This window comes from Phyllobates terribilis, unplaced genomic scaffold, assembly GCF_046119375.1.
Source record: "Phyllobates terribilis strain yellow unplaced genomic scaffold, ASM4611937v1 Scaffold_1__5_contigs__length_1240528914, whole genome shotgun sequence".
NCBI classification, from domain to species: domain Eukaryota; kingdom Metazoa; phylum Chordata; class Amphibia; order Anura; family Dendrobatidae; genus Phyllobates; species Phyllobates terribilis.
In genome coordinates, this window is record NW_027362761.1 from 1201378760 (window position 1) to 1201522938 (window position 144179).

Here is a 144179-nt window from a genome sequence, read left to right on the forward strand (position 1 = left end):
GCTAGATGCAGATAAAAATTATTTTTAATTTGCAACCTGGTAGAGGTTAGTATAGATGGACTAATAGAACCAGTCCCACACACTGCTATAAGCCCAAAATTTTTTTTCAGAGCTAGATGCAGATAAAAATTGTTTTTAATTGGCAACCTGGTGGAGGTTAGTATAGATGGACTAAGAGAGCAAGTCCCACAAACTGCTACAAGCCCAAATATTTTTTCAGAACTAGATTGAGATAAAAATTATTTTTAATTTGCAACCTGGTGGAGGTTAGTATAGATGGACTAATAGAACAAGTCCCACACACTGCTACAAGCCCAATTTTTTTTCAGAGCTCGATGCAGATAAAAATTATTTTTAATTTGCAACCTGGTGGAAGTTAGTATAGATGGACTAATAGAACAAGTCCCATACACTGCTACAAGCCCAAATTTTTTTTAAGAGCTAGATGCAGATAAAAATTATTTTTAATTTGCAACCTGGTGGAGGTTAGCATAGATGGACTAATAGAACAAGTCCCATACACTGCTACAAGCCCAATTTTTTTTTAAGAGCTAGATGCAGATAAAAATTATTTTTAATTTGCAACCTGGTGGAGGTTAGTTTAGATGGACTAATAGAACAAGTCCCACACACTGATACAAGCCCAATTTTTTTTTCAGGGCTAGATGCAGATAAAAATTATTTTAAATTTGCAACTTGGTGGAGGTTAGTATAGATGGACTAATAGAACCAGTCCCACACACTGCTACAAGCCCCAATTTTTTTTTCAGAGCTAGATGCAGATAAAAATTATTTTTAATTTGCAACCTGGTGGAGGTTAGTATAAATGGATTAATAGAACAAGTCCCGCACACTGCTACAAGCCCAATATTTTTTCAGAGCTAGATGCAGATAAAAATTATTTTTAATTTGCAACTTGGTGGAGGTTAGTATAGATGGACTAATAGAACCTGTCCCACACACTGCTACAAGCCCAAAGTTTTTTATAGCGCTATATGCAGATAAAAATTATTTTTAATTTGCAACCTGGTGGAGGTTAGTATAGATGGACTAATAGAACAAGTCCCACACACTGCTACAAGCCCAATTTTTTTTTCAGAGCTAGAGGCAGATAAAAATTCATATTTAATTTGCAACCTGGTGGAGGTTAGTATAGATGGACTAATAGAACCAGTCCCACACACTGCTACAAGCCCAATTTTATTTACAGAGCTAGATGCAGATAAAAATTATTTTTAATTTGCAACCTGGTGGAGGTTAGTATAGATGGACTAATAGAACAAGTCTCACACACTGCTACAAGCCCAATTTTTTTTCAAAGCTAGATGCAGATAAAAATTATTTTTAATTTGCAACCTGGTGGAGGTTAGTATAGATGGACTAATAGAACAAGTCCCATACACTGCTACAAGCCCAAATTTATTTTCAGAGCTAGAGGCAGATAAAAATTCATATTTAATTTGCAACCTGGTGGAGGTTAGTATAGATGGACTAATAGAACCAGTCCCACACACTGCTACAAGCCCAATTTTATTTACAGAGCTAGATGCAGATAAAAATTATTTTTAATTTGCAACCTGTTGGAGGTTAGTATAGATGGACTAACAGAACAAGTCCCACACACTGCTACAAGCCCAAAAATTTTTTTCAGAGCTAGATGCAGACAAAAAATATTTTTAATTTGCAACCTGGTGGAGGTTAGTATAGATGGACTAATAGAACAAGTCTAACACACTGCTACAAGCCCAAATATATTTTCAGAACTAGATGCAGATCAAAATTATTTTTAATTTGCAACCTGGTGGAGGTTAGTATAGATGGACTAATAGAACCAGTCCCCCACACTGCTACAAGCCCAAATTTTTTTTCAGAGCTATATGCAGATAAAAATTATTTTTAATTTGCAACCTGGTGGAGGTTAGTATTGATGAGCTAATAGAACAAGTCCCACACACTGCTACAAGCCCAAATATTTTTTCAGAACTAGATGAAGATAAAAATTATTTTTAATTTGCAACCTGGTGGAGGTTAGTATAGATGGACTAATAGAACAAGTCCCACACACTGCTACAAGCCCAAATATTTTTCAGAGCTAGATGCAGATAAAATTTTTTTTTAATTTGCAACCTGGTGGAGGTTAGTATAGATGGACTAATAGAACAAGTCCCATACACTGCTACAAGCCCAATTTTATTTTCAGAGCTAGAGGCAGATAAAAATTCATATTTAATTTGCAACCTGGTGGAGGTTAGTATAGATGGACTAATAGAACAAGTCCCACACACTGCTACAAGCCCAAATTCTTTTTCAGAGATAGATGCAGATAAAAATAATTTTTAATTTGCAACCTTGTGGAGGTTAGTATAGATGGACTAATAGAACCAGTCCCACACACTGCTACAAGCCCAATTTTATTTACAGAGCTAGATGCAGATAAAAATTATTTTTAATTTGCAACCTGTTGGAGGTTAGTATAGATGGACTAACAGAACAATTCCCACACAGTGCTACAAGCCCAAAAATTTTTTTCAGAGCTAGATGCAGACAAAAAATATTTTTAATTTGCAACCTGGTGGAGGTTAGTATAGATGGACTAATAGAACAAGTCCAACACACTGCTACAAACCCAAATATTTTTTCAGAGCTAGATGCAGATAAAAATTATTTTTAATTTGCAGCCTGGTGGAGGTTAGTATAGATGGACTAATAGAGCAAGTCCCACACACTGCTACAAGCCTAAATATATTTTTCAGAGCTAGATGCAGATAAAAATTATTTTTAATTTGCAACCTGGTGGAGGTTGGTATAGATGGACTAATAGAATGATGCTATGCCCAAATGGTTTTACTTGGCTAGGTGCAGTAAAAAAATTTGTATTCTATACACAGATGGTGTAACTTGCAACACAGATAGGCTACTCCACTGACTAACACACACTGCAAGAGGCCAAAAAGGATTTGCTTAGCTAGATTTAGCCAAATGCTGTGAAAAAAACTTGCACAGCACTGGCACAGACCTGCCTGGCAAAAAGTGATAGGAGCTGATGTAACCTAGCCCTAAAAAGGACTGCAATTACAGTTAGTCCCTACTCCCTACCTATCTATTTAAGAGCACAGACCATTAGTCCCTACTCCCAAGCTATCTGTATATTTCAGAGAAAATTGGCTTGAAATGAACACTCAAATTATAGCGCACACAGCAACAGCGGTGCCGTCTAACGCGCAGCTGCATCAGTGAGAAAATGGTGGCTACGTGGAAAATGGCTGGGTCTTATAGGGCAAAGACATGTGACATACACTGCCAATGACACATGCCCTTGCTTGTGTGAAAAAAGCAGTTCGCTCCGTGTGTGCGCTGCTGATAGACTGACAGATTGCACCTCCCCACTGTAAATGTGGGAAAGAGAAAAAAAATGGAGATATTCATTATTTATACAGAGATCCATCCCCTGCCCCTCCCCCCGACCCGCTGTACACTCAAACTGCGTATTAACATTAATTTTCAGCATTACTGAGAAAAAATCCAGTTATAATTTTGGTGCACGAACAGTTATCAAACATAACGTCGAACAGCCAGATTTTTTTCAAATTGTTCGTGTTCGCCGAACGGCTCGAACACCGCCCAAAACAGCTCGTATTTGAGATTGGCTAACAGATCGAGTCGAACACCGCTCATCTCTACTCCTTAAGCATCTTCCAAACCTTTTCCCTCCTTGTCAAAGTACCCTGCGCATCAGGGCCTGTGCGCTGCACGCATCTGAGAAAACTGTCTCAGACCTTTGAGAGTGTTCCCCTGCCTTTGATGCATCTGGTGTGTGTCTCCCTCATCTGTTCTCCTTACTGTGGATTCTGCCGCCTGTATTGTCAGATGGGAATTTTTGTAGAAATTCTTTAACTAGGGCTTTCTGGTACTACAAAATTTTAATACACCTCTCCACCACAGGAAGGAGAAATAGAAAATTTTTCTTGTAGTGTGGGTCTAGAAGAGTGACCAACCAGTAATTAATGTTGCCCAAAATGTACGAGAGGGTCAGAGGAAATGCACGGGACAAAGACTCAGCCATGTGTGCCAGACTGCCAAAAGCCAAGACTTACCTTCCCCACCAAGAGGGCGACTGTCCATGCTCTCCTGCTCATCCTCCTCCTCATCCTCACTCTCCTCCTTCCTCTCCTCCTCCTCTTCAGGCCATCCACGCTGAACAGATGGGATGAAGATGGTTTGGGTAGTACCATCTGTTGCGCAGGAAACTAGTTCCTGTTCCTCCTCCTAATTATCACCCAATCGACGTTGAGAAGATGAGATAAGGCTGGACTGTGTAGCATCACCTGGTATAGTTTCTTCTCAATTTCTCGTCTCAACTTGCTCCACCTGCAAAGCCTCCTCTTTAATTGAGAACAGCGAGCATTCCAGTAGACTTAGAAATGGGATGGTACTGCTGATTATAGTGCCATCGCCGTTCACCATCTTGGTGGAGTCCTCAAAGTTTTGGAGAACAGGACAGATGTCAGACATCCATGCCCATCCATCAGCTACTATTTGCGGAGGATGACCTGACTACCGACTGGCATGTTGGAGCTGGTACTAGTGATGAGCGAACTGCTCGGTACTCGCCCGAGCATCACTGTGCTCGATGAGCTCGGCGAGTATTTCCAGGTTGTTCGGGCAGGAACTCGGGTCCCCTTCTCTGCATGTTTGGCGCTTTACCTACGCTGGGATGGGTGCCCTATTCCTTATGAATAGCCCCACCGAAATTCCTGCACTGAACTCAAACGAAGACCTGTAGGAAAGGGAAAGGGGTCCCTAAAAGATCTAAGGACTGGGAGAAAAAGCAGTAAACCCCCTAATAGAAAAGTTAGTTGCAGAAACAAAAATCAAAGGAAACAAAACTGGTGGAACTAGAAGTCCCAGGATAACAATAGACAAAAGCAAGAAGAACTAAACCAGGCTACTTAGCCAGAGCACAAGCAAAACAACACTGATACCCAGCAGGGAATGGGAGCCAGGTGCTAGGTAATAAAGAGTGCAGAGATCACGTGACCAAGAAACCCAGCACCAGAGGAAAAGACTAGAAGCCAGCAAACCACAACAAGATGGCCAAAAGTAAAGCAACATAGATTCTAACAGCAGAGGCAGAAGGAATGCTGGAATCCAGGGTATTCAGCAGGATCTCTTGTGAGCAGGAGACTGGAGAATCACACAGGATTGCAGGGGAGTGCAGAAAGCCAGGAAGCCACCAGGATCTGGTCACAGGCTGAATACTCAAGCACTGACTGGAGGGTGCGGTGGAGTTATAAAGCAGAAGACAAAGGGCACATGAGACCAAGGACGCCATCTTGAAAGAGGGCAGGAATGCCAAAAAGGTAATACAAAATACTCAGAGTCCTGACATTACTCCCTCCTTAGAAGCGGCCTCAGGATGATCCTGGACCCGGTTTCTCAGGGAGTCTCTGGTGGAAACAAGAAATTTTCTGTTGGGCATTGATGCTTTCCACAGATTCCCAGGAGTCCTCTTCAGGGGGATACCCCTGCCATCTTATCAGATACTGGAGCTGATTCCTGCGAATCCTAGAATCAATAATTTCCTCCACCACAAATTGTTCTTGCCCATCAATAACCACAGGCTGCGGAGGTGGCACAATACATCCCTGGAATGTATTAGGAAACACAGACTTCAATAAGGAAACATGGAAAACTGGGTGTACCTTCATAGTCCTAGGCAGCTTCAGACGGCAGGCCACAGAGCTCACAATGCCGTTGATCTTGAAAGGGCCGATGAATTTCTGTCCAAGTTTCTGTGAAGGAATGTTTAACTTCAGATTTTTAGTGGATAACCACACGGAATCTCCTACCTTGAACATGGGTGCCGGTTTACGGAATCTATCAGCCGATCTCTTGTAACGTTCTTGAGCTGAGGTCAGAGATTCCTTCAAAAAATTCCAGTCAGCTTCTCCTCTACAGCTGGAACCAGAGCATTAATCGGAGACCTAGGTAAGATACTCGTATGGTAACCCAGATTAGCAAAGAAATGTGTAACCTTAGTGGAGGCACTCTGAGAATTGTATGAGAATTCTGCTAACGGAAGTAACTCCAACCAATCATCCTGAAGATGGCTGACATAGCATTGTAGGTATTGTTCCAAAGTCTGATTGGTATGCTCGGCTTGACCGTTCATCTGGGGGTGATAGGCGGAAGAAAGACAGACATTAACATTGAGTGCAGAGCAAAACCATTTCCAGAATCTTGAGGTGAACTGCACTCCACAGTCAGAGATGATCTCATCCGGGACCCCATGCTGCCAAAAAACATTCTGTATAACCAAGTTCACTGTATCTTTAGTTGAGGGAAGTCCGGTGCAAGGAACAAAATGAGCGGCCTTGGTCAGGCGATCAACTACCACCAGGATCATATTCTTACCACCTGATGTAGGCAGTTCCACAATGAAGTCCATTGAGATAGCCCCCATGGGCGGGACCGAACAGGTAATGGTTGAAGAAGACCCATAGGTGACACATGAGGAGTCTTGTAATGAGCACATACCTTGCAAGAGAGAACATTGTCCTTAGTATCCTTCAGGCAAGTCGGCCACCAGAAAAATCTGCTTAGGAACTCTTGTGTCTTCTGTACCCCTTGTGACCAGCCAACTTGGAGTCATCGACCAGCTTGAGGATCTGCAGATGGCCGGCCTCAGGGTCGTAGATATGTCGATCTCTGAACCACATGCAACCCCTAAGGACAAGATTGATATCAACAGGTGGACTGGCCAGAAATACATCACCGTCAGAGGCCTCCTTGAACTCCTTCCACAAGTCCTGATCGTGAATAACTCAGATGAAGTTGGCATCTGATAGAATGGTCTTGGATGGGGCTCCAGGTACGGAATTCGCAGCGTGGATTCGCGATAAAGCATTAGCCTTCCCATTGCGAGAACCTGGACGGTAAGAAATAACAAAGTTAAATTGATATAAAAATAGATTCCAACGAGCCTGCCGAGGAGAAAGAAATCTAGTGGTTCTGAGGAACTCTAAATTGCGATGGTCAGTCAGCACTACGATCTGTTGTGCTACTCCTTGCAGATGGTGCCTCCATTCCTTGAAAGCTACAATAATAGCCAACAGTTCCTTGTCTCCCATATCATGGTTCTTCTCTGCTGAGGTAAGTCTACGGGAAAAGAAAGTACAAGGATGTAGTAGACCCTTCTCTCCAGTTCTTTGGGAAAGAATGGCCCCCAAAGCATTATCATAAGCGTCCACCTCCACAATGAACGGATGTGCTGGGTCTGGGTGGATCAACAGCGGTGCTGAGGTGAAACAGGTCTCAAGCCGATCAAAAGTGTTATGCTCGCGCCCGGACAGACTGGTGTGAGCGTGTTTAGTGGTCCCACTGGGCCAAGAACAGAGGAGTGCCTGGAGGGGCGGAAATAGGGGCCTCGCCAGATCTGACCACAAACACACTGCGGCTTAATTGACTACGTGGTGCGAGGAGGGACGTGGGAGGTGGCCCAGGTGCTACTCCAGGTCAGACCGCTGTCACAGCTGTTGACCCATACCGGGGAATGCAGGTACGGGTAGGCTTGGCTGGTATGCAGACAGGTGGGTACTGGCAGGCATGGCTGGTATGCAGACAGGTGGGTACGGGCAGGCACGGCTGGTATGCAGACAGGTAGGTACGGGCAGGCACGGCTGGTATGCAGACAGGTAGGTACTGGCAGGCACGGCTGGTATGCAGACAGGCAGGTGCTGGCAGGTAGGAAAACAGGCTGGATAGGGACCAGTGCAGACTGGGATAAAGGAACAGAGCCACAGGAGTGGATGACAAGCAGAGCAGAGCAGAGCAGAACTGCAGGTGCGGAGGACAAGCGGAGCAGAGCAGAGCAGAACCACAGGTGCGTAGGACAAGCGGAGCAGAGCAGAGCAAAACCATAGGTGCGGAGGACAAGCGAAGCAGAGCAGAACCGCAGGTGCGGAGGAAAAGCGGAGCAGAGCAGAGCAGAACCGCCGGTGTGAAGGACAAGCGGAGCAGAGCAGAACCACAGATGCGGAGGACAAACAAGGCAGAGCAGAGCCGCAGGTGCAAGGGACAAGCAGAGCAGAGCTGCAGGTATGGAGGGAAGCAAAGCAGAGCAGGGCAGAACTGCTGGTATGGAAGACAAGAGGAGCAGAGCAGAGCAGAACCACAGGTACGGAGGACAAGCGGAGCAGAGCAGAACTGCTTGTACGGAGGACAAGCAGAGCAGAGCAGAACCACAGGTACGGAGGACAAGCGGAGCAGAGAAGAAACGCTGGTACGGAGGACAAGTGGAGCAGAGCAGAACAGCAGGTGCAGAGGACAAGTGGAGCAGAGCAGAACCGCTGGTGCGGAGGACAAGAGGAGCACAGCAGAGCCATAGGTGCGGAGGACAAGCGGAGCAGAGCAGGAAAGCAGGTGAGAAGGACAAGCGGAGCAGAGCAGAGCCGCAGGTGCGGAGGACAAGCAGGCCAGGGCAGAGCAGAGCAAAGCTACAGGTGCGGAGGGCAAGAGGAGCAGAGCAGAGCCACAGGTGCAGGCAGACAGGTCAGGGCTCTGTTCACATGGAAGAGACTGGGAACCACAGGAAGATAGCTAGAACACAGGAGGTAGAAACGGAGGCAGGGAAACCGGACAAGCAGAACCAGATACACACAAGGTACTTGCAGTGAAGTAGCGAGTGGACACAAAACTCAAAAACAGAAGTACAGAGTAGAGATGAGTGGTGTTCAACTCGAACTGTTCGCCAATCTGAAATTCGAGCTGTTTTGGTCGGTGTTCGAGCCGTTCGGCGAACAAGAACAATTTGAAAAAAATTCAGCTGTTCGAGGTTATGTTCCATAACTGTTTATTCACCAAAATCATAACTGGATTTTTTCTCAGTAATGCTGAAAATTAATGTTAATACGCAGTTTGAGTATACAGCGGGGCGGGGGGAGAGGCAGGGGATGGATCTCTGTAGAAATAATAAAGATCTCCATTTTTTTTCTCTTTCCCGCATTTACAGTGGGGAGGTGCAATCTGTCAGTCTATCAGCAGCGCACACACGGAGCGAAGTGCTTTTTTTCACACAAGCAAGGGCATGTGTCTTTGGCAGAGTATGTCACATGTCCTTGCCCTATAAGACACAGCCATTTTCACAGTCGCCACCATTTTCTCACTGCTGCAGCTGCGTATTAGACGGCACCACTGTTGCTGTGTGCGCTATACTTTCAGTGTTAATTTCAAGCCAATTTTCGCACAAATCTACAGATAGCTTGGGAGTAGGGAATAATTGTGATTGCAGTCCTTTTAAGGACTAGGTTACATCATTTCCTATGACTTTTTTCAGGCAGGTCTGTGCTCTTAAATAGATAGGTTTGGAGTAAAGACTAATTGTAATTGCATCCTTTTGAGGACTAGGTTACATTATTTCCTACGACTTTTATCAGGCAGGTCTGTGCTCTTAAATAGATAGGTTGGGAGTAAAGACTAATTGTAATTGCAGTCCTTTTGAGGGCTAGGTTACATCAGTTCCTATCACTTTTTGCCAGGCAGGTCTGTGCCAGTGCTGTGAAAGTTTTTTTCACAGCATTTGGCTAAATCTAGCAAAGCAAATCCTTTTTGTCCTCTTGCAGTGTGTGTTAATCAGTGGAGAAGTCTATCTGTGTTGCAAGCTACAACACCTGTGTATAGAATACAATTTTTTTACTGCACCTAGTGAATTAAAACCTTTTGGGCATAGCATCATTCTATTAGTCCATCTATACTAACCTCCACCAGGTTGCAAATTCAATAAAAAAAATTTCTGCATCTAGCTCTGAAAAAATATTTCGGTTTGTAGCAGTGTGTGTGATTTGTTCTATTAGTCCATCTATACTAACCTCCACCAGGTTGCAAATTCAATATAATTTTTATCTGCATCTAGCTCTGAAAAAATATTTCGGCTTGTAGCAGTGTGTGGGACTTTTTCTATTAGTCCATATATATTAACCTCCACCAGGTTGCAAATTCAATATAATTTTTATCTGCATCTAGCTCTAAAAAAATATTTTGGCTTTTAGCAGTGTGTAGGACTTGTTCTATTAGAACATCTATACTAACCTCCACCAGGTTGCAAATTCAATATAATTTTTATATGCATCTAGCTCTGAAAAAGTATTTTGGCTGGTAGCAGTGTGTGGTACTTGATCTATTAGTCCATCTATACTAACCTCCACCAGGTTGCAAATTCAATATAATTTTTTTCTGCATCTAGCTCTGAAAAAATATTTCAGCTTGTAACAGTGTGTGGGACTTGTTCTATTAGTCCATCTATACTAACCTCCACCAGGTTGCAAATTCAATATAATTTTTTTCTGCATCTAGCTCTGAAAAAATATTTCGGCTTGTAGCAGTGTGTGGGACTTGTTCTATTAGTCCATCTATACTAACCTCCACCAGGTTGTAAATTCAATATAATTTTTATCTGCATCTAACCCAGCCAATACTTTTGGGCTAATACCACAATTTGGCCACTCAGCTCTGCTCGGTTCCCATCCATTGTTTTTTGTGCAAACAACTTCAGAGTTGTCAATTAGTTAACCAACAAAATGAAAGGAAATAGGCCTGCTTCTGGTGGAAAGGGGAATAGGCATGTTGGGAAGGGAAAAAAAGGTTGTGTCCGTGGTGTAAGTGTTAAAGCAACAGTAACATCTGCAGAAGAAAGATCATCTTCCAGCCAAACTAAGATGTCTACTTCTTTTAGCGGACAATGTGATAAGATCCCTTTCTTGCGGCCACGCCTATCGCTACAAATTCCAGATGAGGCACAAAAACAGCAGGTGCTTCAACTGATATCAAGTGCTCCTTTAAATGGGCTCTCCTCCACCTCAACTTCAACATCACAAATACTCCAGTCCTCAGAGGTGTCACCCCAATCACACTTGCTTCCTCACAGCTCCCAAGTCTCCAGCTGCCCGTCTGAGTATGGGGTAGAAAAGATGGTTGAGAATGCAGAGCTGTTTACTCATACTATAGCCTGGGAATCAGAGGTCGGCTACAGAGCATCTGTGAATCCAGACGAGGAAATGATCTGCACTGATGCCATATCAGACTCTCGCCGACCGTGGAAACCTTCAAAAGGAACCTGAAGACCCAACTCTTCCGACAAGCCTACAACCTGCAGTAAACACCACTGCACGACCAGCTCTACCCTCACCTACTGTATCCTCACCCATCCCTTGCAGACTGTGAGCCCTCGCGGGTAGGGTCCTCGCTCCTCCTGTACCAGTCGCTGACTCGTTTTGTTAAGATTATGTAAATGCTTTTGTTATGTATATCCCTATCACATGTAAAGCGCCATGGAATAAATGGCGCTATAATAATAAATAATAATAATAATAATGCCCAGAATCTTTATGAGTCGGATCCATGACCAGACGCAGAAGGTTCTGACCATAATGTAGACCCTCGTTCCCAAACTGCAACTCCTGTTGGTGGAGACAATGAGGAAGACGATGATGAGACTCAAATACCTGATTGGAGCGACAATTTTAGCTTTTTGTCAGGGCAGGAAGAGGTTGGCTCTGAGGACGACAGGTGTGATAACACACAGGGTGATGATGACGAGGTTGGAGATCCCACTTACTGTCAACCCACAGTCAGTCAAGAGATGAGGTCAGCAGAGGAGGTGGAGGAGGATGCTAGTGACGATGAGGTCAGGTTGCGCCTTCCTGGACAGAGACGTAGTACTGGAAGCACGTCAACAACTGCATCCTCAAACACAACTCTGCCTCTGACCACAAGTCATGGTGGCTCTTCAGGTCGCATGGGTGCTAAGCGTTGCATAGCCTGGGCATTTTTTCAGATCGATAGAGATGACCCAACTCGTGATATCTGTAACATTTGTCAGCAAAAGCTAAGTAGAGGCCAAAAAATACATAGTTTGAGTATTTCATGCATGAAGCGGCACATGGATATGAAGCATAAGTTGCAGTGGGAAGCTCACTGTGCTACAATGCGGGCTTGCCGGCCGGACCAACCACCGTCTGCCACATCTTGTGCATCCGTGGCCTCTTCATCCTCTGAGACTGGGGGGACAGCAGTCACACCTGTTTTGGGACGCAGACCTGCCACCTCTTTACCAGCAGCAGCCAGCGTGATTGGCAGGTCATCATTTTCTTCAGAGGTGGAAACACCAGCTGGTGTTGAGCGCTGTCCGACATCGATATCACCACCTTTGGATCAAGGCAACCTAACATGTCAGCCTGCATCTTCCTCACAGACCGGCAGTTTGCCGGGGACACCCTTCTCAACCCCGTCTAAGCACAACAGCCAGCCTTCGGCCCCTCAGATGTGGACAAGTAAAAGACCATTTCTTCCTAGTCATGAGAAAGCTAAGAGGTTGAATTTCACCATCTGCAAGCTCTTGGCTACAGAAATGCTGTCTTTCCGCCTGGTGGACACAGAGGATTTTCGAGACCTTATGTCCGTCGCAGTGCGCCAGTACCAGGTGCCCAGTCAGCACTACTTCTCAAAGAAAGGTGTGCCTGCGCTCCACCAGCATGTCGCAAACAACATCAAAGCTTCTTTGAGAAACTCTGTGTGTGACAGGGTGCATTTCACCACAGACACTTGGACAAGTAGGCATGGACAGGGGAGTTACATGTCGCTGACTGGGCTCTGGGTAACTATGGTGACAGCGGGACAAGGGGCTGCTGTCCAAGTCTTGCCATCCCCACGAGTTGTGCGTCAATCCTCTTTATCTCAAAGTTCCTCCACTGCTTCTGCCTCCTCAACCTCCTCTCGGTCCTCCACCTGCACCCAAAGCCTGTCTGGTCAAGCCGCAAGCTTTCTAACTGCGCAGAAGGGATCCTGCACACCTCTTTACTATGCTGGCAGCAGGGCTCAACATCATCGGGCGGTTTTTACTTTGAAATGTCTTTGAAATGTGAGTCACACAGCTGAGGAGTTGTGGTCAGCTCTGGAGAACCAGTTTCATGAATGGTTGTCTCAACTGGAACTGAAACCAGGGAAGGCCGTGTGCGACAATGCTGCAAACCTCGGTGCGGCCCTTCGCCAGGGCAATGTCACACACGTGCCTTGTATGGCTCACGTGTTGAACCTGGTTGTCCAGCAATTTTTAGCCCACTTTCCTGGACTAGATGGCTTCTGCAGAGGGCACGGTCACTGTGTGCTCACTTCTGCCATTTGCATCCCGCAGCTCAGCGACTTAGATCTCTACAGAAGTCGTTGGGCCTGCCACTTCACCGGCTAAAATGCGATGTGCCTACCCGGTTGAATTCAACTCTGCATATGTTGCAGTGACTGTGGCAGCACCGACAAGCCCTGGTGCAATACGATATGATGTATAGCCTGGGCCAACGAGATCCAGAGGTGGGGCAAATCACGCTGGAGGAGTGGTCTCAGATCAGGGACCTATTCACCCTTCTGCACAGTTTTGAAATGGCGACGAAGATGTTTAGTGCTGACGATGCCATTATCAGCATGACTATTCCGGTGATTTACATGCTGGAGCACATGTTAAACAGAATTCGGAGTCAGGTGGTGGCACAAGAGGAGGTGGAGGAAGTAGAGGAGGAGGAGTTGTATGCGGATGAGCTAACATCTGCAAGGTCCAGACGGTAAGCAGCACCAAGGTGGCAGGCATGTGAGGGTGGGGGAGATGGTTTTACCAGGGTGCATGGTAGCAGCCAAACTAGTGAGGAAGGTGCAGGAGCCCAGGAAGAAGTGGAGGACGAACTGGTGGTAGACTCATCAGTTGAGGGAGACCTTGATCACATTTCTGTTGTGCGAGGTTGCGGGGAGAGGGCAGAGGAAGGAAGCATGATTGTTACCTCGCCACCAACACAACAGGGACTTGGTGCTCCTGGATGCGCAAGACACATGAGTGCCTTCTTGCTGCACTACCTGCAACATGACCCTCGAATTGTGAGTATTAGAAATAATCATGACTACTGGGTTGCCACACTGTTAGATCCCCGGTACAAAAGTAAATTTGCAGAAATTATTCCTGCCATAGAAAGAGATGCACGCATGCAGGAGTATCAGAAGAGACTGTGGCAGAATCTTACATGTGCTTTTTCCCAAAACACCAGTGGTGCACGTAGTGAATCTCACAGTTCCAACTTGCCAACCGTGGAACCGTCGAGTGTTCAGCACTCAAAACGTAACAGAAACACAGTTTCAGCTGGTATCATCAATTTTGCGGAATCATTTCACCACTTTTTTAGCCCATCCTTTGCAAGGCCACAGGAGACAAGAAGTCTGACACATAGTCTACGCCTAGAGACTAAGGTACAGGAGTTTCTCCAAGTAAACATTGAAGCCATGACTGTGTCATTGGACTCTTGCTCTTTTTGGGCTTCCAATCTGGATAAATGGCCGGAGCTCGCCACTTACGCCTTGGAGATCTTGTCATGCCCCGCAGCCAGCGTTCTGTCTGAACGTGTGTTCAGCGCTGCTGGTGGTGTGCTGACAGATAAGAGCACGCGGCTCTCCACTGATAATGTAGACAGACTCACGTTCATAAAGATGAACAAATCATGGATCCGAAAAGACTTTTCTACCCCTGTGTTATCCTGGGGAGAGTAAAAGCTTGATGATTGGTTGAAATCACCTCACCAACCGTTTTAAGCTTTCAAATTACTAATCATGTTTATCTGTATCTTGGCTGGAAAATTATTTGGGCTTTGTAGCAGTGTGCAGTACTGATTCTATTAGGCCATCTATACTAAGCTCCACCAGATTTAAAATTACTAATCATGTTTATCTGTACCTTGGCTGGAAAATAATTTGGGCTTTGTAGCATTGTGCAGCACTGATTCTATTACTCCATCTATACTAAGCTCCACCAGATTTAAAATTAATAATAATTTTTAGCTGCATCTAGCCCGAAAATTATTTTGGGGCTCCGAGTTGCGCAAGACACATAAGTGCCTTCTTGCTGCACTACCTGCAACATGACCCTCATATTGTCAGAATTCGAAGTAATCCTGACTACTGGGTTGCCACACTCTTAGATCCCCCAAACTTTTCGATCAACCTTTTCATTTTAATAAAGACCAAAAAAATGGTCATTTTTGAAATTCTAAGCATTAGCAGGTTATTAGAAACTGAAATGAAACAGTTTTCAACTCAAAACTTTATTCTAGGTGATGTTACATTTTCACATAGGACCCCTTGTTCGAAAGGAGCTTCTGAACTCTCTCGTCCATTGAATTTGTCAGGTTTTGGATGGTTTCTGCTTCAGTTGTTTTGCATGAAGACAGAATACCCTCCCAGAGCTGTTGCTTAGATGTGAACTGCCTCTCGCCATCATAGACACTCCTTTTGATGATGCTCCAGAGGTTCTGAATGGGGTAGTGGTCAGGGGAGCATGGGGGTCACACCATAAGTTTGTCCCCTTTTATGCCCATATCAGCCAGAGATGCAGATGTTTTATGTGCAGCATGAGATGGTGCATTATCATGCATAAAAATGATCTTGCTGTGGAATACACGGTTCTTCTTCTTGAACCATGGCAGGAAGTGCTGTTTGAGAAACTCCACATACATTATGGAGTTCATCTTTACCCCTTCAGGGATCCTAAAGGGGCCGACAATCTCTCTCCCCATGATTCCAGCCCAAAACATTACTCCACCTCCTCCTTGTTGGCGCTGTAGCCGTGTTTGCGTGGGGTGTCCATCAACCAGCCATCCTCCACTCCATCCATCTGGACCATCGAGCGTTGCACGGCACTCATCCGTGAACAAAACAGTTTTGAAATCAGTCTTCATGTAATGTTTGGCCTACTGGAGCCGTTTTTGCTTGTGTGAAGTGGATAGAGGAGGTCGACAGGATGGCGTATGCACAGCTGTAAACCTCTGAAGGACCCTGCATCTTGTTGTTCGGGGGACGTTGGAGGCACCAGAAGCTTCAAAAACTTGTCTGCTGCTATGACAAGGCTTTTTTGCCACTGTTCTTTTAACCTGACGTAATTGCCTGTAGGAAAGAGTCCTCAATTTGCCCTTATCAGCACGCACACGTGTGTACTGTGAATCAGCTACATACTTCTTGATTGCCAAGACACTTCATCCTGATCATCGCACAATGTTGATTGTAGTCATGCCTTGACCTAAACACTCCACAATTTGTTGCTTCTCAGCAGCCGACACATCCTTTTTCTTTCCCATTTTGGCAGAAAATGTAGGCTGCTTAATAATGTGGGACAGCCTTCTTAAGTAGTCTTGCCTTTCATTGAACACACCTGCCAAACTAATTAGCACGTGTGTCTGCAATTGCTTACAGTGATATAAAGAGCCCTGACACACATCACCATCAATGAGTTTAACTGACAAACAAACAAATTCTTCCCTTATCACTCCTAAACACTTTTTGCATAATAATTTGGAACACAGTGTACATGTGCTTTTCCACAAAACACCAGTGGTTCACGTAGTGAATCTTACAGTTCTAACTTGCCAACCATGGTCTGTATGGAGTTGTTCAATAAAGGGCCCAAAATTAAGATAACATAGATGGGAGAGGTCTCTATGAATAGGAATTCCTAAGTATTTGTTACCCTGTGAGGGCCAGGCAAAGGGAAAGTTGGACTGGATGGAATCTTGTATGGATTTGGGGAGGGAGACATCGAGGGCCTCAGACTTCGCTGCATTGATTTTAAAATTTCACCATGTAACAAAGTGATCTATTTCAGCCATAACAGCATGGATGGATATATGTGATTGAGAGATATATACTAGGACATCATCAGCAAATAGAGAGCACTTGTACTCGGTGCCTCCCACCTCAATCCACCTAATATTGGGGTTATGGTGAATTGATGAGAGCAGGTGCTCCGTCACTAGGATGTATAAGAGAGGGGACAGAGGACATCCCTGCCTTGTCCCATTGGTGATTGTGAAAGGTGATAAAAATGTTCTGATGCACCCCCTGGGCCTTGGGACACCCGGAGCCGGACCCTTTTTGGTGGATGCTGGTGGTTGCACTCTCCGTGGCGGCGACCCGGTTCCGTGGCTCAGGGCGGTCAAATCAGTGGCGGAACTATTTATGTGGTTTTGATGTTTAAATGTCCGACTACACCACCCGTGGATTGCGGTCAGAGTGAACCGCCGCTGCAGGGCAGACCGCTGAGGCTGGTGTTGTGGGTGCAGCAGAGCGTAGCATAACTCCCCACGGGAGGAGTATAGCCTCAGGGCAGTGTATGCGGAGGATGGGGGTGATGGTGCAGGGCAGCAGCAGTAACGACACGGAGTCAGTGATGCAGTCCAGGGCCTTTACTCACAGTTCTTATTATCCAGACCACGTCTGCAGGTAACGGCTGCCCACGTCGTACTGTGCTCACCAGGTGAGGGGCTCAGACAACTCCCAGATAACTTTGGAGCGCTTCACAGGACCCCCTTTGTGTGTCCTTTGTCTGGCCTTTCTTACCAACCCTTCTGTCCGGCTGCCTCGGGCCTCCTCTTGGTAAACTTGGCGCCAGTTTCCCTGACCCTATGTGGTGCCTTCCTAGCGAGTGTAGCGAGGGGCTGCGCCACATAAAATGTCACAGCCTCCGGTTTCTAGCTGAGGGTCGTTTCCTGCCTCCACTAGTTTCGGGGACCGGTCTCCCCCTTTGGCCTGACCCCTCCACGCAGGTGGATTCGGGCTTGCGGTAGCGACTCGCCCGTCCGCACCCCTGGGATCCCTTCGTTCCTCGTTCCTGGAGCCTTCTCCGCTCCTCTTCCTTCCTTCTCCCTCTTCCTGGCCTGGGCCTCTGTTACTAGGCCTGCCTCCGGAGCAGAGCTCATGCAGAGCCCCTGCTCCCTGTCACTTCTGCTCAGACTTCTCTGCACTGAACTAAGATGGTGCCCACCTTTTATACTCCCCTCTCAATGCACCCAGGAACTGCTTCCTCCCTGCTCCTGCACTACAGGGTTCCCCTTCCTCAGTGTTCCCTCCCCCCACTCCAGCCCGGGACAGGGACTGTCGTGCCCATCTCAGGGGCATATTGGTCGCCCTGCCCCACGGCAATGTGCTGTAATGCATGCAGGTGTCGGGTCCTGATCCACACTCCATCCTTACCTGAGAGTGAGATATCACACCTCTGGGTGAGGTGCAATACCTCTGTAGCAACCGAGCCCTCAGGGTGCTACAGTTCCATTTATCTTCAGCCTAGGTGACGTATTGCGATACAGGGCCGTGAGTTTGGCTATAAAAGGGTCCCCTAGACCCCTACCCCAAGCTTTTTGAGAGAATCATATATAGCTTGCCAGGAGACTCTATGGAATGCTTTCTCAGCATCCAACGAGAGTATCTAATTACAAATTTTTAACTGCATCTAGCCCAGGAAATACTTTGTGCCTAGTAGCAGTGTCTGCTAGTCAGCGGATTATCCCGGCTGTTAAGCAAGCTACACCACCTGTAGTTTGGACACTTAATTTTTTCAATGGAAATGCTTCGGGACCACGGGATACTCAGTGAAGAGCATCAGGAGGCACCCCAAGGCATAGGGGCTGGGACTGGCAGTAGGATGCCTTGCGGTGGCCAGCCGAGCTCGATCCTTATTAAAGGTTTTTAACTGCAGCAGCTTTAGTGGACGCTACTGGAGCTGGAATTACGCGGCTGCTGGCATGAGACTTGCCCTCCAATAGATCCTTGTAAATGGATTTAAAGTGTATTCATTCAAATTAGAGAGACAATTTAAATTAAAAAGCTTAAAGCTGCCTCCACCACAGGGGGGCTCGCTCGACCCACCAGCGGACAGGCACCAGTATTGGGAGAGGGGGGCTGGCCGTCAGGGTTCACCGCGGCTCTGGCACAAACCCGGCGACACGGAGGTGGCACGGGCAGGAGCGGACTGGCCGTGTCGGCTTCTCACTTTTTGGATTTTAGAAGGGCATGACATGCCTATATCTGTGTCTCCCCCTCCTTTTACTCCTCCACCTCTTTTATTTTTGCATGACTATATGTACTTGTCACTTTTCCATGTGTTATTTGTGTCTTCTGAGCAGTTTGTCAGCTTTTGGACACCTTTGAAGGTGTTTTCTATGTGTTTCTATGTGTTTTTGTTTGCCTGCCATTGGTTTTAACGGTGTTAAAAGGTGTTCAACGAACAGTTCGACGAACAGTTCGGCGAACACACGGGTGTTCGACGAACCGAACCGAACTCGAACACTACGGGAGTGGCTCAACACTAGTCCCGACCAAAGAGCACCAGAGCATTTTAATGCTCGCTCATCACTACTGATTAATAATTATTTTAATATTGATATCAAGGCTCAATTTACTGCACCACTCGTAAGACTTTAGATTTACATGAAATGTTAAAATGGAACTGAACCAGCAGAAAGCAGAATATGGAACTTTTATTTTATTTTATAATATGTTTGTAGATCACTGATAGCTAAATTTTGTAGCTGAACATAATATATTCTATTATGGAAATATTTGTAAGTCTTCTGTACAATTCTGCATTTAGCTTGATTCCCATATGACTGTATGGAGAAGATGATTTTATTTTAATATTGTACTAATAATATTCCCTCCGAATGTCTCACAGACACCATCCACACTATATAAAATGGCTCGTTCAGTAACCTACTACTGTATACAACATTCAGAAAGCTACAGGCCAGATGGATCTGTTATGATTGAATTATATTCCAAAGAATATTACATGGATGAGCCACCAACCTGCAGAGATGTCGGGGAAGTTGATAATTGTAGTATTTTTTATTGCCAATGTTTTAATACCAGCAGAATGCCAAAAACTAAGCTCAGGACCTAATTGTTTTATTAGAAAAGACGATCCTCTGTTAAACACAAGTTATTTCCAGGATGGAGATATGATCATTGGAGGAATATTCACTGTACATTACTTTTATGACAGTCACCTTATAGAGCCAGTTGATCGAGTCTGTAAATTGTAAGTACAGATCTTGAAAGATAATCTTATTTTACTGAACACATCTATAAATTTCTCTTAGTTTTCAAGAAGAATCGTTTTAATCTTTTGCAACTTTTTGGCCCCATTATGGGACTTGACTCTGCAATAATCTAGTTGGCTCTACAATATACTGCAATATGTCTATTATGCCCATCCATGATATACTGACAGGCAGCCTAGTGAGCCCTACCCTAAGGTCTAAAACAGGGATGTCAAACTCCAAAGCACAGAGGGCCAAAATGAAAAACTTGGACAAATTCACGGGCCAGTATGCAGAATAATGGGCCCTACATAATCCTCCATACAGAATAATGGACACGGCATAGTCCTCCATACAGTATAATGGGCCCACATAGTCCACCACACAGAATTATAGGCCCCATATAGTCCTCCATACAGAATTATAGGTCCCACATAGTCCTCCATACAGAATTATGGGCCCCACATAGTCCTCCATAAAGAATAATGGCCCCACATAGCGTTCCATACAGAATAATGGCCCCACATAGTTCTCCATGCAAAATAATGGCCCCAAATAGTCCTCCTTACAGAATAATGGGCCCCACATAGTGCTCAACACAGAATAATGGGCCTCACATAGTCCTCCATACAGTATAATGGGCCCCACATTGTGCTCCACACAGAATAATGGGCCCCACATAGTCCTCCACACAGAATTATGGGCTCCACATAGTCCTCCATGCAAAATAATGGGCTCCACATAGTCCTCCATGCAGAATAATGGGCTCCACATAGTCCTCCATGCAGAATAATGGACACCACATAGTCCTTCATGCAGAATAATGGGCCCCATATAGTCCTCCATACAGAACAATGGGTCCCACTTAGTCCTCCATACAGAATAATGGGCCCCACATAGTCCTCCATACAGAATAATGGGCCCCACATAGTCCTCCATACAGAATAATGCGCCCCACATAGTCCTCCATACAGAATAATGGGCCCCACATAGTCGTCAAAACAGTATAATGGCCCCACATAGTTCTCCATGCAGAATAATGGGCTCCATATAGTCTTCCATGCAGAATAATGGGCTCTACATAGTCATCCATGCAGAATAATGGGCCCCACATAGTCCTCCATACAGAATAATGGGCCCCACATAGTCATCCATACAGAATAATAGGCCCTACATAGTTCTCCATACAAAATAATGACCACACACAAGGGTGGTGGCTCTGGTGTCGCTGGCCAAATAAAACAACCCTGTGAGCCAGATTTGTCCCATAGGCCAGAGTTTGACATGTATGATATAAAAGGTTCCCATCCGTAGCAAGCCTAGCAATGTTTGTTAGGCCTCCAGTCACTATGGCAACACGTTAGCACCAAGTTATCACATTCCATGGCTCCAGTGGGTGACTGACAGAGCCCCTTCCCAATACTTATGCATATAGACTCTGCACTCAGCATTGACCACAATACAAACATATCCCTTTATCTCTTATCTTAGTTGATAGAACGGATGGTTGCGAACATTACTTTGTATTTTGGTGCTTGTCTGGAGTCATATATATGAGTCTACCATAAGTGAACAAGTTACTGCAAAAAAAAACATTTTGCTAAAACTTTCTATAGGGAAACTGCACTCACTATATCCAGTGTGTACAGCTTCTTAAACAAACAACAGATCATGTTACTTCCACTGGTGTTTAGTTTGCAGGATTTTTCACAGATACCTAATATAAACAAGTAAAAATTCTGAGGGGAACACATGGGTAAAATTGCGAGTCTTTTAATTTCAACATGGTGCTGTGTGGTGGCCATTGTTGTTGTGCCTATGGGGTGTTGTGACCTGGGGACTCAGCCTTGCAGCATGAATGGTTTGAGGCACCAGGTCGCCCACCCTGCTGGCGCACTAATGCTCCAGAAGTGGTTAGAGCATGGCGCCATGCCATTAAGGCTATAAAAAGTCAGCCACCCACTGGGAGGTTCACCATGATGTGGCAATGGAATCATACAGTTTGATCAGAACTTAAACTGAGAACCTTACGTTGAGTTTTGTCAATTTTTGCCTAGCGGCTTTCGATGAATGTGTGATCTTTGTATGTGCGGTCTATGTCTTTCTCTACTGCTATGGAATGGTCCATTTTCAGCTGAACACATGGGTTAATTTCCTGTTGTTCCATTGTCAACTGAGGAACAGATGGGCATAGATAGTGGTGTTTGAAGGGGTTGTCCAGGCACAGTTCTTTATGAACTATGGTCAGGATATCATCAAATAGGTGATCATTGGGGGCTGATACACGGAACCCCTAAATTAGCAGATGGTAACACTTTGAATGGAGTTGCTGAGCACTGATACTGCTGGTTGCTGCCAAGTTCTGCTGCACAGCTCTGCTGTGTTATCTGACGACAGCCAGCAGTGGTTGCAACACTTTGAATGGAGCTGTGTCTAAGATAACCTCTTCACCACCTAAGAGGGAGGGCAGAGGATTATATCAGCCACTAAGGTAGTATCAAGCATGTAGTGGTTGTAAATATGTATTATAGCACTCTTCATGGTAAAAATCAAAAATGTTTCCAAGATAAAAATCATACAAGCAAGTATGACAGGGAGCATGCAGGAGATGAGTAAGAACTGGAGTGCTTGAAATGCGTTGGCTGTTGTGCAAACTTATAAAATATTGCTTCTCTCAAGGCTGAAGTAATATGCAAACAGAGCATCAAGGAAGATAAGTTTTATCAAGCATGTTCAGAATAAATAACATGAACTAAATAGATTTCTTATTACAGAATGTTTAGAAATATTTTTTTATTCCTCTACCTTTATATAGTCCAAAAAATTTTTATTTTCTCTTTGCTTTCCCTTTGTAGTCCTGTACCATCCTTCTATCAGTATGTTCTTGCCTTTATTTTCGCCATTGATGAGATTAACAAGAATCCATATATTTTACCTAATGTGACCCTTGGATACCACGTGACTGATTCCTGTAACAATGAACATAAAGCTGTAGAGAATGTACTACAGATTTTATCTGGTCCTGGAGACATAGTCCCCAACTATTCTTGTCTCAGTAATGGCAAACTGGTGGGTGTAGTTGGCGATCAGTCATCGAAGACGTCATTACAGATAATAGAACATTTAAATGTCTATGGTTATACCCAGGTAAGTATCATTTATTCCTAGGAATCATAAAATCAGAAACCAGACATTGGTTATTAACTGTATTGTAAATGGCTTTTCATATAAGAAATCTAACTGAAATGTAGTTTTGGCACCTGAAAGTCCTGGGGATCATTTTTTGCTTTTCTCTTGTACCTTCTAGAGAAGAAGTGTGGCCATTTTTTGTGCTTCCTCTAGAGAATCTGTTCCTTTTCTGTACTCATCTGCTTATAATTTCAAAAATGACCATTTTTTTGTTCTTTATTAAAATGAAAAGGTTGATCGAAGAATGTGGGGGATTAAAGAGTGTGTCAACCCAGTAGTCAGGATTACTTCGAATTCTGACAATCTGAGGGTCATGTTGCAGGTAGTGCAGCAAGAAGGCACTCCTGTGTCTTGCGCATCTAGGAGCCCCAAAATTATTTTCCTGGCTAGATGCAGCTAAAAATTATTATTAATTTGAAAGCTGGTGGAGCTTAGTATAGATGGCCTAAAAGAATCAGTGTAGCATCGGCGTCTCTGCCCCTTGCTAGGCAGAGACACCGTTCCACTCACCTCTCTGCTCCGTGCTCAGCGTCCTCCTCCCGCGCTGCTGGCAGCGCGCGCTGCTTCCCAGGCACTGTGCTTAGGGCGCACGCGCGCTCCCTCTCTCTTAAAGGGGCCGCGCGCGCCGTCCTAAGGAGTCCCCGGCCAATTGCCGGAGGATCTCCCATATATAAGGCACCTCCTCAAAAATGGAGGTGCCCGAGCAAAGTTGTTTGCACTGTGTTTCGCAACACTGTTTGCCTGCGCTTCTCAGTGTCTGTGGGATGACAGGCTGAATGGCAGCTTTCTGCTGCGGTCCAGCCTGTCATCTCGATATAGCAGAGCAGAAGCTGTCGTGGGAACCATGGAAAGGTAAGGATGATGTTGCTTTATTATTTTTCTTTTATTGCAGGAGATCGTTGGCTTCAGCTGGAATGGGTGTGATGGTAAGTATGGTTTAATTTAGAACAATAAAGAATTGTGTTTATTTCCATTAAAGGACTTTATTCTGGGTGTTTGTGTTTTTTTTTTACTTTGACTATGGGGTTAGTAATGGGGGTGTCTTATAGACGCCTCTCCATTACTAACCTGGGCTTGATGTCAGCTGGCATTATAAGCTGACATCAACCCCAGCCCTATTACCCCACTGCCACCGCTTCAGGGCAGTGGGAAGAGCGAGGCTAAGTGCCAGAATTGGCGCATCCTATGGATGCGCCATTTCTGGGGTGGCTGACGGCTGGTGTTTCTAGCCTGGGAGGGGGCCAATATTCATGGCACCCTTCCTGGGCTATTAATGTCAGCCCCCAGCTGTCTGCCTAGCCTTTGCTAGCTATTAAATTAGGGGTGACCCCACGTCATTTTTTGGGGGGTCCCCCATTTTAATAGCTAGTAAAGGCTAGGTATTCAGCTGGGGGCTGATATTAGTAGCCTGGGAAGCTCCGTGGGTATTACCCCCTTCCCAGGCTTCAAAGATCTGCCCCAGCCGTCTGCTTAACCTCCGCTAGAGCCTAAAATTACGGGGAACCCAACGCCAATTTTTTTTTAAATAAATCCTTTATTTTAACACTAAATGACAAGTACAGTAATCAACACTGTCACTGTACTTCATATATATGTTACTGACATGTTTCTATCTATCTATTCTATGTGTGATTCTCTATTCCTTCTATTCTAAATTGTCGGGTAGAGAAGCTGAATTGCCGGCCGGCTTTTTTAAAGAGACGGTGCATGAAAACACTATTATTTTTTTTTATAAATCCTTTACACTAAATGACAAGTACAGTAATCAACACTGTCACTGTACTTCATATATATGTGACTGACATGTTTCTATCTATCTAATCTATGTGTGATGCTCTATTCTTTCTGTTGTAAATTGTCGGGTACCGCTGATGAATTGCCGGCCGGCTTTTTTAAAGAGACGGTGCATGAAAACACTATTATTTTTTTTAATAAATCCTTTACACTAAATGACAAGTACAGTAAGTAACACTGTCACTGTACTTCATATATATGTGACTGACATGTTTCTATCTATCTAATCTATGTATGAAGCTCTATTCTTTCTGTTCTAAATTGTCGGGTACCGGTGTATGCAGTTGATGAATTGCCGGCTTTTTGTGTAATACATTCTACATTATTCTTAGTTGTTTTACTTCATGTAGAATTAACCTACAAGGAAAGAAAGGGTTTATTTTCATTCCGATATTTTTGTCCCATTGACTTGCATTGGTTTCCGGTATCGGAATCGGCGATATCCGATAAGTTTTGGGTATCGGTCCGGACCAGACTGGCTTTGGGTGCAGGTGGAGGACCGAGAGGAGGTTGAGGAGGCAGAAGCAGTGGAGGAACTTTGAGATAAAGAGGATTGACGCACAACTCGTGGGGACGGCAAGACTTGGACAGCAGCCCCTTGCCCTGCTGTCACCAGAGTTACCCAGTGCCCAGTCAGCGATATGTAACGCCCCTGTCCATGCCTACTCGTCCAAGTGTCTGTGGTGAAATGCACCCTGTCACACACAGAGTTTCTCAAAGAAGCGGTGATGTTGTGTGCGACATGCTGGTGGAGCGCAGGCACACCTTTCTTTGAGAAGTAGTGCCGACTGGGCATCTGGTACTGTGGCACTGCGACGGACATAAGGTCTCGAAAATCCTCTGTGTCCACCAGGCGGAAAGGCAGCATTTCTGTAGCCAAGAGCTTGCAGATGGTGAAATTCAACCTCTTAGCTTTCTCATGTCTAGGAGGAAATGGTCTTTTACTTGTCCACATCTGAGGGACCGAGGGCTGGCTGTTGTGCTTAGACTGGGTTGAGAAGGGTGTCTCTCCCAAACTACCGGTCTGTGAGGAAGATGCAGGCGGACATGTTAGGTTGCCTTGATCCAAAGGTGGTGCTATCGATGTCGGACAGCGCTGAGCACAAGTTGGTGTTTCCACCTCCAAAGAAAATGATGACCTGCCAATCACGCTTGCTGTTGCGGGTAAAGAGGTGGCAGGTCTGCATCCCAAAACAGGTGTGACTGCTGTCCCCCCAGTAACAGAGGATGAAGAGGCCGCGGATGCACAAGATGTGGCTGACGGTGGTTGGCCCGGCCGGCTAGGCCACATTGTAGCACAGTGAGCTTCCCACTGCAACTTGTGCTTCATATCCATGTGCCGGTTCATGCATGAAGTACTCAAACTATGTATTTTTTGGCCTCTACTTAGCTTTTGCTGACAAATGTTACAGATAACACGAGTTGGGTCATCTTTATCGATCTGAAAAAATGCCCATGCTATGCAAGGCTTAGCACCCATGCGACCTGAAGAGCCACCACGACTTGTGGTCAGAGGCAGAGTTGTGTTTGAGGATGCAGTTGTTGACGTGCTTCCAGTACTATGTCTCTGTTCAGGAAGGCCCAACCTGACCTCGTCATCACTAGCATCCTCCTCCACCTTCTCTGCTGACCTCATCTCTTGGCAGACTGTGGGTTGACAGTAAGTGGGATCTCCAACCTCGTCATAATCACCCTGTGTGTTATCACACCTTTCGTCCGCAGAGCCAACCTCTTCCTGCTCTGACAAAAAACTAAAGTTGTCGCTCCAATCAGGTATTTGAGTCTCACCATCATCTTCCTCATTGTCTCCACCAACAGCAGTTACAGTTTGGGAATGAGGGTCTACATTATGGTCAGAACCTTCTGCGTCTGGTCCTGGATCCGACTCATAAAGATTCTGGGCATCAGTGCAGATCATTTCCTCATCTGGATTCACAGAAGCGCTGGAGTCGACCTCTGATTCCCAGGCTATAGTATGAGTAAACAGCTCTGCAGACTCCACCATCTGTTCTACCCCATACTCAGACGGGCAGCTGGACACTTGGGAGCTGTGAGGAAGCAAGTGCGATTGGGGTGACACCTCTGAGGACTGGAGTATTTGTGATGTTAAAGTTGAGGTGGAGGGGAGACCACTTAAAGGAGCACTTGATATCCGTTGAAGCACCTGCTGTTTTTGTGCCTCATCTGGAATTTGTAGCGATTGTCGTGGCCGTAAGAAAGGGATCTTATCACATTGTCCGCTAAGAGAAGTATACATCTTAGTTTGGCTGGAAGATGGTCTTTCTTCTGAAGATGTTACTGTTGCTTTAACAACTACCCAACGGACACAACCATTTTTTCCCTTCCCAACATGCCTATTCCCCTTTCCACCAGTAGCAGGCCTTTTTCCACTCATTTTGGTGGTTAACTAATTGACAACTCTGGAGTTGTTTGCACAAAAAACAACGGATGGGAACCGAGGAGAGCTGAGTGGCCAAACTGTGGTATTAGCCCAAAAGTAATGGCTGAGTTAGATGCAGATAAAAATTCTTTTGAATTTGCAACCTGATGGAGGTTAGTATAGATGGACTAATAGAACAAGTCCCACACACTGCTAGAAGCCTAAATATTTTTTCAGAGCTCGATGCAAAAAAATTTTTTATTGAATTTGCAACCTGGTGGAGGTTAGTATTGATGGACTAATAGTACAAGTCCCACACACTGCTAGAAGCCGAAATATTTTTTCAGAGCTAGATGCAGAAAAAAATTATATTGAATTTGCAACCAGATGGAGGTCAGTATAGATGGACTAATAGAACAAGTCCCACACACAGCTAGAAGCCAAAATATTAAATCAGAGCTAGATGCAGAAAAAAATTATATTGAATTTGCAACCTGATGGATTTTAGTATAGATGGACTAATAGAACATGTCCCACACACTGCTAGAAGCCAAAATATTAAATCAGAGCTAGATGCAGAAAAAAATTATATTGAATTTGCAACCTGATGGAGGTTAGTATAGATGGACTAATAGAACAAGTCCCACACACTGCTAGAAGCCTAAGTATTTTTTAAGAGCTCGATGCAGAAAAAAATTATATCGAATTTGCAACCTGATGGAGATTAGTATAGATGGACTAATAGAACAAGTCCCACACACTGCTAGAAGCCAAAATAATTTTTCAGAGCAAGATGAAGAAAAAAATTATATTGAATTTGCAACCTGATGGAGGTCAGTATAGATGGACTAATAGAACAAGTCCCACACACTGCTACAAGCCTAAATATTTTTTCAGAGCTAGATGCAAAAAAAATATATTGAATTTGTAACCTGATGGAGGTTAGTATAGATGCACTAATAGAACAAGTCCCACACACTGCTAGAAGCCTAAATATTTTTCAAGAGCTCGATGCAGAAAAAAATTATATTGAATTTGCAACCTGATGGAGGTCAGTATAGATCGACTAATAGAACAAGTCCCACACACTGCTACAAGCCTAAATATTTTTTCAGAGCTAGATGCAGAAAAAAATTATATTGAATTTGCAGCCTGATGGAGGTTAGTATAGATGGAATAAGAGAACAAGTCCCACACACTGCTAGTAGCCTAAATATTTTTTTCAGAGCTCGATGCAGAAAAAAATTATATTGAACTTGCAACCTGATGGAGGTTAGTATAGATGGACTAAAAGAACAAGTCACACACACTGCTAGAAGCCTAAATATTTTTTCAGAGCTCGATGCAGAAAAAAATTATATTGAATTTGCAACCTGAATGAGGTTAGTATAGATGGACTAATAGAAAAAGTCCCACACACTGCTAGAAGCTGAAATATTTTTTCAGAGCTAGATGGAGAAAAAAATTATATTGAGTTTGCAACCTGATGGAGGTTAGTATAGATGGACTAATAGAACAAGTCCCACACACTGCTAGAAGCCTAAATATTTTTTCAGAGCTAGATGGAGAAAAAAATTATATTGAATTTGCAACCTGATGGAGGTCAGTAAAGATGGACTAATAGAACAAGTCCCACACACTGCTACAAGCCTAAATATTTTTTCAGAGCTAGATGCAGCAAAAAATTATATGGAATTTGCAACCTGATGGAGGTTAGTATAGATAGACTAATAGAACAAGTCCCACACACTGCTAGAAGCCTAAATATTTTTCCAGAGCTCGATGCAGAAAAAAATTATATTGAATTTGCAACCTGATGTAGGTTAGTATAGATGGACTAATAGAACAAGTCCCACACACTGCTAGAAGCCGAAATATTTTTTCAGAGCTAGATGCAGAAAAAAAATTATATTGAATTTGCAAGCTGATTGAGGTCAGTATAGATGGACTAATAGAACAAGTCCCACACACTGCTACAAGCCTAAATATTTTTTCAGAGCTAGATGCAGAAAAAAATTATGTTGAATTTGCAACATGATGGAGGTTAGTATAGATGGACTAATAGAACAAATCCCACACACTGCTAGAAGCCTAAATATTTTTTCAGAGCTCGATGCAGAAAAAAATTATATCGAATTTGCAACCTGATGGAGGTTAGTATTGATGGACTAATAGAACAAGTCCCACACACTGCTAGAAGCCTAAATATTTGTTCAGAGCTTGATGCAGAAATTAATTATATTGAATTTGCAACCTGATGGAGGTTAGTATAGATGGACTAATAGAACAAGTCCCACACACTGCTAGAAGCCTAAATATTTTTTTCAGAGCTCGATGCAGAAAAAAATTATATTGAATTTGGAACCTGATGGAGGTTAGTATAGATGGACTAAAAGAACAAGTCTCACACACTGCTAGAATCCTAAATATTTTTCAGAGCTCGATGCAGAAAAAAATTATATTGAATTTGCAACCTGATGGAGGTTAGTATAGATGGACTAATAGAAAAAGTCCCACACACTGCTAGAAGCTGAAATATTTTTTCAGAGCTAGATGGAGAAAAAAATTATATTGAATTTGCAACCTGATGGAGGTTAGTATAGATGGACTAATAGAACAAGTCCCACACACTGCTAGAAGCCAAAATATTTTTTCAGAGCTAGATGGAGAAAAAAATTATATTGAATTTGCAACCTGATGGAGGTCAGTAAAGATGGACTAATAGAACAAGTCCCACACACTGCTACAAGCCTAAATATTTTTTCAGAGCTAGATGCAGCAAAAAATTATATTGAATTTGCAAACTGATGGAGGTTAGTATAGATGGACTAATAGAACAAATCCCACACACTGCTAGAAGCCTAAATATTTTTTCAGAGCTCGATGCAGAAAAAAATAATATCGAATTTGCAACCTGATGGAGGTTAGTATAGATGGACTAATAGAACAAGTCCCACACACTGCTAGAAGCCTAAATATTTTTCCAGAGCTCGATGCAGAAAAAAATTCTATTGAATTTGCAACCTGATGTAGGTTAGTATAGATGGACTAATAGAACAAGTCCCACACACTGCTAGAAGCCGAAATATTTTTTCAGAGCTAGATGGAGAAAAAAAATTGTATTGAATTTGCAAGCTGATTGAGGTCAGTATAGATGGACTAATAGAACAAGTCCCACACACTGCTACAAGCCTAAATATTTTTTCAGAGCTAGATGCAGAAAAAAATTATGTTGAATTTGCAACATGATGGAGGTTAGTATAGATGGACTAATAGAACAAATCCCACACACTGCTAGAAGCCTAAATATTTTTTCAGAGCTCGATGCAGAAAAAAATTATATTGAATTTGCAACCTGATGGAGGTTAGTATAGATGGACTAATAGAAAAAGTCCCACACACTGCTAGAAGCTGAAATATTTTTTCAGAGCTAGATGGAGAAAAAAATTATATTGAATTTGCAAACTGATGGAGGTTAGTATAGATGGACTAATAGAACAAGTCCCACACACTGCTAGAAGCCGAAATATTTTTTCAGAGCTAGATGGAGAAAAAAATTATATTGAATTTGCAACCTGATGGAGGTCAGTAAAGATGGACTAATAGAACAAGTCCCACACACTGCTACAAGCCTAAATATTTTTTCAGAGCTAGATGCAGCAAAAAATTATATTGAATTTGCAAACTGATGGAGGTTAGTATAGATGGACTAATAGAACAAATCCCACACACTGCTAGAAGCCTAAATATTTTTTCAGAGCTCGATGCAGAAAAAAATAATATCGAATTTGCAACCTGATGGAGGTTAGTATAGATGGACTAATAGAACAAGTCCCACACACTGCTAGAAGCCTAAATATTTTTCCAGAGCTCGATGCAGAAAAAAATTCTATTGAATTTGCAACCTGATGTAGGTTAGTATAGATGGACTAATAGAACAAGTCCCACACACTGCTAGAAGCCGAAATATTTTTTCAGAGCTAGATGGAGAAAAAAAATTATATTGAATTTGCAAGCTGATTGAGGTCAGTATAGATGGACTAATAGAACAAGTCCCACACACTGCTACAAGCCTAAATATTTTTTCAGAGCTAGATGCAGAAAAAAATTATGTTGAATTTGCAACATGATGGAGGTTAGTATAGATGGACTAATAGAACAAATCCCACACACTGCTAGAAGCCTAAATATTTTTTCAGAGCTCGATGCAGAAAAAAATAATATCGAATTTGCAACCTGATGGAGGTTAGTATAGATGGACTAATAGAAGAAGTCCCACACACTGCTAGAAGCCTAAATATTTTTTCAGAGCTTGATGCAGAAATTAATTATATTGAATTTGCAACCTGATGGAGGTTAGTATAGATGGACTAATAGAACAAGTGCCACACACTGCTAGAAGCCTAAATATTTTTTTCAGAGCTCGATGCAGAAAAAAATTATATTGAATTTGCAACCTGATGGAGGTTAGTATAGATGCACTAAAAGAACAAGTCCCACACAATGCTAGAAGCCTAAATATTTTTTCAGAGCTCGATGCAGAAAAAAATAATATCGAATTTGCAACCTGATGGAGGTTAGTATAGATGGACTAATAGAACAAGTCCCACACACTGCTAGAAGCCTAAATATTTTTTCAGAGCTTGATGCAGAAATTAATTATATTGAATTTGCAACCTGATGGAGGTTAGTATAGATGGACTAATAGAACAAGTGCCACACACTGCTAGAAGCCTAAATATTTTTTTCAGAGCTCGATGCAGAAAAAAATTATATTGAATTTGCAACCTGATGGAGGTTAGTATAGATGCACTAAAAGAACAAGTCCCACACAATGCTAGAAGCCTAAATATTTTTTCAGAGCTCGATGCAGAAAAAAATTATATTGAATTTGCAACCTGATGGAGGTTAGTATAGATGGACTAATAGAAAAAGTCCCACACACTGCTAGAAGCTGAAATATTTTTTCAGAGCTAGATTGAGAAAAAAATTATATTGAATTTGCAATCTGATGGAGGTTAGTATAGATGGACTAGTAGAACAAGTCCCACACACTGCTAGAAGCCGAAATATTTTTTCAGAGCTAGATGGAGAAAAAAATTATATTGAATTTGCAACCTGATGGAGGTCAGTAAAGATGGACTAATAGAACAATTCCCACACACTGCTACAAGCCTAAATATTTTTTCAGAGCTAGATGCAGCAAAAAATTATATTGAATTTGCAACCTGGTGGAGGTTAGTATAGATGGACTAATAGAACAAGTCCCACACATTGCTAGAAGCCTAAATATTTTTCCAGAGCTCGATGCAGAAAAAAATTCTATTGAATTTGCAACCAGATGTAGGTTAGTATAGATGGACTAATAGAACAAGTCCCACACACTGCTAGAAGCCGAAATATTTTTTCAGAGCTAGATGGAGAAAAAAAATTATATTGAATTTGCAACCTGATTGAGGTCAGTATAGATGGACTAATAGAACAAGTCCCACACACTGCTACAAGCCTAAATGTTTTTTCAGAGCTAGATGCAGAAAAAAATTATGTTGAATTTGCAACATGATGGAGGTTAGTATAGATGGACTAATAGAACAAATCCCACACACTGCTAGAAGCCTAAATATTTTTTCAGAGCTCGATGCAGAAAAAAATTATATTGAATTTGCAACCTGATGGAGGTTAGTATACATGGACTAATAGAACAAGTCCCACACACTGCTAGAAGCCTAAATATTTTTTCAGAGCTCGATGCAGAAAAAAATTATATTGAATTTTCAACCTGATGGAGGTTAGTATAGATGGACAAATAGAATGATGCTATGCGCAAAAGGTTTTACTTCACTAGGTGCAGTAAAAAAAATTGTATTCTTTACACAGGTGGTATAGCTTGCAACACAGATAGGCTACTCCACTGACTAACACACTCTGCAATAGGCCAAAAAGAATTTTCTTTGCTAGATTTAGCCAAATGCTGTGAAAAAAACTTGCACAGCACTGGCCCAGACCTGCCTGGCAAAAAGTGATAGGAACTGATGTAACCTAGCCCTGAAAAGGACTGCAATTACAATTAGTCTTTACTCCCAACCTATCTATTTAAGAGCACAGACCTGCCTGATAAAAGTCATAGGAAATGATGTAACCTAGTCCTTAAAAGGACTGCAATCACAACTATTCCCTACTCCCAAGCTATCTGTAGATTTGTGCAAAAATTGGCTTGAAATTAACAAAGTATAGCGCACACAGCAACAGTGGTGCCGTCTAACACGCAGCTGCAGCAGTGAGAAAATGGTGACGACGGGGAAAATGGCTGGGTCTGATAGGGCAAGGACATGTGACATACACTGCCAATGACACATGCCCTTGCTTGTGTGAAAAAAAGCAGTTCGCTCCGTGTGTGCGCTGCTGATAGGCTGACAGACTGCACCGCCCCACTGTAAATGCGGGGAAGAGCAAAAAAAATGGAGATCTTCATTATTTCTGCAGAGATCCATCCCCTGCCCCTCCCCCTGCCCCGCTGTACACTCAAACTGTGTATTAACATAAATTTTCAGCATTACTGGGAAAAAATCCAGTTATGATTTTGGTGCACGAACAGTTATTGAACATAACCTCGAACAGCCAAATTTTTTTCAAATTGTTCGTGTTCGCCGAACGGCTCGAACACCGCCCAAAACAGCTCGAATTTGAGATTGGCGAACAGTTCGAGACTAACACCGCTCATCTCTACTGATGATGGCTTGTTTTTTCCTCATTGCTTGTCCTTGCCTGCTATATGCCTTATGTTCACCATATGGCTCCTGCCACTGGCATGTTAACTGCGTGGCAGCCACACATCCAATGGATATCTGCCCACTGCATTTTAGAGTACTAGACTTAACAGCTTCTGCCGGGCCTGCCATTGCTAGCCCTGTCTTTGCCTGCCCTGACATACAGTGGAGGAAATAAGTATTTGATCCCTTGCTGTTTTTGTAAGTTTGCCCACTGACAAAGACATGAACAGTCTATAATTGTAAGCGTAGGTTAATTTTAACATTGCGAGATAGAATATCCCCAAAAAATCAAGAAAATCACATTGTATAAATTAGATAATTTTTTTTCATTTTGCAGTGAGAAATAAGTATTTGATTCCTCTGGCAAACAACACTTAATACTTGGTGGCAAAAACCTTGTTGGCAAGAACAGCAGTCAGACTTTTTTTGTAGCTGATGATGAGGTTTGTGCACATGTCAGGAGGAATTTTGGTCCACTCCTCTTTGCAGATCATCTCTAAATCATTAAGATTTTGAGGCTGTCGCTTGGCAACTCGGAGGTTCAACTCCCTCCATAAGTTTTCTATGGGATTAAGGTCTGGAGACTGGCTAGGCCACTCCATGACCTTACTGTGGTTTTTTTGAGCCACTCTTTTTTTGCCTTGGCTGTATGTTTTGGGTCATTGTCTTGCTGGAAGCCCCAGCCACAACCCACCTTCAATGCTCTTACGAGGTTGTTGGCTAAAATCTCACGATACATGACCCCATCCATCTTCCCTTCAGTATGGTGCAGTCATCATGTCCCCTTTGCAGAAAAGCACTCCCAAAGTATAATGTTTCCCCCACCATGCTTCACGGTTGGAGCAATGTTTTAAGGGTTGTACTCATCCTTCTTCTTCCTCCAAACAAGGAGAGTTGAGTTAATGCCAAAAGCTCAATTTTTGTCTCATCTGACCACTGCATCTTCTCCCAATAACTCATAGAATCATCCAGGTGTTCATTGGCAAACTTCAGACGGGCCTGCACATGTGCCTTTTTAAGCAGGGGGACCTTGTGGGCACTGCCGGATTTTAATTCTTTAAGGCGTAATGTGTTACCAAAGGTTTTCTTGGTGACTGTGGTCCCAGCTGTAACACTCTGTATGTTTTACAGTATGTTCATGAATACTCCCCATTGGTAAATGTTTTTCAGCCCATGCAGTAGTGCATGGGCATTACCAGTATAGGCGACGCAGTCCTTAACAATGGTAACATTTTTTTTTAATGAGTACCTCCTGCAAGTCTCTTCAAAGGGACAATGGAGTGCGTACAATTTTTTGGCAGCCCTTGCCATCACTGCATGGGCATTACCAGTAGAGATGAGCGTTGTTCTACTCGAACTGTTCGCCAATCTCAAATTCGAGCTGTTTTGGGCGGTGTTCGAGCCATTCGGCGAACACGAACAATTTGAGAAAAATTCGGCTGTTCGAGGTTATGTTCGATAACTGTTCGTGCACCAAAATCATAACTGGATTTTTTCTCAGTAATGATGAAAATTAATGTTAATACGCAGTTTGAGTGTACAGCGGGGTGGGGGGAGGGGCAGGGGATGGATCTCTGCAGGAACAATGAAGATCTCCATTTTTTTTTCTCTTTCCCGCATTTACAGTGGGGAGGTGCAATCTGTCAGCCTATCAGCAGCGCACACACGGAGCGAAGTGCTTTTTTTCACACAAGCAAGGGCATGTGTCATTGGCAGTGTATGTCACATGTCCTTGCCCTATAAGACCAAGCCATTTTCCCCGTCGCCACCATTTTCTCACTGCTGCAGCTGCGTGTTAGACGGCACCGCTGTTGCTGTGTGCGCTATACCTTGTTAATTTCAAGCCAATTTTCGCACAAATATACAGATAGCTTGGGAGTAGGGAATAGTTGTGATTGCAGTCCTTTTAAGGACTAGGTTACAGCATTTCCTACGACTTTTATCAGGGAGGTCTGTGCTCTTAAATAGATAGGTTGTGGGAGTAAAGACTAATTGTAATTGGAGTCCTTTTCAGGACTAGGTTACATGAGTTCCTATCAGTTTTTGCCAGGCAGGTCTGTGCCAGTGCTGTGCAAGTTTTTTTCACAGCATTTGGCTGAATCTAGCAAAGCTAATCCTTTTTGGCCTATTGCAGAGTGTGTTAGTCAGCGGAGTAGCCTATCTGTGTTGCAAGATATACCACCTGTGTATAGAATACCAATTTTTTTACTGCACCTAGTGAAGTAAAATCTTTTGGGCATAGCATCATTCTATTAGTCCATCTATACTGACCTCCATCAGGTTGCAAATTAAAACTAATTTTTATCTGCATCTACAGTACCTCTGAAAAAATATTTGGGCTTCTAGCAGTGTGTGGGACTTGTTCTATTAGTCCATCTATACTGACCTCCATCAGGTTGCAAACTGAATATATTTTTTTCTGCATCTACCTCTGAAAAAATATTGGGCTTCTAGCTGTGTGTGGGTCTTGTTCTATTAATCCATCTATACTGACCTCCATCAGGTTGCAAACTGAATATAATTTTTCTCTGCATCTAGCTCTGAAAAAATATTTGGCCTTCTAGTAGTGTGTCGGACTTTCTCTATTAGTCCATCTATACTGACCTCCATCAGGTTGCAAATTAAAACTAATTTTTATCTGCATCTACAGTACCTCTGAAAAAATATTTGGGCTTCTAGCTGTGTGTGGGACTTGTTGTATTAGTCCATCTATACTGACCTCCATCAGGTTGCAAACTGAATATATTTTTTTCTGCATCTACCTCTGAAAAAATATTTGGCCTTCTAGTAGTGTGTCGGACTTTCTCTATTAGTCCATCTATACTGACCTCCATCAGGTTGCAAATTAAAACTAATTTTTATCTGCATCTACAGTACCTCTGAAAAAATATTTGGGCTTCTAGCAGTGTGTGGGAATTGTTCTATTAGTCCATCTATGCTGACCTCCATCAGGTTGCAAACTGAATATATTTTTTTCTGCATCTACCTCTGAAAAAATATTTGGCCTTCTAGTAGTGTGTCGGACTTTCTCTATTAGTCCATCTATACTGACCTCCATCAGGTTGCAAATTAAAACTAATTTTTATCTGCATCTACAGTACCTCTGAAAAAATATTTGGGCTTCTAGTAGTGTGTCGGACTTTCTCTATTAGTCCATCTATACTGACCTCCATCAGGTTGCAAACTGAATATAATTTTTTTCTGCATCTAGCTCTGAAAAAATATTTGGCCTTCTAGTAGTGTGTCGGACTTTCTCTATTAGTCCATCTATACTGACCTCCATCAGGTTGCAAATTAAAACTAATTTTTATCTGCATCTACAGTACCTCTGAAAAAATATTTGGGCTTCTAGCAGTGTGTGGGACTTGTTCTATTAGTCCATCTATACTGACCTCCATCAGGTTGCAAACTGAATATATTTTTTTCTGCATCTACCTCTGAAAAAATATTGGGCTTCTAGCTGTGTGTGGGTCTTGTTCTATTAATCCATCTATACTGACCTCCATCAGGTTGCAAACTGAATATATTTTTTTCTGCATCTACCTCTGAAAAAATATTTGGCCTTCTAGTAGTGTGTCGGACTTTCTCTATTAGTCCATCTATACTGACCTCCATCAGGTTGCAAATTAAAACAAATTTTTATCTGCATCTACAGTAGCTCTGAAAAAATATTTGGGCTTCTAGCAGTGTGTGGGACTTGTTCTATTAGTCCATCTATACTGACCTCCATCAGGTTGCAAACTGAATATATTTTTTTCTGCATCTACCTCTGAAAAAATATTGGGCTTCTAGCTGTGTGTGGGTCTTGTTCTATTAATCCATCTATACTGACCTCCATCAGGTTGCAAACTGAATATATTTTTTTCTGCATCTACCTCTGAAAAAATATTTGGCCTTCTAGTAGTGTGTCGGACTTTCTCTATTAGTCCATCTATACTGACCTCCATCAAGTTGCAAATTAAAACTAATTTTTATCTGCATCTACAGTACCTCTGAAAAAATATTTGGGCTTCTAGCAGTGTGTGGGACTTGTTCTATTAGTCCATCTATACTGACCTCCATCAGGTTGCAAACTGAATATAGTTTTTTCTGCATCTACCTCTGAAAAAATATTGGGCTTCTAGCTGTGTGTGGGTCTTGTTCTATTAATCCATCTATACTGACCTCCATCAGGTTGCAAACTGAATATATTTTTTTCTGCATCTACCTCTGAAAAAATATTTGGCCTTCTAGTAGTGTGTCGGACTTTCTCTATTAGTCCATCTATACTGACCTCCATCAGGTTGCAAATTAAAACTAATTATTATCTGCATCTACAGTACCTCTGAAAAAATATTTGGGCTTCTAGCTGTGTGTGGGACTTGTTGTATTAGTCCATCTATACTGACCTCCATCAGGTTGCAAACTGAATATAGTTTTTTCTGCATCTACCTCTGAAAAAATATTGGGCTTCTAGCTGTGTGTGGGTCTTGTTCTATTAATCCATCTATACTGACCTCCATCAGGTTGCAAACAGAATATATTTTTTTCTGCATCTACCTCTGAAAAAATATTTGGCCTTCTAGTAGTGTGTCGGACTTTCTCTATTAGTCCATCTATACTGACCTCCATCAGTTTGCAAATTAAAACTAATTTTTATCTGCATCTACAGTACCTCTGAAAAAATATTTGGGCTTCTAGCTGTGTGTGGGACTTGTTGTATTAGTCCATCTATACTGACCTCCATCAGGTTGCAAACTGAATATATTTTTTTCTGCATCTACCTCTGAAAAAATATTTGGCCTTCTAGTAGTGTGTCATACTTTCTCTATTAGTCCATCTATACTGACCTCCATCAGGTTGCAAATTAAAAATAATTTTTATCTGCATCTACAGTACCTCTGAAAAAATATTTGGGCTTCTAGCTGTGTGCGGGACTTGTTGTATTAGTCCATCTATACTGACCTCCATCAGGTTGCAAACTGAATATATTTTTTTCTGCATCTACCTCTGAAAAAATATTTGGCCTTCTAGTAGTGTGTCGGACTTTCTCTATTAGTCCATCTATACTGACCTCCATCAGGTTGCAAATTCAAAATAATTTTTTTCTGCATCTAACCCAGCCAATAGTTTTGGCCTAATACCACAGTTTGGCCACTCAGCTCTGCTCGGTTACCATCCATTGTTTTTTTGTGCAAATAACTCCAGAGTTGTGAATTAGTTAACCACCAAAATGAGTGGAAAAAGGCCTGCTGCTGGTGGAAAGGGGAATAGGCGTGTTGGGAAGGGGAAAAAAGGTTCTGTCCGTGGGGTAGGTGTTAAAGCAACAGTAACATCTGCAGAAGAAAGACCATCTTCCAGCCAAACTAAAATGTCTACTTCTTTTAGCGGACAATGTGATAAGATACCTTTCTTACGGCCACGCCAATCGCTACAAATTCCAGATGAGGCACAAAAACAGCAGGTGCTTCAACGGATATCAAGTGCTCCTTTAAGTGGGCTCTCCTCCACATCAACTTCAACATCACAAATACTCCAGTCCTCAAAGGTGTCACCCAAATCGCACTTGCGTCCTCACAGCTCCCAAATCTCCAGCTGCCCGTCTGAGTATGAGGTAGAACAGATGGTTGAGTCTGCAGAGCTGTGTACTCATACTATAGCCTGGGAATCAGAGGTCGACTCCAGCGCTTCTGTGAATCCAGACGAGGAAATGATCTGCACTGATGCCCAGAATCTTTATGAGTCGGATCCAGGACCAGACGCAGAAGGTTCTGACCATAATGTAGACCCTCATTCCCAAACTGTAACTCCTGTTGGTGGAGACAATGAGGAAGACGATGATAAGACTCAAATACCTGATTGGAGCGACAACTTTAGTTTTTTGTCAGGGCAGGAACAGGTTGGCTTTGAGGACGACGGGTGTGATAATGCACAGGGTGATGATGATGAGGTCGGAGATCCCACTTACTGTCAACCCACAGTCAGCCAAGAGATGAGGTCAGCAGAGGAGGTGGAGGAAGATGCTAGTGACGACGAGGTCAGGTTGCGCCTTACTGGACAGAGACGTAGTACTGGAAGCACGTCAACAACTGCATCCTCAAACACAACTCTGCCTCTCACCACAAGTCGTGGTGGCTCTTCAGGTCGCATTGGTGCTAAGCCTTGCATAGCCTGGGCATTTTTTCAGATCGATAAAGATGACCCAACTCGTGTTATCTGTAACATTTGTCAGGAAAAGCTAAGTAGAGGCCAAAAAATACATAGTTTGAGTACTTCATGCATCAACCGGCACATGGACATGAAGCATAAGTTGCAGTGGGAAGCTCAGTGTGCTACAATGCGGCCTAGCCAGCCGGGCCAACCACCGTCTGCCATATTTTGTGCATCCGCGGCCTCTTCATCCTCTGTGACTGGGGGGACAGAGTCACACCTGTTTTGGGGCGCAGACCTGCCACCTCTTTACCCGCAACAGCCAGCGTGATTGGCAGGTCATCATTTTCTTTGGAGGTGGTAACACCAGCTGGTGTTGAGCGCTGTCCGACATCGATAGCACCACCTTTGGATCAAGGCAACCTAACATGTCCGCCTGCATCTTCCTCACAGACCAGCAGTTTGCCGGGGACACCCTTATCAACCCCGTCTAAGCACAATAGCCAGCCCTCGGTCCCTCAGATGTGGACAAGTAAAAGACCATTTCCTCCGAGCCATGAGAAAGCTAAGAGGTTGAATTTCACCATCTGCAAGCTCTTGGCTACAGAAATGCTGCCTTTCCGCCTGGTGGACACAGAGGATTTTCGAGACCTTATGTCCGTCGCAGTGCCCTAGTACCAGATGCCCAGTCGGCACTACTTCTCAAAGAAAGGTGTGCCTGCGCTCCACCAGCATGTCGCACACAACATCACCGCTTCTTTGAGAAACTCTGTGTGTGACAGGGTGCATTTCACCACAGACACTTGGACGAGTAGGCATGGACAGGGGCGTTACATGTCGCTTACTGGGCACTGGGTAACTATGGTGACAGCAGGACAAGGGGCTGCTGTCCAAGTCTTGCCGTCCCCACGAGTTGTGCGTCAATCCTCTTTATGTCAAAGTTCCTCCACTGCTTCTGCCTCCTCAACCTCCTCTCGGTCTTCCACCTGCACCCAAAGCCTGTCTGGCCATGCCACAAGCTTTCTAACTGCGCAGAAGGGATCCTGCACACCTCCTTACTATGCTGGCAGTAGGGCTCAACGTCATCAGGCGGTTTTTACATTGAAATGTCTGGGAAATGTGAGTCACACAGCTGAGGAGTTGTGGTCAGCTCTGGAGAACCAATTTCATGAATGGTTGTCTCTAGTGTTGAGCCACCCCCGTAGTGTTCGAGTTCGGTTCGGTTCGTCGAACACCCGTGTGTTCGCCGAACTGTTCGTCGAACTGTTCGTCGAACACCTTCGAACACCGTTAAAACCAATGGCAGGCAAACAAAAACACATAGAAACACATAGAAAACACCTTCAAAGGTGTCCAAAAGCTGACAAACTGCTCAGAAGACATAACTAACACATGGAAAAGTGACAAGTACATATAGTCATGCGAAAATAAAAGAGGTGGAGGAGTAAAAGGAGGGGGAGACACAGATATAGGCATGTCATGCCCTTCTAAAATCCAAAAAGTGAGAAGCCGACACGGCCAGTCCGCTCCTGCCCGTGCCACCTCCGTGTCGCCGGGTTTGTGCCAGAGCCGCGGTGAACCCTGACGGCCAGCCCCCCTCTCCCAATACTGGTGCCTGTCCGCTGGTGGGTCGAGCGAGCCCCCCTGTGGTGGAGGCAGCTCTAAGCTTTTTAATTTAAATTGTCTCTCTAATTTGAATGAATACACTTTAAATCCATTTACAAGGATCTATTGGAGGGCAAGTCTCATGCCAGCAGCCGCGGTAATTCCAGCTCCAGTAGCGTCCACTAAAGCTGCTGCAGTTAAAAAGCTTTTATAAGGATCGAGCTCGGCTGTCCACCGCAAGGCATCCTACTGCCAGTCCCAGCCCCTATGCCTTGGGGTGCCTCCTGATGCTCTTCACTAAGTATCCCATAGTCCCGAAGCATTTCCTTTGAAAAAATTAAGTGTCTAAACTACAGGTGGTGCAGCTTGCTTAACAGCCGGGATAATCCGCTCACTAGCAGACACTGCTACTAGGCACAAAGTATTTCCTGGGCTAGATGCAGTTAAAAATTTGTAATTAGATACTCTCGTTGGATGCTGAGAAAGCATTCCATAGAGTCTCCTGGCACGCCATATAAGATTCTCTTAAAAAGCTTGGGGTAGGGGTCTAGGGGACCCTTTTATAGCCAAAATCACGGCCCTGTATCGCAATACGTCACCTAGGCTGAAGATAAATGGAACTGTAGCACCCTGAGGGCTCGGTTGCTACAGACGTATTGCACCTCACCCAGAGGTGTGATATCTCACTCTCAGGTAAGGATGGAGTGTGGATCAGGACCCGACACCTGCATGCATTACACCACATTGCCGTGGGGCAGGGCGACCAATATGCCCCTGAGATGGGCACGACAGTCCCTGTCCCTGGCTGGAGTGGGGGGAGGGAACACTGAGGAAGGGGAACCCTGTAGTGCAGGAGCAGGGAGGAAGCAGTGCCTGGGTGCATTTTGAAGGGAGTATAAAAGGTGGGCACCATCTTAGTTCAGTGCAGAGAAGTCTGAGCAGAAGTGGCAGGGAGCAGGGGCTCTGCATGAGCTCTGCTCCGGAGGCGGGCCTAGTAACAGAGGCCCAGGCCTGGAAGAGGGAGAAGGAAGGAAGAGGAGCGGAGAAGGCTCCAGGAACGAGGAATGAAGGGATCCCAGGGGTGCGGATGGGCGAGTCGCCACCGCACGCCCGAATCCACCTGCGTGGAGGGGTCAGGCCAAAGGGGGAGACCGGTCCCTGAACTAGTGGAGGCAGGAAACGACCCTCAGCTAGAAACCGGAGGCTCTGACATTTTATGTGGCGCAGCCCCTCGCTACACCCGCTAGGAAGGCACCACATAGGGTCAGGGAAACTGGCGCCAAGTTTACCAAGAGGAGGCCCGAGGCAGCCGGACAGAAGTGTTGGTAAGAAAGGCCAGACAAAGGACACACAAAGGGGGTCCTGTGAAGTGCTCCAAAGTTATCTGGGAGTTGTCTGAGCCCCTCACCTGGTGAGCACAGTACGACGTGGGCAGCCGTTACCTGCAGACGTGGTCTGGATAATAAGAACTGTGAGTAAAGGCCCTGAACTGCATCACTGACTCCGTGTCGTTACTGCTGCTGCCCTGCACCATCACCCCCATCCTCCACATACATTGCCCTGAGGCTATACTCCTCCCGTGGGGAGTTATGCTACGCTCTGCTGCACCCACAACACCAGCCTCAGTGGTCTGCCCTGTAGCGGCGGTTCACTCTGACCGCAATCCACGGGTGGCGTAGTCGGACATTTAAACATGAAAACCACATAAATAGTTCCGCCACTGGTTTGACCGCCCTGAGCCACGGAACTGGGTCGCCGCCACGAAGACTACAACCACCAGCATCCACCAAAAAGGGTCCGGCTCCGGGTGTCCCAAGGCCCAGGGGGTGCGTCAGAACATTTTCATCAACTTTCACAATCACCAATGGGACAAGGCAGTGATGTCCTCTGTCCCCTCTCTTATACATCCTAGTGACGGAGCACCTGCTCTCATCAATTCGCCATAACCCCAATATTAGGTGGATTGAGGTGGGAGGCACCGAGTACAAGTGCTCTCTATTTGCTGATGATGTCCTAGTATATATCACTCAATCACATATATCCATCCATGCTGTTATGGCTGAAATAGATCACTTTGTTACATGGTAAAATTTTAAAATCAATGCAGCGAAGTCTGAGGCCCTCGATGTCTCCCTCCCCAAATCCATATAGGATTCCATCCAGTCCAACTTTCCCTTTGCCTGCGTTCCAAATTATTATACAAAAAGTGTTTAGGAGTGATAAGGGAAGAATTTGTTTGTTTGTCAGTTAAACTCATTGATGGTGATGTGTGTCAGGGCTCTTTATATCACTGTAAGCAATTGCAGACACCTGTGCTAATTAGTTTGGCAGGTGTGTCCAATGAAAGGCAAGACTACTTAAGAAGGCTCTCTCACATTATTAAGCAGCCTACATTTTCTGCCAAAATGGGAAAGAAAAAGGATGTGTCGGCTGCTGAGAAGCAACAAATTGTGGAGTGTTTAGGTCAAGGCATGACTACAATCAACATTGTGCGATGATCAGGATGAAGTGTCTTGGCAATCAAGAAGTATGTAGCTGATTCACAGTACACACGTGTGCGTGCTGATAAGGGCAAATTGAGGACTCTTTCCTACAGGCAATTACGTCAGGTTGAAAGAGCAGCGGCAAAAAAGCCTTGTCATAGCAGCAGACAAGTTTTTGAAGCTGCTTGTGCCTCCAACGTCCCCCGAACAACAAGATGCAGGGTCCTTCAGAGGTTTGCAGCTGTGCATGCGCCATCCTGTCGACCTCCTCTATCCACTTCACACAAGCAGAAACGGCTCCAGTGGGCCAAACATTACATGAAGACTGATTTCAAAACTGTTTTGTTGACGGATGAGTGCCGTGCAGCGCTCGATGGTCCAGATGGATGGAGTGGAGGATGGCTGGTTGATGGACACCCCACGCAAACACGGCTACAGCGCCAACAAGGAGGAGGTGGAGTAATGTTTTGGGCTGGAATCATGGGGAGAGAGATTGTCGGCCCCTTTAGGATCCATGAAGGCGCTAAAGATGAACTCCATAATGTATGTGGATTTTCTCAAACAGCACTTCCTGCCATGGTTCAAGAAGAAGAGCCGTGTATTTCACAGCAAGATCATTTTTCTGCATGATAATGCACCATCTCATGCTGCACATAAAACATCTGCATCTCTGGCTGATATGGGCATAAAAGGGGACAAACTTATGGTGTGACCCCCATGCTCCCCTGACCTCTACCCCATTCAGAACCTTTGGAGCATCATTAAAAGGAGTGTCTATGATGGCGGGAGGCAGTTCACATCTAAGCAACAGCTCTGGGAGGGTATTCTGTCCTCATGCAAAACAATTGAAGCAGAAACCATCCAAAACCTGACAAATTCAATGGACGAGAGAGTTCAGAAGCTCCTTTCGAACAAGGGGTCCTATGTGAAAATGTAACATCACCTAGAATAAAGTTTTGAGTTGAAAACTGTTTGATTTCAGTTTCTAACAACCTGCTAATGCTTATAATTTCAAAAATGACCATTTTTTTGGTCTTTATTAAAATGAAAAGGTTGATCGAAAAGTTTGGGGGATCTAAGAGTGTGGCAACCCAGTAGTCATGATTACTTCGAATTCTGACAATATGAGGGTCATGCTGCAGGTAGTGCAGCAAGAAGGCACTTATGTGCCTTGCGCATCTCGGAGCCCCAAAATTATTTTCCGGGCTAGATGCAGCTAAAAATTATTTTTAATTTTAAATCTGGTGAAGCTTTAGTATAGATGGCCTAATAGGATCAGTGCTGCACACTGCTACAAAGCCCAAATTATTTTCCAGTCAAGATACAGATAAACATGATTAGTAATTTGAAAGCTTAAAACGGTTGGTAGGGTGATTTTAACCAATCATCAAGCTTTTACTCTCCCCAGGATGACACAAGGGTAGAAAAGTCGTTTCGGATCCATGATTTGTTCATCTTTATGAACGTGAGTCTGTCTACATTATCAGTGGAGAGGCGCGTGCGCTTATCTGTCAGCACACCACCAGCAGCGCTGAACACACGTTCAGACAGAACGCTGGCTGCGGGGCATGACAAGATCTCCAAGGCGTAAGTGGCTAGCTCCGGCCATTTATCCAGATTGGAAGCCCAAAAAGAGCAAGGGTCCAGTGACACAGTCGTGGCTTCAATGTTTACTTGGAGATACTCCTGTACCATCGTCTCTAGGCGTTGACTATGTGTCAGACTTCTTGTCTCCTGTGGCCTTGCAAAGGATGGGCTAAAAAAGTGGTGAAATGATTCCGCAAAATTGATGTTACCAGCAGATACTGTGGTTCTGTTACGGTTTGAGTGCTGAACACTTGACGGTCCCACGGTTGGCAAGTTGGAACTGTGAGATTCACTACGTGCACCACTGGTATTTTGTGGAAAAGCACATGTAAGATTCTGCAACAGTCTCTGCTGATACTCCTGCATGCGTGCATCCCTTTCTATGGCAGGAATAATTTCTGCAAATTTACTTTTGTACCGGGGATCTAACAGTGTGGCAACCCAGTAGTCAGGATTATTTCTAATTCTCACAATTCGAGGGTCATGTTGCAGGTAGTGCAGCAAGAAGGCACTCATGTGTGTTGCGCATCCAGGAGCACCAAGTCCCTGTTGTGTTGGTGGCGAGGTAACAATCATGCTTCCTTCCTCTGTCCTCTCCCCCCAACCTCGCACAACAGAAATGTGATCAAGGTCTCCCTCATCTGATGAGTCTTCCATCAGTTCGTCCTCCACTTCTTCCTGGGCTCCTGCACCTTCCTCACTAGTTTGGCTGCTACCATGCGCCCTGGTAAAACCATCTCCCCCACCCTCACATGCCTGCCGCCTTGGTGCTGCCGACCGTCTGGACCTTGCAGATGTTAGCCCTTCCGCATACAACTCCTCCTCCTCTACTTCCTCCACCTCCTCTTGTGCCACCACCTGACTCCAAATTCTGTTTAACATGTGCTCCAGCATGTAAATCACCGGAATAGTCATGCTGATAATGGCATCGTCAGCACTAAACATCTTCGTCGCCATTTCAAAACTGTGCAGAAGGGTGCATAGGTCCCTGATCTGAGACCACTCCTCCAGCGTGATTTGCCCCACCTCTGAATCTCGTTGGCCCAGGCTATACGTCAGAACGTATTGCACCAGGGCTTGTCGGTGCTGCCACAGTCGCTGCAACATGTGCAGAGTTGAATTCCACCGGGTAGGCACATCGCATTTTAGCCGGTGAAGTGGCAGGCCCAACGACTTCTGTAGAGATGTAAGTCGCTGAGCTGCGGGATGCGAACGGCGGAAGTGAGCACACAGCGACCGTGCCCTCTGCAGAAGGCCATCTAGTCTGGGATAGTGGGCTAAAAATTGCTGGACAATCAGGTTCAACACGTGAGCCATACAAGGCACGTGTGTGACATTGCCCCGGAGAAGGGCCGCACCCACGTTTGCAGCATTGTCGCACACGGCCTTCCCTGGTTTCAGGTCCAGTGGAGACAACCATTCATGAAATTGGTTCTCCAGAGCTGACCACAACTCCTCAGCTGTGTGACTCACATTTCCCAGACATTTCAATGTAAAAACCGCCTGATGACGTTGAGCCCTACTGCCAGCATAGTAAGGAGGTGTGCAGGATCCCTTCTGCGCAGTTAGAAAGCTTGTGGCATGATCAGACAGGCTTTGGGTGCAGGTGGAAGACCGAGAGGAGGTTGAGGAGGCAGAAGCAGTGGAGGAACTTTGACATAAAGAGGATTGACGCACAACTCGTGGGGACGGCAAGACTTGGACAGCAGCCCCTTGTCCTGCTGTCACCATAGTTACCCAGTGCCCAGTCAGCGACATGTAACGCCCCTGTCCATGCCTACTCGTCCAAGTGTCTGTGGTGAAATGCACCCTGTCACACACAGAGTTTCTCAAAGAAGCGGTGATGTTGTGTGCGACATGCTGGTGGAGCGCAGGCACACCTTTCTTTGAGAAGTAGTGCCGACTGGGCATCTGGTACTGGGGCACTGCGACGGACATAAGGTCTCGAAAATCCTCTGTGTCCACCAGGCGGAAAGGCAGCATTTCTGTAGCCAAGAGCTTGCAGATGGTGAAATTCAACCTCTTAGCTTTCTCATGGCTAGGAGGAAATGATCTTTTACTTGTCCACATCTGAGGGACCGAGGGCTGGCTATTGTGCTTAGACGGGGTTGATAAGGGTGTCCCCGGCAAACTGCCGGTCTGTGAGGAAGATGCAGGCGGACATGTTAGGTTGCCTTGATCGAAAGGTGGTGCTATCGATGTCGGACAGCGCTCAACACCAGCTGGTGTTACCACCTCCAAAGAAAATGATGATCTGCCAATCACGCTGGCTGTTGCGGGTAAAGAGGTGGCAGGTCTGCGCCCCAAAACAGGTGTGACTGCTGTCCCCCCAGTCACAGAGGATGAAGAGGCCGCGGATGCACAAGATATGGCAGACGGTGATTGGCCCGGCCGGCTAGGCCGCATTGTAGCACACTGAGCTTCCCACTGCAACTTATGCTTCATGTCCATGTGCCGGTTCATGCATGAAGTACTCAAACTATGTATTTTTTGGCCTCTACTTAGCTTTTGCTGACAAATGTTACAGATAACACGAGTTGGGTCATCTTTATCGATCTGAAAAAATGCCCAGGCTATGCAAGGCTTAGCACCCATGCGACCTGAAGAGCCACCACGACTTGTGGTGAGAGGCAGAGATGTGTTTGAGGATGCAGTTGTTGACGTGCTTCCAGTACTACGTCTCTGTCCAGGAAGGCGCAACCTGACCTCGTCGTCACTAGCATCTTCCTCCACCTCCTCTGCTGACCTCATCTCTTGGCTGACTGTGGGTTGACAGTAAGTGGGATCTCCGACCTCATCATCATCACCCTGTGTGTTATCACACCCGTCGTCCTCAGAGCCAACCTGTTCCTGCCCTGACAAAAAACTAAAGTTGTCGCTCCAATGAGGTGAGTCTTATCATCGTCTTCCTCATTGTCTCCACCAACAGGAGTTACAGTTTGGGAATGAGGGTCTACATTATGGTCAGAACCTTCTGCGTCTGGTCCTGGATCCGACTCATAAAGATTCTGGGCATCAGTGCAGATCATTTCCTCGTCTGGATTCACAGAAGCGCTGGAGTCGACCTCTGATTCCCAGGCTATAGTATGAGTAAACAGCTCTGCAGACTCAACCATCTGTTCTACCTCATACTCAGACGGGCAGCTGGAGATTTGGGAGCTGTGAGGAAGCAAGTGCGATTTGGGTGACACCTTTGAGGACTGGAGTATTTGTGATGTTGAAGTTGATGTGGAGGAGAGCCCACTTAAAGGAGCACTTGATATCCGTTGAAGCACCTGCTGTTTTTGTGCCTCATCTGGAATTTGTAGCGATTGGCGTGGCTGTAAGAAAGGGATCTTATCACATTGTCCGCTAAAAGAAGTAGACATTTTAGTTTGGCTGGAAGATGGTCTTTCTTCTGCAGATGTTACTGTTGCTTTAACACCTACCCCACGGACACAACCTTTTTTCCCCTTCCCAACACGCCTGTTCCCCTTTCCACCAGCAGCAGGCCTTTTTCCACTCATTTTGGTGGTTAACTAATTCACAACTCTGGAGTTGTTTGCACAAAAAAACAGTGGATGGTAACCGAGCAGAGCTGAGTGGCCAAACTGTGGTATTAGGCCAAAACTATTGGCTGGGTTAGATGCAGAAAAAAATTATTTTGAATTTGCAACCTGATGGAGGTCAGTATAGATGGACTAATACAAATAGTCCCACACACTGCTAGAAGCCCAAATATTTTTTCAGAGGTACTGTAGATGCAGATAAAAATTATTTTTAATTTGCAACCTGATGGAGGTCAGTATAGATGGACTAATAGAATGATGCTATGCCCAAAAGATTTTACTTCACTAGGTGCAGTAAAAAATTGGTATTCTATACACAGGTGTTATATCTTGCAACACAGATAGGCTACTCCACTGACTAACACACTCTGCAATAGGCCAAAAAGGATTAGCTTTGCTAGATTCAGCCAAATGCTGTGAAAAAAACTTGCACAGCACTGGCACAGACCTGCCTGGCAAAAACTGATAGGAACTCATGTAACCTAGTCCTGAAAAGGACTCCAATTACAATTAGTCTTTACTCCCACAACCTATCTATTTAAGAGCACAGACCTCCCTGATAAAAGTCGTAGGAAATGCTGTAACCTAGTCCTTAAAAGGACTGCAATCACAACTATTCCCTACTCCCAAGCTATCTGTATATTTGTGCGAAAATTGGCTTGAAATTAACAAGGTATAGCGCACACAGCAACAGCGGTGCCGTCTAACACGCAGCTGCAGCAGTGAGAAAATGGTGGCGACGGGGAAAATGGCTTGGTCTTATAGGGCAAGGACATGTGACATACACTGCCAATGACACATGCCCTTGATTGTGTGAAAAAAAGCACTTCGCTCCGTGTGTGCGCTGCTGATAGGCTGACAGATTGCACCTCCCCACTGCAAATGCGGGAAAGAGAAAAAAAAATGGAGATCTTCATTGTTCCTGCAGAGATCCATCCCCTGCCCCTCCCCCCACCCCGCTGTACACTCAAACTGCGTATTAACATTAATTTTCATCATTACTGAGAAAAAATCCAGTTATGATTTTGGTGCACGAACAGTTATCGAACATAACCTCGAACAGCCGAATTTTTCTCAAATTGTTCGTGTTCGCCGAACGGCTCGAACACCGTCCAAAACAGCTCGAATTTGAGATTGGCGAACAGTTCGAGTAGAACAACGTTCATCTCTAGTTGTCTCCACTGGACCTGAAACCAGGGAAGGCCGTGTGCGACAATGCTGCAAACCTGGGTGCGACCCTTCGCCGGGGCAATGTCACACACGTGCCTTGTATGGCTCACGTGTTGAACCTGGTTGTCCAGCAATTTTTAGCCCACTATCCCAGACTAGATGGCCTTCTGCAGAGGGCACGGTCGCTGTGTGCTTACTTCCGCCGTTCGCATCCCGCAGCTCAGCGACTTACATCTCTACAGAAGTCGTTGGGCCTGCCACTTCACCGGCTAAAATGCGATGTGCCTACCCGGTGGAATTCAACTCTGCACATGTTGCAGCGACTGTGGCAGCACCGACAAGCCCTGGTGCAATACGTTCTGACGTATAGCCTGGGCCAACGAGATTCAGAGGTGGGGCAAATCACGCTGGAGGAGTGGTCTCAGATCAGGGACCTATGCACCCTTCTGCACAGTTTTGAAATGGCGACGAAGATGTTTAGTGCTGACGATGCCATTATCAGCATGACTATTCCGGTGATTTACATGCTGGAGCACATGTTAAACAGAATTCGGAGTCAGGTGGTGGCACAAGAGGAGGTGGAGGAAGTAGAGGAGGAGGAGTTGTATGCAGAAGGGCTAACATCTGCAAGGTCCAGACGGTCGGCAGCACCAAGGCGGCAGGCATGTGAGGGTGGTGGAGATGGTTTTACCAGGGCGCATGGTAGCAGCCAAACTAGTGAGGAAGGTGCAGGAGCCCAGGAAGAAGTGGAGGACAAACTGATGGAAGACTCATCAGATGAGGGAGACCTTGATCACATTTCTGTTGTGCGAGGTTGGGGGGAGAGGACAGAGGAAGGAAGCATGATTGTTACCTCGCCACCAACACAACAGGGACTTGGTGCTCCTGGATGCGCAACACACATGAGTGCCTTCTTGCTGCACTACCTGCAACATGACCCTCGAATTGTGAGAATTAGAAATAATCCTGACTACTGGGTTGCCACACTGTTAGATCCCCGGTACAAAAGTAAATTTGCAGAAATTATTCCTGCCATAGAAAGGGATGCACGCATGCAGGAGTATCAGCAGAGACTGTTGCAGAATCTTACATGTGCTTTTCCACAAAATACCAGTGGTGCACGTAGTGAATCTCACAGTTCCAACTTGCCATCCGTGGGACCGTCAAGTGTTCAGCACTCAAACCGTAACAGAACCACAGTATCTGCTGGTAACATCAATTTTGCGGAATCATTTCACCACTTTTTTAGCCCATCCTTTGCAAGGCCACAGGAGACAAGAAGTCTGACACATAGTCAACGCCTAGAGACGATGGTACAGGAGTATCTCCAAGTAAACATTGAAGCCACGACTGTGTCACTGGACCCTTGCTCTTTTTGGGCTTCCAATCTGGATAAATGGCCGGAGCTAGCCACTTACGCCTTGGAGATCTTGTCATGCCCCGCAGCCAGCGTTCTGTCTGAACGTGTGTTCAGCGCTGCTGGTGGTGTGCTGACAGATAAGCGCACGCGCCTCTCCACTGATAATGTAGACAGACTCACGTTCATAAAGATGAACAAATCATGGATCCAAAACGACTTTTCTACCCCTGTGTCATCCTGGGGAGAGTAAAAGCTTGATGATTGGTTAAAATCACCCTACCAAACGTTTTAAGCTTTCAAATTACTAATCATGTTTATCTGTATCTTGACTGGAAAATAATTTGGGCTTTGTAGCAGTGTGCAGCACTGATCCTATTAGGCCATCTATAATAAGCTCCACCAGATTTAAAATTAAAAATAATTTTTAGCTGCATCTAGCCCGGAAAATAATTTTGGGGCTCCGAGATGCGCAAGACACATACAGTCATATGAAAAAGTTTGGGCACCCCTATTAATCTTAAGCTTAATGTTTTATAAAAATTGGTGTTTTTGCAACAGCTATTTCAGTTTGATATATGTAATAACTGTTGGACACAGTAATGTTTCTGCCTTGAAATGAGGTTTATTGTACTAACAGAAAATGTGCAATCTGCATTCAAACAAAATTTGACAGGTGCATAAGTATGGGCACCTCACCAGAAAAGTGACATTAATATTTAGTAGATCCTCCTTTTGCAAAAATAACAGCCTCTAGTCGCTTCCTGTAGCTTTTAATGAGTTCCTGGATCCTGGATGAAGGTATTTTTGACCATTCCTCTTTACAAAACAATTCCAGTTCAGTTAAGTTTGATGGTCGCCGAGCATGGACAGCCCTCTTCAAATGATCCCACAGATGTTCAATGATATTCAGGTCTGGGGACTGGGATGGCCATTCCAGAACATTGTAATTGTTCCTCTGCATGAATGCCTGAGTAGATTTGGAGCGGTGTTTTGGATCATTGTCTTGCTGAAAGATCCATCCACTGCGTAACTTCAACTTTATCACTGATTCTTGAACACTATTGCCAAGAATCTGCTGATACTGAGTGGAATCCATGCGTCCCTCAACTTTAACAAGATTCCCAGTGCCGGCATTGACCACACAGCCCCAAAGCATGATGGAACCTCCACCAAATTTTACTGTGGGTAGCAAGTGTTTTTCTTGGAATGCTGTGTTTTTTTGCCACCATGCATAACGCCTTTTTGTATGACCAAACAACTCAATCTTGGTTTCATCAGTCCACAGGACCTTCTTCCAAAAAGAAATAGGCTTCTTCAAATGTGCTTTTGCATACCTCAGCCGACTCTGTTTGTGCGTACTTGCAGAAACGGCTTCTTTCGCATCACTCTCCCATACAGCTTCTCCTTGTGCAAAGTGCGTTGTATAGTTGACCGATGCACAGTGACACCATCTGCAGCAAGTTGATGCTGCAGCTCTCTGGAGGTGGTCTGAGGATTGTCCTTGACTGATCTCACCATTCTTCTTCTCTGCCTTTCTGATGTTTTTCTTGTCCTGACACTTCTGGCCTTAACAAGAACTGTCCCTATGTTCTTCCATTTCCTTACTATGTTCCTCACAGTGGAAACTGACAGGTTAAATCTCTGAGACAGCTTTTTGTATCCTTCCCCTGAACAACTATGTTGAATAATCTTTGTTTTCAGATCATTTGACAGTTGTTTTGAGGAGCCCATGATGCCACTCTTCAGAGGAGATTCAAACAGGAGAACAACTTGCAAGTGGCCACTTTAAGTAGCTTTTCTCATGATTGCATACACCTGGCTATAAAGTTCAAAGCTCAATGAGGTTACAAAACCAAAAAAAGTGCTTTAGTAAGTCAGTAAAAAGTAGGCAGGAGTATTTAAAACAAGAAAATGATAAGGGTGCCCATACTTATGCACAGGTCAAATTTTGTTTGAATGCAGATTGCACATTTTCTGTTAGCAGAATAAACCTCATTTCAAGGCAGAAACATTACTGTGTCCAACAGTTATTACATATATGAAACTGAAATAGCTGTTGCAAAAACACCAATTTTTATAAAACATTAAGCTTAAGATTAATAGGGGTGCCCAAACTTTTTCATATGACTGTAAGTGCCTTCTTGCTGCACTACCTGCAGCATGACCCTCATATTGTCAGAATTCGAAGTAATCATGACTACTGGGTTGCCACACTCTTAGATCCCCCAAACTTTTCGATCAACCTTTTCATTTTAATAAAGACCAAAAAAATGGTCATTTTTGAAATTATAAGCATTAGCAGGTTGTTAGAAACTGAAATCAAACAGTTTTCAACTCAAAACTTTATTCTAGGTGATGTTACATTTTCACATAGGACCCCTTGTTCGAAAGGAGCTTCTGAACTCTCTCGTCCATTGAATTTGTCAGGTTTTGGATGGTTTCTGCTTCAATTGTTTTGCATGAGGACAGAATACCCTCCCAGAGCTGTTGCTTAGATGTGAACTGCCTCCCGCCATCATAGACACTCCTTTTAATGATGCTCCAAAGGTTCTGAATGGGGTAGAGGTCAGGGGAGCATGGGGGTCACACCATAAGTTTGTCCCCTTTTATGCCCATATCAGCCAGAGATGCAGATGTTTTATGTGCAGCATGAGATGGTGCATTATCATGCAGAAAAATGATCTTGCTGTGAAATACACGGTTCTTCTTCTTGAACCATGGCAGGAAGTGCTGTTTGAGAAAATCCACATACATTATGGAGTTCATCTTTAGCGCCTTCAGGGATCCTAAAGGGGCCGACAATCTCTCTCCCCATGATTCCAGCCCAAAACATTACTCCACCTCCTCCTTGTTGGCGCTGTAGCCGTGTTTGCGTGGGGTGTCCATCAACCAGCCATCCTCCACTCCATCCATCTGGACCATCGAGCGCTGCACGGCACTCATCCATGAACAAAACAGTTTTGAAATCAGTCTTCATGTAATGTTTGGCCCAATGGAGCCGTTTCTGCTTGTGTGAAGTGGATAGAGGAGGTCGACAGGATGGCGTATGCACAGCTGCAAACCTCTGAAGGACGCTGCATCTTGTTGTTCGGGGGATGTTGGAGGCACAAGCAGCTTCAAAAACTTGTCTGCTGCTATGACAAGGCTTTTTTGCCGCTGCTCTTTCAACCTGACGTAATTGCCTGTAGGAAAGAGCCCTCAATTTGCCCTTATCAGCACGCACATGTGTGTACTGTGAATCAGCTACATACTTCTTGATTGCCAAGACACTTCATCCTGATCATCGCACAATGTTGATTGTAGTCATGCCTTGACCTAAACACTCCACAATTTGTTGCTTCTCAGCAGCCGACACATCCTTTTTCTTTCCCATTTTGGCAGAAAATGTAGGCTGCTTAATAATGTGAGAGAGCCTTCTTAAGTAGTCTTGCCTTTCATTGGACACACCTGCCAAACTAATTAGCACAGGTGTCTGCAATTGCTTACAGTGATATAAAGAGCCCTGACACACATCACCATCAATGAGTTTAACTGACAAACAAACAAATTCTTCCCTTATCACTCCTAAACACTTTTTGCATAATAATTTGGAACGCGGTGTACATGTGCTTTTCCACAAAACACCAGCGGTTCACGTAGTGAATCTTACAGTTCTAACTTGCCAACCGTGGTCTGTATGGAATTGTTCAATAAAGGGCCCAAAATTAAGATAACATAGATGGGAGAGGTCTCTATGAATAGGAATTCCTAAGTATTTGATACCCTGTGAGGGCCAGGCAAAGGGAAAGTTGGACTGGATGGAATCCTATATGGATTTGGGGAGGGAGACATTGAGGGCCTCAGACTTCGCTGCATTGATTTTAAAATTTTACCATGTAACAAAGTGATCTATTTCAGCCATAACAGCATGGATGGATATATGTGATTGAGTGATATATACTAGGACATCATCAGCAAATAGAGAGCACTTGTACTCGGTGCCTCCCACCTCAATCCACCTAATATTGGGGTTATGGCGAATTGATGAGAGCAGGTGCTCCGTCACTAGGATGTATAAGAGAGGGGACAGAGGACATCCCTGCCTTGTCCCATTGGTGATTGTGAAAGGTGATGAAAATGTTCTGACGCACCCCCTGGGCCTTGGGACACCCGGAGCCGGACAATTTTTGGTGGATGCTGGTGGTTGTAGTCTTCGTGGCGGCGACCCGGTTCCGTGGCTCAGGGCGGTCAAACCAGTGGCGGAACTATTTATGTGGTTTTGATGTTTAAATGTCCGACTACGCCACCCGTGGATTGCGGTCAGAGTGAACCGCCGCTACAGGGCAGACCGCTGAGGCTGGTGTTGTGGGTGCAGCAGAGCGTAGCATAACTCCCCATGGGAGGAGTATAGCCTCAGGGCAGTGTATGCGGAGGATGGGGGTGATGGTGCAGGGCAGCAGCAGTAACGACACGGAGTCAGTGATGCAGTCCAGGGCCTTTACTCACAGTTCTTATTATCCAGACCACGTCTGCAGGTAACGGCTGACCACGTCGTACTGTGCTCACCAGGTGAGGGGCTCAGACAGCTCCCAGATAACTTTGGAGCACTTCACAGGACCCCCTTTGTGTGTCCTTTGTCTGGCCTTTCTTACCAACACTTCTGTCCGGCTGCCTCGGGCCTCCTCTTGGTAAACTTGGCGCCAGTTTCCCTGACCCTATGTGGTGCCTTCCTAGCGGGTGTAGCGAGGGGCTGCGCCACATAAAATGTCAGAGCCTCCGGTTTCTAGCTGAGGGTCGTTTCCTGCCTCCACTAGTTCGGGGACCGGTCTCCCCCTTTGGCCTGACCCCTCCACGCAGGTGGATTCGGGCGTGCGGTGGCGACTTGCCCGTCCGCACCCCTGGGATCCCTTCATTCCTCGTTCCTGGAGCCTTCTCCGCTCCTCTTCCTTCCTTCTCCCTCTTCCAGGCCTGGGCCTCTGTTACTAGGCCCGCCTCCGGAGCAGAGCTCATGCAGAGCCCCTGCTCCCTGCCACTTCTGCTCAGACTTCTCTGCACTGAACTAAGATGGTGCCCACCTTTTATACTCCCTTCTCAATGCACCCAGGAACTGCTTCCTCCCTGCTCCTGCACTACAGGGTTCCCCTTCCTCAGTGTTCCCTCCCCCCACTCCAGCCAGGGATAGGGACTGTCGTGCCCATCTCAGGGGCATATTGGTTGCCCTGCCCCACGGCAATGTGGTGTAATGCATGCAGGTGTCGGGTCCTGATCCACACTCCATCCTTACCTGAGAGTGAGATATCACACCTCTTGGTGAGGTGCAATACGTCTGTAGCAACCGAGCCCTCAGGGTGCTACAGTTCCATTTATCTTCAGCCTAGGTGACGTATTGCGATACAGGGCCGTGATTTTGGCTATAAAAGGGTCCCCTAGACCCCTACCCCAAGCTTTTTAAGAGAATCATATATGGCGTGCCAGGAGACTCTATGGAATGCTTTCTCAGCATCCAACGAGAGTATCTAATTACAAATTTTTAACTGCATCTAGCCCAGGAAATACTTTGTGCCTAGTAGCAGTGTCTGCTAGTCAGCGGATTATCCCGGCTGTTAAGCAAGCTACACCACCTGTAGTTTAGACACTTAATTTTTTCAAAGGAAATGCTTCGGGACCATGGGATACTCAGTGAAGAGCATCAGGAGGCACCCCAAGGCATAGGGGCTGGGACTGGCAGTAGGATGCCTTGCGGTGGACAGCCGAGCTCGATCCTTATAAAAGCTTTTTAACTGCAGCAGCTTTAGTGGACGCTACTGGAGCTGGAATTACGCGGCTGCTGGCATGAGACTTGCCCTCCAATAGTTCCTTGTAAATGGATTTAAAGTGTATTCATTCAAATTAGAGAGACAATTTAAATTAAAAAGCTTAGAGCTGCCTCCACCACAGGGGGGCTCGCTCGACCCACCAGCGGACAGGCACCAGAATTGGGAGAGGGGGGCTGGCCGTCAGGGTTCACCGCGGCTCTGGCACAAACCCGGCGACACGGAGGTGGCACGGGCAGGAGCGGACTGGCCGTGTCGGCTTCTCACTTTTTGGATTTTAGAAGGGCATGACATGCCTATATCTGTGTCTCCCCCTCCTTTTACTCCTCCACCTCTTTTATTTTCGCATGACTATATGTACTTGTCACTTTTCCATGTGTTAGTTATGTCTTCTGAGCAGTTTGTCAGCTTTTGGACACCTTTGAAGGTGTTTTCTATGTGTTTCTATGTGTTTTTGTTTGCCTGCCATTGGTTTTAACGGTGTTCGAAGGTGTTCGACGAACAGTTCGACGAACAGTTCGGCGAACACACGGGTGTTCGACGAACCGAACCGAACTCGAACACTACGGGGGTGGCTCAACACTAATTACCAGTATAATAGACCCAGTCCTTAACAATGGTAACAGTTTTTTTCAATGAGGACCTCCTGTACGACTCTTCAAAGGGGTATTGTAGTGAGTCTAATTATTTGCAGTCACTGCATGGCCATTACCACTGTAGGAGTCCCACTCCTTTATAATGGGAACTTTTTTTACTGAGGCCCTCCTCTATGTCTCTTCAAAGGAATATTGGGGTTTTTCCAAATTTTGAGCAGGTCTTGCAGTCATTGCAATAACAATGTTGGAGACCCGCTCCATAATAATGGGAAATAATTTTTTTAAATGATGCCCTCCTCTATGTCTCTTCAAATGAGTATTGGGGCTTTTCTAAAATTCGGGCTGGCCTTTCTGTCACTTCATATGCTATAACAGTAGAGGAAACCCGTTCCTTAATAATGGAAATTTTTTTTTTAAATGAGACATCCTTCTATTTGTCTTCTAAGGTGTATTGGGGTTTTTCCAAAATTTGGGCAGGCCTTGAAGTCACTGCATATGCAATAACAGTATAGGAGAACTGCTCCTTTATAATGGGAACATTTTTTAAACTGACGCCCTCCTCTATGTGTCTTCAAAGGGGTAATGGGGTTTTTCCAAAATATGGGCAGACCTTGCAGTCACTGCATACGCAATAACAGTATAGGGAACCCGTTCATTAATAATGGGAACAACAAAGCATAGCCAGCTGATGGCCCTTCAACAATAGTGAGGGCCGACTGCTGGCCCTTTAACAATAGTAAGGGCCACCTGATTGCCTTATACAAATAGGCTTTGTGCCTTTCAGAGTCCCTCCTTAATAAATGAAACAAGATCTGTCTGATCATGTCTCACACATCACATGACCAGATAAGGTAGTAAAATGTTAAAATGAAATTTACCAGTGAATGTATTTTTCATAGTTGAAAGCAATGCTAAAGTGCAAAAATGCATCAAAAACGCTACATGTGAACATAGCCCAAGGTGTGGAGGAGCATTTTTGTTTTTGGTTATTTATTTTGTCTTATATTCAAGTAATTACCTTGGAAAGATTGTCCCTTGACATTTTTTTACAGGAAAATCCATTTTGGCTTAACAAAAATGGCATAACACTCTGGTAACATTGTTCACAGCAATGACCTGGGAGTCAGAGATGCTTCCAGGTGTCTTCCCCCTGCCGTTCCCATGTCATTTGAGCACTGCTGCCATCGATTTGAGCAATTTTTGGGCCCCCTGCTGACCTCTGGGGGGGCCGCCATAAAAATGCTTGATTATCCCATAGAATTACATTGGGCTCATTGCTCGGGTCGAGTGCCGGAGAATTACTATTTGCTCGACCAGAGCATTTTAGTGCTCGTTTATCACTAGTAATGGCTACTTTTTCCAAAGGCTTTTTGGCAACAAGCTGGTTTTGCTTACTAGCAAAGAAATAATTTTTGGATGCCTTATAAAACAGCTTTTGCTTCTTCATTTAGCAAAGAAAAAAGGTCTTGAAACCTCCCTCCCTCCAACAAAGATAATTGTTAAAACTCCTCTTGTGAAAAAGCCATGGCTTTTTCATGACAATCAGATGCTTTGCAGCGTTTTCTAGGAAATTTCAGCAAACTTAGCAACAATGAATTTTAAACGTTAGATTGTCTCTAAAAATGAATATATGTATTTGTTCTACATAATCTGGACTTTTAAAGGACAATCAACAGAACTTTATTAAACAAAATCTAGGAATCTGTAAATGGTGAAGGATACAATGCATGCAGTGTAAATAAAGATTTTTTGGTCTTTGTACTGTTAAGTTAACATTCACTTCTATATTCTTATGCATAATTGCTGTTTTATTTCTCTAGATCAGCTATGGTGCCACAAATCCTCTTTTATCCAATAAGCAAATGTATCCTTCCTTCTTCCAAACTCTTCCTAGTGATCAAACTCAATATCTGGCAATAGTTAAACTTCTTAAACATTTTGATTGGACATGGATTGGTATTATTGCCTCTGACGATGATGGAGGGCACATGCAAAGTCAGGAATTAATAAAACAGGCAGAAGTTAATGATATTTGCATTGAGTTTATTCTAAAAATGCAAACTAGTGATCTCACAAATGAAGAAAACAGCAATGAAAAGAACAGAAGGATATTTCAAAAATCAACCTCAAACATTATTGTATTTTGTGGCACAATTTCATTTTTCACTGTAAAACTTATAGAGGAACAAAATATTTCAGGAAACATGAAGACCCTGATAATACCTGCAGGGTCAAATATTGACATTTTTTTATCAGTGAAACGTAAAGCATCATGTCATGGGAGCCTCATATTTTCAGCACCAAGTATAAAGATCCTACGACTGAAAACATTTTTAGAAGATATAAGTCTTGAAAATCGTCCAAATGACCCTATACTTGAACATATCCTAATTCTATACCTGAGATGTAAACCTTCATACCCCATCCTGAAAGTTTTAGCTGAAACGTATTATCCACATAAACTTAAAAATTGCAATAAGACTGTAAAACTACAAGAAATTGGCAGCAACCATTACTACACTGAAACATTTAGAACCACCTATCATGTATATAACGCTGTCTATGCCATGGCTCACGCTCTACATGAAGGCTTTCTTCATATGCCAAGAAATTTCAGTTTTAAACACATGTTGAAGGTAATTTAACCCTTTTGTATATTAGACACTTTTTTTCTGTAGAAATAGAACATTTTTACATGTTTTTATGCTCTGGGATCTGTAGAGCTCTCAAAGCATAATCATAGTAATATACGTTCAATTTTCATTGCGTAGATTCAATGCAAGTCACAATTTTTTTCTGAATTCGAAATAATGGCAGATTCCAATTATGGTAAAATTACTAAGCAATAGCACCAACAAATAAGTGCAAGTTAAACCAAGTAGGAATTATACAGAAATTAGAGATAAATCAACTCAAATTGATGCTTATCAAATTTGAGTTGAATTTTATAAAATTTGCAGGTCCTGGCGAATTTAAACAATTTAAGATTTAATTTGCTCACATTATCAAAAAAATACTTGCTGCCTTTTTACACATGGCGGAAGATTGCATTGGTCACAGAAGGCTGGCCTGACCTTCAGCACAATGGATTGGTACTGTCCGCATACTGGCCTGAAGCTATCACATCACATGATACAGCGCAGTCAATCAACAGGAACTGGCATAGCCTGTATAAAAGCCAAGGCAGAGAAAGCAGCTGCCATTTAAGCATAATTATAGTATATTGAAAGTATGTCAGAGCTTACAGCTTAGCAAAAGCAATAGGAAGAGAAAGCTCTCAAACATTGAACAAATTCTCCAGACAATAACGTATAGTATAACTGCAACATGGAAGCAGATGTAATAATATTGATAATTTTTATTTTTATATAGCGCTAACATATTCTGCAGCGCTTTAAATACATAGTCATCACTGTCCCAATTGAGGCTCACAATCTATGCTCCCTATCAGTATGTCTCTGGAGTTGAGCAAACTATTCTGGGAATACTGCTGGAGTCACATTAGCATTAGTGATGAGCGAGCACTAAAATGCTCGGGTCGAGCAAATTGGAATACTCGGGTGCTCGACCCGAGCAATGAGCCCAATGTAAGTCTATGGGAAACTCGAGCATTTTTCAGGTGGCTCCCCCCCGACGGTCTGCAGAGGGCCTAAAAATTGCCCAAATCGATGGGAACAGTGCTCAAATGACATGGGAACAGCATTGGGAAGACCCCTGGAAGCATCTCTGACTCCCAGATCACTGCGGTCAACAACATGGTCAGAGTACTATGCCACTTTTACAGACTCACAATAAAACATACCAAAACGAAACCAAAATGGATTTTCCTGGGAAATATGTTAAGGAACATCCTTTCCAGGGTAGTGACTTGTATATAAGGCAAAATAAATAACCAAAATCAAAAATACCCCTCCTCAACTTGTGCTATGTTCACACGTATCATTTTTGATGCATTTTTGCACTTTTGCATTACTTTCAACCAAGACAAATGCATTTACCAAGAAATGTCATTTTAACATTTTACAACCTTATCTCGCCATGTGGTGTGTGACACATCATCAGACACATGCACACAGTGCTGAAAAGACATGGGAACAGCATGGGGAAGACCTCTGGAAGCATCTCTGACTCTCAGGTCACTGCCTAAAAGTGTGCCCAACATAGGTGATCCTTGGCGCATGCGAAGATGTCTCCCGCATTGTACCTGTCGTTGCAGACTTGCAACAATCACCGTTCATGTCCTTGTCCCACTGCAGCGTTCAGTTGTCCTTACCCCATTTCTTGGAATGCAAGCACAAGTATGCAGCCAGCCACCCACCCACCCACAGGCTGCAATACTATACTGCCAAATTTTTTACAGCTGCTTGCACTTGAAATGTGGCCTTTTAGGAGGCGGAAGCTTTTCATTACCTCATGCCGGTGGCGGCTGGGTGTCCATACTCGGCCCCCAGCCGCCACTATATTTCCCTGTATCACCTCCGCCTTCCACAGGCATGGGTCCCACAACATTATCCGTGCCCTCCCCAGTGCACTTACTGGGAAGGACCGCCTAACCACGAACACGTGGACTGCTGAATGTGGCCAGGGACGGTACGGAGCCAGTCCACAACTTTTTTTGCTGAGAGTTGTATTTAGCTCGGTGAAAGGACTGGCATAGAGGGAAACCATATCTACCCTGCGTTTCATTTCTCCCAGTAAGTCCTGTAATTGAGCTTGTTGCAGAAACAATGGCAGCCCGTCCAACATCAACTCTCACTTGTTGGTTGTGCTTTGACACACACATATATTTCGTTGCGCATTTAATGTCTTGAATACAGAGTTGGACAATGGCCTGATCTGCAATGCGTTTTGAGAAATAACATGCATAAGCATGGCCAATCCACATTAAAAAAGCAGCCATAGAGTGTCCAGGAACCTTCCTCCACACTTTTCTTAGGCAGGGCTGCTATTCGGAAGGGTTGGACGGGCCCACCAGAGAACCAGAGACTCCTCCGGTGGGTTCTGTCTTTTCCTTCAGGAGAGTTCATAGTGCCGAGGTGAGGCCATGATGATGATAGAGGCCACCATCAGTTTAGATTTCTGTTACTTGGAATGCAAGTGCAAGTATGCTGCCAGCCACCTACCCACAGGCCGCAACACTAAACTGCCAGATTTATGGGCAGCTCTTTCCACTTGAAATATGGCCTTTTAAGCTCATGGGGGTGGAAGCTTTTCACAACCTCATGCCGGAGGCGGCCGGGTGTCCACTATAATTCCCTATATCTCCTACGCCTTCCACAAGCACGGGTCCCACAACATTACCCGTGCCCTCCCCACTGCACTTACTGGGAAGGACCGCCTAACCGCAAACACATGGACAGGTGAATGTGGCCAGGGACAGTACGGAGCCAGTCCACAACTTTTTTTGCTGAGAGTTGTATTTAGCTCAGTGAAAGGACTGGCATAGAGGGAAACCGTATCTACCCTGAGTGTCATTTCTCCCAGGAAGTCCTCTAAAGCTGCTTGCACTTGAAATGTGGCTTGAACATTACTGCTGGTACTTTTCTGTGGGAATTTGCTTGCCGTCTACCAGCCTGGAATGTTTCCAGCAAACTATGGTACAACTGCCCCCAGTACCAGTAGCGAAGTCATCCCCAATTTCCATTCTCAGGAATTTTATTTGGTAGACTGAGTGGCTGTGTGACACATCATCAGACACATCCACATGTTTTATTTATGATGGAGGGACTCTGAAACTCATAAAGCCTATTTTTATAGGGCCATCAGATGGCCCTTACTATACTTAAAAGGACAGCAGTCGGCCCTCGCTATTGCTAGAGAAACCTCAGCCGGCTATGCTTCGTTGTTCCCATTATTAACAAGTGGGTCTCTTATACTGTTATTGTGTATCCAGTGACTGCAAGGGCTGCCAAAAATTTGGACGCAACACAATACCCCTTTGAAGAGACATGGAGGAGGGTCTCAGTAAAAAAAATGTTCCCATTATATAGGAGCGGGTGGTAATGCCCATGCTGTGACTGCAAGGGCTGCCAAAATTTGGGAGAAACCCACCTAAGAATTTAAAGACACATAGAGCAGGGCCACAGTAACTACAAATTCCATTTAGAAAGGAGAGAGTCTTCTATACAGTTATAGGGTATGCAGTGAGTCCAACGGCTGACCAATTTTAGGAAAAACCCCACTAAAATGTAAAGACATATAGAGCAGGGCCATAGTAACAAGGTACAACATGTTCCCATTAGAAAGGAGAGAGTCTGCTATACAGTTATAGGGTATGCAGTGAGTCCAATGGCTGACCAAATTTAGGAAGAAGCGCACTAAGAATTTAAAGAGACATAGAGCAGGGCCACAGTAACAAGGTACGACATGTTACCATTGGAAAGGAGAGGGTCTGCTATACATTTACAGGTTATGCAGTGAGTCCAACGTCTGACCAAATTTAGGAAAAACCCCACTAAGAAAATAAAAACACAAAGAGCAGGGCCACAGTAACGACAAATTCCCATTAGAAAGGAGAGAGTCTCCCATAGTGTGTGAATGCAAGGGCTGCCAAAAATTTGGAGGCACTTCAATGATCCTTGGAAGAGACGTGGAGGAGGGCCTCATAAAAAAAATTTCCCATTAGAAATCAGCGGGCCTCCTATACTTGTAATGCCCATGCACTGAGTGTATGGGCTGACAAACATTTACCCCTGGGGGGTATACATGAACATACTGTATAATTTTTTTTTTTTTACGGGCATCATAAACACCCTTTAAAAAAATTATGTGGGTGTTGCATCACGGACCACGGTCACCCTGGTGATATGGTGGTGGATGATGAGGAGAAGGATGAGGCCAAGAGCAAATAGCCAAAATCGGGAAGCGTATACCCATGTGTGGGTGTGAAAAGGTGCGTGGGAATACATCTCCCAAGAATAGACACTGGATTTGAGTTTATGTTACGATGCTATCATTTGGTGGTGTTGAAAAGTCTGGCCCAATCCAACCCTTATTCATTTTTATAAGAGTCAGCATGTCAGCATTTTCAGTTGACAGGCGGATGCGCTTATCAGTTATAATTCCACCAGCGGCACTAAAAACCCGCTCTGATAAAACGATGGCGGCAGGTCAGGCCAGAACCTCCAAGGCATAGAGAGCCAGTTCCTTCCACGTATCCAGCTTGGATACCCAATAATTATAAAGCACAGCGGAATCATGGAGGATGTTGGTACGGTTGGCAAGGCACTCCCTCAGCATCTTCCCAAACTTTGCACTCCTTGTGAGAGTACCCCGCGCCTCAAGGCCTATGCGATTGGAGGGTCTGAGAAAACTCTCCCAGAACTTTGACTGTGTTCCCCTGTCTCTGCTGGATTGAAGTTGTGTCTCTCTCGCCTGTACTCCTTGGTTGTCCAATGAAGTGTGCCCTCTGCCTCCAACGTTTTTAGATGGTAATTTCTTTGATAGTTCAGCAACAGTGGCCTTCTGGTAGAGCCCCATTTTTGTAGAACTGTCCGCCTCAGGAGTAAGAGATATAAAGTTCTCCTTGTAGCGTGGGTCTAGAACTGTCACCAACCAGTAATGACTGTCACCCAAAATTTTGAGAACGCGAGAGTCATGGGAAAGGCAGAGTAACATAAGCTCAGCCATGCATGCAAGACTACTAACAGGCTAGACTTCCATGTCCTCACCAAGAGAATGACTTACCATGCTCTCCTCCTAGTCCTCTCTGTCTTCTGGCTATCCACACTGAAAAGACGGTATGACAGTGGTGCAGGTAGTACTGTTTATAGTGCATGAAACTAGCTCCTGTCCTTCTTCCTCCTCATTGTCACCTAATCAACGTTGGGTTGAGATGAGCCTTGGCTGTGTGTAATCACCCTGTATGATTCCTTGCTCCATCTCATAGTGCTCCGCCTGCAAACCATCCTCTTTGATTGTGAGCTGAGAGCATTTCAGAAGACAGAGAAGCAGGATGGTGACACTAATTAAGGCGTCATCGCCGCTCACCATCTTGGTGGAGTCCTCAAAGTTTTGGAGGATGGTGCATATGTCTGACATCCATGTCCACTCCTGAGGTCTTATGTGTGGAGTCTGAACTGAATACCGACGGCCTTGTTGATACCGGTACTCAACAACTGACCTCTTCTGCTCACAAATCCTTCCCAACATATGCAGTGTAGAGTTCCAATGCGTGGGGACATCACGCAAACGCTGCTGAAGCATGGCAAAGGCAGCGGAAGCTGTAGCTGACTTTCTAAAATGGGCACACAGGCAGCGTACTTTAACTAGCAGATCCTGAAGCTCCAGGTAGGATTTGAGAAACCGCTGAACCAAAAGGTTAAGCACATGGCCAGGCATGTGTGTGAGCTCGCCTTGTCTCAGAGCCGTCACCAGTTTTTGGCCATGGTCACACATGACCATGCCTGGCTGTAGGTTCAGCGGTGTGAGCCACAGATCTGCATGCTCTTTCAGAGCTGTCTACAACTCTTCAGCATTGTGGGGTTTTTCAGTTAAGCATATTAGCTTCAGCACAGCCTGTTGCCGCTTGGCCGAGGCAGTGCTGCAGTACTTCCAGCTTGTGACTGACGTGGTCATTTCGGAGATGGAGGCTGAAGAGGAGGAGGAGGTGAGGAGGAAGAGGTGTAGGAGCTGTACACCGTGGGGGCAACCCTGATTGACCGAGGGCCCGCAATCCTTGGCGTTGGGAGGACGTGTTCGGTCCAAGGTCCGACTGGGTCCCGGCTTCCACTATGTTAACCCAGTGAGCAGTCAGCGAGATGTGCCATCCCTGCCACAAGCACTTGTTCACGTGTCCATGGTTAGATGGACTATACCGGTTACTGCGTTGTTGAGAGCACGGCTAAAGTTTTAGGACACTAAAATGCTGGGACGGCACAGCGGGAGAAATAGTGGCGGCTGGGGATCGAATACCGAGGGATGGCCGCCGCCATCAGGTTGCGGAATGCTTCCGTCTCCACGAGCCTAAAAGGCAACATTTCGAGTGCAAGCAGTCAAGAAATGTGAAAATTTAGTAGTGTGGCCTGTGGGGCGTTGGCTGCATATTTGCGCTTGCGTTCTAAGGACTGGGGTATGAACGTTGCGCTGGGACAAGAACATGGACATGCTTCCTGATGCTGCTACTTGAGAGTGTGCAATGACAGGTGCAGGGCAGGAGGCGTATTTTCATGCACCATGGACAGGGGATTGGCTTGCATGCACAACAGCGGAATAAGCAATGGTGCTACCCGCAGACACTGTTCCTGGACCCTGGGGTTCAGCCCAAAAAAAGTCGGATGCTTTGATGCCTTGTGCCTGATCATGCTGGTGGTGGTCAGGCATGTCATTTTGCCATCCCTGCTGATGCTGGCCTGGCAGGTGGTGCAAATGGCCTTTTTGGAGTTATCGGCAGAGTCTTTAAAAAACAACCATACTCGGGAAGACCTAACAGTTGTACTGGCAACTTCCTCCGTGTTGGTGTTACGGGGAATGGTTGCCTGCCTTCTGTCTGCGGCCAACATACTGCTTCTTCGTGCCTGTTGGGGTGCTCTGCCTCCCTCCCACTGTGTGCTGCTGTCCTCGCTCTGCATGTCCTCCTGCCAGGTTGGGTCAGTTACTGTATCATCCACCACCTCGTCTTCCACTTGCGCTCCCTGGTCCTCCTCCTGACTTTCTGACAATTGTTTCTCATCGTCCACCACTTGTGACACTTTCCCACCGTCGCCTTCGTGTGACCGTGGCTGCTTAAATATTTGGGCATCGCTACACGCGATCTCCTCTTGCCCCTCTTCAAGTGGACTGGGCGAGAGGCCCGAATCTATAAATGGAACTGTGAACAGCTCTTCAGAGTGTCCAAGTGTGGGATCAGTTGTCTCTTGGTACTCTGCATGGTGGTAGGAAGGAGGATCAGGGTGGGTAATATGCGATCCAGACTCACGACTACTGAGACTTGACCGTGTGGAAGACAGGGTGGTGGTGGCTAAGTGACTGGAAGCATTATCCGCTATCCAACCAACAACCTTTTGACACTGCACTGGGTTCAATAGTGGCGTGCTGCTGTCCCCTAGAAATTGGGACAGGAAGGTGAGGCGAGTAGATGTGGATGTTTGTTGTGGCACAATTTCAGCTTGCCCACGGCCTTGTCCTCGGCTTCTGCATGCAACATTACCATCACGTCCACTTCCCTGTCCCTTGCCATGTTACTTGCCCATTTTAAATGGAGGACAGTATCTTCCATGCTCACTACAAATGACGGAGTTTGGAGCGAACTTCTATGTGACCCGTGTGATGGAAAAAACAGAGTTTTAAAAACCTGGCCTGTAGGTAAGTAGTTTGACCAGCAAACTGCTGTGAATTGCTTCACTGACACACTAAAGGAAATTTTTAATGGAGGCCAGAAATGGCAGTATTTTCTGACAACGTATATGTGATCCATGTTACGGAGAAAACACAGTTTTAAATAGCTGGATTTCTAGTGCTCTAATATGGAAAGGACCTGTCTGTATTCTGCAGTGCCAACAAGCAAATTTCGCAGAAAAAGTTGTGTTCTCTGGATTGCTTTTAAGCAAATAATGAGGATTAAGATCCAAAGAAAAGTATTCCTGGCCCCTGAGACCTCGGCCTTTGTATAGAAATATCTAACAGCAGCAGAAGGCAGAATTGAAATGGAGCCTCTTGTGCTATATGCACTGCAGTCTGCTATATACACTGCCTGCCTATTCACCCTGCCTGCATGATATCTCTGCATATGGATTAGTACTCAGAAGGACTGTTTGTTAAGATGAATATGTGCAATGAACGGTTTTTCTCCCTACACTAGCTAATGCACAAGCAAATCTGTCCCTGATGCAGCAGCAGCTCTCCCTAAACTGTCTGATCTGGATTGACTGTGATGAGCATGGCAGCGCCAGGTCTGATATAGACCTGATGATGCTGTGCGGCCAGCCATTCACTATAATGACCACAACCAACATGGCTACAGCATTACATTGCATGGAAGGCAATCCCTGCATGTTCATTGGCTCTCTAAAGAGTGCCAAACATGCAGGGAGGGGACCCGAGTTCCCGCCCGAGCAACCCGGAAATACTCGGCGAGCAGTGAGATGCTCGGGTGAGCACCGAGCAGTAGCGAGCTTGCTCGCTCATCACTAATTAGCATATAAAACATCGGACTAATGTTGATCCAGAAAAGTAGGACAAATGGAATGCCAGTGTCATGCGAACATCATAAGTGTGCAATATGATATTTCTCATCTAGCATCCATATGACAGCAGTATGACATGCGTATGCAATCCATATGCAATGCATTTTTAACATCAGATTTTACATACACTAATCATCTGTGACATTTAAGCCTAGTTCTCTAATTAAGCAATCTTATATACAGATATAGTTAGATAGAATAGATTTATACAGTAGGGAAAATAAGTTTTTGATAGACTGACGATTTTGCAAGTTTTCCCACCTACAAAGAATGGAGAGGTCTGTTTTTTTATCGCAGGTACACTTCACCTGTGAGAGACAGAATCTAAAAATAAAAACCAGAAAATCACATTGTATGATTTTTAAATCATTAAATTGCATTTTATTGCATGAAATAAGTATTTGATCACGTACCAACCAGCAAGCTTTCTGTCTCTCACAGACCAGTTAGTTTTTCTTTAAGAAGCCCTCCTACTCTGCACTCATTATCTGTATTAATTGCCCTTGTTTGAACTTGTTACCTGTATAAAAGACCCTTGTCTACGCACTCAATCACACTCAAATCTCTCCACCATGGCCAAGACCAAAGAGTTGTCTAAGGACACCAGGGACAAAATTGTAGACCTGCGCAAAGTTGGGATGGGCTACAGGACAATAGGCAAGCAGCTGATTGAGAAGGCACCAACTGTTGGCACAATTATTAGAAAATGGAAGAAACACAAGATGACTGTCAATCTTCCTCCGTCTGGGGCTCCATGCAAGATCTCGTCTCATGGGGTAAGGATGATTCTGAGAAAAATCAGGAATCAGCCCAGAACTACACAAGAGGATATGGTTAATGACCTGAAGTGAGCTTGGACCACAGTCTCAAACATTATCGTTAGTAACACACTATGCCGACATGGATTAAAATCCTGCAGGGCACGCAAGGTCCATTTGATTATGCCAGCACATGTCCATACCCGTTTGAAGTTCACCAATGACCATCTGGATGATCCAGAGGAGGCATGGGAGAAGTTCATGTAGTCAGATGAGACCAAAATGGAACATTTTGCTATCAATTTGCCGTGTTTTGGTGAAGAATAATGAGTACAATCCCAAGAAAGAACATCGTCCCAACCATGAAGCATGGTGAGGGAAACATCATACACTGCTCAAAAAAATAAAGGGAACTCTTAAACAACAGAATATAACTCCAAGTACATCAAACTTCAGTGAAATCAAACTGTCCATTTAGGAAGCAACACTGATTGACAATCAATTTCACATGCTGTTGTGCAAATAAAAGAGACAATAGATGAAAATTATTGGCAATTATCAAGACACACTCAATAAAGGAGTAGTTCTGCAGGTGGGGACCACAGACCACATCTCAGTACCAATTCTTTCTGGCTGATGTTTTGGTAACTTTTGAATGTTGGTTGTGCTTTCACACTCGTGGTAGCATGAGACGGACTCTACAACCCACAGAAGTTGCTCAGGTAGTGCAGCTAATCCAGGATGGCACATCAATGCGATCTGTGGCAAGAAGGTTTGCTGTGTCTGTCAGCGTAGTGTCCAGAGGCTGGAGGCGCTACCAGGAAACAGGCCTATACACCAGGAGACGTGGAGGGGGCCGTAGGAGGGCAACAACCCAGCAGCAGGACCGCTACCTCTGCCTTTGTGCAAGGAGGAACAGGAGGAGCACTGCCAGAACCCGGCAAAATGTTATCCAGCAGGCCACAAATGTGTATGCGTCTGCACAAACGGTTAGAAACTGACTCCATGAGGGTGGTATGAGGGCCTGACGTCTACAGATGTGGGTTATGCTCACAGCCCAACACCATGTAGGATGCTTGGCATTTGCCACAGAACACCAAGATTGGCAAAGTCGCCACTGGCGGCCTGTGCTTTTCACAGATGAAAGCAGGTTCACACTGAGCACATGTGACAGTCGTGACAGAGTCTGGAAATGCCGCGGAGAGCAATATGCTGCCTGCAACATCCTTCACCATGACCGTTTTGGCAGGGGGTCAGTAATGGTGTGGGGTGGCATGTCTTTGGAGGGCCGCATAGCCCTCCATGTGCTCACCAGAGATAGCCTGACTGCCATTAGGTACTGAGATGAGATCCTCAGACCCCTTGTGAGACCATATGCTGGTGCGGTTGGACCTGGGTTCCTCCTAATGCAGGACAATGCCAGACCTCATGTGGCTGTAGTGTGTCAGCATTTCCTGCAAGATGAAGGCATTGAAGCTATGGACTGGCCCGCCCGTTCCCCAGACCTGAGTCCGATTGAGCACATCTGGGACATCATGTCTCGCTCCATCCACCAACGTCACGTTGCACCACAGACTGTCCAGGAGACGCTTTAGTCCAGGTCTGGGAGGAGATCCCACAGGAGACGATCCGCATTCTCATCAGGAGCATGGCCAGGTGTTGTAGGCACGTGGAGGCCACACACAATACTGAGCCTCATTTTGACTTGTTTTAAGGACATTACATCAAAGTTGGATCAGCCTGTAGAGTGTGTTTCCACTTTAATTTTGGGGGTAACTCCAAATCCAGGCCTCCATTGGTTAATAAATTTGATTTCCATTGATGATTTTTGTGTGATTTTGTTGTCAGCACACTCAACTTTGTACAGAACAAAGTATTCAATGAGCATATTTAATTCATTCAAATCTAGGATGTGTTATTTGAGTGTTCCCTTTATTTTTTTGAGCAGTATACTTTGGGGTGCTTTTCTGCAAAGGGGTCAGAACGACTGCATGGTATTGATGGCAGGATGGATGGGGTGATGTATCGCAAGATTTTTGCCAGCAACTTCCTTCCCTTTGTAAGAGCATTGAAGATGAATCGTGGCTGGGTCTTCCAGCATGACAATGACCCAAAACACACAGCCAGGGCAACTAAGGAGTGACTCCGTAAGAAGTATTTCAAGGTCTTCGAGTGACCTAGCCAGAATCAAGACCTGAACCCAATAGAAAATCTTTGGAGGGAGCTGACACTCAATGTTGGCAAGCAACAGCCCAGAAACCTGAAAGATTTGGAGAAGATCTGTATGGAGTAGTGGGCCAAAATCCCTGCTGCAATGTGTGCAAGCTTGGTCAAGAACTACAGGAAACGTTTGACCTCTGTTATTGCAAACAAAAGTTTCTGTATGATATATTAAGTTCTTCTTTTTCGATTCTATCAAATACTTATTTCATGCAATAAAATGCTAATTAATTAGGTAAAAGTCATACAATGTGATTTTGTGGATTTATTTGGATTCTGTCTCTCTCAGTTGAACTGTACCTACAATAAAAATTACAGACTTCTCCATTCATTGTAGGTGGGAAAACTTGCAAAATCGGCAGTGTATCAAATATTTGTTTTCCCCACTGTAGATAGATAGAAAAAATAGAATAGATGTCCTGTAGATATTTAATGTCACAAGACCCCTACATATAATAAAATATTTAGTGTGTGGCATTAAAGGGTATTTAACCTTATTTAGCCTATAAAATAAAAAAATAATTAAAAATATGGCATGGAATCCCCTTTATTTATAATAACTAGCTGAGAGAAAGCATACAGCTGTGAGCTAGTGTTATTATTCTGGGAAGAGGCCACTATCCATTGATCTACCCAGCGTATTAATATCAGCTCACAGCTGTCTGCGTAGCCTTTACTCATTATTAAAAAGAGGAAACCCCCCAAGAAAGTGATGCGGGGTCCACCCTATTTTTAATAATCAGCAAAGGCTAAGCCGACAGCTACGGGCTTATATTAATAGGCTGGAAGGAGCCATGGATATTGGCCCCCTCCCAGACTAATAACACCAACCCTCAGCCACCCTAGAAATGGCACATCCATTAGATGCGCCAGTTCTGGTGCTTAGCCTCGGCTCTTTCCAATTGCCCTGGTGTGTTAGCAATCAGGGTAATAGTTTTGGGATTGATGTCAGCTGCATAATGTCCACTGACATCAAGACCAGGGTTTAGTTGTAATGCAGGTGTCAGAATGCAATGCACAGAGTCACAAAATGAGGGCAGTCAAATAGCTATAAATAACAATTTATATATGCATATATATTAAACAAAGCTGACAGGGACTACAACAGGGGTTAGCAATGAGAACAATATCGCAATAACAATAGCAATAACATACAATACATCATAATAGCAATAACAATAGCAATAAAATTATTTTCTAAAATACTGTATCTAGCCCAAATATTGGATTAATCATGCAAATGGCCCTAATGGGGTCTCCGGTTATTCCCGCTAGGCCTTTAAGTCTTTTTCTGACAAAGTCAATTAGATCCCGTTTGGCTTGTTCCACCTCACCCGTCCCCCTCCCAACCTGATACCCTAAACTCGATTGTTCCCAGGACCGTGAGGGAGCGGTTGAAGTGATAGCCCTGTTCAGTGATGACATTCATCGGCTTTTGCTAACGTGATATCTCCGGCACGACTTGTTTCTATCCTCTCTTTGTCATGTCAATCAGGTCGGTTTACCACGTCGTGGGTAGGAGGGTCTTGTACATTTCCTTAATGTCGTTTCCAAGTCCCGGTCCTCTTCCGTAGCCGAGACACCGAAGGGACCGCTGCGCTGAATCTCGCACTCGTTAACCAGCAGCCACCCGTCTTGCCTTACGGGTCTCTCTCCCCGGTCTCTCTCACTGGTTCCTTCAGTGCCTCCAGCCTGTGTCACGTCTCTTCCTGTGTCTGGCGCCGAAATCACATCAGGCACTGCGTGCTTGACAGTTAAATTTTGAAATTCTCTGCTGGAGGTCACCTGACCGGGTCCAGCGTCCAAACTTGAAATGCTCACCTTATAACATGCATCTTGCACTGATTCTCTGAATGACTTTTCTCCTTCTATTACATAGTGATGGAGAGGCGTCTATCAGACACCCCCAATACTAAGTCTATAGCTAATAGAAATAAGCACACATAGAGAAAAGTTCTTTAATTGTAAAAATCACTCCCCGATCCTCTTTTACCCATATTTTACTATACAGAAAATTATAATAGAAGAAGTTATCTGACATACACTGTGTTCCAAATTATTATGCAAATAATATTTTCTCAGATTTTCCCAAATTACCTTTATGAATTGCAGTCATTGTAATTTTCCAGTCAAATAACTATTAGAGTACAATTGAAAGGTTTTTGTACAAACTGCCTATGAAAACAGTATATTTTTTAAAAAATAAAAAACTCAAATTGCACTCAAAATGCATGTTCCAAATTATTATGCACAGCAGAGTTTTCAACCTTTTCATTTTAATAAAGAACAAAAAAATTGTCATTTTTGAAATTATAAGCATTAGCACGTTGTTACAAACTTAAATCAAACAGTTTTCAACTCAAAACTTTATTCTAGGTGATGTTACATTTGCACATAGGACCCCTTGTTTGAAAAGACCTTCTGAACTCTCGTCCATTGAATTTGTCAGGTTTTGGATGGTTTCTGCTTTAATTGTTTTGCATGAGGACAGAATACTCTCCCAGAGCTGTTGCTTAGATGTGAACTGCCTCCCGCCATCATAGACACTCCTTTTGATGATGCTCCAGTTTTTCTCAATGGGGTTGAGGTCAGGGGAGCATGGGGGCCACACCATAAGTTTGTCCCTTTTATGCCCATAGCAGCCAGAGATGCAGATGTGTTATGTGCAGCATGAGACCGGGCACATTTTTTTTTTCTTCCTTCTTATTTCACCAGAAAGCAGAAGCTAGTCAGCACAATAGTTTGTAGAGAAAAAAGGAGTCTGAAATCTCTGTCGGACCTTTTGCTTGCTGGGCCTAAGTGACTATGATGAATTTTTGCATCTCTTGTGCAATCATTTTTGTGAGTGGATAGGAGAAAAAATTGCATTTTAAAAATATAAAGGAAAAGTGTGTGTGTGTGTCCCAAACATTTTTTTTGCATAATTGTTTCACTATCCAAATTTTACATCTATACACAACACAATAATACAGTGCCCTCCAATTTGACAACCATACAGGTCACACATACACAGCGGCCTGCTGCCACATTTTACTTTTTGTGCATGTACATACCTATTTTTCATTTCTTATTATATTGTTTTTGACAAAGTATCAATAATTGAGGATGAAATGATTGTCTAAAGCTAATTATAGTGTTGTGCAAAATGCATTGTGAAATAAATAGTGCCAATGGCAATGGACGGCGTGGTGTAAAAGAAAAAAAAAATTCTGTATATACCACAGCTATGAATGTGAAAGCCGCCAACAGCAGCTGAAAAAAAACACCACAACTTGTACCTAATGTCTGGGCAGAAGTACAATAAACCGCAGGACACAATTGGCCACCTTTGTCTCCAGTAGTGTTGAGCCACCCCCGTAGTGTTCGAGTTCGGTTCGGTTCGTCGAACACCCGTGTGTTCGCCGAACTGTTCATCGAACTGTTCGTCGAACACCTTCGAACACCGTTAAAACCAATGGCAGGCAAACAAAAACACATAGAAACACATAGAAAACACCTTCAAAGGTGTCCAAAAGCTGACAAACTGCTCAGAAGACATAACTAACACATGGAAAAGTGACAAGTACATATAGTCATGCGAAAATAAAAGAGGTGGAGGAGTAAAAGGAGGGGGAGACACAGATATAGGCATGTCATGCCCTTCTAAAATCCAAAAAGTGAGAAGCCGACACGGCCAGTCCGCTCCTGCCCGTGCCACCTCCGTGACGCCGGGTTTGTGCCAGAGCCGCGGTGAACCCTGACGGCCAGCCCCCCTCTCCCAATACTGGTGCCTGTCCGCTGGTGGGTCGAGCGAGCCCCCCTGTGGTGGAGGCAGCTCTAAGCTTTTTAATTTAAATTGTCTCTCTAATTTGAATGAATACACTTTAAATCCATTTACAAGGATCTATTGGAGGGCAAGTCTCATGCCAGCAGCCGCGGTAATTCCAGCTCCAGTAGCGTCCACTAAAGCTGCTGCAGTTAAAAAGCTTTTATAAGGATCGAGCTCGGCTGTCCACCGCAAGGCATCCTACTGCCAGTCCCAGCCCCTATGCCTTGGGGTGCCTCCTGATGCTCTTCACTAAGTATCCCATGGTCCCGAAGCATTTCCTTTGAAAAAATTAAGTGTCTAAACTACAGGTGGTGCAGCTTGCTTAACAGCCGGGATAATCCGCTCACTAGCAGACACTGCTACTAGGCACAAAGTATTTCCTGGGCTAGATGCAGTTAAAAATTTGTAATTAGATACTCTCGTTGGATGCTGAGAAAGCATTCCATAGAGTCTCCTGGCACGCCATATATGATTCTCTTAAAAAGCTTGGGGTAGGGGTCTAGGGGACCCTTTTATAGCCAAAATCACGGCCCTGTATCGCAATACGTCACCTAGGCTGAAGATAAATGGAACTGTAGCACCCTGAGGGCTCGGTTGCTACAGAGGTATTGCACCTCACCCAGAGGTGTGATATCTCACTCTCAGGTAAGGATGGAGTGTGGATCAGGACCCGACACCTGCATGCATTACACCACATTGCCGTGGGGCAGGGCGACCAATATGCCCCTGAGATGGGCACGACAGATAGTGCAGGAGCATGGAGGAAGCAGTTCCTGGGTGCATTGATAATGGAGTATAAAAGGTGGGCACCATCTTAGTTCAGTGCAGAGAAGTCTGAGCAGAAGTGTCAGGGAGCAGGGGCTCTGCATGAGCTCTGCTCCGGAGGCGGGCCTAGTAACAGAGGCCCAGGCCTGGAAGAGGGAGAAGGAAGGAAGAGGAGCGGAGAAGGCTCCAGGAACGAGGAATGAAGGGATCCCAGGGGTGCGGACGGGCGAGTCGCCACCGCACGCCCGAATCCACCTGCGTGGAGGGGTCAGGCCAAAGGGGGAGACCGGTCCCCGAACTAGTGGAGGCAGGAAACGACCCTCAGCTAGAAACCGGAGGCTCTGACATTTTATGTGGCGCAGCCCCTCGCTACACCCGCTAGGAAGGCACCACATAGGGTCAGGGAAACTGGCGCCAAGTTTACCAAGAGGAGGCCCGAGGCAGCCGGACAGAAGTGTTGGTAAGAAAGGCCAGACAAAGGACACACAAAGGGGGTCCTGTGAAGTGCTCCAAAGTTATCTGGGAGTTGTCTGAGCCCCTCACCTGGTGAGCACAGTACGACGTGGGCAGCCGTTACCTGCAGACGTGGTCTGGATAATAAGAACTGTGAGTAAAGGCCCTGAACTGCATCACTGACTCCGTGTCGTTACTGCTGCTGCCCTGCACCATCACCCCCATCCTCCGCATACACTGCCCTGAGGCTATATTCCTCCCGTGGGGAGTTATGCTATGCTCTGCTGCACCCACAACACCAGCCTCAGTGGTCTGCCCTGTAGCGGCGGTTCACTCTGACCGCAATCCACGGGTGGCGTAGTCGGACATTTAAACATGAAAACCACATAAATAGTTCCGCCACTGGTTTGACCGCCCTGAGCCACGGAACTGGGTCGCCGCCACGAAGACTACAACCACCAGCATCCACCAAAAGGGTCCGGCTCCGGGTGTCCCAAGGCCCAGGGGGTGCGTCAGAACATTTTCATCACCTTTCACAATCACCAATGGGACAAGGCAGTGATGTCCTCTGTCCCCTCTCTTATACATCCTAGTGACGGAGCACCTGCTCTCATCAATTCGCCATAACCCCAATATTAGGTGGATTGAGGTGGGAGGCACCGAGTACAAGTGCTCTCTATTTGCTGATGATGTCCTAGTATATATCACTCAATCACATATATCCATCCATGCTGTTATGGCTGAAATAGATCACTTTGTTACATGGTAAAATTTTAAAATCAATGCAGCGAAGTCTGAGGCCCTCGATGTCTCCCTCCCCAAATCCATATAGGATTCCATCCAGTCCAACTTTCCCTTTGCCTGGCCCTCACAGGGTATCAAATACTTAGGAATTCCTATTCAAAGAGACCTCTCCCATCTATGTTATCTTAATTTTGGGCCCTTTATTGAACAACTCCATACAGACCACGGTTGGCAAGTTAGAACTGTAAGATTCACTACGTGAACCACTGGTGTTTTGTGGAAAAGCACATGTACACTGCGTTCCAAATTATTATACAAAAAGTGTTTAGGAGTGATAAGGGAAGAATTTGTTTGTTTGTCAGTTAAACTCATTGATGGTGATGTGTGTCAGGGCTCTTTATATCACTGTAAGCAATTGCAGACACCTGTGCTAATTAGTTTGCCAGGTGTGTAGAATGAAAGGCAAGACTACTTAAGAAGGCTCTCTCACATTATTAAGCAGCCTACATTTTCTGCCAAAATGGGAAAGAAAAAGGATGTGTCGGCTGCTGAGAAGCAACAAATTGTGGAGTGTTTAGGTCAAGGCATGACTACAATCAACATTGTGCGATGATCAGGATGAAGTGTCTTGGCAATCAAGAAGTATGTAGCTGATTCACAGTACACACGTGTGCGTGCTGATAAGGGCAAATTGAGGACTCTTTCCTACAGGCAATTACGTCAGGTTGAAAGAGCAGCGGCAAAAAAGCCTTGTCATAGCAGCAGACAAGTTTTTGAAGCTGCTTGTGCCTCCAACGTCCCCCGAACAACAAGATGCAGGGTCCTTCAGAGGTTTGCAGCTGTGCATGCGCCATCCTGTCGACCTCCTCTATCCACTTCACACAAGCAGAAACGGCTCCAGTGGGCCAAACATTACATGAAGACTGATTTCAAAACTGTTTTGTTCACGGATGAGTGCCGTGCAGCGCTCGATGGTCCAGATGGATGGACTGGAGGATGGCTGGTTGATGGACACCCCACGCAAACACGGCTACAGCGCCAACAAGGAGGAGGTGGAGTAATGTTTTGGGCTGGAATCATGGGGAGAGAGATTGTCGGCCCCTTTAGGATCCCTGAAGGCGCTAAAGATGAACTCCATAATGTATGTGGATTTTCTCAAACAGCACTTCCTGCCATGGTTCAAGAAGAAGAACCGTGTATTTCACAGCAAGATCATTTTTCTGCATGATAATGCACCATCTCATGCTGCACATAAAACATCTGCATCTCTGGCTGATATGGGCATAAAAGGGGACAAACTTATGGTGTGACCCCCATGCTCCCCTGACCTCTACCCCATTCAGAACCTTTGGAGCATCATTAAAAGGAGTGTCTATGATGGCGGGAGGCAGTTCACATCTAAGCAACAGCTCTGGGAGGGTATTCTGTCCTCATGCAAAACAATTGAAGCAGAAACCATCCAAAACCTGACAAATTCAATGGACGAGAGAGTTCAGAAGCTCCTTTCGAACAAGGGGTCCTATGTGAAAATGTAACATCACCTAGAATAAAGTTTTGAGTTGAAAACTGTTTGATTTCAGTTTCTAACAACCTGCTAATGCTTATAATTTCAAAAATGACCATTTTTTTGGTCTTTATTAAAATGAAAAGGTTGATCGAAAAGTTTGGGAGATCTAAGAGTGTGGCAACCCAGTAGTCATGATTACTTCGAATTCTGACAATATGAGGGTCATGCTGCAGGTAGTGCAGCAAGAAGGCACTTATGTGCCTTGCGCATCTCGGAGCCCCAAAATTATTTTCCGGGCTAGATGCAGCTAAAAATTATTTTTAATTTTAAATCTGGTGAAGCTTTAGTATAGATGGCCTAATAGGATCAGTGCTGCACACTGCTACAAAGCCCAAATTATTTTCCAGTCAAGATACAGATAAACATGATTAGTAATTTGAAAGCTTAAAACGGTTGGTAGGGTGATTTTAACCAATCATCAAGCTTTTACTCTCCCCAGGATGACACAGGGGTAGAAAAGTCGTTTCGGATCCATGATTTGTTCATCTTTATGAACGTGAGTCTGTCTACATTATCAGTGGAGAGTCGCGTGCGCTTATCTGTCAGCACACCACCAGCAGCGCTGAACACACGTTCAGACAGAACGCTGGCTGCGGGGCATGACAAGATCTCCAAGGCGTAAGTGGCTAGCTCCGGCCATTTATCCAGATTGGAAGCCCAAAAAGAGCAAGGGTCCAGTGACACAGTCGTGGCTTCAATGTTTACTTGGAGATACTCCTGTACCATCGTCTCTAGGCGTTGACTATGTGTCAGACTTCTTGTCTCCTGTGGCCTTGCAAAGGATGGGCTAAAAAAGTGGTGAAATAATTCCGCAAAATTGATGTTACCAGCAGATACTGTGGTTCTGTTACGGTTTGAGTGCTGAACACTTGACGGTCCCACGGTTGGCAAATTGGAACTGTGAGATTCACTACTTGCACCACTGGTATTTTGTGGAAAAGCACATGTAAGATTCTGCAACAGTCTCTGCTGATACTCCTGCATGCGTGCATCCCTTTCTATGGCAGGAATAATTTCTGCAAATTTACTTTTGTACCGGGGATCTAACAGTGTGGCAACCCAGTAGTCAGGATTATTTCTAATTCTCACAATTCGAGGGTCATGTTGCAGGTAGTGCAGCAAGAAGGCACTCATGTGTGTTGCGCATCCAGGAGCACCAAGTCCCTGTTGTGTTGGTGGCGAGGTAACAATCATGCTTCCTTCCTCTGTCCTCTCCCCCCAACCTCGCACAACAGAAATGTGATCAAGGTCTCCCTCATCTGATGAGTCTTCCATCAGTTCGTCCTCCACTTCTTCCTGGGCTCCTGCACCTTCCTCACTAGTTTGGCTGCTACCATGCGCCCTGGTAAAACTATCTCCCCCACCCTCACATGCCTGCCGCCTTGGTGCTGCCGACCGTCTGGACCTTGCAGATGTTAGCCCTTCCGCATACAACTCCTCCTCCTCTACTTCCTCCACCTCCTCTTGTGCCACCACCTGACTCCGAATTCTGTTTAACATGTGCTCCAGCATGTAAATCACCGGAATAGTCATGCTGATAATGGCATCGTCAGCACTAAACATCTTCGTCGCCATTTCAAAACTGTGCAGAAGGGTGCATAGGTCCCTGATCTGAGACCACTCCTCCAGCGTGATTTGCCCCACATCTGAATCTCGTTGGCCCAGGCTATACGTCAGAACGTATTGCACCAGGGCTTGTCGGTGCTGCCACAGTCGCTGCAACATGTGCAGAGTTGAATTCCACCGGGTAGGCACATCGCATTTTAGCCGGTGAAGTGGCAGGCCCAACGACTTCTGTAGAGATGTAAGTCGCTGAGCTGCGGGATGCGAACGGCGGAAGTGAGCACACAGCGACCGTGCCCTCTGCAGAAGGCCATCTAGTCTGGGATAGTGGGCTAAAAATTGCTGGACAACCAGGTTCAAAACGTGAGCCATACAAGGCACGTGTGTGACATTGCCCCGGCGAAGGGCCGCACCCAGGTTTGCAGCATTGTCGCACACGGCCTTCCCTGGTTTCAGGTCCAGTGGAGACAACCATTCATGAAATTGGTTCTCCAGAGCTGACCACAACTCCTCAGCTGTGTGACTCACATTTCCCAGACATTTCAATGTAAAAACCGCCTGATGAGCCCTACTGCCAGCATAGTAAGGAGGTGTGCAGGATCCCTTCTGCGCAGTTAGAAAGCTTGTGGCATGACCAGACAGGCTTTGGGTGCAGGTGGAAGACCGAGAGGAGGTTGAGGAGGCAGAAGCAGTGGAGGAACTTTGACATAAAGAGGATTGACGCACAACTCGTGGGGACGGCAAGACTTGGACAGCAGCCCCTTGTCCTGCTGTCACCATAGTTACCCAGTGCCCAGTCAGCGACATGTAACGCCCCTGTCCATGCCTACTCGTCCAAGTGTCTGTGGTGAAATGCACCCTGTCACACACAGAGTTTCTCAAAGAAGCGGTGATGTTGTGTGCGACATGCTGGTGGAGCGCAGGCACACCTTTCTTTGAGAAGTAGTGCCGACTGGGCATCTGGTACTGGGGCACTGCGATGGACATAAGGTCTCGAAAATCCTCTGTGTCCACCAGGCGGAAAGGCAGCATTTCTGTAGCCAAGAGCTTGCAGATGGTGAAATTCAACCTCTTAGCTTTCTCATGGCTAGGAGGAAATGGTCTTTACTTGTCCACATCTGAGGGACCGAGGGCTGGCTATTGTGCTTAGACGGGGTTGATAAGGGTGTCCCCGGCAAACTGCCGGTCTGTGAGGAAGATGCAGGCGGACATGTTAGGTTGCCTTGATCCAAAGGTGGTGCTATCGATGTTGGAGAGCGCTCAACACCAGCTGGTGTTACCACCTCCAAAGAAAATGATGACCTGCCAATCACGCTGGCTGTTGCGGGTAAAGAGGTGGCAGGTCTGCGCCCCAAAACAGGTGTGACTGCTGTCCCCCCAGTCACAGAGGATGAAGAGGCCGCGGATGCACAAGATATGGCAGACGGTGATTGGCCCGGCCGGCTAGGCCGCATTGTAGCACACTGAGCTTCCCACTGCAACTTATGCTTCATGTCCATGTGCCGGTTCATGCATGAAGTACTCAAACTATGTATTTTTTGGCCTCTACTTAGCTTTTGCTGACAAATGTTACAGATAACACGAGTTGGGTCATCTTTATCGATCTGAAAAAATGCCCAGGCTATGCAAGGCTTAGCACCCATGCGACCTGAAGAGTAGAGATGAGCGGTGTTCGACTAGAACTGTTCGCCAATCTCAAATTCGAGCTGTTTTGGGCGGTGTTGGAGTTGTTCGACGAACCCGAATGATTTGCAAAAAATTCGGCTGTTCGAGGTTATGTTCGATAACTGTTCGTGCACCAAAAGCGTGTCCTGCATGTCTGGCGCTATTTAGAGCACCAATCATGCAGGGATTGTCTGCCACTCACTGTAATGCCACAGCCATGGTGGTTGTGGCATTACAGTGATTGCCCAAATCGATGGGAACAGTGCCAACAGTGAAACATGAAAAGCCGGCAATTCAGCAGCGGCATACACCGGTACCCGACAATTTAGAACCGAAAGAATAGTGCTTCACACATAGATTAGATAGATATAAACATGTCAGCCACATATATACGAAGTACAGTGAAAGTGCTGCTTACTGTACTTGTCATTTAGCGTAAAGGATTTATCAAAAAAAATATTAGTGTTTTCGTGCACCGTCTCTTTAAAAAAGCCGGCCGGCAATTCAGCAGCGGTACCCGACAATTTATAACAGACAGAATAGAGCTTCACACATAGATTAGATAGATAGAAACATGTCAGTCACATATATATGAAGTACAGTGATAGTGTTGGTTACTGTACTTGTCATTTAGTATTAAAATAAAGGATTTATTATTAAAAAAATTGGCGTGGGGTTCCCCTTAATTTTAGGCTCTAGCGGAGGTTAAGCAGACGGCTGGGGCAGATGTTTGAAGCCTGGGAAGGGGGTAATACCCACGGAGCTTCCCAGGCTACTAATATCAGCCCCCAGCTGAATACATAGCCTTTACTAGCTATTAAAATGGGGGACCCCCCAAAAAAAATGACGTGGGGTCCCCCCTAATTTAATAGCTAGCAAAGGCTAGGCAGACAGCTGGGGGCTGATATTAATAGCCCAGGAAGGGAGCCATGAATATTGGCCCCCTCCCAGGCTAGAAACACCAGCCGTCAGCCGCCCCAGAAATGGCGCATTCATAGGATGCGCCAATTCTGGCACCTAGCCTCGCTCTTCCACGCTGCCCTGGTGCGGTGGCAGGGGGTAATAGGGTTGGGGTTGATGTCAGCTTATAATGCCAGCTGACATCAAGCCCAGGTTAGTAATGGAGAGGCGTCTATAAGACACCCCCATTACTAACCCCATAGTCAAAGTTAAAAAAAAACCAAACACCCAGAATAAAGTCCTTTAATTGAAATAAAGACACAATCCTTTATTGTTCTAAATTAAACCATACTTACCGTCACGCCCATTCCAGCTGAAGCCAACGATCTCCTGCAATAAAAGAAAAATAATAAAGCAACCTCATCCTTACCTTTCCATGGTTCCCACGACAGCTTCAGCTCTGCTACATCGAGATGACAGGCTGGATCGCAGCAGAACGCTGCCATCCAGCCTCTCATCCCGCAGACACTGAGAAGCGCAGGCTTGCTTGCGCTGCTCAGCGTCTCTCTGTGACGACATCCAGATGAGCCGAGTTCATGTCCAATGAACTCGGCTCACCTCATGCACGTCACTGACAGCGTGGGAAAATTCTCACGCTGAAGCGGTGAGTGCAGGAGAATTCTCCCACGCTGTCAGTGACGTGCATAAGGTGAGCTCATGTCCAATGAACTCAGCTCACCTCCTGCACGTCACTGACAGCGTGGGAGAATTCTCCTGCACTCAGCGCTTCAGTGTGAGAATTCTCCCACGCTGAAGCGCTGAGTGCAGGAGAATTTTCCCACGCTGTCAGTGACGTGCATGAGGTGAGCCGAGTTCATTGGACATTAACTCGGCTCATCTGGATGCCCTCACAGAGAGACACTGTGGAGCGCAAGCAAGCCTGCGCTTCTCAGTGTCTGCGGGATGACAGGCTGGATGGCAGCGTTCTGCTGCGGTCCAGCCTGTCATCTCGATGTAGCAGAGCTGAAGCTGTCATGGGAACCATGGAAAGGTAAGGATGATGTTGCTTTATTATTTTTCTTTTATTTCAGGAGATCGTTGGCTTCAGCTGGAATGGGCGTGATGGTAAGTATGGTTTAATTTAGAACAATAAAGAATTGTGTGTTTATTTCAATTAAAGGACTTTTTTCTGGGTGTTGTGTTTTTTTTAAATACTTTACTAGAAATTCATGGTGGTCATGTCTAATATTGGCGTGACCCCATGAATTTCGGGCTTAGGGCCAGCTGATAATGCCAAGCTGGCCCTAACCCCTTTATTACCCAGTGAGCCACCGCATCAGGGCCCTGGATGAGTTGGGTACAGCGCCAGAAGATGGCGCTTCTATGAACGCGCCATTTTCCGGGGTGGCTGCGGACTGCAATTTGCAGCGGGGGTGGCCCAGAAAGCTTGGGCCTCCCTGCGCTGCGGATTCCAGCCCCCAGCTGCCTAGTTGTACCTGGCTGGACACAAAAACAGGGCGAAGCCCCACGTCAATTTTCTTTAAATTATTTCATGAAATAATTAAGAAAAAAAGGGCTTCCCTATATTGTTGTGTCCGGCCAGGTACAAATAGGCAGCTGGTGGTTGGGGGCAGCCCGTTCCTGCCTGCTGTACCTGGCTGGACACAAATATAGTGCGAAGCCCCACGTCAATTTTTTTTAAATTATTTCATGAATTTCATGAAATAATTAAAAAAAATTGAAGTGGGGCTTCGCACTATATTTGTGTCCAGCCAGGTACAGCAGGCAGGATCGGGCTGCCCCCAACCACCAGCTGCCTATTTGTAAATGGCCGGACACAACAATATAGGGAAGGCCTTTTTTTCTTAATTATTTCATGAAATAATTAAAAAAAAAGTACGTAGGGCTTCGCCCTATTTTTGTGTCCAGCCAGGTACAACTAGGCAGCTGGGGGCTGGAATCTGCAGCGCAGGGAGGCCCAAGCTTTCTGGGCCCCCCCCCCGCTACAAATTGCAGTCCGCAGCCACCCCAGAAAATGGCGAGTTCATAGAAGCGCCATCTTCTGGCGCTGTACCCAACTCATCCAGGGCCCTGGTGTGGTGGCTCACTGGGTAATAAAGGGGTTAGGGCCAGCTTGGTATTATCAGCTGGCCCCAAGCCCAAAATTCATGGGGTCACGCCAGTATTAGACATGACCGCCATGAATTTCTAGTAAAGTATTTAAAAAAAACACAACACCCAGAAAAAAGTCCTTTAATTGAAATAAAGACACAATTCTTTATTGTTCTAAATTAAACCATACTTACCATCACACCCATTCCAGCTGAAGCCAACGATCTCCTGCAATAAAAGAAAAATAATAAACCAACCTCATCCTTACCTTTCCATGGTTCCCACGACAGCTTCAGCTCTGCTACATCGAGATGACTGGCTGGACCGCAGCAGAACGCTGCCATCCAGTCTGTCATCCCGCAGACACTGAGAAGCGCAGGCTTGCTTGCGCTCCTCACTGTCTCGCTGTGACGGCATCCAGATGAGCCGAGATCATGTCCAATGAACTCGGCTCACCTCATGCACGTCACTGACAGCGTGGGAAAATTCTCACGCTGAAGTGCTGAGTGCAGGAGAATTCTCCCACGCTGTCAGTGATGTGCATGAGGTGAGCTCATGTCCAATGAACTCAGCTCACCTCCTGCACGTCACTGACAGCGTGGGAAAATTCTCCTGCAATCAGCGCTTCAGCGTGAGAATTTTCCCACGCTATCAGTGACGTGCATGAGGTGAGCCGAGTTCATTGGACATGAACTCGGCTCATCTGGATGTCGTCACAGAGAGACGCTGAGCAGCGCAAGCAAGCCTGCGCTTCTCAGTGTCTGTGGGATGACAGGCTGGATGGCAGCGTTCTGCTGCGGTCCAGCCTGTCATCTCGATGAAGCAGAGCTGAAGCTGTCGTGGGAACCATGGAAAGGTAAGGATGAGGTTGCTTTATTATTTTTCTTTTATTGCAGGAGATCGTTGGCTTCAGCTGGAATGGGCGTGATGGTAAGTATGGTTTAATTTAGAACAATAAAGGATTGTGTCTTTATTTCAATTAAAGGACTTTATTCTGGGTGTTTGTGTTTTTTTTAACTTTGACTATGGGGTTAGTAATGGGGGTGTCTTATAGACGCCTCTCCATTACTAACCTGGGCTTGATGTCAGCTGGCATTATAAGCTGACATCAACCCCAACCCTATTACCCCCTGCCACCGCACCAGGGCAGCGTGGAAGAGCGAGGCTAAGTGCCAGAATTGGCGCATCCTATGAATGCGCCATTTCTGGGGCGGCTGACGGCTGGTGTTTCTAGCCTGGGAGGGGGCCAATATTCATGGCTCCCTTCCTGGGCTATTAATATCAGCCCCCAGCTGTCTGCCTAGCCTTTGCTAGCTATTAAATTAGGGGGGACCCCACGTCATTTTTTTGGGGGGGTCCCCCATTTTAATAGCTAGTAAAGGCTATGTATTCAGCTGGGGGCTGATATTAGTAGCCTGGGAAGCTCCGTGGGTATTACCCCCTTCCCAGGCTTCAAACATCTGCCCCAGCCGTCTGCTTAACCTCCGCTAGAGCCTAAAATTAAGGGGAACCCCACGCCAATTTTTTTAATAATAAATCCTTTATTTTAATACTAAATGACAAGTACAGTAACCAACACTATCACTGTACTTCATATATATGTGACTGACATGTTTCTATCTATCTAATCTATGTGTGATGCTCTATTTTTCTGTTCTAAATTGTCGGGTACCGCTGCTGAATTGCCGGCCGGCTTTTTTAAAGAGACAGTGCATGAAAACACTATTATTTTTTTAAATAAATCCTTTACACTAAATGACAAGTACAGTAAGCAACACTATCACTGTACTTATTATATATGTGACTGACATGTTTCTATCTATCTAATCTATGTGTGAAGCTCTATTCTTTCTGTTCTAAATTGTCGGGTACAGATGCTGAATTGCCGGCCGGCTTTTTTAAAGAGACGGTGCATGAAAACACTAATATTTTTTTTAATAAATCCTTTACACTAAATGACAAGTGCAGTAACCAACACTGTCACTGTGCTTCTTATATGTGTGACTGACATGTTTCTATCTATCTAATCTATGTGTGATGCTCTATTCCTTCTTGTCTAAATTGTCGGGTACCGGTGTATGCCGCTGCTGAATTTGCCGGCCGGCTTTTTTAAAGAGAGTGTCTTCTGAGCAGTTTGTCAGCTTTTGGACACCTTTGCAGGTGTTTTCTATGTGTTTCTATGTGTTTTTGATTGCCTGCCATTGGTTTTAACGGTGTTCGACGGTGTTCTAAGGTGGTCGACGAACAGTTCGACGAACAGTTCCTCGAACATCCCGGTGTTCGACGAACGGAACCGAACCCGAACACTACGGGGGTGGCTCAACACTACTGAAGAGCCACCACGACTTGTGGTGAGAGGCAGAGTTGTGTTTGAGGATGCAGTTGTTGATGTGCTTCCAGTACTACGTCTCTGTCCAGGAAGGCGCAACCTGACCTCGTCGTCACTAGCATCTTCCTCCACCTCCTCTGCTGACCTCATCTCTTGGCTGACTGTGGGTTGACAGTAAGTGGGATCTCCGACCTCATCATCATCACCCTGTGCGTTATCACACCCGTCGTCCTCAGAGCCAACCTGTTCCTGCCCTGACAAAAAACTAAAGTTGTCGCTCCAATCAGGTATTTGAGTCTTATCATCGTCTTCCTCATTGTCTCCACCAACAGGAGTTACAGTTTGGGAATGAGGGTCTACATTATGGTCAGAACCTTCTGCGTCTGGTCCTGGATCCGACTCATAAAGATTCTGGGCATCAGTGCAGATCATTTCCTCGTCTGGATTCACAGAAGCGCTGGAGTCGACCTCTGATTCCCAGGCTATAGTATGAGTAAACAGCTCTGCAGACTCAACCATCTGTTCTACCTCATACTCAGACGGGCAGCTGGAGATTTGTGAGCTGTGAGGAAGCAAGTGCGATTTGGGTGACACCTTTGAGGACTGGAGTATTTGTGATGTTGAAGTTGATGTGGAGGAGAGCCCACTTAAAGGAGCACTTGATATCCGTTGAAGCACCTGCTGTTTTTGTGCTTCATCTGGAATTTGTAGCGATTGGCGTGGCCGTAAGAAAGGGATCTTATCACATTGTCCGCTAAAAGAAGTAGACATTTTAGTTTGGCTGGAAGATGGTCTTTCTTCTGCAGATGTTACTGTTGCTTTAACACCTACCCCACAGACACAACCTTTTTTCCCCTTCCCAACACGCCTATTCCCCTTTCCACCAGCAGCAGGCCTTTTTCCACTCATTTTGGTGGTTAACTAATTCACAACTCTGGAGTTGTTTGCACAAAAAATCAATGGATGGTAACTGAGCAGAGCTGAGTGGCCAAACTGTGGTATTAGGCCAAAACTATTGGCTGGGTTAGATGCAGAAAAAAATTATTTTGAATTTGCAACCTGATGGAGGTCAGTATAGATGGACTAATACAAATAGTCCCACACACTGCTAGAAGCCCAAATATTTTTTCAGAGGTACTGTAGATGCAGATAAAAATTATTTTTAATTTGCAACCTGATGGAGGTCAGTATAGATGGACTAATAGACCAAGTCCCACACACTGCTAGAAGCCCAAATATTTTTTCAGAGCTAGATGCAGAAAAAAATTATTTTTAATTTGCAACCTGATGGAGGTCAGTATAGATGGACTAATAGACCAAGTCCCACACACCGCTAGAAGCCCAACTATTTTTTCAGAGCTAGATGCAGAAAAAAATTATATTCAATTTGCAACCTGCTGGAGGTCAGTATAGAAGGACTAATAGAACAAGTCCCACACACTGCTAGAAGCCCAAATATTTTTTCAGAGCTAAATGAAGAAAAAAATTATTTTTAATTTGCAACCTGATGGAGGTCAGTATAGATGCACTAATAGACCAAGTCCCACACACTGCTAGAAGCCCAAATATTTTTTCAGAGCTAGATGCAGAAAAAAATTATTTTTAATTTGCAACCTGATGGAGGTCAGTATAGATGGATTAATAGACAAAGTCCCACACACCGCTAGAAGCCCAACTATTTTTTCAGAGCTAGATGCAGAAAAAAATTATATTCAATTTGCAACCTGCTGGAGGTCAGTATAGAAGGACTAATAGAACAAGTCCCACACACTGCTAGAAGCCCAAATATTTTTTCAGAGCTAAATGAAGAAAAAAATTATTTTTAATTTGCAACCTGATGGAGGTCAGTATAGATGGACTAATAGACCAAGTCCCACACACTGCTAGAATCCCAAATATTTTTTCAGAGCTAGATGCAGAAAAAAATTATTTTTAATTTGCAACCTGATGTAGGTCAGTATAGATGGACTAATAGACCAAGTCCCACACACTGCTAGAAGCCCAAATATTTTTTCAGAGCTAGATGCAGAAAAAAAATATTTTTAATTTGCAACCTGATGGAGGTCAGTATAGATGGACTAATAGACCAAGTCCCACACACCGCTAGAAGCCCAACTATTTTTTCAGAGCTAGATGCAGAAAAAAATTATATTCAATTTGCAACCTGCTGGAGGTCAGTATAGAAGTACTAATAGAACAAGTCCCACACACTGCTAGAAGCCCAAATATTTTTTCAGAGCTAAATGAAGAAAAAAATTATTTTTAATTTGCAACCTGATGGAGGTCAGTATAGATGGACTAATAGACCAAGTCCCACACACTGCTAGAAGCCCAAATATTTTTTCAGAGCTAGATGCAGAAAAAAATTATATTCAGTTTGCAACCTGATGGAGGTCAGTATAGATGGACTAATAGAATGATGCTATGCCCAAAAGATTTTACTTCACTAGGTGCAGTAAAAAAATTGGTATTCTATACACAGGTGTTATATCTTGCAACACAGATAGGCTACTCCACTGACTAACACACTCTGCAATAGGCCAAAAAGGATTAGCTTTGCTAGATTCAGCCAAATGCTGTGAAAAAAACTTGCACAGCACTGGCACAGACCTGCCTGGCAAAAACTGATAGGAACTCATGTAACCTAGTCCTGAAAAGGACTCCAATTACAATTAGTCTTTACTCCCACAACCTATCTATTTAAGAGCACAGACCTCCCTGATAAAAGTCGTAGGAAATGCTGTAACCTAGTCCTTAAAAGGACTGCAATCACAACTATTCCCTACTCCCAAGCTATCTGTATATTTGTGCGAAAATTGGCTTGAAATTAACAAGGTATAGCGCACACAGCAACAGCGGTGCCGTCTAACACGCAGCTGCAGCAGTGAGAAAATGGTGGCGACGGGGAAAATGGCTTGGTCTTATAGGGCAAGGACATGTGACATACACTGCCAATGACACATGCCCTTGCTTGTGTGAAAAAAAGCACTTCGCTCCGTGTGTGCGCTGCTGATAGGCTGACAGATTGCACCTCCCCACTGCAAATGCGGGAAAGAGAAAAAAAAATGGAGATCTTCATTGTTCCTGCAGAGATCCATCCCCTGCCCCTCCCCCCACCCCGCTGTACACTCAAACTGCGTATTAACATTAATTTTCATCATTACTGAGAAAAAATCCAGTTATGATTTTGGTGCACGAACAGTTATCGAACATAACCTTGAACAGCCGAATTTTTCTCAAATTGTTCGTGTTCGCCGAACGGCTCGAACACCGCCCAAAACAGCTCGAATTTGAGATTGGCGAACAGTTCGAGTAGAACAACGCTCATCTCTAGTCTCCAGCAAATGTATTAGTGGGAAAAAGCAGAGGATAATGTGGAGTAAATGGCACATCACTTGTTACCTCCAACCGCGACACTATCAGTTTGACTCTTGGATTTGCACAAAACAATGTGCCTGACATAAATGACTAAGAGGAATACTTTTTGGATCATTTAAGGAAAAAAAATCATAAAAAGACTGCCAGTGCACTGTGTTATTATATTCACTTTTGGTTACTACTGGGATACCATAGCCATATATCACTCTTCAACATTGAAAATGGAAAACCAAGAAGGAGAAGTTGTTGGACTATGAAAATCCCAGGATAAATAGATGTTAATTTTATGCACATATTGCAAGAATTTTAAAAACATCTTGATTTATTCAGAATCAAATTTGAGTGTCACATGCTGAAATACACACACTTACAGGCCTCGGTATGCTGCCAAACAAGTTATTAATGGTTTTCTATGTAATCATCTGTCAACTCAAATGCACTTAGGCATGGAAATCATCAAGATCCATCTCTGGCCTATCCATTTAAATTTTATTGCATCCAACACAAAAGAGAACTCATCACTGAATCAATAAGACCTTCATTCCAGCCTACATTGACGTCTTCCTCAGCATCCATGATAGACTTTGGGAACAGTGGAATGATGATAATGGAACACCAGTAGGTGGATGTCCGGCTCATAGCCCAAAGTCATGCAAACACATTCTGATGGTTTGTGTAGACGCAGTTGGTCCACTTACGCTACTCATGCGATGTCTGATTTTGCTTGCATTACAGAGTGAATCATTACATGCCATTCTTTAAATCTGACAAGACTATATGGGCAACGAAAAGTAAGGCTAAGTGCCTACGATGCGGAAATGCTGCGTATTTTTTCCGGGACCATGGGGCATGTTTTACCAAGCGTTTTTTAAGTGTTTTCGCTGCGGAAGTTCAGAGGCAAAAATGATTGAAAAATGCATAGTGGGCACGCAGCCTTATAAAGTGGCCTTCATGAGGGAACATCACAATCTTGAGACAATAGCAAAATGTTTGACAGTCAGACTCTTCTAGTATTCATTCCAGGTGCAATAACAGCTTGACATTACATTGATTTGGTTGTGGAAGCAGTAGTACGGCCATTTCTCCAAAGTGTCCTAGAAGCAATTTTTCAATATAACAACAGTAGGCAGATGTTGCTGGTGCTACTGTAAGCATCTTGCATTGCCTAAACATTCTACAATAGTCTGCAATGTCTCCTGGCTTTTCTTTCATTTAATTCATCTGAGATATCATTGGTTGGCAATGGCGAAATCAGCCGCCAGCAGTGGATTTTGATGCCTAATTGCATTCAGCATGGCATAATATTCCTCAGACAACAATTTATAATATTGATAGCATGTAATGGCGTACAAGTTTATGTATAGCTGTGCATTCAGTAATATGCAATACTTAATAAATTAATACACCTATACAAACCAAAGCATTATAGGCACTCTCATAACAATAAGAACCTATATAAACAACTGGAGGAAAAGCCAAAATAATAATAAAATCCAAATTTTTTTGAATACAATGTTTAAAATATAATGACATAACAATATAAAATGAGAATATCAGACATATGGTTAGCCACAGTTGTTGTTCACTGGTTGGTTCGAATACCTATACCACATGTAATTCAGTGGCTTGTGGCATTGTTAGAATGTCCAGGTGGGGGGGGGTGCTCTAGCTGACCATTTACCTCCCCCTCAGGTGACTGATCATGTTACTGTGACATCATCACAGGTCCTGTGTGCACAAAAGGATATATAAACCCTGGTAGTTTTGAAACAGGGAGAGAAAGAGTGACCTGGTGAGGCCTAGAAAGAGAGGCCTGGTGAAGCCTGGAAGGCAGAGGCTGGATCCCCCTTTGTTTAGGATACCAGTAGCCTTGGAGGGTGAGAGGCCTGGTCCCTGTGTGGGACTCCACTAGCCTGGAAGGCAGAGGCTGGATCCCCCTGTGTTTGAGATACCAGTAGCCTTTGAAGATATGTGGGGAAGCCTTAAAGCCACAGCTGTGGCAGAATCGAGCTGACTGAAGCAGCTGTGACTTTTCATTATTATTATTACAGTTGTAAAAGTCACTTATCAAAGTCAGATGTCAAAGTCACTTATCAAAGTCGTATAGTGGGTACTGAAAGTCTTCAGACCCCTTTAAATTTTTCACTCTGTTTCATTGCAGCTATTTGGTTAATTCTTAAAAGTTCATTTTTTTTCTCATTAAAGTACACTCTGCACCCCATCTTGACTGAAAAAAAGCAGAAATGTAGAATTTTTTGCAAATTTATTAAAAAAGAAAAACTGAAATATCACATGGTCATAAGTATTCTGACCCTTTGCTCAGACACTCATATTTAAGTCACATGCTGTCCATTTCCTTGTGATCCTTCTTGAGATGATTCTACTCTTTCATTGGAGTCCAGCTGTGTTTAATTAAACTGATAGGACTTAATTTGGAAAGGCACACACCTGTCTATATAAGACCTCACAGCTCACAGTGCATGTCAGCCTAAATGAGAATCATGAGCTCAAAGGAACTGCCCAAGGAGCTCAGAGACAGAATTGTGGCAAGGCACAGATCTGGCCAAGGTTACAAAAGAATTTATGCATTACTCAAGGTTCCAAAGAGCACAGTGGCCTCCATAATCATTAAAAAGAAGAAGTTTGGGACAACCAGAAGTCTTCCTAGACTTGGCAGTCCAGCCAAACTGAGCAATCATGGGAGAAGAGCCTTGGTGAGAGAAGTAAAGAAGAAACCCAAGATCACTGTGGCTGAGCTCCAGAGATGCTGCAGTGAGATGGGAAAATGTTCCACAAAGTAAACTATTACTGCAGTCCTCCACCAGTCGGGACTTTATGGCCCCACGGAAGGCTCTCCTATGAACCTATGAAAGACCTATGAAAGCCCTCATAGAGTTTGCTCAAAAACACATGTAGGACTCCAAGACTATGAGAAATAAGATTCTCTGGTCTGATGAGACATAGATAGAACTTTTTGGTGATAATTCTAAGCAGTATGTGTGGAGAAAACCAGGCACTGCTCATCACCTGCCGAATACAATCTCAACAATGAAACATGGTGGTGGCAGCATCATGCTATGGGTGCTTTTTAGCTGCAGGGACAGGACCACTGGTTGCAAATGAAGGAAACATGAATGCTGCCAAGTACAGAGATATCCTGGATGAAAACCTCTTCCAGAGTCCTTTGGTCCTCAGACTTAGCCGAAGGTTCACCTTCCAACAAGACAATGACCCTAAGGACATAGCTAAAATAACAAAGGAGTGGCTTCAGAACAACTCTGTGACCATTCTTGACTGGCCCAGCCAGAGCCCTGACCTAAACCCAATTGAGCATCTCTGGAGAGACTTGAAAATGGCTGTCCACCAACGTTCACCATCCAACCTGACGGAACTGGAGAGGTTCTGCAAGGAAGAATGACAGAGGATCCCCAAATCCAGGTGTGAAAAACTTGTTTCATCATTCCCAAGAGGACTCATTGCTATACTAGCTCAAAAGGGTGCTTCTACTCAATACTGAGCAAAGGGTCTCAATACTTATGACTATGTGACATTTCAGTTTTTCTTTTTTAATAAATTTGCAAAAATTTCTACATTTCTGTTTTTTTTCAGTCAAGATGGGGTGCAGAGTGTACTTTAATGAGAAAAAATGAATTTTTTAGAATTTACCAAATGGCTGCAATGAAACAAAGAGTGAAAAATTTAAAGGGGTCTGAATACTTTCCGTACTCACTAAGTATCAAAGTCACTTATCAAAATCAATTCTCAGACAGGGTATTTAGCCTCAAACTGCCATCATTCTGATGTTTGTCTTTGATATCTGATCGTGTCCTAAAATGGACACTGTACAGTTCAGTCAGTTCAACTCTGAAGAAAATAAAGACTACACTGTCTTCAAAAGTTTTCATCTTCTTTTTCAAGTCTCAAACAATACCCAAAGAGTGTTCTTATATGTGGAAAGTTTATGTTACCTATTCTTATTGATTACTGTTTCATTTATTTCAGTACTTTTTAAGAAAACTTCATTTCCAAGATTCAATGGGAAAAGAAGTTTACTTTAATGACAAAGGAGAAATGACCAATTACTATCACATTAATAATATTAGAATAATGTTTCAATCTTGGATTGTTTTAAACCATGTTGGAGAATTTAATCTATCTGTGCGAGATGAAGATCAGCTTTTCATAGATGCTAATAGAATATTTTGGAAAAATGGCAAGGTCAGTATTATAATCACTCTTCATGTATTGCGTTAATGTATTTGACTGAACATTCAATAATTTATATGTGAATGTTTTTCTCTAATCCCTTTTCTATGAAATTTCCCTGATTTTTCTTGGGAAAATAAATATTCTTAAATGTTAAAGTGCTTTACAGTCTTCAAATTTGTATATTTTAATAAAAGGCTGATATCAGATGTGTAGAAGTCAGATGTCGTAAGCTAGCTTAAAAGGTACACAAACAACAATACTGAAAATGGTCTTCACTTAACCTTAAGAGGCAGTTCGATACCTAAAATGTCCTTTATACATATTTATTTTATTACCATAAGCACATTTGTCATTTGCTTTATTATAAAATACCCTACACTTCTCCATATACAGCTTATCCCTGAATGTACTTTTTCTACTTCACTTCATGCGGAGTCTCAAATGAGATATTACAAGATGCTGAGTCTGCACTCAATTTTCCACAGCGTCTATCACACCTCCTGGAACAGGACGTCATTAGGGAGAGGTGCTGCAATGACTTACTAAAAGGATTCGTCTAGTCGGAAAGTGGCCAAGAGTAGGCATATTGCAGTTATTGTTTTTTCATGACACATTGTCCTTCAAAATAGTGATGAAATTAGGTTGATATAATGTTTGTTTATATAATGGAAATATCGAAAATTTGAAGGAAAAAGTAGTAAAATTAGCAATTTTCAAACTTTGAAGATTTGTGCATTTTTAACAGAAAGTCATACCATACAAAAATAGTTAATATATAACATTTCCCATATGTTTACATTACACCAGCATAACTTTGAAACAGCCTTTTATTTTATTAGGATGTTGGAATGGTTAAAAGTTTAGTATCAATTTTCATATTTTCAACAAAACTTATAAAATCTTTTTTTTTTTACAGTTTCAGTTATGAAGTGTCTTGAAGGGGCCTGTATGTCAGAAAACCCCCCAAAGTGCTACCATTTCAAAAACTGCACCCCTTTATGTAATTAAAATTGTATTCAGGACATTTTTTAACCCTTCAGGCGCTTCACAAGAATTAATACAAAATCTAAAAAAATCTAAAAAAAAAAAGAAAAATTATATAGTTTGACTAAAATTTAATTTTAAACTAAAATTTTTCATTTTCACAACATGTAATGAGAGAAGATGCATTGAAAAATGTGTTAAGCTATTCCTACTGAATGTGTGTACACCTAATATGTGGTCGGGGTCTACTGTTTGGTCCCATGGCAGGGCACAGAAGGGAAGGAATAATGTAGGTTGGAATAGATTGTGGAAGCCATGTCATATTTGTATTGCCCCCAGGGTGCCAAAACAGCAGAAGCCTTCTAAACATTACTCCTATTTTGAAAGCTACACGCCAGAAAGGAATTCATCTTGGGATGTAGTAACCTTTTTGGACTCATGGGTGCTTCACGAAAGTTTATAACATTAAGGTGAGACACATTTGTGATGGTCGGCGATGAACTGGAACTAGTAGAGGATGATCACTCAAGATGCAGCGATGACACCGGAAGTCAAGAGGAGAATAGCTATGGGCAAATCAACAAGGAAGTAACTGGACAAGGTCTTAAAATCAAGGAACAATTTCATTGGTGATGAAGACACGGCTCGTACATAACATTTCTATAATAACATATGGATGCAAAACCTGAACAATAAATAAACAAAAATAACATTCATTGCCTTCAAAATGTGGTGCTGGAGAAGGATTTTATTATTATCATAGATGTCAAGAAGAACAAGAAAATTAATTTTGGAACAAATTAAGCAAAACATGTCACTAGAAGCAAGGATCACCAAGCTATGACTTGCCTAATTTAGACACATCATATGAAGAGAGTAATCACTGGTGAAGGACACCATGGTCGGAAGATTAGAAGGAACAAGGTGAAGAGTAAGACCAGCAACCCTGATAGTATAAAACTATCAAGATAACTGCGGAGAAGACCCTGGTGGACCTATCTATGCTTGTACAACATCAATATTCCTACAGATCATTCATCCATCAAGTCGCCAAGCTCGAGATCGAGCTGAAGACCATGAAATAATAATCAAACAATCCATAGGTCATCAATATGTAATCAGTGGGGGTCAAACATGTAGCATCTCACACTGTACAGCTCAAACCAGCACTTGTAGTGGCCAAATGTAACCAATGATCAAAGCTGAATAATTTTTTTTGTTATAGCAAAATGCATAAAAACATGCTTAATATAGTATAATATTTTTTATTTTTATAGCGCCAACATTATTCCGCAGCACTTTACAATTTTAGGGGGGCTTGAACAGACAAAACGACATTACAAAATAAGCATAACTCAGATATTAATAGGAGTGAGGTCCCTGCTAGCAAGCCATAATATGCTAAATAGGGTAATTACATAGCACTGCATGAACTGGTCGCCAGACAATATGTGTACAGTACAGACAGAGGCAAATCAATGCATGGAAGGTATGAATATGACTTTGAAGAAAATTTTGATATGGGCCAAACTATGACAGTTAAATAAGTGTGTTAAGGCAATAGGGCAGTCTGAAGAAATTAGTTTTTAGGGCACGCTTAAAGATGGGTATTGGGAATTAATTGAATTGTCCTGGGTAGTGCATTCCAAAGAATTGGCGTAGCACATGAGAAATCTTGGAGATGGGGTGGGAGGTTCGGATTAAGGAGGATTTTAGTTTTAAGTCATTAGCAGAACTGAGGGCACAGGAAGGATGTTATACTGAGATGAGGGAGGAGATGTAGAGTGGTGCTGAATCTTGGAGAGCTTTGTGGGTAAGAGTGATAAGTTTATATTGAACTCTGTATTGGATGGGCAACCAGTGCAATGACTGGCACAGGGAAAAGGCATCTGTGCATCGGTTGGAGAGGAATATGATCCTGGCTGCTGCATTCAGGATGGATTGGAGAGGGGAAAGTTTAGTAAGAGAGACATCGATTAGTAAAGAGTTGTAATAGTCCAGACGAGAATAACAGCTACAGTAAGAGTTTTTGCCGAGTCAAATGTAAAAAAAGTTCTGATTCTTGAAATGTTTTTGAGATGTAGATGAAACAAGCGAGAGAGTGATTTGATGTGAGGAGTGAAGGAAATATCTAAATCGAGTATGACCCAAAGGCAGCGGGCTTGTTGCTGGGGAGTAATGGAGGAGCCACAAATGGGAATGGCAATATCAGGCACAGGTAGTTTAGTGGAGGGAGGAAAGAAGAGTAGTTCAGTTTTTGACAGATTCAATTTTAGATAGAGGGAGGACATAATGTTAGACACAACAGAAAGACAATCACTGGTATTTTGTAATAATGCAGGGGTGATGTCCGGAGAAGAGGTCTATAATTAGGTGTCATCAGCGTAGATATGGTACTGAAAACTGAATCTGCTGATTGTTTGTCCAATAGGAGTGGTGTATAAGGAGAAAAGAAGGAGGCTTAGGACTGATCCTTGAGGGACCCCGACAATAAAGGGAAGGGGAGAGGAAGAGGAGCCAGCAAAAGACACAGTGAAGGAGCGGTCAGAGAGGTAAGAGGAGAACCAGGATAGAACAGTGTCCTTGAGGCCAAGAGAGCAGAGAATAATGAGGAGGAGCTGGTGATCCACAGTGTCAAATGCTGCAGAGAGATCTAGGAGAATCTGCAGGGAGTAGTGACCATTAGATTTAGCTGTTAGTAGATCATTAAAGACTTTAGTGAGGGCAGTTTCAGTAGAATGTGAAGAGCAGAAACCAGATTGTAAAGGGTCAAGAAGAGAATTATCTGAGAGATAGTGGATCAGACAGGAGTGGACCAAGCGTTCCAGGAGTTTAGAGATAAATAGAAGATTGGAAACAGGTCTGTAGTTAGCAGCACAGTTCTGGTCGAGGGATGGTTTTTTAAGTAATGGATGTATGCTGGCATGTTTGAAAGAAGAGGGAAAGATACCAGATGAGAGGGAGAAGTTGAATATTTTAGTTAGGTGAGTGGTGACAGCTGGAGAAAGGGACTCAAGAAGATGTGAGGGAATAGGGTCACTGGTGCAGGTGGTAGAGTAAGAGGAAGCAAGGAACCAGACCACTTCTACTACCGTAACTGGTTCAAAGTCAGAAAGTGAGCAAGATGCACTGTGGGAGGGAGGAGCATACATAACATTTGGGGATTGGGAGAAAAATTTCCTGTTGGATATGGTCAATATTTTTTTAAATAATTGGCTAGATTGTCAGTGATGAGGTCGGTGGTGAGGCCTGTGCTATTTGATTAAGGAGAGAGTGAAAAGTATCAAAGAGGTATTTAGGATTAGACAGTAAGATGATGAGGTTGTTAAAGTAGGTTTGTTTGGAGAGGTGAAGGGCGGAGTAATAGGTTTTAAGCATGTATTTATAATGGAGGAAATCTTTGGCCAGATTAGATTTTCTCCACAGCTGTTTGGCACACTTAGAGCACCGCTGGGGAAAAGGTGTTTGAAGCGTGTGCCAGAGTTGTCGCTGTCAGTGCCAAGTTGTTTTCTGTGTAGGAGGTGCGGCTTCATCCATGGTGCATTGCAATGTTTTGTTATAATGTTTCAGTGCAGAGTCAGGACACGAGAGGGAGGAGATTGGGGCCAATGATGATTGCAACGTTTTCACTAATTTCTGGGTGTTAATGCCGCGTATATTTCTATAGGTGTGGAAAGGGGGGATGTCTTGAACAGGGAGACAGTTCTTGACAGAGAATGAAAGAAGGTTGTGGTCAGTGAGTGGAAGAGGAGAGTTAATAAGGTCATTTATTGAGATAAGCCAGGCGAAGATCAGGTTAAGGATATTTCCATCTTCATGTGTAGGAGAGTTAGTAAGCTGTGAATGGCCGAAGGAGGAGGTTAACAATAAAAGATGAGCTGCAGATGGGGATAGAGGATCGCCAATTGGGATGTTAAAGTCCCCCATGATGAGAGTGGGGATGTCACAGGATAGAAAGTTTGGAAGCCAAGTGGCAAAGTGATCCAGAAACTGATGGGAGGGGCCGGAGGGCGATACACAACTGCCACTCGCAGGGAGAAGGGCCCGAAGAGTCTGACTGTGTGAGCCTCAAAATAAGGGAAGATAAGTGAGGGAACTGAGGGGATAACCTGAAAAGTACATTTTGTTGAAAGGAGCAGACCAATACCTCCACCTGATCTGCTGTCAGGTCTCGGGGTATGAGAGAAGTGTAGGCCACCATATGAGAGAGTTGCAGTGGTGGTGGTTTCCGACTGCTGGATCCAGGTTTCAGTGAGAGCCAGAATGTTAAGGGAATTTGAGAGGAAGAAATCATGGATGCGGGAGAATTAATTACATGCTGACCGCATGCTCCAAAGGGCACAGTTAAATGAGACAGAAGAAATGCATGGAATATTAATGCGATTGGCAGGGTTTCTCAATGTAGCAGGGAAAGAATTAGTGTTATTATTACAAGAAGGTCCTGGATTAGGAAAAATATCACCTGCGAATAAGAGACGGAAGATAGAGAGAGTGAGCAGATGGTTGAGTGATTTGTGAGAGCATTTCTTGTGTTGTATGGTGGGAGTGAATGGGTCTGTGTGGTATAACATTGTGAAGAGAGCATGATAGCTGTACATAGGAGAAGTGAGGCGAGAGGGGTTAATATGAATGAAGTGTGCCGAGAATGTGGGAGAATGGTGAATGTGGATGAGTGTAGCAGCCAGAATATAAATGGCACAAATACAAATGGTTAACACAGTTTGCAAAACAGATGACCTGGAAACAAGTTTGTTTAATTGTCTTTCATGTCATACCTGTCTCCTGCCCTGTATAACTGCCATGACTAAGTGTGGCGGGACTTTGAAAACCGATGGGACTTTGAAAAACTTTGCATAAATGCTATATGCATAAATGCACCCCGCATAAATGCTGCCCCTTAACTATTTCTCTTTATAAAGGGAAGTATGTGCTTAGATCTAACACAGATTTAACTCGTTAGCAATCAATCAACTAGCTTAAGACAAAAGGAGACAATAAAACTGCAGAAAAAAAAAACAGACTAGCAGAACTACATGGATCATAAAACTTGGTCAAGAAAGTGTGATGACCTTAAAGCATCATGGCTTGAAAAATGTAGATGAATGGGAAATATATAGCAATGAGTTGCAGAGCAATATAGGCATGGAGATGCAATGCAGACTTCAGAAGGGTTAAAATACAGCAGATGAATGGGAAATATATACCCGCAGGAAGAGAAGAAAAATGAATATTAGATTCGCGATGTCTAACTGTGGCTGGACTTTGAAAACCGATGGGACTTCAAAAAACTATGCATAAATGCATGCTTCAGATATTTAATTTTTTTTGCTTCCACAATATAAAAATACAAACATTGTATTAAAAATATAATCGCTTATGTTTAGGTTCCAGTCTCTAAGTGCACTGAAGACTGTCCACCAGGTTATCGAAGGATCTTAAAGAACAGCCATAAGTGCTGCTTCACATGTCTGCAGTGTTCTGATGGGGAAATATCTAATGAGACAGGTATTAATTATACTTTAAGAACGATGCACATTCAGTTGAAATGTACAGCGGTGCCGAGAGCCACCTGCTCCCTGCTTCTCAAGAGCTATACAAATAGCCAGCCTATCAAACAGCCAGGATGGAAGAGATGAGGACAGATAACTTTGGTACAGTATAGGGGCAGGATAGGGCACATCATTACAAGATAGGGTACAGGATTTCAGACATTATTAAAGGATGGAGGTCAAGATGTGGGGCATAATTAGAGGATAGAGGCCACGATGGGGGAACATTTTTTACTGGATGAGGGCTAAGGTGTGGGACATTATTACTTATTATTACTGAATAGGGACCAGAATAGGGGAAATATTACACGGTGACCATGATAGAGGACATTATTAAATAATGGATGCCAGGATGGGGGACACTTTTACAAAATAGGGGTCAGGATGGAGGACATTATTGATGTATAGGGGCTAGGACAGGGTACATTGTCATAGGAAAGGGGATATTATTACAGGATGATGGCCAGGATGGAGGAAACTTTTAGAGGATTGAGGACATTATTACTGGATAGGGGTCATTATGACAAGGTGGGGACATTATTTTATGATGGAGACAAGAAGGGGGGATATTATTACAAGGTAGGAGACTTTATTACAGAATGAGAGCTAGGATGTGAAACATTATTTCAGGATAGGATTAGAGCCAGGATGGAGAACATTATTACAGGATGGGAGACATAAGTGCAAGATAAAGCACAGAATAGGGGATATTATTACATGATGGGGGCCAGGAGATTTACTTTCTTTGTTAGTTTCGGTAGAAAGCAGGGGACATTCTTACAAGATATGAGTCACATTGGAAAATATTATTACAGGACGGGAGATATTATAACAGGATGGGTTACATTATTACAAGATAACTGCCAGGATAGGGGAAATAATAAGGAACATTCTTTATTAGTTTATGGTAGAAAGTAGAGGACATAATTACTGTATAAGGCCAATTAAGGGGACAATATTGCTGTATTGGGCCATAATAGGGATCATTGTTACTACTCAATGAGGAACATTAATGATATTCCCTCTTGTGGCCCTTACATTATTCATTATTAACTTATAGAACAATTTTAGGACATTCCAACTATATCAAAGCATAAAAGGTGGACAGTATTATTATATGAGGAAGCAATAGTGCATGTTAGTACTGTAGCCACTGAGGAGGGGGAACTACTATTGTATTTGTGTACAAAATTGGACATTTCAACTGAATGGGGGCACAAACACGAATTTTATTATTGCACGGGAACTATAAAAGGAGACAATGGCAATAATTCTATAAGGGGGCCACAGAGGTGGGCATTTTTACAGCCAGGAGGTCCGAAAGAGAGACATCACTACTTTATCATATTTTATTACTACAGGGAGAACAAAAGTGAGGTACTGTACTGTTACTCTATAGGGCATCAGTGTGGTGATATTTGACTTTTTGTTTTCATCTGGCGCATTGTAGAAGCAGGGGAAACAGAATGGAGGATGGTGTAGAAGTCATCAGTCATAGATATATGTATGCTACTTTCTGCCAAAATGAGTACAAGCTGGAAGTAGTAATATAGGTCTACACTGGATGAAATAGAAAAGCCTAAATTAATGACTTTATTAGGATATGTTATCATTAATTCACATGATTGACCTGTACTATATACACTTACACGAAATACAGCATTTCAAATTATAGTGTCACTGGTGGTAATATTAGTGTTATTACTGTGGTTTTTGATAATAATTAGTGATGAGTGAACGTGCTCGCCACTGCTTGGTACTCGCCCAAGCATCTCATTACTGCTGCGAGTATTTCCTGGTTGCAATGAACATGCAGGGATTGCCTGCCACACATTGTAATTCTGTAGCCATATTGGTTGTGGCATTACAGTGATTGGCTGGCCGCACAGCATCATCAGATGTATATCAGACCTGGCGCCGCCATGCTCGTCACAGTCTACCCCGGAATCAGGCAGAGTAGGGAGAGGTGCTGCTGCATCAGGGAGAGATTTGCTTGTTTAGAGTTAGTATAGGTATTCCACAACATATTCAATGCGAAAAAATCCAGTACCAAAGCGATATGTTCCAAAGCTTTATTCCAAAAAATTCTTAGATGTAAAAAATACAGGCAAACATTTTGGAGGTGGAGGGCTTGATAGAGCAAGATCCCAGCACACTGGTTTACGCGTTTCAGGGCTTTAGCTCAGCTGCATATAATCAGTGGTGATAGCAGGAACTAAACAGGCAGGCAGTGTATGCGACAGACTGCAGAGAATAATACAGCACAAGAGGCTCCATTCCAGTTCTGTCTGCTGCTGCTGTTACAGATATTTCTACAAATAGCCCCAGGTATTAGGGGCCAGGGAAATTTATTTTTTTGATATTAATCCTTATTATTTGGTTAAAAAGCAATCCAGAGAACACCGTTTCTCTACTCCATTTGCTTGTTGCCACAGCAGAATACAGCCAGATTCTTTCCATATTACAGCGATAAAAATACAGAAATTTGTAATGAACGTGGAAAATAGTGGCCTCCATTTACATTTTGTTGTAGTGTGTCAGTGAAGCTATTGACACCAGGTCACTTTGAAAAATAGTAACCTACAGGCCAGCTATTTAAAACTGTGGACAAGCTGAAATTGTGCCACAACAAACACCCACATCTTCTCGACCTTCCTGTCTCAATTAATAGGGGACAGCAGAACATTACTATTGAACACAGAGCAGTGTCAAAGGGTTATTGGTTGGATAGCAGATAATGCTTCCAGTCAGTTAGCCACCACCACCCTGTCTTCCACATGGTTAAGTCTCAGTAGCCATGAGTGTGAACCGCATATTTCTCACCCTGATCCTCCTTCCTCCCACCATGCCGAGTGCCCGGAGACAACTGATACCACACTTGGACACTCCGGAGATCTGTTCACTTTTCCATTTATAGATTTGGGACTCTCGTCCAGTCCACTTGAAGCAGGGCAAGAACAGATCACATGTAGCGATGCTCAAATATTTTAGCAGCCACGGTCACACAAAGGAGATGGTGGGAAACTGTCACAAGAGGTGGATGATGATGATACACAATTGCCAGAAAGTCAGGAGGAGGACCAGGGTGCAAAAGTGGAAGATGAGGTGGTGGACGATGAAGTCACTGACCCAACCTGGCAAGGTAACATGCAGAGCGAGAACAGCAGCATACAAGGAGAGGTAGGCGTAGCACCACAACAGGCAAGAACAAGCACTGTGGTGGCCACAGACAGAAGGCGGGCAACCATTCCCGTAACATCAACATGAAGGAAGTTGCCAGTACAATTGTTAGGTCTTCCCGAGTCTGGTTGTTATTTAAAGACTCTGCCAAGAACCCCAAAAAGTCCATTTGCACCACCTGCCAGGCCAGCATCAGCAAAGGTAGCAAAACTAGCAGCCTGACCACCACCAGCATGATCAGGCACATGGCAGCAAAGCACCCAACAAAGTGGGCCGAATTCCAGGGTCCAGCAACAGTGTCTGTGGGTGACACCACTGCTTGTTGCGCTGTTGTGCATGCACACCAATCACCTGTCCATGGCGCATGCCAAGATGCTTCCCACTCTGCATCTGCCATTGAACACTCTCAACTAGCACCATCAGCAAGCACGTCTACGTCCTTGTAACAGCGCAGCGTTCAGTTGTCCCTACCCTAGTCCTTGGAACGCAAGCGCAAATACGCAGCTAATGCCTCCCAGGCCACACTACTAAATTCACACATTTAGAGAATGCTTGCGCTCGAAATGTTGCCTTTTCAGTTAGTGAATAAGGAAGCTTTCCACAACCTGATGGCGGCGGCCGTCCCTGGTTAATCGGTCTCCAGCCTCCACTAATTCTCCAGGTGTGGCATCCCCGCATTACACAAGCATGTGTCCCCCAACATTAACCGTGCCCTCATCAACATGTGGATAAGTGCTTGTGGGCAGGGAAGGTACATCTCGCAGATGGCACACTGGGTTAACATAGTGGAAGCCAGGACCTAAGCATACCTTGGGACGGAACTCGTCCTCCCTACGCCGAGGATTGTGGGCCCTGGGTTAATCATGGTTGCCCCCACATTCTACAGCTGCTGAACCTCCTCCTCCTCTTCAGCATCCATCTCAGAAATGACCACATCAGTCGCAAGCTGGAAGCACTGCAGCACTACCTTGGCTAAGCAGTAACAGGATGTGCTGAAGCTAATATGCTTAGGTGACAAACCACACAAAGCTGAAGAGTTGTGGACAGCTGTGAAAGAGCAGGCAGATCTGTGGCTGACACCACTGAACCTACAGTCAGGCATGGTCGTGTGTGACAATGGCCGGAACCTGGTGGCGGCTCAGAGGCGAGGCAACCGCACACACGTACCATGCCTGCCAATGTGCATAACCTCTTGGTTCAGCAGTTTTCCAAAACCTACCCAGATCTGTCATATCTGTTTGTCAAAGTACGCTGCCTGTGTGCCCATTTTAGAAAGTCAACTACAGATTCTGCCGCTCTGGCCGTGCCTGAGCAGCGTTTGCGCTTCTGGATCACTGACTGGTGTGTGATGTCCAAACGTGTTGGAACTCTACATTGCAGATGTTGTGAAGGATTGTGAGCAGAAGAGGGCAGTTGTTGACTACCAGCATCAACAAAGCAGTCTGTATTCAGGTCAGACTGGACACATAAAACCTCAGGAATGGACATGGATGACAGACATATGTACCATCCTCCAAAATTTTGAGGACTCCACCAAGATGGTGAGCGGCGATGACGTCATAATTAGCATCACCATCCCACTTCTTTGTCTTCTGAAATGCTCTCTGCTCACAATTAAAGAGGATGCATTGCAGGCGGAGCACGATGAGATGGAGCAAAGGAACCATACAGGGTGATTACACACAGCCCAGCCTCATCTCATCCCAATGTGGATTGGGTGACAATGAAGAAGAGGAGGAGGAAGAACAGGAGCTTTTTTCCTGCGCTATAGACGGTACTACCTGCACAACTGCCATACCGTCCATTCAGCGTGGATGGCCTGAGGACAGAGAGGAGGAGGAAGAGGAGGAGGAGAGCATGATCAGTCGTCTTCTTGGTGAGGAAATGGAAGACTTGCCTCTTTGGAGTCTGGAACACATGGCTGAGTTTATGTTACGCTGGCTTTCCTGTGACCCTCACGTTGTCCAAATTTTGGGTGACAGTCATTACTGGTTGTTGACACTTCTAGACCCACGCTACAGAAAGAACTTTATGTTTCGTATTCCATTGCAGGACAGGCCTAATAAAATGGCGCAGTACGTGAAGGCCCTTGTTGCGGAATTAGTGAAAAAATTCCCATCTGAAAACGCTGGCGGCAGAGGTCACAGTTCATTGGACAACCAAGGAGTACAGGCAAGAGAGCCACAAATGAAATCCAGCAGAGTCAGGGGAACACTGTAAAAGTTCTGGGACAGTTTTCTCAGACCTTCCCATCGCACAGGCCCCGAGGCGGGGGGTACTCTCACAAGGAGTGAAAAGTTTCAGAAGATGGTGAGTACCCTTCCGACCATACCAACGTCCTCCGTCATTCCTCTGTGCCTTATAATTATTGGGCATCCAAGCTGGACACATGGAATGAACTGGCTCTCTTCACTTTGGAGGTCCTGTCCTGCCCTGCCACTAGCGTTTTGACAGAGCGGGTTTTTAGTGCCACCGGTAGAATTATAACTGATAGGCACATTCGCCTGTCAACTGAAAATGCTGACAGGCTGACTCTTATAAAATTGAACAAGGGCTGGATTTGGCCAAACTTCTCTACACCACCAAATGATAGCAGTGTAACATAAACTTAAATACAGTGTCTTTTTTGGGGGAGGTCTAACTCTATTCCCATGCACCTCTGTCTTCACACCCAGACATGGGTATGCGCTTCTTGATTTTGTCTATTTGCTCTTGTCCTCCTCCTTCTCCGCATCCTCATCCTCAACCACCATATCACCACCATATGTCCCATATCAGAATATCTACATCTCTTGCAAGGGACATTGGAGTTCCTCCAAATTTTTGGCAGCTGTTTCTTCACTGCATAGGCAAATACTATGGTAGACCCACTTCATAATAATGGGAACATTGTTTTTAGGAGGCTCTCTGACCTCTGCATATTTTGCAAGGGGCATTGGAGTTCCTCCAAAATTTTTGGCAGCCATTGCTTCACTGCATAGGCAAACGCTATAGGAGACCCACTTCCTAATAATGGGAACATTGTTTTTAGGAGGCTCTCTGACCTCTACGTCTCTTGCAAGGGGCATTGGAGTGCCTGCAAATTTTTGGCGGCCCTTGCAGTCACTACATACGCAGTAACATTATAGGAGACTCACTCGTTAATAATGGGAACAACAAAGTATATCCAACTGCTAGCCCTTTAAGAATAGTAAGGGCCGCCTGATGGCCCAATAAAAATAGGCTTTGTGACTTTCAGAGTCCCTCCATCATAAATGAAACAGGGTGTGTTACACACCACATGGCCAGATAAGGTTGTAAAATGTTAGAATGACATTTCCCAGAGAATGCATTTGTCTTGATTGAAAGCAATGCAAAAGTGCAAAAATGCATCAAAAACGCAACATGTGAACATTGCCCAAGGTGTGGAGGAGCATTTTTGTTTTTAGTTATTTATTTTGCCTTATATACAAGTCATTACCCTGGAAAGGATGTTCAAAATTTTTCCCAGGAAAATTCATTTTGGTTTCATTTTTGCATGTTTTATTGTGAGTCCCTAAAAGTGGCATAATACCTCTGACAACATATTTGACAGCAGTGACCTGGGAGTCAGAGATGCTTCCAGGGATCTTCCCCATGCTGTTTCCATGTCATTTCAGTACTGTTCCCGTCGTTTTCGGCAATTTTTAGGCCCTCTGCAGACTGCCGGGTGGAGCCGCAGGGAAAAATACCCCAGTTTCCCATAGACTTACATTGGGCTCATTGCTCGGACCAAGCACTCGAGCATTCCAATTTGCTCGATCCGAGCAATGAGTACCCGAGCATTTTAGTGCTCGCTCATCACTAATAATAATCAGTATGGTGGTAGTCACTATGTGGTGATATGTTGTCCGGTCATGGTGTGGTATATTGGTCTTGCTATAGTGGATTTTGTTCAGTAACTGGTTATACTCACACACCAAATGATGTTATTATCTGGTCATGCTGAGGAGATATTTATCCCCTTCATGTGGTTTATTATTGGTAGATTACTTTTGGAATATCAGACTTGTTTAGTAACAATATTATGATATATGTTATTTGGCAACAGTATGACTCTTATTTAGAAATATTACTTAGAAAATAAATGATCTTATTGCTACGTTTTCTATGAGATTTATATATTTTGGCAATAGTCATCTGATGAATATGCTGGTTGGGGTTCACTTCCATATTTTGCAACATGACCTATAGCCCCCTAGTTACACCACTGGATGTCATTCTGTCTACACATTAGTGCATGTACTGGATTGGCTTTCAGTCTAGTGATCCCATGACCCAACCTCTTATCTTGATTTGGAGGACCATGGATGTAACTGTAAATGTCAGATTTATTTATATTCTACCTGAACATGTGATATGCATCAGTACTTCTCCAGTTTTCTAACGATAGTCATTGATGACAAATCAAAAGACATCTTACTGTTATGTATGCCGTGTATTTTAAAAAGAGCAGATGAAGGACAATGCCGCGGTCTATGGAGCGCCAAGGAATGGATGGTGAAGAGGAAATAATAAAAACACCTTTATTAGGTCAATAAAACAACACGTGTTTCGGCAGTGGAATACTACATTCTTCAGGTCATGGGGTGAAATTACAAGGTTGGTATTATATAGCCAACAATCAGGCACTGATAATTTTTACCCTATAATGGTACAAAACAGATTAAGAGCAGATAAAACAACAAAACAATGCATAACAGGTGAATGGCACACTCATAAATGGCAAAAACGAGTGTACCACATTATCCAATGTTAAAATTAATCCCTCAGGAGAAAGAGTCCCCAATTTATATATCCAGTAAATCTCCCTATTGATCAAACAATGCAATCTATCATTGACAGTGTCCCCAACCTGATCAATAATGATCAGTTTTAAAAATTTTGGATCTTTATGATATTCAAATGAAAAATGTTTAGAAAAGCTGTGGAAAACAAAACCATTACGAATATTTTGCCTATGCTTGTTCAGCCTGGCATGCATGGTCTGTATAGTGCGGCCTACGTATTGTAAGCAGCACGTACATTGAAGCAAATAGACAACATAGTAGTCAAACAACAGAGGCATTTAGATGTATTGCAACGATAACAACCAACCCTGGAGAGGGTCGATCCGTTATGCTGTTTGGACAAAATAGAGGAATTACTGGGAGCAATGTAACTACATAAATTACGACTACGTCTGTAAATAAATCTGGGTTGTTTGGGTAGCTGATCTGAAAGAATGGGATCATTGAGCAAAATGAACCAGTATTTTTTTACCAATTTTTGTAAGGCCACAAGGGACTGACCAAAAGTGGTTATAAAATTACAGTTAGCCGGATTAGATGTGCTGGAGTTGCGGACAAAGGTTTATTTTAAAGAAGCCTATCCTAACAAAAGGACCAAAAATTTTTTTTCTTCCAAGAACAAATCTCTTTGTTGCCAGATCCTCTAGTTATCAGAGATTACATAAGCATAAGTCATGTACAAAAAAATTTCTAGGTCTGTATATAGTGTAAAAACTTCTATCTTTAAAAAATTCTCAAAAAATATACTTTCATAGATTGTTTTCTATTCTTGTTTTAGACAAGCGATCATGCACCAGATGTCCAAGAGACCAGTGGCCAAATGACAACAATCAATGTGCACCAAAAGAGACAGATTATTTATCTTATACCGACGACTCAATAACTCTTATTATAACTATCATTGTTATTTTTCTTTTTCTCAAAACTTCATTTATCTTGGGAATTTTCTCCATATTTAGAGATACTCCAGTCATAAAGGCATCTAACCAAAGCTTAAGCTTCATCTTACTTGTCTCCATTATGTTAAGCTTCCTCTGTATATTTTTGTTCCTTGGTCGTCCTACAAGAGTCACCTGTATGCTTCGTCAGACTTTATTTGGGATCTTCTTCTCAGTAGCCATTTCTTCTATTCTGGCTAAGACTATTATCGTCTACACGGCCTTCAAATCCACCAAACCTGGAAGCAAATGTCGAAAATTTATTGGAGTAAAGATCACCAACTCCTTAATGTTTGTTTGTTCATTTATCCAAGTTGTATTTTGCATTATCTGGTTATCGACTGCACCGCCATTCCCAGAAAACAACTTTAACTTGTATGTGGACAAAATTATTCTTCAATGTAATGAAGGCTCAATAGTCGCATTTTCCATTATCCTGGGTTACATTGGGTTTCTTGCTGCAGTGAGTTTCTTGGTTGCTTTTCTGTCGAGAAATTTGCCAGATAGTTTTAATGAAGCTAAAAATATCACATTCAGCATGCTGGTTGTCTGCAGTGTCTGGGTGGCTTTTATTCCAGCCTATTTAAGTGTAACTGGAAAAAGTTCGGTTCTTGTAGAGATATTTGCTATATTGTCTTCAAGTGTTGGCATTTTAATTTGTATTTTTTTTCCTAAATGTTATATTATTATTCTGAGACCAGGCTTAAATGTAAAGGCTAATTTGTTAAAAAAAACAAATATGGTAGAGAAAATAAAACCACGTAAATCTTGTTTTAGAAATTTAATGTATTCAGATATTTTCAATGTGTAACTCTCTACTAATTGGTCTCCCTCTTACTAAACTATCCCCTCTCCAATCTGTCCTGACTCCATCAGCCAGAAACATATTCCTTGCCAACCGCAACATCGATGCCTCCACCCTATGTCAGTCGTTGCACTGGTTACCCACCTGATACAGAGTTCAATATAAACTCATCACCACCCTCACCCACAAAGCTCTCCATTCTTCAGCACCACCCTACATCTCCTCCCTCATGTCAGTCTACCACCCTACCCATGACCTAAGGTTAACATCCTCAATAATTTGAACCTCCCGTCTTCCACACTTCTCATGTGCTGTTCCAATTCTTTGGAACGCACTACCCAGGACTCTTTGATTAATCTCCAATACCCACAGTTTTAAGCGTGCCCTAAAAACACATTTCTTCAGAAGGGCCTATCGCCTCACCTCACTTATCTACTGTAACTATCCCTTTTTTTCCCATATAAAATTTCCTTCAAAATCAGGACCCTCGTATCATCTGTTCACACACCACATGCACTTAATAGACTTCTGTGTCTGAACTTTACACATGCTGGTTGGTGATTTGTTCATTCAGCATTTTGTGATTACCCTATTTATTACATTGATGGTTGACCATACAATACAAGCAATTGTTACCATCTACCTTTCTTGTCTCCCCTATTTCCTCATAGACTGTAAGCTTGCGAGCAGGGCCCTCACTCCTCCTGGTATCTGTTAATTTATGTGACTATTGTTATTCTGTAATGTCTTTTATTGTCTGTACAATTCCCCTCTAAAATGTAAAGTGCTGCGGAATATGTTGGCACTATAAAAGTAAAAATTATTATTATTATAATGTGTAGTTCTTTATTTCCGTAATGACAAATTATACAATTTCCATTTTAGATCTTTGTTAGAGTTCTGTTATGTGTAATCATTGGTTCAGAATATTGTAATAGTCAAAACCTTCAAAAAATACATTCAATAGGTCTTTTAGACACCTAATGAACTTATTCCAGTATTTTAGGCAAATCTCCATTGTCAAAATTCTGAAAAGAGAACCTACAGTATTACAGGACATTAAAAAAAACAAGATAAAGGTCAATATTCCACAAGCAGATTTATGCACCTTTTATCATGTAAAATGGCTTGAACTATAGAAATTTTCAGCAAAAATTTTGGAAGTAATACCCAAGTCCTCACCAGCCCCACTTTTTTTGAAAAGTGGATGGAATGTTAAAACAAATAAAAAAGTTTTTTAACTAATTGTCTAAAAATTATCCCTGTTTTCAGGGAGCAGGAACAGCTTAGTTGTTTTAAAAGTAAAGGAGCAGTGGCTTGTCAACAGGTCGTGAAAAAATAGTCCTACTTGGGGAGCCAGCCAAGGTTTGTGTACCCTGAAGAGAGAAGGATTCCCAGTAGTAGTACAGTATAGCTAGAAGCAGTGGCAGTGGAAGACACTACATATAAAAATATGATGGTCTTAAAAAGAAATGTCTAGCAGTGTAGGACCAGCGATCGTAGCCTTAGCAGAAGAAGCAAAGTATAGCATTTGTAAACTTAGTTGTCAACCAGGAGATGTGTGGCTGGAATGTATGTGCAGTACCAGTTGCAGTTGGCACATAATATGAATATTTCCTAGGGCAGGCATGAAATGTCTGTCAGTGTAGGGGCCAGCAACAGTAATCGCAACAACAGCAGTGCTGCATAAATTACATGATAGACTTGAAGTAGATGTCCAGCTAAGAATGGGCTATCACCAATGACAGCAGCAGAACTGGGCAGAGGTCAGGCAAGGCCTCAAGGAGGCATGCAGATGGTATAAATGATTTAATAACTGCCATTATCCATAGGTGAATGAAAGTCAAACTAATACACACCTGGTTCATTTCGATGAATGTAAGGTTTTCCACACTTGTAGAGGAGTATCCAGCCTGCAAGGGTGTTACAAAGCCTCTGGCCATGATAAAAACTCTCTTTGAGAGTATACTGGTGATTGAACATAACAGTACACCCTTAGTAAACTAGGTCAGACCTTGCCACTGGTCCAATGCATGTTCTCAGTCACAAAACATCAACTAACTAATACAGATATGTCTAATCACTAGTGATGAGAGAATATGTTCGAGATTCAATCTCCAAACTTAAGTTCGACATGAATGTGGCACATTCGGATTCGTGATCGTAAAGATGAGCAAAATTTGTTAAATTCGGGAGAAAATTGGAAACGTTTGGCGAATTTACATGTTTACGTGATTGTGAGCCAACTACAGCGTTTTTTACAGCTTTGCTAATATAGTGCTTGTGTATGATGAGCGGGGAGACATGGTAGATGAGTGGGGGGCTGGTGATAGCTCAGAAGAGGTCAGATCAGCTGCGCGCTTTTTTTTTTCTCCTGTAGGCGGCGGTAACTTTAAGTCAGGAAAGCGCAGCTAGCCAATCAGAGTGCAGGAAGCATCCACAGTGCCCCAGACACAAGGGCTTCTGCAATTGGCTGCTGGAATCACATGTCCTCTTCAAATAAAACTGGCAATGTTCCCTCGGGGCCATTTCATGCATGTCACTCGTGTTAGATGCTGCTCTTGCACCCAGCTCCTGTGTAATGAGAGATATTAGCTAGATAGATGGGCACTTCTGTGGAAGTCAGATAGTGTAGATAAGTCCTGTGCTGTGTACCTGTTCAATCGACCTTGCAGCCTTTTTTTTTGTTTTTGTTCAATTACTGAGATTCTGACAAGAAGAGCAGGGCATATGGCATAGAACAGTGTTGGGCACCGTTTGTACTGTCTGTGCTCCATGCAGACCTTCAATCTATTTTTGCACTTGCTAATGTGCAATCAAGCAAGCAAGCCCTTGTAGACCACTTTTTGATTTTGTGGGGTTGAAATTCAGCTATCTGCAGAGCTTGTCAGTGCAGACGACAAAAAAAAAATTTCATTTGCTAATGTGATATTGCAAGCTGTGTTAGCCCTGTTTGTCATTTTTTTTGGTGGGTGATATTCAGCTCTTTTCAGAGTAAAAAAAAATGATATTTTCTGTTGCTAGCCACAGTCCACCAAAGATTTTTTTGTGTGGCAAACGTCATACAATCTGCTGTAGTGGAAGAGAATTATATCTCCATTAAACTACTTCTAATCTTGTGAAATTGATGCCACTTTGATGGTGTCTACCACTAATTTTTGGAAATATGGGGAATCCTGATGGAGTCTCCATCTATTGGGATTGGCTGTAGTGGAAGAGGTTTCGGTCTCCATTAACCCCTTTCCGACCTTGTCAGTAATAGTACTTAGCTGCGCCCTGGGCCTATGTCATCATCGACCTCACCAATCAGAGTACCTGACCGGGAGGTGACCAAGTTGTGACCAGCCTGTGACCTGGCTGTCACCACCCTATCACCCCCCTGTGCCCTGCAGATCCTCACACTTGGTGAGGATTTACAGAGCAGTAACACTGATCTGCGCTGTGCTGGGCCTTGTAGTGCCACAGAATTTTCTCCTACCTGCTCCAGTCTTCGGTATTCTGGATCTGCTGCTCCGGTGTGTCCTGCTGCTGCTGGGCTCCTGCTGCTGATCCTGCTACTGACCCTGCTCCTGATCCTGAAAAACAAACAGAGAAGACTTTGGTAAGTCCATCTCTGATCTCTCCTCATCCACCCCAATCCCCCTCCCTCCCTCCCTCTTTTTACCCCGCCGCCCCCCCTCTCTTTTTATTGATCTCCCCATCCCCTTTTTCTGCCACCGAGCACTGATCAGTAATTGATCGCGCGTTTTTTGGCAGTTTTTTTTTTCGTGCGTCCTGCAGCGGCCGAGCGCGGACCAGTGACCACGTCACGGATCAACGTTCATTCTCGCTGTTTTCCATTACTTTTTTTTTTGCCACTGTCCATTATCCCCCCCCCTCCTTCTTTGCACCACTTCCATGCGTGCATCCAGCAGCCGCCAAACGCTGATCGGTGAAGCAAATCAACGATCAGCGCTCGCTATTTTACACTTTTTTTCCACTAACCTTTTTTCTTTTGTAGAGGGCGGTCTTGCTGTCCTATTGTGCGCTGTTTTGAGCCTTGTGGTGCCACAGAAGCCTGTGACACTACAATCGCAGCTCCTGTTCCAGAAGACATCTGACAGAAGACAACTGTAAGTAGGATTTTTTGATCCATTCTCATCCACCTCAATGCCCCTCTTCCCCCTCTCCTCTACCCCCCCTTCCCATCGGTCTTTCTGCCACCAAGTGCTGATCATTACTTGATCAGTACTTGATCACTCGATTTTTGTCCGTTTTTTTTTTCGTGCTTTCCTCAGCAGCTGATTAGTGACCATAGATCACTGATCCGCACTAATGCTCGCAGTTTAACACTCCCCCCTCATTTGCACCACACCTGCGCGCACACCCGGCAGCTGCCGAGAGTTGATTGATGACATAGTTCACCGATCCGCACTCATGCTCGCTGTTTTCACCACCTACGCCTGTTCCTTTTTTTCCCTCCCAAGCACACTGACACACACACTCTAAATAAATTACTGACACACATGCACTACATACACAACAAAAAATGTCCCGCTCATCCCAAACTTGCTCTTCAGCGGAGGAGGCATACGCTTTCCTTGCCTCCGACACTGACAGTGAGGGCGAGGATCCCACCTTTCTTTATTTTTCTGATTCCTCATCATCCTCCTCTTCTTCTTCCTCCTCAGGTGCTGCTGGACCACATCACAGTCACCCCTCTACTACTGACCCCATATGGACCTCGCCCTACCCTGGAAAATTATGAGCCACTGATTACTGATTTTGTGGTGGAATCAGGAATCAAGTTTGACACCACCGGCCTCACAGAAATAGACTTTTTCAAAGTCTTTTTCTTTGTGGATTTTATAAACCTCATGGTGGGCCAAACTAATTTATTCACTCATCAATTTTTGGAACAAAACCCCTCTTCATCATTTTCTAACTGGTCTCCTGTAGATGCAGAAGAAATGATGAAGTTCTGGCGCCTGGTCCTTCATATGGGGATCTTGAAGAAGCCAGAACTTCGGCAATACTGGTGTATTGACGTTTTGTATAACACTCCAGTGTTCTGATTGCTCATGACCCGGAAACGTTTTGAGGCCATCCACAAGTTCTTGCATTACAATGATAATGCAAGATGTCCTGCACGTGATCACCCGAAGTTCGGCCGGTCATCGAGCACTTCAACATCAAGTTTGCTGAACTGTATGTGCCCCAAAGGGACATCTGCATGGATGAGTCCTTAATCCATTTTAAGGGGCGGCTTAGAGTCCGGCAGTACCTGCCCAGTATGAGGGCCAGGTACGGAATCAAGCTGTATAAACTGTGTGAGAGTACCTCAGGGTACACTCACAAGTTTAGAGTTTATGAAGGGAAGGACTCCTGGATTGAACTCCCTGAATGCCCCATGTCCTGGGAGTGAGTGAGAAAATTGTGTGGGATTTGGTGCTCCACTGCTGAATAAAGGTTATCAACTCTACGTGGATAACTTTTATACAAGCGTTCCGCTCTTTAAGTCCCTCTCTGCGCGGTACTGTCCGCAAAAATCAGAGAGGCCTCCCGAAGACGCTAATTTGGCAGCGGCTTAGAAGGGGTGAGAGCAGAGCCCAATGTAGTGATCACCTTCTGGTTGTCAAGTACAAGGACAAGAGGGATGTTCTTGACCACCATATATGGTGATGGCAGCACCCTCAGCACTGTACGAGGTTCCACTACACAGGTCGTCAAACCAGACTGTGTAGTAGGGTACAAAAAGTACATAGGGTGAGTTGATCTCTCTGATCAAGTCCTCCAGCCGCACAGTGTTTTGAGAAAGGCCAAAGTGTGGTACAAGAAGTTGACCGTGCACATCATACAGATGGCAATGCAAAATGCTTTCCTTCTGTCACAATGTGCAGGCTATACTTCTACGTCGTATCTTCACTTCCAGGATGTAGTTATCAAGGCCCTCATATTTGGCAGTGTTGATGTTCAGTCACATGAGGGGCTCTGAGAACGTGACATGATGCCCCCAGACCATTTCATCAAAGTCTGCATTCCAAAGCATCACTCCTTTCGTTCCGAGCCCTGACGTGCGCACAAACAGTAGTTTTATCCAACACATGGGGTATCAGCGTACTCAGGAGAAAATGGTCAACAGATTTTGAGGTCCACTTTTTCTTGATACCCTTGTGAAAATATTTTTTTTTCTGCATTTTTGTGGAAAAAATGTTTTTTTTTTTATTTTCAGAAGTCAATGTTATAATTTTCTTTAAAGCACCTAGGGGTTCAAGGTGCTCACAGCACATCTTGATAAATTCAATGGCTGGGTCTAGTATCCAAAATGGGGTCACTTGTGCAGGGTTTCCTGCACATATGAGGTATCAGTATACTCTGGAGAAATTTCACAAAAACTCTTGGGGTCCAAATTCTCCTGTTACCCTCGCGAAAATAAAAAAATTGCGGTTAAAATATTGTTTTTGTGGAATTTTTTTTTTCTTTACGCCTCTACATTATAAACTTTTGTGAAACACTTGGGAGTTCAAAGTGCCCACCACACATCTAAATAAGTTCCCTGAGGGTTCTAGTTTCCAAAATGGGGTCACTGGTGTGGGGTTTCTACTGTTTAGGCACATCAGGGGCTCCCCAGACGTGACATGGGATCTGCTGTCAATTCCAGCGAGTTTTACATTGAAAACATCAAAAGGAGCTCCTTCCCTTTCAAGCCCTGCCGTGCACCCAAACTTTGGCTTTCCCCCACATATGAGGTATCAGCATACTAAGGAGAAATAGAAGAACAACTTTTGGTGTCCAATTTCTCCTGTTACCCTTGTAAAAATAAAAAAAAATTGGGTCAAAAATAAAATTTTAGTGAAAAAAAGTTAAGTGTTATTTTTTCTTTTCACTTTCAATTAATTCCTATGAAGCATGTGAAGGGTTAATAAGCTTCTTGGTGGTTTTGAGCACCTTAAGGGGTGAAGTTTTTAGAATGGTGTCACTTTTGCGTATTTTCTGTCATATAGACCCCTTAATGATGTGGTCCCTAAAAAAAAGGTTTTCTAAATTTTTCTGTTAAAATGAGAAATCGCTGGTCAACTTTTAACACTTATAGCTCCCAAATAAAAAAAAAAAATTGCTTCCAAAATTGTGCTGATGTAAAGTAGACATGTGGGAAATGTTATTTATTAACTATTTTGTGTTGCATATCTCTCTGATTTAAGAGTATAAAAATAAAAATTTTGAAAATTGCAAAATTTTCACAATTTTTACCAAATTTCAGATTTTTTCACAAATATCAAAAGTGATATCGAAGAAATTTTATCACTCTCATGAAGTACAATATGTCATGAAAAAATATTCTCAGAATCAGGGGAACTCGTTGAAGTGTAATTACTAGTGTTGAGCGATACCTTCCGATATCGGGAAATATCGGATCAGATTGGATCGGACCGATACCGAAAAAGTATCGGATATCGCCGATTCCGATACCGGAAACCAATGCAAGTCAATGGGACATAAATATCAGAATTAAAATAAACCCTTTCTTTCCTTGTAGGTTATTTCTACATGAAGGAAAACAACTAAGAATAATGTAGAATGTATTGGGGGAGGTGGGGGAGACAATAAAGGCATAGAGGTTTAGCCCAGTCAAATGGAATAGCAGGAATTACTATTTTTTTATTATGTTCTGAGTTACGGAAATATTAACTATGTTAAGTATTTTTATATTTTGTCAGATATTTATGTTTCACTACTTCCATGCTCTTCACCTTCTTTTTTACTTCTCCCACACTTTCTCCTTCATCATCCTCAGCATCTTTTTCATCCACTTCTTCTTCACCTTCTTCTTCTTCACCTTCTTCGTATTATTCTTTTTTTTACATTCTTCATATTCTACTTCTTCATCTTCTTCATATTCTTCTTCTTCATCATATTCTTATTTGTGACAGGCATTCCTGTAGTTGTTATCTATAAAAGGTTGGACATTACACCTTTCGTTCTGCCCGTCACAAAAGATTTACAACAGGATTTGTCCGCGTTCAGTTTGGCCTGCAGCAGCAGGTCTTTTCCAGGGGCACCACGAGGAGGAACGGACTCACCCCCATACACTGCTTAGTCATCTTCTGCTTATAATTTAGATATTATCTTTTGCTCTGATTTTTAGTCTTATGCTTAATGTTCTTCCGCTTTTTGTTCTGCAGCTTCTTGTATTTCTGCTTCTTGGTTTTCTGTCTCTTGTTCTTCTGTATCTTGGTGCTTGTCTTCTCTTCTTTGTCTTCTTGGTCAACTTCTTCAGGGTCATCTTCTTGGTCTTCTTCGGGGTGGTCTTCAGGGTCGTCGTCTTCGGGGGTCCTCGTCTTCGGGGTCCTCGTCTTCTTCGGGTTGGTCTTCTGGGTCCTCATCTTCGGGGTCCTCGTCTTCTTCGGGGTGGTCTTCGGGGTCCTCGTCTTCTTCGGGGTGGTCTTCAGGGTCCTCGTCTTCTTCGGGGTGGTCTTCAGGGTCCTCGTCTTCAGGGTCATTGTCTTCGGGGTCCTCGTCTTCTTAGGGTTGGTCTTCAGGGTCCTCGTCTTCTTCGGGGTGGTCTTCAGGGTCCTCGTCTTCTTCGGGGTGGTCTTCAGGGTCCTCGTCTTCAGGGTCATTGTCTTCGGGGTCCTCGTCTTCTTAGGGTTGGTCTTCAGGGTTCTCGTCTTCAGGGTCCTCGTCAGGGAGATCCAGAGTGATTACCAAGAACCATTTCAAAAAGTTTGAACTTGGAAATGTAGCAGAAGGTACAAGAAAGCTGAGGAACTACCGAGGACCAGCTGACGGTACTGGAACCCGGATGGGTAGCAGAAGGTACAAGAGCCAATGAAACTACCGAGGACCAGCTGATGTTACTGGAACTCGGTTACTAAGCAGGAGGTACCTGTGCCAGAAAGCACTACCAAGGACCAGCAGACGTTGGTGGAACTTGGATACCGAGAAGGAGGCACCTAATCCAAAGGCACTGCCAAGAACCAGCTGACGGTACTGGAACCCGGATGGGTAGAAGAAGGTACCCATGTAAAAAAAAGTTCAAGGCCGCGAGCCGGCCGCAGTTACCAAAACCCACAGTCCTACAGGGGGTGCTTGTCCTATTGGCACTATGGAACCAGCCTTCATTGCCAGATCCCGCAGCCCACATAGGAGTCACCTAAACTGCAGGCACCATAGAGTCGGCTAACCCGACCGCAACATGACAGGACAACGCATTGGAGGCAAAGTGACGTTGACACTACCCGGAAACAGCTGGCGTGCTGGAACCAGGCTGGGCAGGAGGGAGTACCCGTGCCAAAGACACTGCCGAGAACCGGCTGACGGTACTGGAACCCGGATGGGTAGCAGAAGATACAAGAGCAAATGGAACTACCGAGGACCAGCTGACGGTACTGGAACCCGGATGGGTAGCAGAAGGTACAAGAGCCAATGGAACTACCGAGGACCAGCTGATGTTACTGGAACTCGGTTACTAAGCAGGAGGTACCTGTGCCAGAAAGCACTACCAAGGACCAGCAGACGTTGGAGGAACTTGGATACCGAGAAGGAGGCACCTAATCCAAAGGCACTGCCGAGAACCAGCTGACGGTACTGGAACCCGGATGGGTAGCAGAAGGTACCCATGTAAAAAAAAGTTCAAGGCCGCGAGCCGGCCGCAGTTACCAAAACCCACAGTCCTACAGGGGGTGCTTGTCCTATTGGCACTATGGAACCAGCCTTCATTGCCAGATCCCGCAGCCCACATAGGAGTCACCTAAACTGCAGGCACCATAGAGTCGGCTAACCCGACCGCAACACGACAGGACAACGCATTGGAGGCAAAGTGACGTTGACACTACCCGGAAACAGCTGGCGTGCTGGAACCAGGCTGGGCAGGAGGGAGTACCCGTGCCAAAGACACTGCCGAGAACCAGCTGACGGTACTGGAACCCGGATGGGTAGCAGAAGATACAAGAGCAAATGGAACTACCGAGGACCAGCTGACGGTACTGGAACCCGGATGGGTAGCAGAAGGTACAAGAGCCAATGGAACTACCGAGGACCAGCTGATGTTACTGGAACTCGGTTACTAAGCAGGAGGTACCTGTGCCAGAAAGCACTACCAAGGACCAGCAGACGTTGGTGGAACTTGGATACCGAGAAGGAGGCACCTAATCCAAAGGCACTGCCGAGAACCAGCTGACGGTACTGGAACCCGGATGGGTAGCAGAAGGTACCCATGTAAAAAAAAGTTCAAGGCCGCGAGCCGGCCGCAGTTACTAAAACCCACAGTCCTACAGGGGGTGCTTGTCCTATTGGCACTATGGAACCAGCCTTCATTGCCAGATCCCGCAGCCCACATAGGAGTCACCTAAACTGCAGGCACCATAGAGTCAGCTAACCCGACCGCAACACGACAGGACAACGCATTGGAGGCAAAGTGACGTTGACACTACCCGGAAACAGCTGGCGTGCTGGAATCAGGCTGGGCAGGAGGGAGTACCCGTGCCAAAGACACTGCCGAGAACCAGCTGACGGTACTGGAACTCGGATGGGTAGCAGAAGATATAAGAGCAAATGGAACTACCGAGGACCAGCTGACGGTACTGGAACCCGAATGGGTAGCAGAAGATATAAGAGCAAATGGAACTACCGAGGACCAGCTGACGGTACTGGAACCCGGATGGGTAGCAGAAGGTACAAGAGCAAATGGAACTGCCGAGAACCAGCTGGCGGTGCTGGAGCCCAGGGTAAATACTAAAAACAGAGGAGCCAGAGGTGTATTTGGAGGAGGTTTTAAATCCGTAGTACAGTGGATGTGGACAAAGCAGGAGAATTTGCCGGACACACAGCTGGGGATCAGCTGACGTTACTGAACCCCAATAACACTGGAGCAAGCGTTGACTGTGCAGACGGCACTTCTGAGCAGCAACTAGCGGTATTGGAGCCCAGGGTAAATACTAAAAACGGAGGAGCCAGAGGTGTAATTGGAGCAAGTTTTAAATAAGTAGCACAGTGAATATGGACAGAGCAGGAGAAATTGCCGTGAACACAGCAGGGGAACAGCTGACGTTACCGAACCCCAATAACACCGCAGCAAGTGTTGACTGTGCAGACGGCACTTCCGAGCGCCAACTGGCGGTGCTGGAGCCCAGGGATAAGAATGAAAACAGAGGAGCCAGAGGTGTAATTGGAGCAACTTTAAAATGTGTAGTACAGTGGATGTGGACAAAGCAGGAGAAATTGCCGTCCGTACAGCAGGGGAACAGCTGACGTTACCGAACCCCAATAACACGGCAGCAAGTGTTGACTGTGCAGACAGCACTTCCGAGCGCCAACTGGCGGTGCTGGAGCCCAGGGATAAGAATAAAAATAGAGAGGAGCCAGAGGTGTAATTGGAGCAAGTTTTAAATAAGTAGCACAGTGAATATGGACAGAGCAGGAGAAATTGCCGTGAACACAGCAGGGGAACAGCTGACGTTACCGAACCCCAATAACACCGCAGCAAGTGTTGACTGTGCAGACGGCACTTCCGAGCGCCAACTGGCGGTGTTGGAGCCCAGGGATAAGAATGAAAACAGAGGAGCCAGAGGTGTAATTGGAGCAACTTTAAAATGTGTAGTACAGTGGATGTGGACAAAGCAGGAGAAATTGCCGTCCGCACAGCAGGGGAACAGCTGACGTTACTGAACCCCAATAACACGGCAGCAAGTGTTGACTGTGCAGATGGCACTTCCGTGCGCCAACTGGCGGTGTTGGAGCTCAGGGATAATACTGAAAACAGAGGAGCCAGAGGTGTAATTGGAGCAACTTTAAAATCTGTAGTAGTGAGAATGTGGACAGAGCAGGAGAAATTGCCGTCCGCACAGCAGGGGAACAGCTGACGTTACTGAACCCCAATAACATGGTAGCAAGTGTTGACTGTGCAGACGGCACTTCCGAGCGCCAACTGGCGGTGTTGGAGCTCAGGGATAATACTGAAAACAGAGGAGCCAGAGGTGTATTTGGAGGAGGTTTTAAATCAGTAGTACAGTGGATGTGGACAGAGCAGGAGAAATTGCCGTCCGCACAGCAGGGGAACAGCTGACGTTACTGAACCCCAATAACACGGCAGCAAGTGTTGACTGTGCAGACGGCACTTCCGAGCGCCAACTGGCGGTGTTGGAGCTCAGGGATAATACTGAAAACAGAGGAGCCAGAGGTGTAATTGGAGCAACTTTAAAATCTGTAGTAGTGAGAATGTGGACAGAGCAGGAGAAATTGCCATCCGCACAGCAGGGGAACAGCTGACGTTACTGAACCCCAATAACATGGTAGCAAGTGTTGACTGTGCAGACGGCACTTCCGAGCGCCAACTGGCGGTGTTGGAGCTCAGGGATAATACTGAAAACAGAGGAGCCAGAGGTGTATTTGGAGGAGGTTTTAAATCAGTAGTACAGTGGATGTGGACAGAGCAGGAGAAATTGCCGTCCTCACAGCAGGGGAACAGCTGACGTTACTGAACCCCAATAACACGGCAGCAAGTGTTGACTGTGCAGACGGCACTTCCGAGCGCCAACTGGCGGTGTTGGAGCTCAGGGATTACAGTTCAGGTGGTAGAAACATGAACAGAACAGGAGACCTGGATACTGTTGCCAACCAATTATTTATTCTGGAAGAGGACTGGCAAATTCATGAGAGATCCAGGCCTTGTTCATTTTGAGAAAAGTAAGCCGGTCAACGTTATCGGAGGATAGTCGCATGCGACGGTCTGTTAGTACACCACCTGCGGCACTAAAGACGCGTTCCGATAATACACTAGCAGCAGGGCAAGCTAGCACCTCCAGTGCATACTGACTAAGCTCTGGCCATGTATCCAGCTTACAGACCCAAAACTTGAAGGGAGAAGAGCCGTCTGGGAGTACACTAAGAGGGCAAGACATGTAGTCTGTCACTATCTGACGGAAACGTTGCCTCCTGCTGACTGGAGCCGTCTGTGATGGTGTAGACATTTGTGGCGGCGGGGACACAAAACTTTGCCACATTTCGGCCATACTGGTCTTGCCTTGTGCTGAGGCGCTGCTTCTGCTCCCTCTTTGTGCAGAGCTTCCTCCACTGCCTCGACGCACTGAGCTGCTTTGTAAAGCACTAGCAGCACTGCTCTCGGTTGGAATGGAGAACATGATGGAATGCACCAGTGCGTCTTGGTACTCCCGCATTTTACGCTCCCGGTTCAACGGTGTTATGAGGCTTTGTAAGTTGTCCCGGTAGCGAGGATCTAGGAGGGTGGACACCCAATAATCAGCCGTGTTGAGAATGTGGGCGATGCGGCGGTCGTTTCTCAGGCACTGCAGCATGAAATCAACCATGTGCTGCAGACTGCCAACTGGCCAAGAAACGCTGTCCCCTGCTTGAGGCGTGATCTCTGCCTGCTCTGCATCACCCCACCCTCGCTCTAGATACTGACTACTAGAGCATTGTGTACCTCCCTCCTCTGGACAGATGTCTTCCTCATCCATTGACTCCTCCTCATCCTCCTCACAAAGTGTCCCCTGCCTAGGCCTTTGTGAGGAACCACGTTGCGCAGACTGTAGAGAAGCAGATGGCATTTGTGACTCCTCATCCTCCACCTCTTCCAAAACCTCGTCCCTTAGTGCTTGCAGTGTTTTTTCAAGCAGGCAGATAAGGGGGATAGTCATGCTGACTAGTGCATCATCTGCACTCGCCATCCGCGTGGAATAATCGAAGGCACGCAAAACGTGGCAAATGTCCTTCATAGAGGCCCACTCAGTGGTGGTGAAGTGTGAACGGCGCGCACTGCGACTTGTTTGCGCCTGCTGCAGCTGGTACTCCATTACTGCTGCCTGCTGCTCACACAACCTCTCCAACATATGTAACGTTGAATTCCACCTGGTGGGTAGGTCACATATGATGCGATGTTCCGGAAGACATAATCGGCGCTGCAGAGCTGCAATGCGTGATCTTGCATTGCTGGAACGCCGCAAGTGAGCGCACTCTATGCGGACCTTGTGAAGCAGTGCATCAAGATCCGGATAGTCCCTCAAAAAACTCTGCACGACCAAGTTGAGCACATGTGCCAGACATGGGATGTGAGTGAGGTTGCCTAGGCCCAGAGCTGCCACCAGATTTCGGCCATTGTCACACACTACCATGCCTGGCTGGAGATTCGCTGGCACAAACCACACGTCACTCTGCTGCTTGATGGCATTCCAGAGCTCCTGCGCTGTGTGGCTTCGATTCCCCAAAGAAATTAATTTTAATACGGCCTGTTGACGTTTGGCCACGGCTGTGCTCATATCGGTCATCATAACAGGTAACCGTTCACGGGTCGATGTGGAGGTAGACCGTGACGGCTCCTGCAGCGCTGATTCAGAGGAACTGGAGTATGAGGAGGAGTCAATGTGTACAGACTGGATTCCTGCAATCCTTGGAGTTGGCAGAACACGTACAGCGCCACTCTCAAGATCTGTACCCGGCTCCACAACATTTACCCAATGGGCAGTGAGGGAAAGGTATCGTCCCTGTCAATGCTTACTGGTCCCCGCATCAGTGGTCAGGTGGACCTTGCTACTGACGGCGTTTTGTAGCGCATGTTTAATTTTTCCCTCCACATGATGTTGCAGGGCAGGGACGGCTTGCCTGCTGAAATAAAAGCGGCTGGGCACGTTGTATTGTGGGACTGCCAATGCCATAAAGTTACGGAATGTGTCAGTCTCCACCAGCCTGAATGATAGCATTTCAAGGGCCAGTAGTTTAGCAATGCCAGCATTCAGAGCCTGTGCTCGGGGGTGGTTTGCCGAGTATGGGCGCCTTTTCTCCCATGCCTGTGCTAACGATGGCTGTAGACTGGCCTGGGAGTGTGAGGATGACTGGGAAAGTGGTGCTGTGGGTGGAATTACACTGTGTCTCTGTACAACAGTGCCAGAGATTCTTCCATGGCGATCCTGTGAGGAAGCCGAACCAGCTGTGTGTGAGCTGGAGGAAGAGGCTACAACACGAGCTGAAGAGGTGGTAGGTGGCGCTGTAGGTTGGCCTAGGTCTTCAGTGTGTTTGTGTAACTCCACCACGTGCTTGGTCCACACATGTTTCCACATATTTGTGGTATTGAGGTTGCTGACACTTTTCCCTCTTTTCACCTTCTGATTACACAGCTTGCATTTGACAAAGCAAATGTCATCTGCAACTGTGTCAAAAAAGGACCAGGCACTGCAAGTCTTGGGAGCGCCCGCTTTGGATTTTGGAAGAGCCATGCTCCTAATGGGTGCCGAAGTGGAGGCTACAGGCAACCAAGTCTGCCCCCTCCCTCTCCCTCCTTTTTGGGCCGTTCGGGGAATCTCTTCCTCAGAGCTGCTCCCACCACCTTCCTGTCCCTCACGCCATGATGGGTCAAGGACCTCATCATCTACACCACCCTCTTCAAACAACTGCTTCTCCTGGGTAGTCTCGACAGCACAGTACGCACCAGAAAGTGGCACCTGAGTCTCATCATCAGATGCGTACTGAGGTGTGCTGCTGACCATAGGCACTGGCCCACCCGCCTCTTCAGATTCAGAGAGACAAAACGGTTGCGCATCACTGCATACTACCTCTTCTTCAAATTCTCGAATTCTGCTTGGCTGGCCCCCTCTTTCCAAGCCAAGAGATTCAGAGAACAGAAGTAGAGATGGCTCCTGTCCAGGGCTCTCTGACTGCCTGGGCAATTTGGCAGGTGGTGAAGAGACAGATGGGTGCTCTTCAGTGCTCAGGACCTGAGAGGATCTGGAACTAATTGAAGTTGATGCGTTAGCTGCCATCCATCCGACAACGGCTTCAATTTGGTCCTCGCGCAGCAGTGGGGTACGGCTAGCTCCTACAAAGCTGCGCATAAAGGACTGTTCCATGGTAAAACTGGGGGATGCTGAGTCACTGGTGCCCGCAGCAGGCACAGAATCCCCACGTCCTCTCCCTGCAGGCACAGAATCCTCACGTCCTCTCCCTGCAGAAACTCCACGCCCACGCCCACGACCACATGCCTTACTCCCTGCCTTCTTCATCTTGGTAGACTGATAAAGATAGGCAGAAAAGTACTAAGGGCTTAGTGTGCTTATTTCTGAACAGCTGCTAACAGGTATAAGAAACACTAATTTTATAAAGTGTGGACTAGACTTTAATATGAGCTAATGTGGCCTACACAACTGTAAAGTGGAGTGTTTGGTGAACTTTATTTAGGTTTTTTTTTGTCACAAAAAGACACTGGATGTGCCTAAAGATGTAATAACGATAGTATCACAAACTTTTTGTAGCTATTACAATGTAGGAAGGTAACCTACAATGCAATAGATGAGGCTGCAAAAAATAGGCTAATACTAATCTGGCTGGGGCTGCAGGGCCCAAGGCTGCAGAAAGGCTCCTCTATCTACTCCTATATAGTGTGTTTGGAATCAATTTAGCTGAATACGGATGGAACCACCACACTAATAGGAGATATCAGGAAAAATTATGAATTGGCAATAAAGGACAATGTATGAGGCAGTGACACACACTGAGTGCACTACAACCAGACGGGGTTGAAGCACACACTACAGGGTGAGCTGCACTCACACACCAGACCTTGCAGACAGCGGTGAACAGTACAGATGCAGAGCACTGTGCACTAGCGCTGCAAGACCAAAAAAATTTCTCTATCTACTCCTATATAGTGTGTTTGGAACCAATTTAGCTGAATACGGATGGAACCACCACACTAATAGGAGATATCAGGAAAAATTATGAATTGGCAAAAAAGGACAATGTATGAGGCAGTGACACACACTGAGTGCACTACAACCAGACGGGGTTGAAGCACACACTACAGGGTGAGCTGCACTCACACACCAGACCTTGCAGACAGCGGTGAACAGTACAGATGCAGAGCACTGTGCACTAGCGCTGCAAGACGGAAAAAAAATTCTCTATCTACTCCTATATAGTGTGTTTGGAACCAATTTAGCTGAATACAGATGGAACCACCACACTAATAGGAGATATCAGGAAAAATTATGAATTGGCAAAAAACGACAATGTATGAGGCAGTGACACACACTGAGTGCACTACAACCAGACAGGGTTGAAGCACACACTACAGGGTGAGCTGCACTCACACACCAGACCTTGCAGACAGCGGTGAACAGTACAGATGCAGAGCACTGTGCACTAGCGCTGCAAGACCAAAAAAATTTCTCTATCTACTCCTATATAGTGTGTTTGGAACCAATTTAGCTGAATACGGATGGAACCACCACACTAATAGGAGATATCAGGAAAAATTATGAATTGGCAAAAAACGACAATGTATGAGGCAGTGACACACACTGAGTGCACTACAACCAGACAGGGTTGAAGCACACACTACAGGGTGAGCTGCACTCACACACCAGACCTTGCAGACAGCGGTGAACAGTACAGATGCAGAGCACTGTGCACTAGTGCTGCAAGACGGAAAAAAATGTCTCTATCTACTCCTATATAGTGTGTTTGGAACCAATTTAGCTGAATACAGATGGAACCACCACACTAATAGGAGATATCAGGAAAAATTATGAATTGGCAAAAAAGGACAATGTATGAGGCAGTGACACACACTGAGTGCACTACAACCAGACTTGGCTGAAGCACACACTACAGGGTGAGCTGCACTCACACACACAGACCTTGCAGACAGCGGTGAACAGCACAGGGAACTGTGCACTAGCACTGCAAGGCACAGTGATTTAGAAAGTAGCTTGGGTAAAGCAGTATAGAGCAAATAGGTAGCTAAAACTGTCCCTCAGAACAACAGCGTCCTATCCCTAACTGAATTCACAGCAGAGTGAGCTCAAAATGGCGGCGGTGGCTTTTATAGTGCATCATGACATCATTTCAGCAGCCAATCACAGCCATGCCATTAGTTAAGATGCCTACATGCCTAACAGGATGTGCCCACACTTCTTAGGATCCTCATTGGCTGAATAAAATGAAAATGTCTCATTGCATTATGGGAACTTCCGATTCCGGTATACGATATTGCAAAAGTATCGGAATTAAGTATCGGAATTCCGATACCGCGAATATCGGCCGATACCCGATATTTCAGTATCGGAATGCTCAACACTAGTAATTACCTCATAAATTGACAGTGGTCAGAATTGTAAAAATTGGCCTTGGCATTAACGTGCAAAGTACCTTGGGGGATAAAGGAGTTAAACTACTTTGAGTCTGATGAAATTCATGCCATTTTGGTGGAGTTAGGCCCTAATTTAGGGAAATGTGAACACTCCTGGTTAGGTCTCCATCTCCAGGGTTGGTCATAGTGGAAGAAGTTTTGGTCTCTCTCTATTTGTATAGCTATACTGCAGTGAAATTAATTATTTGATGCAGATATTGTTCTCCACAAAGGGGTACACAAACATGATTAACTCAAAATTGTTTATCAATAAACAACCATCAGCTGCCTCATCAAACACATCTGCTACTTCTTTCTCCTCCTCTGTTACCGTGCCAAGTATTGTCACGCAGGTCTCCGACTGCAGAACATACAGTTGTATTCTCGCTCCAGTCAGGCTGAGTGAGAGCCCGTCAGCTGTAACAGAAGCTGACATGTCTGCTGTATTTGTTTCACTGAGCACACCACATGTTTCTAAATCCACCGTAACATCTCCGCCTGCACCTCACTCACAGTCTAGCACAGTCTCACCGCTGTGGTCACGTAAAAGATTGACAAAGCTAAGAGGTTGAACTCCACCATCTCCAATCTGTTGGCCATGGAAATGGTGGTCTTAGGCCCTAATTTTTTTTAAATGTGAACAGTTCTGCTTGTGTCTCCATCTGCTGTGTTGGCTGTATCGGTCCCCATTATACTAATTAAACTCTAGTGAAATTGATGCCACTTTGCTGGTGTCTGCCACAAATTTTTGGAAATGTGGAGAATCCTGATAGGGTCTCAGTCTATTGGGTTTGGCTGTAGTGGAAGAGGTTTCTGTCTCCTTTAAACTACTTCTACTCTGGTGAAATTCATGCTTCTTTCTTGGTGTTAGGCCCTAATTTAGGGAAATGTAAACACTTCAGATTGAGTCTCCATCTACTGGTTTGGCTTTAGGGGAAGTGTCATTCCTAATTCTACAATTTCTACTGTAGTGAAATTGATGCCATTTTGCTGGTGTCTGCCACTAATTATTGGAAATGTGGTGAATTCTGATTGGGTCTCAGGCCTTTGGGTTTGGCTGTAGTGGAGGAGTTGTCGGTCACCATTATAATAGTTCTACTCTAGTGAAATTAATTCTTGGATGCAGATATTTTTGTCACAGGAGTACACAAGATATAATGTAAATTGGTTTTCTTAGTACTGTGGAATATAAAGCAGGCTATATTTCATCTTTTGTTTGGTGCTGATATTTTTCTCCATACAGGGGTTCACATCAGTAATGAGAGAGAACTAAATGTGCTAAACTTAGTGGTTCAGCAGTTTCTCAAACTCTACCCAGATCTGACAGAGCTGCTTGGCACTATCAAGGTTGGGTGCTCTGTGGTAGGAATAATACTAACTACTGATGAGAGAGCACTAAAATGCTCGAGTGCTCGTTGTTTGGGTTGAGCAAATTAGAATGCTCGGGTACTCGACCCGATCAACAAGCCCAATGTAAGTCTAAGGGAAACTCAAGAATTTTTGTATAAAAAAATACAAAAACGAAACTTAAATGGATTTTCCTGATAAAAATGTTAAAGAGCATCCTTTCCAGGGTAATGACTTGAATATAAGGCAAAATAAATAACCAAAAACAAAAATGCCCCTCCACATTTATACAGTTTTTGATACGTTTTTGCACTTTTGCATTTCTTTCATTGGTGAAAAATTCATTCACCAGTAAATGTCATTTTAACATTTTACTACCTTATCTGGCCATGTGGTGTATGAGACATGATCAGACACATCCTGTTTCATTTATGAAGGAGCGACTCTGAAATTCATAAAACCTATTTTTATAGGGCCATCAGGCAGCCCTTACTATTCTTAAAGTGCCAGCAGTCGGCCCTCACTATTGTTAGAGGGCCATTACCTAGCTATGCTTTGTTATTCCCAGTATTAGGAAGGCGATCTCCTTTAGTGTTATAGCATATACAGTGACTTCAAGGGCTGACAAAAATTAAGACACACTACAATATCCCTTTGAAGAGACATAGAGGGCCTGATTTAAAAAAATAATTTTCCATTATTAAGTAGCTGGTCTCTTATACTGTTATTGCGTATGCAGTGATTGAAAGTGCTGCCCAAATTTTGGAAAAACCCCAATACCAGTTTGAAGAGACATAAAGTAGGGCCTCAGTAACAAAATGTTCCCATTATAAAGGAGCGGGTCTCCTATGCTGTTATTGCATATGCAGCTACCGATAGGGCTGCCAATAATTAGGACGCCCTCTGATACCTCTTTGAAGAGTCATAGAGGAGGGCCTCAGTAAAAAAAATGTTCCCATTCTAAAGGACCGGGTCTACTATACTTGTATTGCATATTCAGTGACTTCAAGGGTTGCCCAAAATTAGGACGTGCTCCAATACCCCTTTGAAGAGTCATAGAGAAGGGCCTGAGTAAAAAAAATGTTCCCATTATAAAGGAGCAGGTCTTCTATACTGGTATTGCGTATGTAGTAACTGCAAGGACTGATACAAATTTGGACGCACTCCAATACCCCTTTGAAGAGACATAGAAGAGGGCATCAATATAAAATATGTTCACATTATAAAAGAGTGGGTCTCCTATAGGTTTAATGCCTATGCAGTGAATGCAAAGGCTGCCAAAAAATTGGACGCATTCCAATACCCCTTTGAAGAGAGGTAGAGGGAGTCGTCATTCAATAAATTATTAACATTGTTAAGGAGTGGCTCTCCTATGCTGGTTATGCCCATGCACTAAGTGCATAAGCTGAAAAACATTTACCCCTGGGGGGTATATATGAACATATTGTATATCAAACAGAATGTTAGAGGTATGCCTCTAAAAGAATTCCCTACGGGCATAATAAACACCCTTTAAAAAAATTATGTGGGTGTTGCATGACGGTCACCCAGGGAATATGGTGGTGGAGGATGAGGAGAAGGACAACAGAAAATAGACAAAATCAGGAAGCGTATACCCATGTCTGGGTGTGAAGAGGTGCATGGGAATAGACCTCCCAAAAAAAAAGACACTGGATTTGAGTTTATGTTCCTCTGCCATCATTCGTTGGTGTTGAGAAGTCAGGCCCAATCCAGCCCTTGTTCATTTTGATAGGTGTCAGTCTGTCAGCATTTTCAGTTCATTTTCATTTTCAGCATTTTCAGCGCCTATCTGTTAGAATTCTCCGGGCGGCACTAAAAACCCGCTCTGACAAAACGCTAGCGGCAGGCTAACATAGTGCTTGTGTATGATGAGCGGGGGGACGTGTAATCTTTTTTTTTTTTTTCCTGTAACTTTAAGTGAGCAAATCGCGGCTAGCCAAACAGAGCGCAGGAAGCATCCACAATGTCCGAACACAAGGGCTTCTGCCATTGGCTACTGAAATCACATGTCCTCTTGATATAAATAGTGGCCATGTTCCTTCAGCGCCATTTTATGCATGTCACTGCTTACAGATGCTGTTGCTGAGTATGCTCCTGTGTAAAGAGCAATTTTAGCTAGATGGATGGGTGGTTGTTTTGATGTGAGATTGTATAGATAAGTAGTCTGCTGTGTGCGTGTGAAATCAACCTTGACTATGAATAAAGATGGGCACCACCAAAAGGCAGTTTGGGGATCCACCCAATGCATATAGAAATATTATGAACCAAGAAAAAGAAAGATATGCAAAAAATGGGGATGTTAAAGGAGATCTTTATTTCTTTGCCCAAGAGGAAGCTTCTCTGTAGCGATACCCGTGGGGTTCCTGCACCCCTCCATGCCTTACCACTCAGAGTCTCTATTTGTTTCCATTGCAGCTTGACAGGCTCTCCATCCAGTCATCTCATTCCTGAGTGACTGTAATTTGTTTGCATTATGCTTTAAACACCTCTCTTTCTGATATTTATTACCTCCATGGGAATCTATCTCATGGGGGCTGTTATTTATATTTTTCATGCATTTGCATCTGATATAACAGGATTTCTGGTGTTTTACATCTTCTAGCATTTGCACTTTATTTTTTTGTGGTGGACTCTGCATCCTTATCCAACAACATTCCATCAAGCATGCACCTTAGTAGGGAGTTAAGCACTTGTACTTTATTTTGTGGGCCTTTCTAAGTCTCAGGTTAACCATCCTTCCATCAATTGTATTTATATCTTGTTTATAAGTACAGTATGGTTTCCTTCCTTAGACTGTATATAGTAAATATATTATTCAATACCTGTTTTTTGTTTGGCATGGGTAGATTTTTGACTCTATTGTCAGGCCAGTATGTATAATTATTTTTGTGGGCTGTTTTTAACTGTTTTTAGATGTCTCTGTTGTCTGTATTAATTATGCTAAATAAAGATTGTGTATTTTCTTATTTTTTTGTTGAGATACTCGTTTTTTGCATATCTTTCATTTTCTTGGTTCATGTGAAATAGACCTTGCAGCACTTTTTTATTTCTTGTGCAATTACTCAGGTTCGGACAAAATCCGCAGGGCCCATGGCATAGAACTGTGTTGTGCACGGCTTGTATTGTGCTCTATGCACCAGTATGCCTTCAATCTATTTTTTCACTTGCTAATGTGATACAGCAAGCAAGCCCTATTAACCCACCTGCTCATTTAGTGGGGTTGAAATTCAGCTGTATGCAGACTCTCAGAGCAAAAAATCTTTTTTTTTTTTATTTGCTAATGTGATAGCGCAAGCTATAGTAGCCCACTTTGTCATTTTTTTGTGGGTGAAAATCAGCTGTATGTACAGTAAAAAAATATATTTTTTTTGTTGATAGCCAGACTGCAAAAAATATTTTTTTCTGTCACAAATGTGATGCACTCTGCTAAAAGTCACCTACTACTTTAGTGTCAATGAATTTCAGCTGTTTTCAGAGTAAACAAACATATTTTATTTTGTTGCTAGCCAGACTACAAAAAATATTTCTTTCTGTGACAGACGTGATAGAGTCTGCCATAAGCCACCTACTACTTAAGTGGCATTGAACTTCAGCTGTTTTCAGAGTAAAAAAATATGTTTTTTCTATTGCTAGCCAGACTACAAAAAATATTTTTTTCTGTCACAAACGTGATACACTCTGCTAAAAGTCACCTACAACTTTAGTGTCGATGAACTTCAGCTGTTTTCAGAGTAAAAAAATATATATTTTTGTTGCTAGCCCGACTACAAAAAATATTTTTTTCAGTTGCAAACGTGATACACTCTGCTAAAAGCCATCTACTAGTTTAGTGGTGTTGAACTTCAGCTGTTTTCAGAGTAAAAAATATATTTTTTCTGCTGCTAGCCAGACTACAAAAAATATTTTTTTCTGTCTCAAACGTGTTACACTTTGCTATAAGCCACCTAGTCCTTTAGTGGTGCTGAAATTCAGCTGTATGCAGAGCTTATGCAAAGTAAAAAAATCTTTTTTTTTGCGGTCACTAATGTGATACAGCAGGCTAGATCTGAATTTGAAATATCTAGGTGCATATATTCTATTTCAATATTCTATTTTACTGTGGCCTCATCCACAGTAAAAAAAAATACTTTCTTTGATTCCAAACGTTATACAGCAGGGGACATCTCAGTTTGAAATAGTTAGGAGAATATCTCATGTTATACAGGCCTCATCCACATTAAAAAAAATACTTTCTTCTGTTAGTACTGTGATAAAGTAGGGGACATCTCTGTTTGAAATTGTTCTTAGCGCATGTCCTATGTTTTACAGGTCTCATATTCAGTAAAAAAAAGTACTTTCTTCGATTCCTAACGTTACACAGCAGGGGGCATCTCAGTTTGAAATAGTTTGGGGAATATCTCTTATGTTCTACAGTTCTCATCCACATTAAAAAAAATACTTTCTTCGATTCCAAATGTTATACAGCAGAGGACATCTCAGCTTGAAATAGTTTGGGGAATATCTTGCATGTTATACAGGCCTCATCCACACTAAAAAAAATACTTTCTACTGTTTCTAATGTTATACAGCTGGGAACATCTCAGTTTGAAATTTTTAGTACCATATCTCATATGTTATACAGTCCTCATGCACACTAAAAAATAATTTCTTCTGTTAGTAATGTTATAGTGGGTATGGAAAATATTTAGACCCCTTTACGTTTTTCACCCCATCTTGACTAAAAAAAAAACAGAAATGTAGAATTTTTTTTGCAAATTTATTAAAAAAGTAAAACAGAAATATCACATGGTCATAAGTATTCAGATCCTTTGTTCAGACACTCATATTTAAGTCACATGCTGTCCATTTCCTTGTGATCCTCCTTGAGATGGTTCTACTCCTTCCTTGGAGTCCAGCTGTGTTTAATTAAATTTATAGGACTTGATTTGGAAAGACACATACCTGTCTATATAAGACCTTACAGGTCACAGTGCATGTCAGACCAAATGAGAATCATGAGCTCAAAGGAACTGCCCAAGGAGCTCAGAGACAGAATTGTGGCAAGGCACAGATCTGGCCAAGGTTACAAAATAATTTCTTCATTACTCAAGGTGCTTAAGAGCACAGTGGCCTCCATAATCCTCAAAAGGAAGAAGTTTGGGACCACCAGAAGTCTTCCTAGACCTGGCCATCCAGCCAAACTGAGCAATTGTGGAAGAAGTGCCTTGGTGAGAGAGGTAAAGAAGAAAACCAAGATTACTGTGGCTGAGCTCCAGAGATGCAGTAGAGAGATGGGAGAAAGTTCCACAAAGTCAACTATTACTGCAGACCTCCACCTGACGGGCCTATATGGCAACGTGGCCTGACGGAAGCCTCTCCTCAGTGCAAGACAAATGAAAGCCCGCATAGAGTTTGCTCAAAAACACATGAAGGACTCCCAGACTATGAGAAATAAGATTCTCTGTTTTGATGAGGTGAACATAGTGATAATTGGTGATAATTCTAAGCGGTATGTGTGGAGAAAACCAGGCACTGCTCATCATCTGCCCACTACAATCCCAACAGTGAATACAATCCCAACAGTGAAACATGGTGGTGGCAGCATCATGCTATGGGGGTGTTTTTCAGCTGCAGGGACAGGATGACTGATTGCAATTGAAGGAAACATGAATGCGGCCAAGTACAGATATATCAAGGATGAAAACCTCTTCCAGAGTGCTCTGGACCTCAGACTTTGCCGAAGGTTAGCCTTCCAACAAGACAATGAACCTAAGCACACAGCTAAAATAACAAAGGAGTGGCTTTAGAACAACTCTGTGACCATTCTTGACTGGCCCAGCCAGATCCCTGACCTAAACCCAATTGAGCATCTCTGGAGAGACCTGAAAATGGCTGTCCACCAACATTCACCATCCAACCAGACGGAACTGAAGAGGATCTGCAAGGAGGAATGGCAGATGATTCCCAAATCCAGGTGTAAAAGCTTGTTCTATCATTCCCAAGAAGACTCATGGCTGTACTAGCTCAAAAGGGTGCTTCTACCTAATACTGAGCAAAGGGTCTGAATACTTATGACCATATGATATTTCAGTTTTTCTTTTTTAATAAATTTGCAAAAATTTCTACATTTCTGTTTTTTTTCAGTCAAGATGCAGTGCAGAGTGTACCTTAATGAGAAAAAAATGAACTTTTTTGAATTTACCAAATGGCTGCAATGAAACAAAGAGTGAAAAATTTAAAAGGGTCTGAATACTTTCCGTACCCACTGTATAAAGCAAGCCATATCTTACCTTGTCATTTAGTGCCGCTGAAATTCAGGTGTGTGCACAGCTGTTGCAGAAGAAAATATCAAATTTTTTTTTCTAATAGCGTGCTCCTACTAGAGTATCTGAGCAACATGAGTGGAAAAAGAGAGTTCTTGGTATAATGGGGAATAGGCTTGGTGTTCGAGCTATATGTGGGGTAAGTGGTAATGTTAGTGAAAGCACTAGAGAACCAACATCGTCATGTCCTATCTGAAGACAACTGATAACATCTGTTACTAGACGGGCTACTCCACTCCCTTTCTTTGGCAGCCACACAGCGATACTCCTTATTGATAAGGGCCAGAAAGAGCACGTGCTCCAGTGAATGGCAAGATCTGCTTCAGACCAGCAGCGTTTGTGGGTTTGCAGTTCGCAGGGGCGGCGAGGATTGCCTAGCCTGGGCCTTTTTTGAGACCACAAAGGATGAGCCAGCTCATGTTATCTGCAAACTTTGTGATAAAAATATCAGTAGAGGGAAAAAGTGCAATAATTTGACTACTACATGCATGAACCCTCACATGCGCAGTCAGCATGCATTAATCTGGCAATCTCACTGCGATAAAATGCGGACCTCAACAACCATCAGCCGCCCCATCAACCAAATCAGCTGCTTCTTCCCCCTCCTCTGTTACCATGCCAGTATTGTCAAGCAGGTCTCCCACCACAGAATTTCTGGTTCTCTACCCACTCCAGTTAGGCTGAGTGAGAAGTCATCAACTGTAACGGAAGTGGACATGCCTGCTGTGTTTGTTTCAATAAGCACACCACATGTTTCTCAATCCACCGTAACATGTCCCCCTGCACCTCACTCACGGTCCAGCACTTTGTCCGTTTCACTTTACTGCGCCCTCTCTCAGCACTGCAGCCAGCTCTCGGTCCCACAGTTATGGTCACGTAAAAGATTTTTTCCTCCCACACATGACAAAGCTAAAAGGGGAACTCCACCATTTACAATCTGTTGGCCACGAAAATGGTGGCGTCAGGCTCTAATTTTTTGAACTGTCAACACTCTTGCATGTCTGCTTTTATACAGAGGAGTAGTGATGAGCGAGCATGCTTGCCACTGCTCGGTACTTGCCTGAGCATCACTGTGCTCGACAAGCTCGGCACTCATCAAGTATTTCTGGGTTGCTTGAGAAAAAACTTGGGTCCCCTCCCTGCATGTTTGGCACTCTTTAGAGAGACAATGGACATGCAGTGATTGCCTGCCATGCACTGTAATTCCGCAGCCATGTTGGTTGTGGGCATTACAGTGATTGGCTGGATGTACAGCATCATCAGGTCTATATAAGACCTGGCGCCGACATGAACGTCACAGTCTACCCTGTAATCAGGCAGAGTAGGGAGAGCTGCTGCTGTGAGTGAGCGTGTAGCAATGTCCAAATATTGAATGAGCCACGGTCACATGAAGGCGACGGTGGTAAAGTGCAATTACTGATGCAAGAGGTGGATGATGATGATGAAACACAATTGCCAGAAAGTCAGGAGGAGGAACAGAGTGTGGAAGTGGAAGACGAGGTGGTGGATGATGTAGTAACTGACCCAACCTGGCAGGGGGACATACAGAGCGAGGACAGCAGCACACAGGGGGAGGGAGGCATAGCACCACAACAGTCAATAAGAAGCAGTGAGGTGGTCACAGACACAAGGCTGGAAAGCGTTCCTTGTAACGCCAACACAAAGAAAGCTGCAAGAACAACTGTTAGGTCTTCCTGGGTCTAGTTATTTTATAAAGACTCTGCTGATAACCCTAAAAAGGCCATTTACACGACCTGCCAGGCCAGCATCAGCAGGCGTAGCAAAGCTAGCAGCTTGACCACCACCAGCATGATCAGGCACATGGCAGCAAAGCACCCGACTTAGTGGGTTGAACCCAAGGGTCAATTGTCTGCGGGTGACACCACGGCTTCTTTCGCTGTGGTGCATGCACTCCAATACCTTGTCCATAGTGCATGCGAAGTTGCCTCCCGCCTTGCACCTGTCGTTGCACGCTCTCAACTATCACGTCTACGTCCCTGTCCCAGCGCAGCGTTCACTTGTCCCAACCCCGGTCCTTGAAATGCAAGCACAAATACGCAGCCAATGCCTCACAGGCCACACTACTAAATTCACACAGTTCGCAAACGCTTGCGCTCAAAATGTTGCCTTTTAGGCTGATGCAGATGGAAGCTTTCTGCAATGTGATGATGGCGGCCGTCCCTCGAAACTTGATCCCCAGCCGCCACTATTTCTCTCGGTGTGCCGTCCCCGCATTACACAAGCACGTTTCCCACAATATTAGCCGTGCCCTTAACAACGCAGTTACTGAGAAAGTCCACCTAACCACGGACACGTTGACAAGTGCTTGTGGGCAGGGATGGTACATGTCGCTGATGGCACACTGGGTTAATATATTGGAAGCCGTGACCCAGTCTTACCTTGGGATGGAACAAGTCCTCCCGACGCAGAGGATTGCGGGCCGTGGGTCAATCAGGGTTGCCCCATGTTCTACAGCTCCTGCACCTGATCCTCCTCCTCTCCAGCATCCATCTCTGAAATGACCACATCATTCGCAAGCTGGAAGCACTGCAGCACTGCCTCGGCCAAGCAGCGACAGGCTGCGCTGAAGCTAATATGCTTTCGTGAAAAACCATACAACGCTGAACAGTTGTTGACAGCTCTGAAAGAGCAAGCTGATCTGTGGCTGACACCGCTGACCCTACAGCCATGCATGATCGTGTGTGACAATGGTGGCGGCTCTGAGGCAAGGCGAGCTCACCCACATACCATGCCTGGCCCATGTGCTTAACCTCGTGGTACAGCGGTTTCTCAAAATCTACCCACATCTGCTGGATCTGCTTATCAAAGTACCTTGCCTCTGTGCCCATTTTAGAAAGTCAGCTACAGCTTCCGTCATTGTTGCCGTACTTCAACAGCATTTGCAGCTTCCAGCTCACCGACTGATCTGAGATGTCCCCACACGTTGGAACTCTATATTGCAGATGTTGGGAAGCATTTGTGAGCAGAAGAGGGCAGTTGTTGATTACCAGCATCAACAAGGCCATCGATATTCAGTTCAGACTCCACACATACGACCTCTGGAGTGGACATGGATGTCAGACATATGTACCATCCTCCAAAACTTTGAGGACTCCACCAAGATGGTGAGCGGCGATGATGGCATAATTAGTGTCACCATCTCCCTTCTCTGTCTTCTGAAATGCTCTCTGCTTACAATCAAGGAAGCATACAGGGTGATTACACACAGCCCAGCCTCATCTCATCCCAACGTGGATTGGGTGACAATGAGGAAGAGCAAGAGGAGGAAGAACAGGTTCTAGTTTTCTGCACTATACATGGTGCTACCTGCACAGCTGTCATACCATCTGTTCAGCGTGGATGGCCTGAGGACAGGGAGGAGGAGGAAGAGGAGAAGGATGAGGAGGAGAGCATGGTTACTCATCCTCTTACTGAGGACATGGAATGTTGCCTCTTTGCAGTCTGGCACAAATGGCTGAGTTTATGTTACGCTGCCTTTCCCGAGACCCTTGCGTTGTCCAAATTTTGGATGACAGTCATTATTGGTTGGTGACATTTATAGACCCACGGTAAAAGGAGAACTTTCAGTCTCTTATTCCCACGCAGGAGAGGCCAAATAAAATGGGGCAGTACCAGAATGTCCTTATTGCGGAATTATTAAAAAAATTCCCATGTGAAAATGCTGGCGGCAGAGGTTACAGTTCGTTAGACAATCAAGGAGTACAGGCGAGAGAGATTCAACTCCAATCCAGCAGAGGCAGGGGAACACTGTCAAAGTTGTGGGACAGTTTTCTCATACCCTCCCATTGCATAAGCCCAGAGGCACGGGTTACTCACACAAGGAGGGAAAAGTTTCAGAAGATGGTGAGGGAGTACCTTGCCGACCGTACCAACGTCCTCCATGATCCCTCTGTGACTTATAATTATTGGGTATCCAAGCTGGACACGTGTCATGAACTGTCTCTCTACGCCTTGGAGGTCCTGGCCTGCCCTGTTGCTAGCATTTTGTCAGAGCGGGTTTTTATTACCGCTAATGGAATTATAACCAATAGGCGCATCCGCCTGTCAACTGAAAATACTGACATGCTGACTCTTATAAAAATAAGCAAGGGCTGGATTAGAATTGAGTTTCTCCAAATTTTTGGCAGCCGTTTCTTCACTGCATAGGTATATGGGAGACCCACTTCATAATAATGGGAGCATTTTTTTCAGGAGGCCCTCCAACTTCTACGTCTCTTGCAAGGGACACTAGAGTTCCTCCAAATTTTTGGCAGTCATTGCATTCATTGCATAAGCAAAAAGTATGGGAGACCCACTTCCTAAAAATGGGAAGATTGTTTTCAGGAGGCCCTCCGACCTCTACGTCTCTAGCAACGGGCATTGGAGTGCCTCCAAATATTTGACAGCCATTGCATAGGCAAACTGTATGGGAGACCCTCTCCTTTCTAATGGGAACATGTCTTACTGGTTACTGTGGTCCAGATCTATGTGTTGTGTGCGAAATACGCTCTCCTCTATGCCTTCTTAATAAGATTTGTTTTACGAGCGCTTGGGAAATCATTACAGCACAGCCTTGTATGGTGCACTAGAAAAGACTTCTGATTTATTAGCACATGTGGCACTGTAAATAGAGTCAGAGACAAAGGAATAGTTCCCTCTGACCAATGAACCAATAGTAACCTTAGGGGAGTGAATAGTAATTAGAGATGAGCGGTGTTCAACTCGAACTGTTCGCCAATCTCAAATTCGAGCTGTTTTGGGCAGTGTTCAAGCCGTTCGACGAACCCGAACGATTTGAAAAAAATCCGGCTGTTCGTGGTTATGTTTGATAACTGTTCGTGCACCGCACTCATAACTGGATTTTATCTCAGTAATGCTGAAAATTAATGTTAATACGCAGTTTGAGTGTACAGCGGGGTGGGGGGAGAGGCAGGGGATGGATCTCTGCATAAATAATGAAGATCTCCATTTTTTTTTTCTCTTTCCCGCATTTACAGTGGGGAGGTGCAATCTGTCAGCCTATCTTCAGCGCACACACGGAGCGAACTGCATTTTTTCACACAAGCAAGGGCATGGGTCATTGGCAGTGTATGTCACATGTCCTTGCCCTATAAGACCCAGCCATTTTCCACGTAGCCACCATTTTCTCACTGCTGCAGCTACGTTTTAGATGGCACCGCTGTTGCTGTGTGTGCTATGCTTTGAGTGTCAATTTCAAGCCAATTTTCGCACAATTCTACAGATAGCTTGGGAGTAGGGAATAGTTCTGATTGCAGTCCTTTTGAGGACTAGGTTACATCATTTCCTACGACTTTTATCAGGAAGGTCTGTGCTTTTAAATAGATAGGTTGGGAGTAGGGACTAATTGTAATTGCAGTCCTTTTGAGGGCTAGGTTACATCAGTTCATATCACTTTTTGCCAGGCAGGTCTGTGCCAGTGCTGTGCAAGTTTTTATGACAGCATTTGGCTAAATATAGCTAAGTAAATCCTTTTTGGCCTCTTGCAGTGTGTGTTAGTCAGTGGAGTAGCCTATCTGTGTTGCAAGCTACAACAACTGTGTATAGAATACAAATTTTTTTACTGCACCTAGCCAAGTAAAACCTTTTGGGCATAGCATCATTCTATTAGTCCAGCTATACTAACCTCCACCAGGTTGCAAATTCAAAATAATTTTTATCTGCATCTAGCTCTGAAAAAATATTTGGGCTTGTAGCAGTGTGTGGCACTTGCTCTATTAGCCCATCTATACTAACCTCCACCAGGTTGCAAATTCAAAATAATTTTTATCTGCATCTAGCTCTGAAAAAATATTTGGGCTTGTAGCAGTGTGTGGCACTTATTCTATTAGGCCATCTATACTAACCTCCACCAGGTTGCAAATTCAAAATAATTTTTATCTGCATCTAGCTCTGAAAAAATATTTGGGCTTGTAGCAGTGTGTGGGACTTGTTCTATTAGTCCATCTATACTAACCTCCACCACCTGTGTATGTAATAAAATTGTTTTACTGCATCTAACCCAGCCAATACTTTTGTGCTAATACCACAGTTTGGCCACTCAGCTCTGCTCGGTTTCCATCCATTGTTTTTTGTGCAAGCAACTCCAGAGTTGTCAATTTGTTAACCACCAAAATGAGTGGAAAAAGGCCTGTTGCAGGTGGAAAGGGGACTAGGCATGTTG

The 144179-nt window shown here is 44.3% G+C and overlaps 1 protein-coding gene across 1 annotated transcript; it reads left to right on the forward strand.

Moving 5' to 3' along the window:
• Positions 1-22412: 22412 nt before the first annotated feature.
• On the forward strand, positions 22413-112219 carry LOC141218863 (vomeronasal type-2 receptor 26-like). Its single transcript, XM_073665958.1, has 5 exons — positions 22413-22504; positions 22748-23039; positions 60116-60931; positions 102318-102438; positions 111249-112219. Exons 1-5 carry the CDS (start codon positions 22413-22415, stop codon positions 112217-112219), a joined length of 2292 nt encoding a protein of 763 aa, XP_073522059.1.
• The last annotated feature ends 31960 nt before the right edge of the window (positions 112220-144179 follow it).

Coding starts and splice junctions, on each gene's coding strand:
- LOC141218863 (XM_073665958.1), top strand. CDS start 22,413: ATGTATTATAGCACTCTTCATGGTAAAAATCAAAAATGTTTCCAAGAT. Junction 22,505..22,747: donor AGGGAGCATGCAGGAGATGA/GTAAGAACTGGA, acceptor TTCCCTTTGTAG/TCCTGTACCATCCTTCTATC. Junction 60,932..102,317: donor GTTTTAAACACATGTTGAAG/GTAATTTAACCC, acceptor GCTTATGTTTAG/GTTCCAGTCTCTAAGTGCAC.